The sequence below is a fragment of the Pisolithus orientalis genome, assembly GCF_024613125.1.
Source record: "Pisolithus orientalis strain OTSU chromosome Unknown F5J12scaffold_4, whole genome shotgun sequence".
Lineage (NCBI taxonomy): Eukaryota > Fungi > Basidiomycota > Agaricomycetes > Boletales > Pisolithaceae > Pisolithus > Pisolithus orientalis.
In genome coordinates this window covers 1,860,495-1,996,219 of record NW_026260785.1, presented here as the reverse complement: position 1 = coordinate 1,996,219, position 135,725 = coordinate 1,860,495, and the positions used below count along the sequence as shown (strand labels likewise).

Below are 135,725 nucleotides of genomic sequence, written 5' to 3'. Positions count from 1 at the left end.
CAGTGGGGAGGGGGCAGATGTGGGCAGGGGTTATAGGTATGGACTGTCTCTACTTAGCAACTGTGAATACAGCACTATTCCCTCTGGCCTGGGGCTTGAGGCTGGGCTGAGCAAAACACTAGAAACAAGACATAGAACATGACAAGGACTAGGCCAGTTGATCAATTGGTTGGTGACTGGGTGAGTTTCCTCACAAATTATAACTTCTAGCCTTAGACCTGTGCTCACCCATAGCTGGACCACAAACTCAAACATAGCAAGCAACAATCATAGGAAATGGCATCAAAGTCCAACAACACCCTGCTGTCATTTCATACATGAATACAAAGGTTGTACAGCTTACAAGTGTCAATTGTCACAAAAGCTGCAGCTCATCCAACTTGCTAACCAGGCATTATATGAAAACTTGGCAATATGACAAGAAATCTCCTGTGGGGGATATAACAACAGGATGTGTTAGGGTGTAATAATTTGATAGCTTTGTAGCTGGTGATTATGGCCCTGGGCATAGAAGGAATGGCTGTCTTCCTTGGATGCATGGGTTTGGTTAGGGACAAAATAACTGCCTGCATCTCAGTGTCAAATGAGAGTACAATGTAAGGAAAGTCCAAGTAGCTGTATAATATGAGCTAGATGGCTTAGATAGCAACAATAAAATGAAGGGAATGAATTGCTCATCCCAGGGGATTCTGGACTGCTGAGACTAGAAGGTGGGACTCTGTGATTTGTAGTGGTAATGTTTCATGGCATGCATGGCATGTTCCATGGTGTTGTACTGGTGATGACAGTAGTGTGAGCAGTATATGTAGTTCATGTGCAGCAGTTTGCAAGGTGTGCAGTGTAGACAAAGTGAAAAGAGAACTCATAGTGACCTTCCAACTGCCAAGAGGTATCATTCTGTACCTAGAGTAGGACAAGGTACAAGTAAAAGAAAGTTGCATGACAGTGCATGCACACAGGACAGGCTGCAATAGGGGCCAAGAGTATACTACTAGCATAAAGGGAACAGAGACTGTGGTAAAAGAAAAGAGTCCAAAGGAAAGGAAGTGATCAGAACACAGCAGCTGCAGGTATTAGCAGTACATGAGAGGGAGTGAGGGCATGGGAAGGTAGCAAGGAAGGCAGGAAGGTAGCACATGAATGGGAGTGGATGTGAGTGGTCTGGGGACATAATGATAGTTGTGGAATGTCAATGATAGGGGCTTATGTGTCTAGGGAATGCAGATTCCTTACACCTGCAGGGGACTTAGATGCTGACCATCCCTGGTCAGCCATGTAGTGTGGAGGATGTAAACAATGATGCTGCATGGTAGGAGAAGGTGTGGTGCTGAGGGTTCAAGAACACCAGTGAATGCAGTGTAGAAGTGAAGAGAGTGTGTTGCCAAGGAAGCCAAGAACACTGTTGAATGCTGCATAGAAGCATCCAGACCAATGACATAAGTGCCTCATGGCCACTAAGTATATATTTGTTAGTGTGTGGCTCAAACCTTCACATTGGTTTGATTCTTTCCCCCCCATCAACTCCTCTTACACTTGTACTATGTCTGCTAATCATCTTCCCAGGCTTTCCCAGCTCATTCACATGGCTACCCCTGAACTGGCTGAAGTGGAGAAGGCTATGCTGAGGGAGCAGTTTGTCACTGCTTCTACAGCTTTGGTCACTGAGGCTAGGTGCCTCCTGGATGACGAGGAACTGTGGGAGGAAAAGGTGTTGTGGATGCACTGGTGGGAGAAGAGAACAGTAAGCACATGCCTCACTTCTGTGGGTCACATCATTGACCATGGCCAGGCTGAGGGCTTTCCCATTGTTGAACATGGTCAGGCACTGGGGGTCAACTTGAGGATCAATGCAGTGGATGGGCCAATCATGGCAGAGGCTGATGAGGCCTACAAGAGGTGGGCCACAGAGGAGGTTGCCATGGCAGTGCATGGAGGGGTTGACAAGGATGTGCAAATGGGAGAGGAGGCCATGCAGGAGGTTGGCAAGCAGGGAGTGAGCACAGAGGTGCCAGCTGCAACAGTGAAGATGTCACATGTGGAGGTGTCCCAACCTGTACAAAAGGTAAGTGAGTTCTTCATACAGTGTGGCAGAGGCTGACACTTGGGCCCTTAGTGGTCTTGGCAGATGGTCATGGAGAGCAAGGATGAGGCTGAGACACCCAAGGTCATGGTTCTGCTGGGGTCCATCCTTCACAAGGAGCCTTGCATGAGGTGTGTGGTAAAGAAGACCCCATGTATCAGACCTGCAGGGCAGACATGCCACAGATGCACATGCATCAAGCAGGGTTGTGAGAAATCCACAAAGGCTGGAAGGAAGGCACAGGTGGGTGCTTTGGTTGGTAAGTACTGCAGTTGTCTCAGCAGGTCTGGGGCCAACAGCTTGTAGTGCAGACCTTGAGGGCTCCTAAGGCTGGCTCATCCAAGAAGGTGGCCAATGATGATGACAATGTCAATGTTGAAGTGGTTGAAAGCCACTCACACACAAAGGGAAAGGCCTCAGTGCATGGTGGGCTCAACAGCAAGGTCACAGCAGACCTGTTGCAGGCTGAGGCTGCAGAGTCACAAGACATATACCTGTGCCTTCAAGTTCACATTGACCAGCTTGCAGAGGTGCTGGAGAAAATAGGGGTTGAATAGGAGTGATTGTCCTTAGTTTAGATTCACTATGTTGTCCTATCTGCATCTCAGAGTGCAGAGCATGCAATATACTGATTTTCTCCCTTGTGTATGAGGTTGCAATGTGAAATGACATGGAATGCTTGATTACTCTCTGTGGGAAACTGAGCTTGGTTTGGCCATGGTAATGTAGAGTGTGTGGGGTACCACCTGACTTGTCTTCTTTGTGCATCTTTCAACTTCTCTCAGCAGTGAGCCCTTGTAGCATGGTGTTGATGGTAGAATGTGATGGTTTCTTGAAGTGAGAATGACAGGATGTTTTAGTGGGCAACTGGGATGGCCTTTGGGTATCAAATGTAAGAAGACAGAAGGAGAATTGCAAGGAAAAATGAGAAAAGGGTGCATGCTGATTGCATGTTTGAAGAAGAAATGCACAGGGTAGTTGTGAGTATCTGTGGTATACAGTGGCCAAGGATGGCATCAGTGAGACTAGTAAGTGAAGTAACAAGAGAGATGGTGTTTTAGTTATATACTTATTGGGTGTTTTGTTATTTTTCTTGATGGTTTTGGACTTTTTGTTAGTGGTTCTTATGTTGTTTGAGTGAGGACTAGCTATCAGTAGAATCACCAGATGAAACCTGGGGTGGAACAGAGGTCTCTGGACAAAACCTGGGGTAAAACAGATAAGGAGAAACAAACTGTGTTTGGCATTGGATCGAGTGAGTGGTATGTGGGTCTCCCCTGCAGGGGACTTTGAATGCTGACTGTCCCCAGTCAGTGCAGAAGGTGTAGTGACAGTAGCAGTGGAAGTGGCAGGGGAGTGGAGGTTGTTGCTACTGCAGAATGGGGTATCATGGGGTAGAGAGGAACAGAGACAGGTAGGAATGGCAGAAGGTGTGTTTAGATTGTGTACATATTCCACCAGTCATCACCATTGCTGAGCCCCTATTCTACAAGGCATACAGTGGCTCACAAAATTGTCCCAATGTTTGCATGTTTTTCATTAATCATGGTGTAGGCAGTGAACTACCATTATCCAGTCCAAGGTGTTGGTGGATGGATCCAAGCAGCTGGTCATGGCTCTCTAATGAGCCATATTACATAATATTTGGATGAAAACTGGTGACTGAATACCCAAATGAAAATGACAGCTCATTGGGACAATTTTGGAACTTTATGGCATACTAGGGATGCAGTCCATGGGAACACATATAAAATGATATAAGATGCTCACCAATGCTTACATAATGTATTGTGTGGTCTACTGAATGATCTGTCAACAAACAAATAATGCCAAACAGTGATTTTGCACCACCAAGCCTTCTTACTGTAGCACAGCTCAAGAAATCACCATTCTGGCTCATCAGGGACATTCTCTCAGGGCAACCTCAGCAAATACTGGTGTACACTATAGTATAAACAATAGAATATGCTATCAGCACCATTGGTCTCTTCAGAAATCTGCTGGCAGTCATCTCCTGCACTATTTCCCCAACAATGCTCCATGTGTCCTGGAACTAATCAGTACTGTGAGAGCTGAGAATGATGTTGAGGTCCAATCTAGCATTCATCCTATCATAAACAAACTAATCACCCACTAGCCAGTGCATCACAGCTGAAGAAAAGCCTGCCTGGAGGCTCAGGTAATGCACAACCCTCTTGGGCACTCCCAGTATCATGGGAGGGTTGGCCAGACTGTACTCTGAGCTGAACTGTGGATCACTGGGAAGGAGTTATTTGGTCATATGAGACTAAAGGAAATATCCAGTGCCAGATAGAAGGGCAGGAATGTGCAACTTGTTAACTCAGTAGCATATCCCTCCCATGGTGCCTGGAGCAAGAGAGGGTTTAGCTTCACCCTGACTTCCATACCAGTTCCCCCTTCACAGAAATGCACTAGTTAATGGGTGATTGGTTTGTTTATGATAGGATGAATGCTAGATTGGACCTCAACATCATTCTCAGCTCTCACAGTACTGATTAGTTCCAGGACACATGGAGCATTGTTGGGGAAATAGTGCAGGAGATGACTGCCAGCAGATTTCTGAAGAGACCAATGGTGCTGATAGCATATTCTATTGTTTATACTATAGTGTACACCAGTATTTGCTGAGGTTGCCCTGAGAGAATGTCCCTGATGAGCCAGAATGGTGATTTCTTGAGCTGTGCTACAGTAAGAAGGCTTGGTGGTGCAAAATCACTGTTTGGCATTATTTGTTTGTTGACAGATCATTCAGTAGACCACACAATACATTATGTAAGCATTGGTGAGCATCTTATATCATTTTATATGTGTTCCCATGGACTGCATCCCTAGTATACCATAAAGTTCCAAAATTGTCCCAATGAGCTGTCATTTTCATTTGGGTATTCAGTCACCAGTTTTCATCCAAATATTATGTAATATGGCTCATTAGAGAGCCATGACCAGCTGCTTGGATCCATCCACCAACACCTTGGACTGGATAATGGTAGTTCACTGCCTACACCATGATTAATGAAAAACATGCAAACATTGGGACAATTTTGTGAGCCACTGTACATGGACATGTTCTTGATGCTGAAGTCAAACAGGTTCCACTATGTCACCCAAGCCCAGTGCTCCTCACTAGCTATCCAGAATGGGCTATGCTTTGTGCTGAGAGAGGCAAGTCCATTGGGAAATTCATTTTTGAACAAATCCTGTGCTGCTGGGGTGCCTTGTCACAGATAATGGGGGACCATATGTTCTTGCCCTCAACTGGCTCTCCAAGACCTTTGGAATTTGTCACATACACATCTCCCCTTATAACTTGCCAGCTAATGGAGTTGTAGAGCAGCAGCATTTTGATGTGAGAGAGGCACTGGTAAAGAGTTGTGGTGGGGAGGCACTGAAGTGGTCAGAAGTTTCCCCTGTGGTATTGTGGGCAGAGAGGGTTATGGTCCATAAGGTAACTGGGTTTTCTCTGTTCTATATGGCTCATGGTGTAAAACCCAGACTCCCTTTTGGTCTTGTTGAAGCAATGTTCTTAGCCCCTTTTGAGGTGGAATTTTACTTGACCACAGAACTCATCACTCACCATGCTCACCAGCTCCAGAAATGCCCTGAAGGCCTCACTTGCATCCATAATCTAGTCCTAAAATCTCATTTCACATCAGCTAAGGATTTCATTGCTTGCTTTGCACATACCATCAAGCACACCAAGCTGCAGAAAAATGATCAGGATCGCTTGCGAATGATGAGTATAAGCTAGCATATGCAGTGTTTGCCTGGAACTGGTCTATGATCCAGGCAATATCAATTGGTGAGAACTTATCTACATCTATTGTGAGAAGTGTCTCTGTTGCCTTGTGGACCAGTGGATGAACCAGATCTTGCAAGAAGTCAGGCTTGGATTGGGATGTGGTTCAATAAGGCACAGGTGAGCCTGCCATTGTTGTGATTGCATTGGTGATGGTGTTTATCTGGTTATGCATCAAACTGCAGAATTCTCCTAAATCCTCCCCTACACACTCAAGTGTCACATCTACTCCACATTGCTTTCAAGCCAATGAGGTGGATGAAGCTGCAGTGGATGACAGGGCACCTGATACAACAGACAGGCTGTCATCATCATCTGCCTTCTGCTTTTGAGAGCACTCCATATGAGCTGAGATGCTGAAGGATGGCTCAACAGAGCTGATAGATGAACCATTTAATGAAGATGGGGAAGATGGGGGGGAACTTGATGGTGTGCCATGGACACCAGCAGACTGGCCTGATTTCCAATTGAAAACAGATCCACTGTGAACTGAAGTAATGGTGGAGGGTGCTGAGTATTGGGAAACTGTTGGTATAGGGGGAGGTGAGTGGAATGTGGTGTGGTTCAGTGATGGCAATGCTGGTGGAGCATGGTCCTGGGATGGTGTACTTCCCCCTGTGCTCTCACTCTCACTGTTGGAAGGACCTAACCCAGCATTTGATGGGCCTCCAGCAGAATTGTTGATGGTCAATGCTGAAAAGTGATTCAAGCCCTTGCCCTTGGAGGGCATGAGGTCTCTCATCTGTTCATAGTGCACCCAACCCTTGTTTTTATAAGGGCCTGCATCCTTGCAGATCTGTTGATGTCACCATTAGCACAGGAAATTCCATGCTAATTGAATCATACCCATGCCTTCAGATAGTTGTTCCATGTATCCTCGCTTGCAACACCAATATTGGCCCCTGCCTTCAGGGAATATGCAAACCCAGATGCATGGCAGAGATGATCAATAGCTGCATGATATCAGCTGGTTATTCTGTCATTTGACTGATAAGCCACACACCCTTTTCCATGTCTGTTTACATGCTTTAGGGGTCTTGATACCCCCTTTGACAGGCTCAGGAAGGGCTTCAGCAGCTGCATTCCAAAATGTGTCCTTAAAATTTAAACCATCACCAGCAGTTGCCTTGTGGGAAGCAATGAAATTAAGAAGAACCTTGACATCATTATCTGACCACAACACTGGCTTGCCTTCTGGGGACTGCAAAGTACATGGTTTACCCTTGGAGGGTGATTTTGCTGTTTTATGGGGGTGCATGATGATGGAAGGATGAAGAAAGATCAATGGACTGTGGAATGTCAGGCTCATAACCCCTACCCCTAGCATGGCATCTTGGCTGTCCACTAAGCATCTCCTCTCAAATTCAAGCTCCACTTGAATATTGGATGCTTATGTGATGAAGCCTGGGACTTTTTTCTGGGTCTTTGTTAGTTGGATTCTTGGTGGGACTTTGTTTCCAAACTGGCTCTTACCTTCTGGGGCTCAGGCCAGTCGCAGATAGCTTTGACTTTTTCTGAAGACATGGTAAGGCCAGTTGGGGACAAGTGGTAGCCCAGATATTCCACAGAGTCTGAGTGAAATTCACATTTCTCTGGTTTGGCATACAGGCCATGTAATTGGAGCTGGCAAAGAACCTCCCAGATGTGCTGCTTGTGAGAAGACTCATCTCCAGAGTAGATCAGGATGTTGTCAGGGTAGGTGATGACACAGACATCTAGCATATCTGCAAAGATTGAATTGACAAACCACTGGAAGGCAGCCAGGGCATTGGTAAGACTGAAAGGCATCACCAACCACTCATAAGACCCATAGCACATTCTAAAGGCTGTTTTCCACTCATCACCAGGTGCAATCCAGACAAGGTGGTATGCATGCCTCAAGTCAATTTTAGTGTAGATTTTGGTGTGACTAGGGGAGTCAAGTAGATCAGATATTAGTGGTAGGGGGTACTGGTCTTTCTTGGTGAGCTTGTTAAGGCCCCAGAAGTCAACACATAACCAGAGTGAACTATCCTTCTTCTTTATGAAGAGGACTGGTGCAGCATAAGGGGAAGAAGTGGGCTGGATAAAACTGGTAGTCAGGTTTTCATCAATGAAGGCCTGGAGAGCTTGCAGCTGGACAGGGGACAGCAGGTAGATGGTTCCAACAGGCAGTGTAGTACCCTCTTCCAGTTCACTCTTCAGGTCATACTCCTGGTAGGGTGGGAGAGTAGATATGTCAGCAAAGTCATGGTAGTCCTTTGGTACACTGGCCAAGTCTGGTGGAGGGCCAGTAGAGGCAGACCAGGCCAGGACTGGGTCCAGTGGGCATAGATGAAGTTGGAATTGGGTAGATCCCTCTAGCTTGCAAGTGCATACATATGCAGCTGCATTGATCAGGGTGATAGGGGGAGCTTTCAGGGGGGTGCAAACCAGTGAGTTGACAGACAGTACAGATGGCACAGGGCTGGGGTTGGGTTGGTCAGGTAGACCAGGATTTGGAAGACTGGTTAAGACTGGTGTGGCAGGGGGTGTTGACATGGTTGGCATTCCTCCTGTAGGTGTCTGGAAAGTTAGACTGCTCAGTACCCAATCAATTGATGGATTGTAGTGGGTGAGCCAGTCATGTCCAAGGACTATCTTACATTCAGAATCCAATGGGGCTAGAAACAGGGTTGCTGGTGTCACACACCAAAGGTGTTGTGGACATGGTTACAGCTGACTCTGCCTAACTCATCAATGAATTGCATGCAATGCCCATGCATGCAGATGAAGACTAAAGGCCTCATGTGTAGAAAGACTGCTGGACATGAGCAATCAGCCTTTGCACAAGAATGAGTTCTCAGTGCTAGAGAGAAAAGAGGAAGTGAGTTAAGTGTGCATTAAAAGTTTTTAGCACCTGTGTATGGCATTCTGGTTTTCATCATATCTCCACCATTTCCAAAGATATCAACTCCATTCTCACACTCACTTAAAGTGCTCAGCCATGCGATTCTGCCTTCCAAATTTGGAGAGGATCCTCACACCCTACACATTTCTACAGCACTCCATCCATCAGATGCTCATTTCACTAAGCATATCAGAAATGGCCACCTCTTCATTGATCATCTTGCTTGTCTCATTTTCCAGAGACAGTGGCTACATATATCTGCCAGGTGTTCCCACCAGCTTCTGTCCTGAAGCCCCCTGGTTCATCCCATCATTGTCAGCCCCATCCCATCCCATGCAGCTTGGTCAGCATGTTCTCCTCATCCCCACATTGCAACAGCTGCAGCATAATCTACTGTTCTCCCATCTCCCTGATCACATTCATGATGAGTATGACATGCATCTTGCCTTCTTACTGCTTGCCTGCTTACTGCAAGATCCAGCAGAAGACATCCCCCCTTCTCCTCCTCCATCAGAGCCCCATTCATGAAGCTTTTGTTAACTTCACTGAGAGGATGAAAGGGTGGGAGATGTGATCACTTATGCTCCCATTGCCCCATAGACCCCCAATGCCCTAGCCCCTTTGATGCCTGACTCATGCCCTTCAATTCTTGAATTAATACTTCCCTATCTGGAAACACTGTCCATCTGTCATGCCATCTTTGGATCTAGAGATGTCTCCACTGAGATCTGACTTGCATCACCACCCCCTAATGTGATATCAGTGTGCTTACTCAGTTTCTGACTCCATTTGACTCATTTTGTGATATTTTGACTATCCTTGACTCATTCATTGCCAATACTTACCAATCCTCTTTGCTTGCTTACTTTTCATTTCTCACTTACTCATCATGATTACTCAGTCCTTACTCATTACTTACCAAGTGTTTGTGCCTTGTTTGTCACAAGCTGCACTCCCCCCCACAGTATATAAACCCCCATGTACTTAGCTACACCCCAAGTGAAGAAGCAATCCAGAAGTCACTCAGCAGTCAGTTCAGCTCAGCTCAGCATAACTTGTTGTCAACAGTTGAGGCTCCATGAAGGGGTCTATCTGTCATCATTTGTATACTTGGTAGTTGAGGCTCATTTGGAAGAGTCTATCTGCCATCCTTCATCATCAGTCCACCCCATGCTTAGTCAGCAGTCTTTGCTTAGTCATCCCACTACTCCTGCATAACTTGATGTCGACTTGCACTGGGAGCCCTGTTGGCTGAACACCCTTGCTCTGTTCAGCATCCCCTTTTCAATCAGCATTCATTCATCTTCTCCTGTGTAACTTGTCATTGACTTGTGCCAGGAGCACATTTTATCAAAGTCCATTACTCCAGAAGTCCTTTCAGCTGAACACCTTCACTCTGTTCAGCATCCCCCATCCAGTCATCACCTGCTTGTCTTCTCCTGCATAACTTGTTGTCAACTTGTGCTAGGAGCACCTCCACTTGAAGTCCCCCCCCCACATTAGATTTTTTCTGCACTCCAGGTTCCATGGAGGTAAACCACCACTTGCACATTATTTGTCTTTGGTGTTGGATTTGTTTGGTTTTCACCAGCTTTCCACACTTTGACTCACACTGGGGTGACATTGCTAGTCACAAATTGAACTGAAAGATCTACTGCTTGAGTGATAATGAACTTGATGTCCCATCAAAGAGCCAGAGTTGGATGGGGGACACAGGGTAAGGGGCAAAAGAGTGTTGATTAACAAATTCTTTATCTATGAAGCTATGTGTGGAACTGGAGTCCACTAGTGTATGAAACTGGGGCAAATTGTGACTGACAATAGAAACATAGGGAGTTAATGAATTTGGATTGGAAAGAGCAGACATGTTGAGACAAGCCTCCATGAGTGCACAGCTGGAGTCAATGCAGCTCTCAGTCTGTGTGGAGTCCTGAGAGCTGCTACCTATTTTTTTGCCTCAGAGGTTGCCACAGTACAAACCTTGGCTTTCCTGGCTTTCTTTGGACACTTATCTGCAAAATGTCCAGTGCCTCCACAGAACATGCAAAGGTTGTTGTCTCTGTGATGCTTGCACTCCTCTGGCATCAGCTTGCTGTCTTTTCCCAACTTTCTTGAGCCCAGCTTGGGTGTGTTAGAGCCAGTCTGACTGGTTGAGGTGGGTTTAGATGAGGGCTGGTTGCTGGAGTTGCTGTTTCTGGAATTATTGCCAGTCTTGGATTTCTCTTGACTGGGCTTGGACTGGGTGCTGTGACTGGGGTTGGGAGTCAACTTGCTACCAGAGGATGACCCCTGGTGCTTACTGGACTGCTGAATCTCCTCTTTGCATTCCCAGTAGCACACATCAATTTCTTGAGCTAAATGGTGAAGCTTGTGCAGGATTCTAGGTTTGCCAACCCAGCAGACTTCATCCTTGATATAGTCAGGGAGACTGGTGTAGAAGAAGAAGAAGTGGCACAGAGTGCCATCACCATATCCCCAGACTTGTGAGGCAAGCCAGTTGAACTCAACCATGTGCTTGTTGACCTGGTGATTATCTTTCATCTGAAGGTGGTCTATCTGGCTTTGGCCACTGGGTCATGGGGTCCAGAGGTGGTCTGGAGCTCTATAACAAACTCCTTCCAAGAGTCCACCCAGTAGGGCTGGTCCTCTGGGTCTTCAGTCCCAAGTAAATCTGGTTTGAACCACTCAAGAGCCATCCCTTTCAGGAATGACTGTGCAAAAGTGACCTTAGCTTGATCACTTTGAAAGGCCTGGGGCTGGTCCTGGAAGTTGAGTTTGCATTGAGTAAAAAAAGTGCACAGCTTCTTTGGGTCCATCCCATTGAAGGTGTCTGGTTCATGCAACTTAGTTCTAGAAGATGATTCAGAGCTGGTATGAGCATTGCATGCAAGAAACTCTATGGCTTTAGCAAGGCTATCAAGCACAGTTACCCTGGGCTTGACATCATTTTCTGGGAGGGGATCTTCTTTATCATTATCCAGGTCATCTCCCAGCACATAGTGTAGTCACACTTAGTCACAACACATAGGCAGCCTGTGCATCAAAACACCAACACTTATATAGACCCCAAGATGGGCCCACCTAAATAGATTAGCCAGTACACATGGACAGGCCCAAGGGACTAAAGTGAGAGCAACATATGTATGGGCCCATAAGTGCATTACCACAACATATGGGAGGGCCCATGGTGGGTAAGGATGTTGAAACATTTAGATGGGCCTGTGACCAATTAAGTATACTGAGCTGCTGTAAGACATGGATTGGCCTGTCCTGGTAGGTTACACCCCTGTTGCAACATCAAGGCAGGCCTTCCTATCATAACATGGAGAGGGTCACAACATAAGGATGGGCCCATCTATGATTAGAATACAAAGTTGGCAACATATGGGCAGGCCTGGGAGTAATATCATTTATGGTGTTGCAACATCTAGACAGGCCCATTCATAATAAGCCATACCCCTGTCACAACATAAAGACAGGCCCATCAGTAATGTCATTTCATAATGTCACAACATATAGATAGGCCTGTTGACAGTAAGATGTACTGCTGTTGAAACATACAGATGGGCCCATCACTAGTATCATTTAATAGAGTCACAACATAAGGTTGGGCCCATTAGTAGTATTATGCAACATATGGACAGGCCCTTCAGTAGTATTATTTATATTGTCACAACATATAGGCAGGCCCATCTAGCAAGATGCACCCCTGTTGCAACATAAGGATGAGTAAGGCATTCTCAGGCAGCAGAAAGGGAGATCAAAGGGATCTGCATAAGGATGGGCCCATCCATGGTATTCTCAGGCAGCAGATAAGGGAAAACAAAAACCAGTGTTACAACATAAGATTGGCCAATCTGTCCATTGCAGGATTACAAACCCTTGGCACTGCATAAGACAGGCCAATCCATCATATCATAGATAGCTCACCACAAATGGACAGGCCTATCCATAATTGGGTTATCCCCCTGTCACAATATAAGATGGGCTCAGGAAGACAAGAAATGAAGAAAGTGGAACCTCTTGCACTATAGAGTATCTGGTCTATGTAGCTGTGAGCCAGGACTCCACCATTGGAGCAGACAGGAAACACACAAAACAAATGGCAATGCTATTCCAGAACAATGCATCATATTTTTATCTGAGCCTCTGCTTCATATATGCATTCAGGATTATTGACTTGTACTGGTATTACCATCATGCTATGGGAATCATTCATAGGTGGGATAAAAAATGTGACATCCACATATCTCATTGTCCATCTTTAACCTCTGACTCTTCCACTCTCCAATCACCATCACCACTCTGACCATCAAACTACTCCATCATCTTGTCATTAGACACATGTTGTTGTTGTCATCTCACAAGCTCTTCAAGAAATTGCCTGAGCTTGATGCTGTGGCCAACCACATCCTTCAAATTTACTTCAAGGATATCACAGAAAGCAGCAAGCTGGGAAAGGTGGACAAGATTGTGAAGTGGAGAGGTGCTGTCAAGGCAATAAATGATGAACTAGTGTGTCATAGTGTCATCACATTTTTTCACTAACTGATGCATTCAGGATGCTGTATGTGACCTCATTGCTAGGACAGATGAGATTCCAATGACCCTCATTGGTATTGACACATTCTTAAAGCGGGATGAAGACCTCAGCTCAATCAAGCACCTGTGGCCTGAGTGGAAGACTGCCCTATCCCCTTCCAAAACTGACATCACCAACCACAAGTGGTTCAATATCATTGAGCATCAATACAACTACCACCAGTTGGGCCTCCCTATGCCCCATGTGGTGCCAACACCAACACCACCCACTCAAGAGACCAAAATGCCTATGGGCAACAAAGGAAAATGGAAAGCAACCAAGGCAGAGGTGGAGAAAATGATAGCAGAGAGCTTGCACAGGATGGAGGTGGATGTTGAGGGTGAAGATGAGGTGCCAGAGAAGGTGGATGATGAAGAAGAACCAGTGCAAGGCAGGCAGAAGCACAAAGCTGCTGTGAAAACAATGTCCCATCAATCCAGACATTGATCCTGCTCTAGGAAGGCAACCACAGCAACTGATGATGATGACATTCCCACTCAAGGCCAATCAAAATGCAAGCCTTGTCCACCATTGGACAGACCATATGGTCATGTTGCTGTAGCTGCCAGAAGGATGCCTTCCCCCAACCCCCATTCCTGTGAGTTGTGCCACAGATGCAAGGTCCAATGCTACAAGAACCCTGGGAAGTCCTGCTTCCCATGTGATGGTCACAAGATTTGATGTAGCCATGCCAAAGGCAGGATTGCTGCTCCAACTCAATGGAATCCATTGTGAGCCAGGGGAAAAAAGTGAGCTTGATGTCTGTCCCTGACAATGGAGGCCCAAGAATCCCAAAGCCCAAAGGAACATCCCCCAAAGTGACATGTTTTGATGGCCTCCAAAGCCATCAACACTGGGGTTGGGCCCTCCAACCAGGGAGAGATGATCCCCAAGGGATCATCACTCAGTACATTCACAATTTCATGTATTTATGCTGACTTAAATTTTATTCAGAGATTCATATTCCTGCATTCAAATGCAGGGATTCCTGCCCAATCCCAGCTGCTGTATGAGTGGATTCAATCATTGAGGCTGGCCCATCCATTGCACAGGAGGTAGAGGAATCTACAGTAGCAGGTACATTTAAAGTGAGAAAAAGACAATAATGGCTAGACAGCCAACAGAATTGCAAAGGATAATCTCATTCTACTAAAACAACTGCTGATGTATCCCAATAGGTGGAAGCTTAGCAAATGCATGGCTTTGTGATGTAGAATAGTTAACTTGAAACTTAAAAAATGAGATAGTGGGATGGTCTCATTCTGCTAAAACTGGAGCTGATGGAACCTGATAGACAGAACCTTTTCAAATGAACAGACTGTGTGATATGTGATAGCAACCTGCTATCCAATGCAAATGCAATTAATAGTCTGATTTGGCCAACACATCTGAATCTTCTAATACAGCCACTGATGAATCCCAATACACAGACACCTGGCAAATGAGTGGGCTATGCTATTTACAGTGTTCACTTGGGAGTTACAAAACAAGATAACAGCTAATAATAGGATAATGATGCAAAGAAAGATGTCAGCCTGTGAAAACAGCATTCTGTGGATCCCAATAGATGGAACCCTTCCAAATGAGCAGCCTGCACAATATGCAAGGTTGATATGGACTGTCTCGACCTGCTAACATGGCATTTGATACATCCTGATAGACAGAACACTTCAAAATGGGTGGACTGTGTGAGATGCAAGGCTGAGAGCAATTGGTCATCAGATGCAAATGCAAAGCAATATTCTCATTGCACTAACATAGGATCCAAGGTATGCCCACAGGTGTGACATGTGCAAACAAGTGGAGTGTGAGATTTGCAAGGTTCAATTCAGGGAAAATGTTGCATTCTGCTATTGCAGGAGCCAATGTCTTTTGAGAGGTGGAAGCTTGGCAAATGAGCAGATAAATATTTCTCAGCAGATGGAGATACAACCAAGGGCATTCAGCCAGTCACTAGTGACCAATTCACCCTCTGCAGTGAGCAATAAATATTCTGTTTCCCAACAATGGTTTGTTGCCATTCATCTCAGCCTGCAGATGCATGAGCCTTTCAAGACAAACAATATACATACTCATGTCATACCAGACATATCCACAATGGAAATAAAACATGCAAAAGGTGAATGAATGGGCTAGCTTGCCACTGGACATCTCCTGCAAAGTACCTGCTGACCTGCCCATCAGCTACAGGGCAGAATGCAAGGGTGGGGTACAGAAACTGCAGGTTCACATTGAGCTAACATTTAACTACAAATCTTTCTCCAGGACAAACTGAATATCAGTCACATTCATGGCCTGCCATTTGTGTTCAGCATGCTTGGCCAACCTCAAATACATCATCCTCTGCCTTGCTGCATAACACTGCACCCCAGGAACTCCAATAGCACTGCTGCCCATCTGTATCTTATGCCATTCTTTTGCTTGAAATCTGAAGAAGTAAGGTCAACATACATTCAGACATCCAGCTCTTTGATTCTGTGTCCCACAGGACATTGATTGACCAAAACCATGGAAGATGGGTTCTGCAGTGCTCCTGTGCATTTTGGGAGAAGGCCACTGTCTGCACAGCCAGGTCTTCTTTATGAAGCTCTTGATAATGTCCTAAGATATCTGCACCCATGCCAAGTACAACCATGGCATCTCTGCATTGATTATGAATCATGGCCTGTTTTTTTACTGAGACATTGATAGCACAGATCATATACCAGACCCAAGTTTTCATAGAATAAATAGCTCTTAGCTGTGCACACCACCCCCCAAAAGACAGCCACCTTGTCTGCCAATGTCAGACAGAGGCCATGTAGTGCATCATTAGCTTGACCTGTGCAAAGCTTCAGCTCCATTTCTGCAAGATTTTGAAGCCCTCAAGCTCAACATGCATCAATGCCAAGAGCAGATGGAAGCAGCAATTTGTCCTGCAGTCCTGCCAGGGTTCCATCTGAAGTGGGCAACTCATCCCCCACATTGTCCAGCCAACCATCATCCAAAGCATAATCCTGCTCTGAATTTGTGTCAAGAAATGCAGTCTGCTGTACAGATTCACTGGAAGAAGTGTTGGAGCCTGCTTCAAGGTGAAGTGAGGTTATGGCCTCTTCTAAGTGTAAACCATGCACTAGCCAACTAGCCACTCCATGTAGGCTTCTGCTGGGTCTTGGTTCATCCAATAATGCTAGTTCAATGGCATGCACTGTTGGTGCTTCTTGTGATATGTCAGTATTTTGCATTTATCCAAAAAGGTGGATGCCATACCTGCCCTTAATTGAACTTCAAAGATGTCCATGACAGATGGGTCATCAACATGATTGTGCAGTGCATGAATCTCTTGTGTTTGCCAGCTGTTTCACTGCTCTGCAGTCAAGGCTTCATCTAGCTTTATATATGCCTGCCTTACCAATGGTGCTGCTGCTCAAGCCACTTTGAACTTCCACAATAGGCTATCTGCTTAAGACCAACCAATCCAAATCATCTTCATGAAGTTGGAATCATTCATCTGGAAATCCAGCAGTTCCTGGCAGTGTGGTGAGGTCACCCCATGTGCAGATGTGGATGCCACATTAAGGACAGACCACAATGTTTCAATGATTTCTCCATCTACCCATCCAGCCCCCTTGATGAACAGCAGGGCATACCATGCATAACATTCCTTCTTGTGCCCATGCACATGCCATATGCCAATTCCAGGGATAATCCAAAGTGATGACAGGATATCAATCATCTCACTTGGACCCACATGCTTCTGCAGATTCATCATGTAGGAGCAGTTAATGTAATAGAAGCAAACCACTTGTTTGATCCCTTCCATATTGTATCCCAATGCATTTGCCAAAGAGTAGTCCATGTTTAACTGTCTGCAGTGCCATCAGTGGGTGTCAAAATTGATGATTTGACCTCATACCTTTCTCCTTTTTGGAAGTCAACAACACAATGCAGATAAAAGCATCCATGCCATGTGCATGCAGTCACCCCAATTCTGGTTGCATGAAGCTTTCCCTGGGCTGCATTTGCCTGACTGATAGCTCTGTGGTTGTTGCAGGTGGATTTCTGTGCCTGAGCTCAGATCATGTTTTGGATGGGTTGAATGAATTCATACCTCCATGATATGTGGAGTGGCCATCAAATAGTCCATGTAGTGCAGATTGGTCACCATATAACCTAGTCCATCCATCAACCACACTTGATCTTTGGATTTCCACTCATGCATGTGTTCTGCTTTGAAGTTTCCATCCATTACTACTGTGTGGGTGAACTGCCAGCTGGAGAAGGTCAGCATATGAGGATTGCATTATTGGAGCCACTTACTGGTCCAAATCCTCATTGGTATCAACATTTATTCCAGGCTGGGGGCATGCTGCACAAAATAATGCCAGTCCATCTTTCTCTGCTGACCTGGTTGTCCTGCAGAATCCATTCCATTTACGTAGCTTGAGGTATCACCATTTCCACACAACCCATAGAAGCTCACAGTATCTATCCTGATTGACCCTTCAGACATTCCAACACTTGGAACCAAAATACCAAATCTTACTGGAATGAGGTGTGGAAACACACTGGATGTGATCTGATGCAACTTGCTGTAATAGTTCATACTGGATGTTCCACATTCCAGGTTGTCCCTCAGGAAGTCATCCAGAACCACAAATGTGAATGCAGTGCTTGGCTTCTCAAATGTTGAGGGAAATAGTTTGGCTCTGAGTAACTGTATGTATTGGGTTCTGCAGTCTCACATTCACACCAATTCACTACAATGAAATGAACACCTGTGACATCCACAACAGTGAGATATCTTGACCCTGCTGGAGGACAGAGGTGCTTTGGGTTTTCTTCAATATCTTCCACATCTTCCCACTCTTGATCATCCATGGGCAGAGGTTCACCTGCTGCTTGCTGGACTTGTGCAATCACATGGGGACAGGGTGCTCTGCCATGTCCCAGTTGCAACTGAATGCTAGTCTGTGGGTCTTGATGTGGATGTAATTCTGGGCAACCAACTGATCTCTCACCATGTGGAGGGCAGATTCCTCATAGAAGTCCCCTGTCCACTGTTGGATCCTGTGGAAAGTCAGGCTCTCATTACTCTTCCAGCAACATTCTGTGCAGAATAGGGGCTGATGTAAGCAATCTGGACATCTGTATACCCTGTCATTGCCACACCAGGTGCAGTTCCTTGGCTCTGGGGAGGCTTCCAGCTCCAGGAGTATCTTCAAGAACTCCCCCTTCTGTGGAACCCACTCACAGATGTAATCATTCTGCATCTGACACACCATGTGAAGTCCACTTTCAGGTTGGCAAGCTGCTGCATACCTTTTTCCATGGTAACATCAGTTGCTGGACCAGTGGGCTCATGCTTTCATGTCTGTCAAAGGCTGAATCTGCCCATGCATCAAAGTACTTGTGGGAGAAAGACCTTGAATGCTTGGATGGTGAGGATTGGGGAGAATGGACAGGGGTTGTTGGATCTGGCTGTTTGATTGTGACTTCTACCAATCACAATCTATATCTACCTCCAGTTCTCCAAGTCTTGACTTCCAGCTTCACCTGATGGCCTGGGGTAGGACCAATCATTCTCATACCCTTTTGACTGCTTCCCTTGGCCATCTAGAAGTTTCTGATTTCACAGTATGAGGTCAGTTGTTAGAAATGCTACTGCTAGTGCAACTTGCTTTATCATTTAGCTCTATCAATGTTGGTACCTTAACACATGTCAGGGCATAAATACAAATGCAACTACACTGGCCTTGCACAATGCATGGCACTGCCTTCTTATTACCACTCAATCCCTGCCTGCACATTCCCTTCCTGCTGCAACATTACCTGGGTGCTTTGCCTGGATTATGATGGTGAATTTGGATGCTATATTAGCTGATGAAGGTGAAACAAGATGTTCAGTATCAATATAAGTATGGATATGATTGGGCAAGCCAACTGACAGCCCAGATGTGCAGGATCCTGTCAAAGAGATCAGCCTGATTGGATATTTTGGTTGCTTCACAGAGCTCCTGTCAAAGATATCAGCCTGATTGGATATTTTGGTCACTTCACAGAGGTCTGAATGAATTCCTTGGCATGACTGCACTAGTACTGAAATGCATTGAGACCAAACAAGGGCACAAAAAAAATTAGTAGCCAACTATCTATTATACACCATTATACATCATACCACATCATACTCCATGGAGTCCCAGCACAAATCAGATGCCTGGGATCAGACAGAAAGAGATGATGCTGATGATGAGCAAGATATAGAACCATCAGATGTGGGGGAAAGGGAGGAAGAAATGTTTGAAGTGGAAGAGTTGGAGATCCTTGGGTGCCAATGCCAAGAATGGAGGCAAGCAGGGAAGAAGAAGAAGCCTGCAGTTCTGCTATCCATATGGGAGGAGATGCAGCAATTGGACAGGAACAAGGAGTTGAGAGGGAGCAAAGTCCAGACCAAGTGCAAGGTATGCTTTAAAAGTTCTGATTCAGATGCTCACAATTCAAAGCACCATTGTGGCTAATACAGGATTGGTTGAAAAAACCCCTCTGTTCAAAGATGCCCCACATTACCCTTAGATCCAGTTACAAATACTCTGTGTGGGCAGTAGTCTGCAAATTGTACCAAGAGCAAATTCAGGAGAAGCTTGCAAAAATGAAAGTAGAAGAAGGCAATACCCATGGAAGCAAGCAGATCCAACAGTATCAGAATGCATTGATGGCTTTAGGATGACCTGACAGAGGAACAATTGGCTGCAGCTGAAGATATAGCAGAAAGGTGGAATGGGCAGGAAGGCCCCACACCAGAGACAAAACCAAGGTGCAATTGTATGAGGTCAGCTTCCCAGTCTTCAATTTATCCTAGTTCCCAGGAATGCAGCCAAGTATGGGTACAAGTATGTCCAAAACTTTGTGATGGAGATGTGGAGGTATTGTGGAATGCACATAGTGTGTATGGCTGGGTGGAAAAATGAGGAGGGAACTATACAGGCATGCACATGAGTCCACCATATTCTCCTCCAGGCCTAGGTAAGACTCATGCAATGACAGTATGGACTTCAATAATGAAATTGTGGATGGGATCCCCTTCAATGATGTCTGCACATGGGAAGGAAGCTGGCAAGAGTACCTTGGGGAAACATTTGAGGAACCAGGAACACTGCCCGAGCATGATGGCAAGTCAAGTCCTGAATGTGCTCAGAAAAAGACAGTGGCCAAAGCAATGAGGACAGGCGGGGTTGACTCTGTGAAATTGGTGAAAAATGCCAATGGAGAGATTTGGATAGGAGAAATTGTGGGCCTTAGCTGGGACCAACTACAAAAAATGGTTCATGGATTTGTGACTGCTCACTACCATGAGTGGTCAGAGTATTTAGTGCCCTCAATCTCTGATGAGTGCTATCAGGATGAGCATGTGGAAATCCCTCATCAGCAGTGCCATTCAAGAATTTCAGTCATCATCAAGCAGAAATGATAGCAACCTGCCATCTTCCTGAAGGATTTACCTTTGACCATGACCCAAGTCACATGTGGACAACAACAGCTACCCAGCTGCTGTCCTTTTGGCACAAGTGACAGGAATCCCATCCAAATGATGTGTTTGGATTTCAGAAATGGATTGATTGATCTGGTGAACTGCAGCCACCAGTGGATAGAACTTTGGTACCCCTCCAGGTTGTGAGGCAGCAGAAATACCAAAAGACACCTGCCCCCAAATGCAAAAAGAATCCTGGAAGGAAAAATGTCAAGGGCAAGGGTAAAGTGCAGGAAGAGGGAGTGGCAGATGATAGTGCAGATGATAGCATGGATGATAGCACAGATGACAGTGCAGATGACAGTTTGGGTGATCATGGCAAGGTTGAGGTGAGCAATGTTGGAACAGATGATCCCTCTGCTAAAAAGGTGTGCCATGTGTGATTTTCATGCATGACAGATCAGCACTAATGTGATTCTGGTCTTCAGGTATCTGGCATGAGGCAAAACTGTGCCAAGACACCATTCCCTTCTCATTCCTGCTCAAATCCACCACCAGCTGATGGTTCCCATAGTGAGCAGCTCTCTGCCCCTCCAACCCATGCAAAGACCCTGGTGCATCATCCACAAAATAAAGCACTAACTGATGATAATGGGAGGGAAAGCAACAGCCATGATTCCAATGATGAAGCTGATGAAGACACTTATTTGCCCACCCTATCCAATTCAAAGAAATTGGCAACATCCCTGAATAGTGAGCTTCCTGCTGTAAATTGTATTCACAGCAAACCCTGATCTGCACTCAGGAAGCAAGTACACAACTGAACTATGGGACCACTCAGAATATGCAGATGAAGATGGATTGGAGAGCATTCCTTTCACTGACCACCCAACTGAGGAGGGGTCAATGAGCAGAAAAAAAGGTGGAAAGCTGATATCTGCCCTGAAGCACACACACAAGGCAAGTTCGGTCATGTTGAATCAGCTGTTATGGCTAACAAGTTTGTGCTGCGTGTTAAGCAGGCTCTGTCAGAATTGAGTGAGCCAGACATGAATCAATGTCAACCTGGGGCCAAATACTCATCCAAGTCCAACAATAATGGATCTGTGACCACCAATGCAGCACCTGTGAATGTGAAACAGGGCATCCCTGGGAGCACCTGGAAGTCACCTCATGTCAGAAAGGCCCCTGCAAGGCCAGATGCAGATGTTCCATCTCCTGATGCAAAGAGATCATGCAAGCAAACAGGCAGCAATCAGAAGTGGAAGTAGTTGTCAAATCCCTCAAACAGTCAGAGTGGAATCCTTTTTTGGAACTTGTGTATGGTCTATAGAGGGCTTAGCCTAGTGTTACACATTAGAATACAAGTGTATGGCATGTATGGTAGCTCATGACACCATGGTGGTTGTGAGAGGCATTTCTGATATCAGAGAGAGGGATAGTTAAGTGGGGCAGTTGAGCAGGAAAATTGAGCAGAGAGCTGAGTGGGACAGGTCTACATATTGGCCATGTGGAAGTGACTGGTAGCTATCTATGTAGGGAGATATTGCTGCTCATCTCCCATGTATTGCTGTTACCCAAAATTTGGCTTCATCCACCATTGTCCAACCTTGCTGAACCAAATATGGCTGTGTCTGCCATTGTCCAACCTTACTTCCCATGGTGTAAATGATATTCTTGCCATTGTTCCTACAAGTTTAAATCTTGATTGATCATCAACCTATCAGTGGGCATTGTGCAGGTTGTTGGGCATGCTGCTTCAATAGTTTACATGTTTTTGACTGTGGGGTTGGTTGTATATACATTGCTGTGAATGTTGATCATTTATGAGATACTGCCCATTTGCATGATGTCTGAACCCCCACCCATCTGCATGATGGCATGAGTAGGTTTACTTTTGTTGCAGTTTATGATGCACACTCTTTAGCTCTGAGTACCTGCCCAATCTATGATGTTGAAGCACCTGCCCATTTGCAAAATCTTGGCAACACTGCCTGTCCAAAGTTTGAGAGCCAGCATATCCTAATAAAATATGAGATCTGCATCACCTACTACATCTTACATTAAATTTTGCAGCTTCAAATCAACAGTTCTCCAGTTGCAACTGGTCTAGGTAGTAGGTCATCCATCTGCAGTGATTGACACATGGGAATGTGCACTGACTGATGTACATTGGCATGCATGTAGTATGCCAGGCATGCTCTGTCACCATCTACAGCTCCCACCCCATGCTCCAATGCTGAACCTAAAAATGCAATGATTGTCCCTGGGTTGTAGCACAGCTGCAGATTCAACACTGGAATGACAAAGTCCAAGGGCAGGTAGTTGCCCACGGTTACCAGCATGTCATACCATGGATCCCATCCATTGATATCCCTGTGGTAACAAGTTGCCTGATTCACCATCATGGACATGCTGCCATATGTGGAGCTCCATATCAGCAGTATGGAGCTCATATCCAAATCCACCTGCTGTTCCACCTGTTCACCAAGGTAGATCAATGCTTCCCTGCCATCTGCATACATTCACAGATGGATGACATGCAGGATCACAGATAACAGGGCATTGGTGTCAGATATTTGGTCAACCCATTCCCTTGTAGAAGTGTTTTCCATCCTGGATTTGAGCAGCTGTGAGGCTTCTGGGAAGCCATTTTGGGGCTTCAAGACAGATGAGTGCTTTATTCACAAGGCAACAAATGATCACCCACCTCATGACCCTGTTGAAACCATGTGGGTGACAGGTTGATGGCACCTTTCAACTCAGCATTATTGCAGAAATATGACTTGTCCATCTGCCATGCCTGTGGGGAAGCCTTTATGCTCTCCTGCAGTGGTTCCCTCAGAAGATGAAGGTGGTTCCATATGTCAGCCTGCCATTGCATCAAGTCAGTAGAATATGAGATTCTGCATTCCCTTACCCTTCTTTTTTGGCTGAGGGTGTCCAGCAAATACCATACACAGATGGTATTTGAGTTGGTCACCAGAATGGATGGCTCAGTCACTTCTGTGTATCTCTCAGCAGCTTCTGCATCGCAGGTTTTTCCACCCCAATTTTTCCTGATGTTGACTGCAGAAAGATGAAAACTTCCATCACACCATTATGATGGACTTACTTGGGCAATGATAGGCCTGTGAGATTACTGACAATATGCAATCTGCTTCACATAACACTGGAAATAGAATCAATATATCTGGAAGGGCACAAGGTCTGCTGAATACCTCCTCTTGAAATCTGGCTTTCATGTATGACACAATGCAGTCTGTTAGTTCCATTCACCATCCATGGGGGGTTTTAGATGTGTCTTGCATAGTATTCATGCTTGGGGTGGATGAGGTCAGAGTTGTATAATGGGCAAGCTGCTTGCAGCTTGTTGGAAAATTATGGCATGTTGGGATGCTTGCCTCAATATTTTACTGTGATCTTATCAATATGTTGTGATGCTATACATGCTGTTGGTGTTGGGCCTGTCTTATGTTGTGACAGGGGTGGATCTTACTAGATGGACCCATCCTTGTTTTATGGCAATATAAAAGATATTACTGAAGGGCCCATCCATATGTTATGACCATATAAATAATACTGCTGAAGGGCCCATCCTTATGTTGTGACAGGGGTGCATCTTACTAGACAGGCCCATCTATGTGTTGTGACACTGTAAATGATATAACTGATGGGCCTGTCTTTATGTTGCAACATGCATATGTGTTGCTATTGATGGGCCTGTCCATGTGTTGTGACCATGTAATTGATATTACTGATGGGCCCATCCTTATGTTGGAACAGGGGCATATCTTACTAGATGGACCCATCTATGTGTTGTGACACTGTAAATGATATTACTGATGGGCCTGTCTTTATGTTGTGACAGGCATATGTGTTGCTATTGATGGGCCTGTCCATGTGTTGTGACTATGTAATTGATATTGCTGAAAGGCCCATCTTTATGTTGTGACATGGGTGCATCTTACTAGATGGGCCTGTCCATGTGTTGTGACCCTGTAAATGATATATATTGAAGGGCCTGTCTTTATGTTGTGACAGGTACATCTTACTATGGACCAGCCCACCCATGTGTTGGATGGTATAAATGGTATTATGGAAGGGCCTGTCCATATGTTGTGATGCTATAAATGACATTACTGATGGGCCTGTCTATATGTTGCAGCATCCTTACCCTCCACAGGCCCTCCCATATGTTGTGGAATTGCACTTACAGGCCTGTACATATGTTGCTCTCACTATAGGCCCTCAGGCCTGTCCATGTGTCATGGCTAATCTATTTAGACAGGCCCACCACAGGGTCTATATAAGTGTTGGCATTTTGGCATGCAGGCTACCTATATCTTGTAACTAAATGGACTACATGGGGTCCTCCTGGCCCATTGTTGCCAGGACCATCATCACTGGGGTCATCACCACCAAGATTGAATTCATCTGGTTTGTCTGGGTCTGGTTCATCATCTGGATCATTAGTGGGTGCAGGAGGTTGATTAGAAGTGGGAGTGGTAGACTTGTGGGCTGAGAAGCCCCTGAAGTTGTTGACTTCACTGGGCAACCTTCTGGCTGTCCCTATGGACACCAGGGCAGTGGTGCAGCATAAGTTGATAGCTGAGGTGGAATCTGGATTGGTGGTAGCACATGCCTGTGGTGCTTGAGTTCTAGTTTGAGTTGGCATACTGAGGAAGTATTGCTGAGGCTTGGACAGAAGGGTAGTGACCCACACAAGTGTGAGTCTGAAATACTGTTAGGTCCAGGTCTTCACCAGTCCAAAGCTGGTCCAGAGTCCAGTTGGGGGTCAGAGGGTAGACAAGAAATTAGAGGGTTGGACTGTTGGACTTAGCAACTGAAGGTGCAGCACTGTTCCCTTGCATGGGCCATAGTCCAGTCAAGAAGCAGAAGACAGAGAGCAGAAGGGACTGGGTTAAGGTGGGACTAAGTTGATTTCAGACTGAGGCTAAACAGATTATCCTATGGCTTAAATACTAGAGGTAACCCAAGTGTAATGTAGCACCAGAGACTAGTCTGTGCTGGTACAGTGATGATTGGTAAACTGATTGGTAAGTAATGTTACAAAGAATAAGAATATTATCAAGCAAGACTATGAACAACGGATGACTGGGAACTTGGGCAGGACTAGTGGCTGGGCTGGGTATTACACTGGCCTGGTACCAACTGAGCAGACAACTCAACTGGGCACTGCCTTGCAGTGCCTCACAAACTAACATGTTTCTGGGTTGAAGGGTTAAGGCTGGGACTGGGGCAAGGGTTGGATGAGACTGGTTGAGACCAGGGTAGAGCTGGTCTAGGGTGGTTGAGGCATGGTTGTGACAATGCCCCAGTCATCCCACAGTCCACAAAAGCTCAGACACATGATGTGAGTCAAAGTGTGGTTCAGTGGTGGAAACCAACCAAAACCAACACAAATGACAATAAGAGCAAGTGGTGGTGTGCCTATGCAGTATCTAGATGTGGAACCTGTTATCTGGGTGAGTTTTTACAAGCTATAACACTCAAAGATGAGTGCTGAAGGTTGGGGGTGCTCCTGACAAAGAAGGAGCAGGAATGCAAGAGGAAGTGATAGGGTAGACTGCTGTCAGCCTACAGAAGGATGGATGACAACTTAATTCAATGTCCTAAGCTGCACTGAGCTCAGGGAGGACTTGGAGCGAAGTATATTGATGATAGATGATGATAAGCAAAGTAGACAATAGCTAGACCCTTAATAAAGTCTCAACTATTGAAGCTGATGAATGATTTCACTGAGAGATGATAAAATGCAAGCAAGAGGGGCTCTCTGATGTCTTCTTCTTTTGCTATCTAAGTACAGTGATTTATATACAGTACAGGGGTGTTGCCTATGGAAAACAAGGTGCAAACACTTGGTAAGTGATTGGTAACTGATGAGTAAGGAATGTAAGCAATGGGTAATTGTCTTAGAAAGCATTGGTGAGCATTGGTAAGGACAAGTAAGCCAAAAAAAAACAAAGAATCAGTAAGCAAAGTCAAAAGATTGGTAAGTATTGGCAATAGGTGAGTCAAGGACAGTCAGAATGTCAAAGTATGAGTCAAGTAATGTCAGAAACTGGGGAAGCACACTGGAATCACATTAGGGGGAGGCTGTGCATGTCACATCTTGAAGAGATTGCTTCTAGGCCAAGGTGGGATGACAGAGAGGCAATGCTGATCTGATGCTGATATAGTACATCCAAAAGCAGACAGGGTGAGTCAGATGTCAACAGGGGTCAAGCTTTGGGGGTCTGTGGGGTGACAGGAGCATAGGGGATCACAACTTTCCCCCCCAAACCATCCTCTCAGTGAAGCAAATCAAAATTCATGAATGAGGCTCTGTTGGAAGAGAGGATGAATGGGGAGTGTCTTCTGCTGTATCTTGCAATAAGAAGGCAAGATGTGCATCATACTCATCATGGATGTGATCAAGGAGAGTGGAGAACAGTAGAGTATACTGTAGCTGTTGCAATTTTGGAAGAATGACAGATGAGATTGGTATGAAGACATTGCAGGGAGCAGGGAGGAAGGATCCATATGCTTCTTGGACTGGAGAGACTGAAATGATCACATAAGACCTTTCCAAGTGAATGACAGACTTGAAGCATCCAAGGAACATCCTCCTAGAGGTCATCATACTGACAAAAAGAATGCACTGTCCAAGCTGGATGGGCTGAGAGGGGGCAGACAATGATGGGATGTACCAGGACACTTCAGGATGGAAGCTGGTAGGAACTCCTGGTAGATATACATAGGCATGGTCCCTAGCAAAGGGGACAAGTGAAATGATTGATGTGGAGGTGGCCATATCAGAAGAATTAGTGAAATGAGCATCTTTTGGAGGGAGTGCTGTAGAAACATGTGGAGTGCACAGATCCTTTCCAATTTTGGAAGGCAGGATCACATGGCTGAGCACTACAAGTGGGTGTGGGAATGGTGTCAGTATCTGCAGAAATGGCAGAGATATGTCAAAAACTGGAATGCCATGCATGGGCACTTAAGAACTTTTATTGGTGCTTAACTCACTTCCTTCCTTTTTCTCCTTGGCATTGATGACTGCCAATGTCCCTGGCTGTCATTCTTCACATGAGGGCTATAGGCTTCATCTCCATTCATCAGCAGTATCCATGTCCACCTCACCAAACACCTTTGGTGTGTGACACTGGTCTTGGAGCATGCACAGGGGGAAGCTGGTCTGGGGTTGGATCTACCTCCCTTGGTCTCAGCTTATGTGCTGTACCCTTATGCAAGCTGGGGAGAGGTCCAGGATGGGGGCTGGGGATAGCTTAAGGCTTGGCCTTAGCTGTAGGGTAGACTTGGAGTGTAGTACAGAGCTGAGGGTAATACTTAGTTGATATTCTGACTGAGGTGCTACAAAGTATGTACAGAGGTTAAATACATGAGGCCAGTCCAGGGGGATGAACACAGAGCTGGACTTGTTAATAAGCTATTAGCAAGGTGATTAGCAAGGGAGGACAGCCATGGGGGCTGTTCTGAGACTAATCATTACAGTCTGGGTGACCAGCATAACTGGAGTTGGACACAGGTTTTGTACAGTAAGCAGAGTTAGATGAGAGGACCAAGCTAAAAATAGTATAAACAATGGAAAACAGACTGGAGTTATGTCCAAGTGATCCAGACATGGACCTGGGAGGACTGGGGTGGAGCAGTGCAAGGCCAGGAGGCCAGAGTGGACCAGAGATAGGGGTAAAACACTGGACTTGAGTTATCTAGGCCAGAGTTGGGTTGTTCAGGGCTGGAGTTGTGTTTTCTAGGTTGGACTAGGACTGGGCTTGACTGGAGATAGGGGCTGGGGCCTGGAGTGGACTGGGCTTGAGTCCAACAGTCATGGATATGACATAGTCCCATATCCAGACATGCTACTCTTTCTATTGACCATCTACAGACTTTATTGGCTTTTTGACTCCATCAACAGCTTGTTTGCTGAAAAAATCTCTGAATAATAGCTCCATAAATAGTAAAAATATGCACTTACACATCCAATGCTGAATGATGATTTTGATAATAGCTTCACATAAACTATGTATATCACCATTATGGCCATGAAAAGCTGCCTTGATACCTTTTGAAATGCCAGTCCCTATATTGGAGTTGTTGTATTCCTCCACTGCCAATGACAAAACCTCCTGCCAAAGATGGTGCCCATGCTGCATTAAAAAGTAAGAATGCTCAGCAACAAGCAATCATCCTAGGACAATGAGTATATTTTGTACAGGTAATGGGAAACACTTACCAATGGCATGTTCAGCCACTGACCAGAGAGTTAGGAACTTCTCCAACAAAGTGACATCTTTGGGAAGAGCTGGCATTTGGATGGCAGTATTGACATCAAATTTTGTCTGTTATTTTATATGTTTGCCATAGACCAAAAAGAGATAGAAAGCCAATGCTTACAAGCTAAGAAATGTAATGATATGTTTGTGACAAACATGCTCACAGCATGGGTGAATGAGAAATGTGGCCAGTTATGGCTGCTATGAGGCTGCACACCTCCTGCCAATGAAGAGGTCATACCAAGGGCAACACACAATGATAATCAACCTATACACTCAAATAACCATGCAATCACTCACATTCTGTCATATAAGGTAATTTAGGAAATGCCTAAAATTCAGCAAACCCTACAAACAAAATCACAGAACCACTCACCAGCTACAAGTGGAACCCAGAGGATACAAGTCAAGGGAATCAAAAAAGATCCAGCATTGGACAAAATTCACACACATCTGCCATACCATCAACATGAACAGTGCAAGGAATTGCACTAAGCAGGCATCCAGCTAAACATGCCATGCAACCACTCATGTCCTGTCATGCCACCAACATCAACAGTGCAAGTGAAGCCATTGAGCAGACATCCAGCTACACATGCAATCAAATCACTCACATCCTGTCATGACACCAAAATCAACAGTGCAACTGAGGACATTGAGCAGACATCTAATTAAATAAATGTGCCAGCCAATCACTCACTTCCTGTCATGCCACCAACATCAAGAACCAAGGAAGGCTATTGAGCAGACATCCAGCTAAACATACCATCAAATCACTGACATCCTGGCATGCCACCAACATGAAGAATGCAGTAAGGCCATTGAGCAGCCATCCAGCTAAACATGCCATAAAATCATTCATGGCCTATCATGCCAGCAATATCAAGAGTGAAAGTGAAACCATTGAGAAAACATCCAATTAAACATGCCAACAAATCACTGACTAGCTGTCATGCCAGCAACATCAAGAGTGCAAGGACATCCAGCTGAACATGCCAACAAATCACTCACCCCCTGTCATGCCACCAATGTGAAGAGTGCAAGTGAGGCTATTCAGCAAACATTCAGTTAAACATACTATCAAATCACTCACATCCTGTCATGCCACCAAAATCAACAGTGCAAGTGAGGCCATTGAGCAGCCATCCAGCTAAACATGTTATGAAATCACTCACCTGCTGTCATGGGACAAACATCAAGAGTGCAAGTGAGGCAATTGAGCAGACATTCAGCTAAATGTGCCATCACATCACTCACTCACTGACATGTCACCAGCATCATGAGTATCAGTGAAGGCATTGAGCAGAGATCCAGCTAAGCATGCCTTGGAATAACTCACTAGTTGTCATGTCACCAACATTAAGAGTGCTAGTGAGGGCATTGAGCATACACCCAGCTATTGATGCCATCAAATCACCCACCAGCTGTCATGTGTCACCAACACAAGAGTGCAAGTGAGGCCATTGAGCAGAAATGCAGCTGGACATGCCATCAGATCACTCACCCTCTATCATGCCACCAACATCAAGAGTGCATTTGAGGCCATTGAGCAGAGATCCATCTAAACATGCCTGAAATCACTCACCCACTGTCACCCACCAACATCAATAGTGCAAGTGAGACCATAGAGCAGGCATCCAGCTAAGCATGCTAGAAACTCACCCTCTTCCATGAACCAGCATCAAGAATGCAAGTGGAAGCATTGAGCAGAGATCCAGCTAAACATGGCAGTAAATCACTCACCCACTGTCATGTCACCAACATCAAGAGTGCAAGTGAGGGAAATGAGCAGTCATATAGCTAAACATGCCATCAAATCACTCACTAGCTGTCTTTCCACCAACATCAAGAGTGCAAGTGAGGCCATGGAGCAGACATCCAACCAAACATGACATCAAATCACTCACCCACCATCATACCACCAACATCAAGGGGTGAGTGAGAGCATTGAGCAGTCAGCCAGCAAAACATGCCATGAAATTATTCACACCCTGTTATACCACCCATATCAAGAGTTCACATGAGGTCATTGAGCAGAAGTCCAACTTGGTGTGCCATAAAATCACTCACATACTGCCATGCCACCAATATCAAGAGCATGGATGAGCCCAGTCAACAAATCCAGCATGTCATAATCACTCACACTCTGTTAATACATACAAGGGAACACAAGATGAGAGCATCATTGACTCTGTATGTCAGAAGAATTTTATCACCCACCTCGCAATTGGGAAACCATTTCAACAAGTCACTTGCCAACTCTTTTGCATCCACTTGCAATCTTCCCATGAAACCTAGCTCCATTGTTTCTCAATGTCCTTTTAGAAGATCAGTATCTGCCCCCAAAACACACTTGCTTACTTACTTGCACAGAGCAAATTGAACACATAGCACAATACTTGACTGCTGTGTTGATATGAGTAACCTTTGTAAACCTTCCTCATTCAACACATTTGCTGTGCACTGCATCAAAGCACTGCAGTCTGCACTCTCTTGATGCATCTCTGCCACCAGGATTTTCTAGTAGCACTATCTCTGAATGATGAAATACCCACTCTGAAGTGATACATATCCTTTAGGTAGGACTGCCAAGCTCCTGTTTTATGTAGCCAAGCCATCTTCCCAACAGTTCTCCCTGCTTTTCTGCTGCCCTTTCCTCTGCCTCAGTTATGGCCAAACCTTGACCCATAAGCTCCATAATTGCAGTGAGGTTCAAGGCATCCACCTTTGTCAACACCACTATCACAGGAACTAAGCAGATGGTTAGTCACAAGCAATCATATTTGTAGAAGCACCCTTCCCACCATGTCCTGTGTAACACTCATTAAAGAATTTCTGCTCAGCTGCAGTTACTGTTCTGTCATGGTCTGTCATGGGGATGCAAAACCTACATTCATTTGTTCACCCTTGAAGTGGCTACACAATCAACCATGAAGTCCTTCATTTGGTCAAACTCTTCTATAGCCCCTGCTTCAAACCCACAAGAATCATGGAGCACAAAGCCTGGGTTACTCCAAAAAATGAGTTCATGCTCAATCCTGTGGTAGCCATGCTGGGAACACTCAGCATTCAAATGAATTGCCATGAGCCAACATGCCATCTTAATGCCAAAGTGCTTTGCACAATAGTACAATCAATCTGAAAATTGTTAGATACATGTTACAGAATTCTACTGACCCTATAGAATTATACCTTGTTTCCTTTGCCATCAAAGACCTCTGGCTTATCTGTAGAGTTGCACACTCTTTGAAGGATGGTGGTTTTTCTGGCATTCACTCTGCCCATGACCAGAATTCAAAAGTGCTCTATTTTTTTCATGTATTCTTGAGCCATCTCAGAATTGAGATGGTAAGCAGGACCTGAAGACACAGTTGCTGTGACTCAGCATTAGACAATTCAAATTTCCCAAAGAGCGACAATAATACCTTGCAGAGTAGCTTGAACCTAAGGGGGAACTAGATTTGCCACATCACCAACAAGATCTCTAGCTTCTGTGTCCCCATATCAAGTACATCATATTCTGTAGGCTAGAACAATATCATACCTGCAGCCATAGCTTTGGTTGCAGCAGGAGCTAAATTGCTTGGATTGTTTTGGTGGGCATGATGCAAATCACTGCTGCACAACTTGAACCACTTCTTAATATGACTAGTAGCCATGTAAATGTGAGATTCAATTCTGCATACTTCACAATGCCAAACTTCAGGCATGTGGAGGCACTCTCACACAACAGATTTTGGAGAGTTAATGACAGGTCTTAATGTAGTAGAACATGTAAAGACTGCACCTGCAAATTAATTCAACAATTTTTAGAAGGAAAAACTTGAAGTTTTCATGAATGCCTCAATGTTTACCAATACTTCAAGTTTATGCACATGTATTGGCAGTGTCAGAACATCAATTTTAGCTTCAAGTTTGGTAGTGGTTTGAATGTGCATGCAAACTTCTGATTTTGTCTTCACATTGTGACTTCAACAAAATGTCAAGAATGGACTATGTTTCTGTGTTGACCAAGATTCCAAATATGCACAAACAATAAAGACTCTGCCTAATTTTGAAGTTTGGGACAAGGACAAAATGTTGATTGAAATGTAAAGTATTATGTACAGTTTATATGAATTGCCCATTGGTTGCCCACCCATCACCCCAATCACCACCCATCCCTCTGGTCACCCAAAATCACTATCATTTTACTTCAAGCACCCAATTTCTGTCAACAACAGCAATGACAACTTGTCATATCTATGACTCTCGGACTCAAGCCTGGTCCAGTCCAGACCCCTAGCCCCTATCTCCGGTCAAGTCTGGTCCTAGTCCAGCCTAGAAAACCTAACTCTGGCCCTAAGAAACCCAACTCTGGTCTAAATAACTTAAGTCCAGTAATTTACCCCTATCTCTGGTCCACTCTGGCCTCCCAGCCTTGCACTGCTCCACCCTGATCCTCCCAGGTCCATGTCTGGGTCACCCAGACATAACTCCAGTTTCTTTTCCATTGTCTGTACTATATTTAGCTTTGTCCTTGTCTAACTCTGCTTACAGTACAAAACCTGTATCCAACTCTGGTTATGCTGGTCACCTGGACTTTGACTATTAGTCTTGGCACAGCCTCCATGGCTGTTCACACCTTGCTAATCCTCTTGCTAATAGCTTATTAACAAGTCTGGCTCTATTTTCATTACCCCAGACCAGCCTCATGTATTTAACCTCTGTACATACTTTGTAGCACCTCAGTCAGAATATCAACTTAGTGTTACCCTCAACCCTGTAATACCCTCAAGTCTACTCTATAGCTAAGGCCCAGCCTTAAGCTATCCCTGGCCCCTGTCCTGGACCTCTCCCTGGCTTGCATAAGGGTACAGCACATAAGCTGAGACCAAGGGAGGTAGATCCAACCCTGGACTGGCTTCCCCTTGTGTGCACTCCAAGACAAGTCAGTTTCCCACACTACTGGCCTTGTTCCCATGCTCCTGGTCTTAATTCCAGACCTCTGGACTTAACCCCTGACCTCTGGCCTTAACTCTGGTCCAACCAGACTTGGCCCCTGTCTCCTGGCCTTGACTCTGGCCACCCAGACTGGGCCCCTGTCACCTGGTCTTGAAGCCTGGTCACCTGAGGGTAAACCCATACTTCACACAACTGGATTTTATACTATGTGAAGGCCTACAGATTAGTCCTGCATGAAAGAGTTAATGGAAATATCATTGGGTGAGAGGACAAAATTGCTCACCCAACAAAGAGACAGAATGACAATGCAATCATCTGTGACAACCCACCTGGAAAAGTGTCTGACAACCCATGATAATTCAACAGTTTCCAAGTGGTTTGAGAGTGCAGAAGAGTATGACTTGGTGGGAAAGTGGGGGTAGGCAGCAAATGGATCTGATTCTGTAGCATGAGGCAGCAAGGAATATCCCAGTACAGCAAAGACAAATGCCCTGTCACAACCATAGATAAACTTGATAGTGCCAGGGATGGGTGAACATTTGTAGTCACCTTTTGGATAGAATAGAATAAGCAAGTTGCTGTCATGAGTTGAGAACCTGCTGTACATGGTATTGTCAAGTTTGAGGTGGGCATGTAGGACTACATGTCACTGTTGGGTTAGTTCAAACAAGTCCTTCAGCATCACTACCAGCTTATCACTGTCAGGCACTTGCATTCCAGCATCCAATGTGTCTCCATGGGTCTCTCAACCTCCATCTGTGGTACTGTATGCATGATCAAGAAGAAGTTTACATTCATGGATAGCAGGGGGGCAGTGAGGTCAAGACAACCAACTACAAAGTCTTCCAGCCTTCAGATATGGCTGAATCATTGTTTTCTCCAGCTCTCCTGTTTGTTAGATTCAGTTTTCACATTCTATGGCTTAATCTGTCAATCACAAACCTGTCTGGTAGTTGGTCAGAAGACATTGCAGCACCCCAATCAACTGCTCAAATGGAAGGCACCACCATGATTGCACAGGTCCAAAGAGTAGGAGGTAATCATATATATGAAATGATGTGTGGTGATTGGGTCATGCATCAAGTGTAGGATAGAGATCCTTCAGCTTTCCAACATAGCTGGCAATATACATACATAGGCATGATATGCAGAAGCTCATGAAGTACTCATGGTCTGAGTGCAGGCAAGATTGATGGCAGAAATGATATCCATTGTGTGATTGAGAATTGCCTTAAGGTCTGTACCATCATTGGAACAGTCATTACTTGTACCCCAAGGATTGATTGAAACTAGAGGAAGATAAACCATAATCAGTGAGCACCATTCATCTGCCTTGATAGTGCCAGTGGACACATTTCCAAAATTGCTGGGAACAGAGCCTAACCACAATGGCATCACAATGTCATGAATAACTTTGCAAACTTGATTCAACACATCTGACTTGGCAAACTTGCCAGGTAAGTGCTGTAATGCAGACAAGGGCATCTGCAGCCACTGAGTATACATCACATCAGCTGCAGGACACATAGTAAGATCAGGAACAACTTACCCAAGCAACAAGCACCTTGGCATAATCAGCTTTGAGAACTTTACCACTCTTTGAGGGAACACACCCTAAGCTCTGGCAAACAAATTTCAGAGGGTGAGCATTTTTGTGGACCAGTGACTCCTACAAGTCAATCATGAAGGAATCAACAGCTGTGTTCTCATCATATGATGGGACCAGTGAAACAAGAAGCTTGTGAAGTGTCAAGACTTGTGTGATCTCCTTTGTTATCATGGACAGTGCCTCAGGGGTACCAGGGATGACCCACTTACACTCATAGTGAAATGCAGGAATTATGGAGTGCACAGCAGAAGAAGTCTCTGTGGTTAACCCAAGTAGGCTGCACACATGATTCTATGACAAGTTGGCAAGTGGGGTCCCAATATGGCAAATGCCACAGTTCTGAGTAGAAGACACCATATTCCTTGAATATCCTGTTGCTGTCACACACCAAAGGTGTTTGGTGAGGTGGACATGGATACTGCTGATGAATGGAGATGAAGCCTATAGCCCTCATGTGAAGAATGACAGCCAGGGACATTGGCAGTCATCAATGCCAAGGAGAAAAAGGAAGGAAGTGAGTTAAGCACCAATAAAAGTTCTTAAGTGCCCATGCATGGCATTCCAGTTTTTGACATATCTCTGCCATTTCTGCAGATACTGACACCATTCCCACACCCACTTGTAGTGCTCAGCCATGTGATCCTGCCTTCCAAAATTGGAAAGGATCTGTGCACTCCACATGTTTCTACAGCACTCCCTCCAAAAGATGCTCATTTCACTAATTCTTCTGATATGGCCACCTCCACATCAATCATTTCACTTGTCCCCTTTGCTAGGGACCATGCCTATGTATATCTACCAGGAGTTCCTACCAGCTTCCATCCTGAAGTGTCCTGGTACATCCCATCATTGTCTGCCCCCTCTCAGCCCATCCAGCTTGGACAGTGCATTCTTTTTGTCAGTATGATGACCTCTAGGAGGATGTTCCTTGGATGCTTCAAGTCTGTCATTCACTTGGAAAGGTCTTATGTGATCATTTCAGTCTCTCCAGTCCAAGAAGCATATGGATCCTTCCTCCCTGCTCCCTGCAATGTCTTCATACCAATCTCATCTGTCATTCTTCCAAAATTGCAACAGCTACAGTATACTCTACTGTTCTCCACTCTCCTTGATCACATCCATGATGAGTATGATGCACATCTTGCCTTCTTATTGCAAGATACAGCAGAAGACACTCCCCATTCATCCTCTCTTCCAACAGAGCCTCATTCATGAATTTTGATTTGCTTCACTGAGAGGATGGTTTGGGGGGGAAAGTTGTGATCCCCTATGCTCCTGTCACCCCACAGACCCCCAAAGCTTGACCCCTGTTGACATCTGACTCACCCTGTCTGCTTTTGGATGTACTATATCAGCATCAGATCAGCATTGCCTCTCTGTCATCCCACCTTGGCCTAGAAGCAATCTCTTCAAGATGTGACATGCACAGCCTCCCCCTAATGTGATTCCAGTGTGCTTCCCCAGTTTCTGACATTACTTGACTCATACTTTGACATTCTGACTGTCCTTGACTCACCTATTGCCAATACTTACCAATCTTTTGACTTTGCTTACTGATTCTTTGTTTTTTTTTGGCTTACTTGTCCTTACCAATGCTCACCAATGCTTTCTAAGACAATTACCCATTGCTTACATTCCTTACTCATCAGTTACCAATCACTTACCAAGTGTTTGCACCTTGTTTTCCATAGGCAACACCCCTGTACTGTATATAAATCACTGTACTTAGATAGCAAAAGAAGAAGACATCAGAGAGCCCCTCTTGCTTGCATTTTATCATCTCTCAGTGAAATCATTCATCAGCTTCAATAGTTGAGACTTTATTAAGGGTCTAGCTATTGTCTACTTTGCTTATCATCATCTATCATCAATATACTTCGCTCCAAGTCCTCCCTGAGCTCAGTGCAGCTTAGGACATTGAATTAAGTTGTCATCCATCCTTCTGTAGGCTGACAGCAGTCTACCCTATCACTTCCTCTTGCATTCCTGCTCCTTCTTTGTCAGGAGCACCCCCAACCTTCAGCACTCATCTTTGAGTGTTATAGCTTGTAAAAACTCACCCAGATAACAGGTTCCACATCTAGATACTGCATAGGCACACCACCACTTGCTCTTATTGTCATTTGTGTTGGTTTTGGTTGGTTTCCACCACTGAACCAACACTTTGACTCACATTTCATGCAGAAGATGTATGTGCATCCCTCCATTGCTCTGCATATTGGCAGAGCTTGTCTTTGTCACATGCCATCCAGTTTTTGAAGTCTGTCCAACTGTAGTTTGTCTTGTGGTAGCAGCTGCAAACAGTGCAGAAGAACTGACTCCCAATTCCAGTGAAAGTGGCAAGGTGGCAAGAGGCAGAGAGATCACAGACAACAAGGGCAGTGGCACTACATTGTGGGGAGCAGGTATCTGCTACCTAGTATGATGGTGTGGGCTCCAGCCTAGGGATAGGCAATCTGAAGGGGTGAGTTTGACCCAAGGGGAGTTGATCTAGCTGTAGGAGGACAGTAGGGAGGGAATGTGACTGAGTCATGCAAGTTGATCAACCTGTAAACAAAAAGCACAATAGAATAATGGGTAGACAAGCCTTGAGCTGGCCTAGACAGTGTCACAACTGTGCCTGCTACTCAGCACTAGGCAGGGGAAAGGGAAGGGGTTGTGTTGATGTTGTTACTTCTGCTCTCTCTCTGTCTCTAACTTGGGGGCTTCAAAATTGTTATTTTCCTGTCAATGAAGACAGGTATAAGTGTAGCTACATGTGAAGTATGTAACTATGAAGTAAGCAACATCAAAGGTCAAAAGATTGACAAGAAATGATGGGAATTAGGTGAGATTGACATAATGATGGCCATGAGGCCAGAATGTCCCAACTTTTTTGCACACATCACAAGACATTACAATGTAAGTTAAGGTCCCACTTCCCACCCTGCCTTCTAATGCATGCTAATGGTGGAAAAGTTTATAATGATGATGTTATAATGACATAAGAATGACAGTGGGTTTCATCATCACTGCCCAATGTAGTCATTATATTTCCCTTGAAAGGCTATTTAAGGAGAGAGTGTTGTAAGGCATTACAATGAGCTCTGTCACCATCAACATGCCATACTGTCATTATAACACCCTTAAAAGGCTATTTAATGTATGTAGCTATGCTAAGGGATTATGACAGGCTACTGGCACCTGCCAACATGTTGACACTCATTATAATTTCATATTTATCATTATGATGCTACCTTCCACTCTACCAATGTTGACTCAGGTCAATGTAACAACATTTTTCTTGTTCTCATTCTTTTATTCTCATCACAATTCCCAATCATTTTTTTTAAAAAAAAACATGAGTGTGCATGGCATTGACTACAGCATACTTAACCACATGGATATAGGTTGTAGTACCCAAACTTGAGGCTAATATAAGAGGACAAAACAATGATGCAGTGATTCCAAGTAGGTGCAGGGTATCTATCAGGGAATAAGGAGTTCATAGCATGTAGGACTTGAGGAATCTGATGTGTTTGACTGGTGTCAAGTCAGTGAGCTGCAATAACTTAAAGCAGCAGTGACCACATACCTGCACTGCCAAAACCTTGCTGCAGGTCAGACAAATAGCAATCCTGGACCAGCACATGGAGGGTTGGTGGGCAATGTGACAAGTGTGCACAATGGCTCAGTATAGGAATACTGGGGATGGTTGAAGGGAAAGGAAGTTGGCATCATCATCAGTGTCAGTGGTGATTCCATTTTGTCATTGGGGGCAGTGGGAAACTGTCAACATTTAACAAGGGCCAGTTAATAATAATAACTTGATGGCACAATGGTGATGGGTACTTACTGCTGCAATGGTATGGGTGAAACTGCCTGACAAGTCAGTGGTACAGATGATACCCATGATGATGGTCATGGTAAGAGTGTGGAAGCAAGGAAGTCACCATGTGTATATATTTACAGTCCATTGGATTATATAATAATTCCCATCAGCTAGGTTTCAATACCTTACATTGACAGACAAATTGGCTCATTACTTAGTATGAACATTATTGTTATCTAGTTTGCATAATAAAGATGTATGGTAATCTACATGGGGTGTATGACTACAAAAATGCACTAGTAGATACATGCCAGTCACCTGGGGAGACATCCAGCAAGAGACATCAGCACAAACAAGAAAAATCCCAACTCCTATGATGGGGATGTACTGTATCAGTGCCTGTGGTGAGTTGTACCATTTTGGGCAGGCATTGAAGGTGACTGTTATGGAGATGTTGGGCTATATGCAGGAGAAACAGGACCTGGTAGGAATAAACTTTTTTGAGCATGATGTTGTCAGTCATTATTTAGCAAATAACATGAGGATTTGCAACTTGTGAGGGATTTTGTGCTTCAGCCTTGCCTGATTATGTATTGTACATAATCCTGAGCCATCAAAATGGCTTGGGTCCCACTCAGCTAACTCCACTTCACCATGAAATGCATTTTTGCCTCTGCTAGAGCAAATATCCATCTTCTTTCTGAATCTCCCCTTTCTGATCATCAAATCTCCTCTAAAACTGGTCTGGGGAGCTCTACTGTGGCCAGGGTCATCAAAGGGTCCCAGCTGGATAAGGAAATCCTCAAACTGGGACATCCTTAGCAGCTGTCCTCTGCTAGCAGGAGAATAGTCTCTAGAGTGACTGCTGGAAGAACTGAAAATGCTGTCCAGGCCACCCATATAATAGGAGTGGCCCATTCCTCTCCTGTCACTTCCCAAACTGTTTGCAGTGTGCTCAATTCTGTCCATCATGCTTGAACAAGCATTGTGCATCCCAAACAAAGTGCAGAGCCAAAATGTCAAGTGCCCATTCCCAGATGGGTCATGTATGTACCTTGTATGTCCACACTTCCTTCTTATATGCCATGACAACTGTATGTTTAGAGAACTGTAAGTATGATGGAGCAGTTACAGCAAAGTTAGTAATCTGAACATGGTACTAACATACCAGTGTGAGCTCTGCTGCTGCAGCATCACAGGCTTTGTGAAACTTGATGTCATTCTTGAGAGTCACCTGAGTGGCCCCTTTTGCAACATGGCCAATGAGATCTAACAAAGTGTCAACTTGCTTCTGATTTAGGCTTGCTTCCAGGGCAATCTACATAAACTCAAAGTTGCCAACACCACAGAATGGTCAGTAGGGAGTGTTGTCCATTGGAGGAACAAACATTGTCAAGCACCTTCAGAACTCATCAAAACTTTGACAAAGCAGAGGCTGGTTGCTGTGTGGATGAAACTCAGTTTTGAGTTCTATTGCTTGCTGTGATAGCCAGGGGTGCAATGGCTGGGATTGAGTAGTCAATGACCTTGTGCCCATCATAGCATCCAATAGTGCTAGGGGGGCATACTTGTAATCATCAAATAGAAAAAACTAAATTGAGGATTGCACCTGGACTTCTGAGAGGTTCATTCTCATGTGCACTGGCAGGGTATTTGTGTTCCACAAACTCATGCAGTGGGGCATCGACAATGGGATTTCCTAAGCCAGTTGTGTATTTGGCAGAAGAAGGGGAAGGGAAGCCTTACTTTCATCATCAAATGAGTATATAGATGGGCCAGCCTTGTTGCCATGTGGAACAGTGACAAAACTGGAAGGGGAATGTAACATGTTGGGTTCCACATTTTCTTCCTTGTGTGGCATTGTGCTGACTCAGGCATGGCTGTTGGGAAGTGGTACTTAGGACAAGTGATGTAGAATGATGCTCACCTTTTTCAAACTGCTCCAAAACTTGGCCATATCATTTGCATTCTTGCTCAGCTTTGGTTTGTTTCCTGCAGCTCACTTCATGCCTCTTGAAGCCATGTGGCTTGAATGTCTTGTTGCAATCTTCACATATCTGACCTGCTAGAGTCTTTTCAGAATATTTGTACTTTGAGTGGGCCCTTTGAGATGGCCCCATGGTAGCAGTAGTCTGTCAATTATGTTGGGTTGATAGCAAGTAATAGTGGGAAGTTAGTGGGTTCTGCAACAGATTGAAGTGATACACACCTTGAAGGGTAAGGACAGCAGTGCATGATGGTGAAGGGATAATGATCAGCTTGGAGTGCCACTTCACTTACATATATTATAGACACAGAGTCATTAGGACTATCCTTTCAATACCTTCTGATTATCAAAGATTATCACAATGTCATGTGGCTTGTTGAAATGATAGGTAAGGTACAGTTGTTCTATTAGATTCCATCAGAATGGTATTGTAATGTACATTATAATGCAATGACATGTCATTCAAGGTTGCCAGCATCATAATGGTACTGAACAAGTTTGTGGCAAATACTGTTGGCAATCAAAAGAGAGACTAATGTAAATGAAGCGAAAGTGATCTGAATGGAAGTGAACAAGAAGGTAATGAGGTGACAGTATGGTACATACATTACCAACAATGCAGACCTGAAGAGCACAAGTGAGTGAGTACAGGCAACAGGAAACCTGTCAGAAGCATTGGACCTTCATCGCAACAGCTAGGGGGAGTGTTGAGAGGTGATGTGACAACAGGGGAAGTGAGTTGATGGAGGAAGATGTAGTATCAGGTGACCTAGAGCCTAGAGAGTGTCAAAGTCACTCAAGAGGGGTTGCATTTGTTTGTTTTGTTGCAATGCCTAAAGATGCTTAGTAGACTGCCTATTGACACTATATACACACTCCTAGTGTAGGGAGATCCCTCTCCCCTCAGCATGTAACTTGTCTGCCAGGATGATTCACCATTCTCAAAAAACAAATACCAGAATCCCAAGCAGCAACTAGGTTGTTCATCAGTGGTCATATGTAATGATTAAGATTTTCAAGTGATGGCTATTTGGAGCCTGGAATAATGCCAGCAAGATAAAGATTTTCTGGCTTGTACCGCACATCCAAAGGCAGATTGAGACATGCCATTGGAATGATCCCAGATGACACACTTGGTCCCTGTACACTCATACCTCCAGGGTTGAAGAAATCCATGTGAAGCACAAATGTATATCAACCTTCATCTCCATGATCAATGAAGCACTTCCCAGGCACAGGTGCATGGAACTCTTGAAGGAACTGGGCTTCAAATGGGTTCTTCACAAAGCATGGTGGCAAGGATGAGGCATGTAAATCATCACATGCAGAGTCCATTGCTGCCTCAGTATCAGGTTGAAACAGTAGTGTTATGAGGTAGTCTTTGAAGTCATGGTAGACAAACACCTTCTTCAGGTAAGGATTCCCCTCAGCTTGTGTATTGAGTAATGGCTCGCCACATTGCTTCTCTGGTGAAGGGAAATGAGTGCAGAAGGAAGGATAAGTGGGGACATCCAATCTGAGTGAAAAGGTGGGAGCATAGAGGCAATGGCAGCTGTGGACAGCATACATCACTGTCTTGGCTGCAAGGTGGAACCTGGACAAGATGCCACTGGTGGTTGATGGTATTTGCTTCAGCACAGTCCCATGCAAATGACTCAGTGTCCCATCCAGCTTCTGAAAGGCAAGGTATAGCAAGAGGGAAAGTCCATTCATAATAAAGTTAGCATGCAGAGTGCCAATGCCAAAGATTATACTGCACATGACTCCTAGCAATAGTGCAACTTGGGTGATCACATCCATTTGCTTGATTGGTGGTGAGTACTGCTTCCCTGTACAATCAAACATCAGCAATGGTAAAAATCACAACATCCAGATACTTGCCTGTGTCAATCTCAACCAGATCTCAAGGCAAAGTTGTAGGTACCTGTTCATTTGCCTGGGATTGGACCTCATCCAACAATGCAGATAAAGCCTTTTTGCATGTAGCCATCAACTCCATGGAATGAGTAACCCAATCAATTGCTTTGCATAGAACAACAAGTTCATGCTGGACATCAAGAGAGCTGAGGTCTGATGAATCAAGGAGGAGCTGCTGACAGCAATGGATTTGAGATTCAATGTTGCTAAGGATCTGAAGAGCTCTGATGGTGCAATGATCATGGCCATTCCTTGATGACTTGCAATGACCAGATACAGTGGGGGTAGTGGAAGTAACAGGCAAGTCAGGTGAGAGCCATTCTCTCTCAAGGGTGTCTTTGGGGGGGAATGTGATGGAAGGCCCAGGAGAATGAAGGGTAATGTGACTCAGACTACTGGTAAGATCCTCTAAAGGGATTGCCTTGGGCAGGTTGCTAATCATGCTGCTGCTTGAGCCCATGGCCTGAAAATCAGTGTGGGAGTGCCACAGTTTACTGACAGTGGTACCAGGGTCCAGACCATCATCAGTAATGGTAAGTGCAAAGAGGTGCCCAGCAACAGAGTCTACAGCATCTATGGTGCTCTGTTGGACAGGTGGTGAGTACTGGGTGGCATGTTCTTCACAAACTCACTTCATGTGTGCTGGCATAAAATGAGCCTCCATAAGAACACCTCTTGCTTTCCCATGGGTGTCTGTGTCACCTTTCTTGATGCATTCTTTGCAAAAACATTGTTTGAGAGTAGGGTGGGAGGCAGGCATCCCTCCAATCTGGTGGTATCAACACTAAGTGGATATCTCCAAATGTTTGAGGATGAGGTACAATGTAATCTTGGGGCTTTGAGATGAAAAGGATGTGAGCATGGCAATGAAATACCAGCTTTTGCAACTCATATTGTGGCAGGGCAGTGACTTTTGAACAAGGATAAGATTGGGAATCACTGTATAACACACACATCTTTGTGTGTAGTGGTGCTGTGTCATGAATCTATGATGGAACAAGTTACAACAAAGATTGTGATAATTGTGGCAAACAGTTGACAATTAATATTATGGAGCCTAGTGATGGATCATTGGCTGTGAAATCAGCAAGTAGGATATGTCTTAGGACTTAATTGATCTGGTAGCATTTCAGCTGCATTAAGCATTTCATTGCCAACTGTGCACTAGAGATTGCAACAATTGCAACAACATGAAAACAGTGAGCAGGAAGTAGAGTGGGCAACTTCATTGGGCATCACCAACATATCACTCCCTACTGAATAGGTGTTCCTCAACCTGTCAGTTGTGAAGAGCAGCAAAATGCCCAATGCATGTACACCAGTGGCACCTCACCACTTGTGACATCCCAACAAATGGTGGAGTTTCATGGCCTCAAGAAATGCCAAATGTCAATCTGGGCCCTGTCTTACCTCTAGTTTGAATGAGTTTTGGCACAGTAATCAAGCAGGATGGATGTGATGTGTGACAGGTACCATTTTGCATGGAGAAATGAGTCAGTAGCATAAACCAGCCCCAATAACCCCCTTGCAAACTCAGCATGTTGGCATAGGTGGTGGACATAGTGGTGGCTGATGTAAGGGAGGCAGTATGATTTTCTTTCAAAATCACCAACATTATACACATGACACTACACACTACCCTTTGTCATTCAATGGCTCTCAGATTGGAAGCTTGGGCTCCTATACATCTGAAGAGCAAGTATATGAGTTGTAAGTATACCAGTCCAGAGGGTGGTGGTGGTATCTGCTTACCCCTACCTGACATTCATGAAGTATAGCAGCAATACCAAACTTGATGAACACATTATCTGCTGTGATCTTGGCCTTGGATATGCAGAAGGATGACAATTTGGTCATGGAAAAAGTGGTGGTCAAGTGTGTAATGAGTATGGAACAGATCAGGCACAATTGGAGAGGAGGAGAGAGTTCAAGGAGCATTGTGCCAGCATTCAGGAAGGACCCAGTGCTGTCATGACTGGTGGTAGAGAATGGAAAGTGACAGAGATTCCTACTATGACCCTAAACACTCACAGTCATCAGATGACAATGGTGACAGTTTTTGGGTTTATACCATTGTCCATATCCTAATTCAAACTGCATCACTCAACTTTGGTGTGCCACAGGGTCACCATTCTCACTTAGACAATCTGGCAGAGAGAGATGGGTAGTGAAATCATTTTGAACACTTGTATTACAGCTGTTTTGGGAAAGGTTTGCCATGAGAGAAGAACCTGGAAATTGCTGCCACTTCCTTGTCTTGCAGCATGCATCTCAGAATTGAAATATCTCGCAAACCAGAACGGCTAGGCCCTAATTCCTTCAGTTTTTCACTCCCTAGATTCGATTTCAGGGCACCATGGCAAGAAACCCAACATTCACCATTCTGTTCTCATGCCCCAAAATTACCCCCTTGTGGATGGTGCAACTGCATTTGCATTTGCTCATGTAAGAACATCTTTCTCAAGATCCATCTTGAATAGACAAGTACATTGAGTAGTTCCAGAGTGCACAGAGGTAATTTCATGATTACATTTACTTTTGGTAGCAATACACTCTCACAGAAATGCCAAGGGAGCAAGTCACAGTGGGGCAGAGATGACAACAATAACTTGGTGTGGGCTAGGATGACAATGATATGGACATGTCAAGATGGGGTAAGTGCTCACAACTCCTGGACAGTGCAGTGATCACTATAGGCAGCCACAATGACAGATTTTGAACTTTTGATATGGTACTGACTGTGCAACAACAATGATGGCCATGAAGATGGAGATGACAGTGGTCAATGTTGTCATGATGACAGTGATGGTCCTGGTAATATTGATGCTGATGATCTGTGAGGTGTGACAACCTGTAGCCTGGAGGGCTTTGGTATATGTACCTATGTACCCTACTTGAGTTCTGTAGACTGTCAGTTGCACTGGCAGACACCTGAAAAAGTTTCCTGATGTTGAAATGGGTTCTGTTGTGTCCTAGGTGCCTGAGACATGGTGTCTGAATTGTCCAACCAGGCAAACCAGAGCTAGGGTGAGCTTTGCATCCCTGTCAGCTACAGAAGCAGTAGTCAGAGACCTACTCCTCTCCATAGCAGCTTTCCTAGTACTGGTGATTTTTTATTATACTACTTAATTCAAACATTCAACAATGGCTTGCTCAGATTTCAATGGTCCACATGACATGAAGCCAACCTAGGACCATCATCAGGCATCTGATTTCAACCCTTCATTCAGAGTGAAGCCCCATTGTTACAGTGGTCATCAATAGATGAAATTTTGATATCAGGGTATATAACATGACAACCTACATTTAGTAGATCACTGATTCTCCAGCATAGTCCTCCTTCCAATGTTCAAGCCTCCTCTGGCTCCCAGTGATGACTCCATCACTCCCACTCATGCTGGCAGTCCCAGTTGCACTGTGTCTGGCTTGTACATCCCCAATAATTTGCTTGACCTCACTGATTTGCTGTGCAATGTCCCAAAGCATATCTAGGTGTCACCCTCCCCACTGTAAGGAACTGCATATGTGGGTTTGACATGGAAGAGGCAGGATAGGTCAATGGTAAATACATTTGGCCAGCACAGATGGTCCATCATCCACATGCCCAGTTCAATCTGTTCCTGAGAATCAAGATGTAATATCTTATGTATGGTAGCATACTCATGCTAGTATGTGCAATTGGGAGGCATCCTCCTAGCATGATTAGGGCCCACACAATGATAATGCCAGTCAGGCCCTGTAACATTGGTATAATTGTCCAAGGCTTGGAGTCAGGAGCTTTCCATGAGTTATACATGTGATCCCATACACTAATTGACATATTCTTGTGACTGGCAGCTAGTGAAGTGCACACAATAATGCAACATCCACTGATATCTTGCACCTGCACATATTTAGTAAAGGCTTTTAAAATAATGTTGAGAGATGACTAACCACAATGGTTTGTATGAGAGTACTATTGGTGTGATGGAGTGTTTCAATGACTGACCTGTTTTCCTGTCAAATATGTATACACATCCACTATCACTACCCCCAATAACAACTCTGGCCTCTTCTCCAAATCCCACTTGTTTTGGAATGGCTAAACTAGGTGGCAGGTCAGTCAGGAATGTTCTGATGGACTGTGCACCATCCAGATGATACATAGTAAACCCATTCATTGCATTGTTGATCATGAATAGCCCCTTTTTCAAATGGACAGCAGCAGATCTGCTATTGAAATATGAGCAGGACATAAATTGGATATGGTTGGTTCTACATTACTGATTGACAGTGATGTTCAGCAATCACTTTTCCATCATTTCCATCCATCTTGACACTTACAGACCTCATGAGTCACACTCCAACACAAGACAAAGCACTTACACATTTCCATCATACAAGCCAAGACATAGATGCTTCCATTCTTGCCAAAGGCAATAGACTTTGGAACAGTACTATCAAGATGAACTGCAAACACCAGCTCATACTCAGTGAAAGAACCTGAACAATATTGTCTTGGGTTCTGATGGCAACATGGCAGGTTGAATCAGTGGTCAACATACATATCCCATGCAACACAGGTAATTTCAGGTCCTGAGCCTAGCTGCCTGGCACAAATCTCCTGAAAGTGCTTCTACATATCTCAGATTAGATGAATTTTTGCATCAAGAGAAGTGTCTTACATCAAGAGTGTTGGATCTCATGAATATGAGGTATCCCATACCAGTGCCATGGCACAGAGTTTCAGCAGGTGCTTGCTTCACTTTCATCCAAATAGCGCAACTTATAATGCCATGGGACTCCAAGTAGGTCACCAAAGTCAGCTCCTTCTGAGTTTTGAGGTTCCAGAGCTTAACTCCCTCAGTACCTAGACATCATTAGTATGAGTCTCAGTCCATGGTACAAACCTACTGCCAGCAGCAAGAACTTGTCCATTGATGGATATGGCAAGCACATGCACAGATCCTGTGCTCTTAAATAAAAGAAGTGACTTTTTGGTAATGCTGCTTTAAGGAAGGTGAAGGGGAGAATAGTGATTGCAATGTGTACATGGTTTGAACTTCTGGTGATTTCGTCACCTGCTTTCATTGCACATGAATAGCAGATAAAAGTATGTGCTAGGGAACCCAAAAAAGGGCCACCCTGGTCCCTCACAACCCTGTTGGACAATACCACTATTGTGGTGTGGTACCATGGTGTCAAGCCCAGCTCAATAATTGATGCTATTGTATAATTGCATAATTGTGTACTGCTGTTGTACTGCTGTCATAGTTACCAATCACCATGTGCTGTGTTATCACAGCTCTTGTTTTGTTTTGCACTTCAAAATGCCACAATGCCTCTCTGCATTCCAGGATCATAAATCTCCATCAAGCATCTCATTGCTCAAGCTAAGCAGAAATGCCTACCACAGCCAAGCCAGTATCACCTTTCTTTGGTCATGATTCCACTGTTCCTCCACCTTTACCCTCCATGCTAACAGATCAAATTGAGTTATTTGGAAGTCCATGCTGCCCTATGATGCTGCTTGCTGATGAAGTTCTTGCTCCAGCTGGTTTGGACACAAGGCAGGTCATCAAGTCTGAAGAACTGCCCAACTCCTGTAGATCTACACCTGCCCCAGAATTCCATCTCACACAAAAGCCCAAGTCAACTAAACACAGAGCTTCCCCATATTCAAAGAGACCTGTCATCCAATGAGCATCATCTACTCTGCCATCCTCAGAAGAGGACTTGGCTGCCAAGTCTGTTGAGTCCTCTGACAGTGATCTCACATCAAGTGTGCTCTTAGATGAGTCAAAGATTCCCAAGCCTATTGGGGAGCCTGGACATCCTGGACATGGAGAGTACACACTTGAAATTGCTCTTGATTGGAACCATAAAATATATGTGAAGTTCAAGGTATGTCCAACTTATACTCCTGAGTGTCCCATCTGAAATGTGTGAGAGTAGAAACATATTTTCCACCCCATCAATGAACACCTGGACATCACCAAGTGTGCATCTGTGCAAAATCCAACACTTCTCAGACTTGTATGCAACAAGGTAAGTCTTGATTGAAGCCAGGAGATAGGATCACTGACATGTCCTTAGGCTGTGGCTGTGTTCCCAGATCTTGATAACTATGCCCATGCCTGGCCTGTCAGTGACATGATAATGATGCACCTGAAATATACATCTAGTTGTGCAAGGTGCCAAGAGGTAGAGATGGCAGCACTTCAGGTAACCATTTTTCATAAGCATTTAGGCTGAATAGTTTCTCCAAACCATCCAGCCTAATAGCCTCCCAGACCAAGGTCTGCCCAGGGACATCTGGTCATGTCCCAGGGCTATGCAGATTTTTAGGCCCTGGGACAGATGGGATTTCCCACATAGCCATCCATTTGAATGCAATTATTTGGGATGTCCCAAGACTGCCTTGGGTGGCAGGGGTCCCTACTCCTGAAAGTGCAGCTTATATTAGCATTGAAATAGCTGCAGAAATCCTAGCCCCCTTGCTCCTCTGACAGGTTTAATCCACAAAGTATCCTTCAACCTATACATCCCCTCCCATCCCACCATGCATAGTAGTATACAATAGTACCTTTCATGTGCATCTTTGCAATATTGATTCTGCTGTATTGGGACATCTCACTAGTTGCCAGAGGGACGACCCACCTGGGCCTCCACATTTGCCATGAAAATTGCAATAATAAATTCAATCAATTTGTGTCTATACCTCAAGCAATTTGTACTGTATGAAGGAAGAAGTATATGGTTTTTGAACACTTGTGTGACAAGCCAATATCTCAAAGTCCCCCACATAGAACATGGTGTTGATCACCTTTGCAACACCATCTGCAGAGGGCAGAATGTCCCAGATGAGCCTCTGAGGTTGTCATGGGGCATTGTACTGGTATGCAAAGGTAACTTAGGAGGATGTGCCATCATAGCCTTCTGAGGCTGGGATGGGACATTCCACTGACTTTCACAAGGGGACTTTGGATGTCCCACAGCAGCCTATGAGGCTACATTGGGACATCCCACCCTCCCCATTGCCAACCAGTGGGATGTCCCACAACAGCCTCTAAGGCTACATTGGGACATCCCACCCTCCCCATTGCCAACCAGTGGGATGTCCCACAACAGCCTCTAAGGCTACATTGGGACATCCCACCCTCCCCATTGCCAACCAGTGGGATGTCCCAAAACAGCCTCTAAGGCTACATTGGGACATCCCACCCTACCCCCTGCCAACCAGTGGGATGTCCCACAACACCTCTAAGCCTACACTGGGACATCCCACCCCCCCCCCTCTGGCAACCAGAGGGATGTCCCAAAGCAGCCTCTAAGGTGTGAAGTAGTAATCTGCACTAATCCTACAGGCACCATAGAGAATCCAATGCAAGGTAGCTCCATGGTCAGAGCAGCTGCTTGACACTGAGAAGGCCCTGGCTCAATGCTAGCTCCAGTCACATTTTCATCAGGTTAGGCACTGCAGCTGGAACCCATGCATGCTCAGTACAATGGGTCATGCAGCATCCTTAGCAAGTCCAGATCATGTGAGTTACATGGACACAAGGTAACTGATAGTAGGCCTCCTGGAAACACAGCAGTATATCCTGATCCATCACATGACACATGGTCAAAAGGCAATCAGACCATTTGCATGACCCTAGGGGGTGTGCACTGTTTTTGCACTCCAAAAGTGGCCAGATGAAGAAACCACATTGGAGATGGTGCATTCTGTGCATTAACTTCAAGGAGATTTGTTCCCACAGTGCTAGTCTAAGCCCCCAAGCTACTGACACTAGTACCCAGACCATATGGCTCAGTGGTTGCAGCACCTGGTAAACACCTGGGAGGTCACTGGTTCAATCTTAGGACTGGTCACATTTTCCTTATAAAGCTACTTTGGGACATCCCTCCCCCCCCTCTGGCAAGCAGTGGGATGTCCCACAATAGCCTCTAAGGCTACATTGGGACATCCCTGTAGAAATATTACCATACCCATCCACTGTTGTAGTGTGTTGCTCAACAATTGAGACTGCCCTTTTTTTTCCTATCTTTTTTTTTCCTGTCCAATCTATGACATCAAGGTAAGGGGAACAGTAGACATTCTGTGCTCATGCATTGTGTAGATCATAATATGGTATCTACAATGTGCAGGAATGAGATGACCACAAGTTATAATGGGTATAGCTATGCAAAGACTTCACAAGGCTAATGAAGCATGGAGGCTTGGATCTGTGGTGGTTTATGCATTCAACAACCCTGCATAAGTTTCAGTAACTGATAAAATATCAACCTGTTTCACTGACCATGATATGATGTAGTCAGCAATTGCAGCATCCCTTGCATGCATGTTTACAATGGAATGAGTATGAGTCCCCAGTCTCATCACAACAACATCACCACAAAATGGATCATCAGCCTTACTCAGGATGGCATTTTCCTGGAGATGGCAGTGTCATTTGAAGAACATGCAGTAATGGTAAGTACTTCTCCCTTCATGCACAGTCACTTGACAGTTATGAATATAGGGCTGGAGCACTGCATCTTGAAGCAAGGTCTCCACAAATGGGAAGCAAAGCAAAGCTCAAGATGTGCCAGTGCAGTGCATCAGCATCATGACCTGCTGGGGCCTGTCATGGGAGGTTGAGTATAGTCTGCACTGCAGACAAAATTCAGGAGCCTGAGGACATTTAGATGTGGAGCCAGGTAGATCACAGGTGCATGCTTACAGGGGATGATGGAAAAACATAAACACATGTATTTACCATTGCAGGAGGAAGATATGAAAATGTGTTGCAAATTTTGGAGGTGCCTGATAATGCTGCCAGCTGACAATGCTCACAAGTTTCCTTATTAGGGTCATTAAAATGGTCTGGTAATGACATGTCAACAGCTTGGGGGAAGTGCCAAGGGAAGAAGTTTCATTAGACAGGAGTTGCCCAAGTTACTGAGTGATAATGATTTGATAATGACTGATATGACATGACAATGTCTTACATCAGCCAAACACAGCATATGCAGCATGTCTGACAAACTCAGCCAGCTACAATATATCTTCTCTCATGGCTCCCTCCCATACCACCTGTTTGGCTTCAACCCATCAAAATGCTGAATGGAATCATGCCATTTTCCATCAATGCCCACACTGTAACAGGAAATTTCAGAAAACCAGTTTCAAGTAGCATGAGGCAAGTTGCAGGAAGTGCAAAGAAGATGAGAAGGAGCATGTAGCTTTGAACATCAGTATGAAGAGAAACAACAAGGTGCATGAATTGGTGCATAGCACAGGCAGACTCAATCTAATGGTTTCTGGCTTCAATTATTAACTCAGCTGCCCACCATCAAGCTGCAAGAGCATCAGTACTCAAATTGCAGCCTCGAGTGCTGAAGCTCACTGTATGGATACAGGATATTTTTTTGTTGATGAACCCAGTGAGTCTGAGTTTCATTTATGTTGTGGTCCTAGTCTCAGATAAGCTGCAGCTGCAGTCAAGGTGACTATGGGACAAGATTACAATGAGACAAGTGACATGCTCCATGCCTCAGGTACATATTCACTTTGGTGCATGTTCTCACAGGGCTCATAATTCCCTCAGACATGTTGATGCCAACTTCCACAAGTTCTAATGTGGCAAAACTTCCTGAATTCAAGATCTAATTTCATCCAAGAAACAATCAACCACTGATTTATCAGTCTTACAAAGAGTGCCATGCTCACAGTGAGAAATCTGCATCCCTGGTTGACAAGACACCTTGGTCCCCATTCCACACATTGGGTGACTTTGAGTTTGTGGAAATTGCACTTGCTTCACTGCTCAATCAGCAACAGGTCAATGCCCTGCTGGATCTCTTTGCTCATGTCACACAAGAAGCCATCCAAGTAATGCTCAAGAATGATGCCAAACTTTGCAAAGTGTGTGATGCAGCTGCAATGGAACTCACTCCAGTAAGATTTCCAAATATCCATTTGTCACCATCTGTCCTACCTCTCTAAATAGTTCTCCAGGGTCAAAGTTAAGGTACCATACAAAAAGGAAGAATGTATGTTCAAAGCACATATTTACCCACTGTGGGAGTGGGCACTCAATATCTTAGAAAATCCATTCCTCAGTCCATACCTCACTTGGGACACACAGTGACTCTACAGGCACAATGGCATTGAGTATGAATGTTTTTATGATGAGCCCTGGACCAGAGATCATTGGTGGGATGTTCAAGTATGTGCCTGGTCAATATGTCATTCATTACCTGTACATAACATGTTGTATTTGTGCTAGTTGAGTCTACCAGATATCAAGAATGCTGTGCTGTTTCACCTGATCCTTTATGCTGACAAATCCAACCTATCATCTTTCAGCACTACCAAGGGTTACCCCATTGTTGTGCACTATGCAAACTTACCAGTTGAGATTCAGAATAGCAATGTTGTTGGTGGGAGTACCATTGTTGTTTGCCTGCCTATTGTTAATGACATCCACTGTTTAGATATTCATATAGACTAAGAACATTTCAGGTCCCCAAAGATGCTGAAGAAGAGGGAAAGCTAGGCTACACAACCCTCAAGCATGTCATTTGGCACAAATCTTTTAAAAAGTTACTGGAGATTGAGCAGTACTCAAAGACTGGGTATGCACATACATCTTTGCATGACAACATTACCCATTGGCTCTTTCTGAGTCTTATGATACTGTCTGCCAATTTTGAAGAGATGTAATATACTTTCTTCTTCTGGCTCAGACTGGCAGTACTAACTCAATGGCACTCACTCATGGTTGCAGTGGCAAACACCCTTGCCCTGTATGTCTTGTACTGTCAGAGCTACTCCATGACCTCTCCAGGACTTTTGAGCCTCATATGCATGCCCAGGGCATCAATGCATTATGTGTTCATGCAACAAATTGAGCTGAAGGCAATGAATTGCTAAAGTGGTTAGGTTTATGACTGATAGAATTAAGTTTCCACTGACAAATCACCATCAATGAACTAATATTTAATGGGATGCAGAGCATGTTCTGGATGATTGGCTTCTCTGATCTCCACCTCACCTGCAGCTTTGACAGACTGCATTATGGGCATGGTTTTTGGGGCAAGGATGTCTTTGGGGACCTAAAGGTGATTGTAAAGGCACTTGGGCAACAGATCAAAGCCAATGTCAAGAAGTAGTGAGTCACTGTTTGACAATCAATCACTGTGAACATTGTCACTTCTCACCTTTAACAATGACAGTGTTGCAAGTTTTCCTCACTGGCAAAACCTCACACACTTCAACCAAGTTATTCACATCACTTTTTCAGATGGTATCAAGCTGGCCAATATCTCCAAGGTGCATGTGTCCAATACCAGACAGCTGTCAATGAACTGTTTCCCTAGAAAATCTTCTATGCAGTGATCAATGTTTTGAAGAAGAGTATAACCCCTGAAGGGTACCTCCTCCAAGTCATCTGAAGCTACCTACAGCTTGATAGCCTTGTTGGCTTAGATGTCCAGACTGAACATATGATTAACATGATCAACAACAAGATATTGACATTTGTCCAGACACTGAAGGTAGTTATATGCTTTGTGCTCATGCCAATTTGTTGTAATGTGTCATTCTCAGGACTACATCAAATGCATCATGAAGTCCAACATTGAAGGTCTGCAATCTGACTGGAATTTCCTGAAAGTCCACCTTTGGAAGCATGTCAATGGAGATATCTGCCTAAAGGGTGCTGCATGCAACTATAGCACTTGGCCCAATGAAAGTATACATAAGCCAATCCAAGATGAATATGAACACTGTTCGAATGGTAGAGACATTCCTGCTCAGGTATGACAACTGTGTGTGCCAACATTCCTACTCACAGTCACTTTAAAATACATGTTAGGTCTTGTGGGTAGATCATTAAGTTCTTGCTACAAAGCTTCTCAGATTGCATGTTGATTACCTCAAGAAATCTGTCTCTGGGGAATCAGATCCAGAAGCTGATGCAGTCAGTGAGCATACCTCACTTGATCATATTAAGCTTGGTGCACATGTCATCACAACCCAAATCCTGAAAGACTTGGAGGAAAATGGTCAGCCAGATATGGCATTCCATCAGTTCTGTCAAAGGTTCTGTGAGTTCCTTAATGACACCCTTCCAGCATATGGATATCAAGTCAAGTCATGGATCTCCCTCCCTGCTGACTTTGTGGTATGTATCTACACTCTCATTATGTATTCATCTAGTTGAAACTGTGCTTGTGCTAAGGTTAAAGAATACCATTATATGCTGGTCAACTACAAGTTGACTGTCACCTGGAACCAGTGCACAGATCATCTCTGCTGCAACCCATCATTTTTTGGTGTGCCCCCCTATGACTGTGCACTTCTTCAATACACTGAGACAGAAACCACCTTTGTTCATCTCATCTGCATGTTTTCCTGTGTCAATCCAGACATAGGAAACATGGAATTTATCTTGGCACAACCCTCCACAACAAGGATCAGACTGGCTCACACTATTGATTGCGATCTCAGGCTCAAACATGTCAAGATAGTTCCATGGGCTGCATCCATCTTCATACCATTGTGCTCAATCATCTGAGGAGCCATTCTAGCACCTGACACCAAACATGATGATGAATTTTTTATTGTTGAGCAGCTTGATAGTGATATGTTCCTATGGACACAGGTGATGTAGGTTACTTACCATCTCTAGTGGCCTTCCAACCAGAGAATTTTGAGCACATTGCAGATATCTGTTCTGACCCATCACCATCTTGTCCTTTGCAAGCCATCAACCATCCTAGCAAGGAACCTGAAGACTTGCAACACACTCAGTAGCAGATCAAAGGTACTTCAGCAACAGATTGAAGTCAGTGTTGAGAAATAGTAAATCATGATTAACACTGTTAGCAACCACTCTGGAACAGATCACATCAGATGCATACCCAACTCTTTTCCCCCCTGCTGTGGAGCAAAGTGGTAAGTAGTACATGCACTGATGCAGGGACATTGGGGGAATATCATGCAATCTGTTTCACTACTTGTTATGCCCACCACATGAAACTTGATCTACTGGATGCTGGACAGCAGGCTGCCAGAGTGGACAAAAATCTCATTCCTTTTATGTATGATGATAGAGATATGCTCTGACCAATGAAGTGTTGAAACTACAGAGCAAAGAAATATATATATATATAGGTCTACAAGGCTGTTGAAGCCTCAAAGGTGAGGAAACCACAATTCAGTTCCTCTTCCCTTCCCTGGTCCCCCCTCTTCTGTTTTCCAAGGACCTTCTTGGACATAACTTGTTCAGCAGGGAAATGGTCCAGCATATGGATGATGGCTTGTAGGGTGTTGTGGAAAGTCAGAATCAAGTGGAAGTCAATGTCTGCATCATGCCCAGTCATTTCAGTGATGGGAACATTGTCAGCTGGGATATCAGGAGGGGGATAAGCATTGAGGGAGAGTAAAGCAGGGTCTATGGTGGAAGGTGTAGTGACTGCAGCAGGAGCAGCCCATTCAGGGGGTGAACTGTTGGGAGAAAAATTCTAGTGGTGAGTCAATATTGACAGACTGGTACACATGTGGAACAGAAGACATACCACCAAGCTATACAAGTCACTGAACATGTCTGTAACTGCTTCAGCAGTCTCAGGCACATCAACAGGAGTCAAAGCACCATTGGGAATTTTGAATGCATTGGGGGACATGGGTGGGGCAGGGAAGGGGCAGACTTGAAGTTGCTGAGAGTGGAGGGGGAATCAAAAGTCATGCCTCACAAGAGACCAACACTCAACTGTCAGTGAGGGGAATTGGTGAATGAGGCACAAGGTGAATTTCATACAATGTGAGAACAGAAGCTACTAATTGAAACAGGTACTGGACAAATGGAGACCATGAAGATGCAAGAGCATGAAGATACTTGAGGTGGATATGCTACTGACAAAAGTTTACAGGCATATGATAAGGCATCAGGAAACAGAATGAGTGTTGGTGATGCTTTGCACCTGTGGATACAACAGATGCATTGCTGGCTGGTCAAGGTCACAATGGAATGCACTCAAGTCAGACAACTGTTGGGAAGTTGAGCATGCCCTTTCACCTTTGTATCCAATTCATCACACACTTACTTGCTGACTTTTTTCCTTGATGACAACAGATCTTTGTACAGAATGCAGCATCTGGTCTCACTTTCTTTCATGTTCACATGCATGTATACAAAACTCACAATACACATTATGAGCAAGACTAAGTTTTCACACACCATTGTCACACACCAAAGGTGTTGTGGACATTGTCACAAAAGAGTAAAGTGCCATGACAATCCTGGTGGCTTGTCATGTGACTGAGATGCCTAATTCAATGGCATAACAATGGCAATGTAATGATATCTTATCTTGTCTTATCATATCAATGCCATAACAATACTCCATTTGGTATTTGGATGTGCACCTTAAGCCCAATGAATCATTGCAAGTGCATGTGACATGATCATTATCAATTTTCTGATCTAACTTATCAATTACATATCATAATATTATGGGTCATTTCAGACCCAAATCAGCTTTGCCTGTTGCCTTCCATCCACCATGCCTGCACATCAAAATTACCAGCAGTCAAAAAAGTCATCCACTAAGCAACCTTGCAAGCACTGCAGTAATCTCTATCTACCACAAGGAATCAAAAAGCACAAGACCAGTTGTGTGAAGGAGCACATGAACCACAAAGAACGAGACAAACACAATAAGGCATACATACAAGATGTTCATCGAAGCAAGTCAATACCTTTCCCCCCTCTCATCTGTCCATTAATTTACAATGGTTGTTTACTAGCCAAAATTGCTAAGGAAGCAGTTGCAGCTATGTCTGTGTCATTAGTGCACCCTGGCATCACCAGGTCTTCAGGCTCTGCAGCAGCTGTCAGTGGGCCCTTCACAATCAATTCCTGGTATGTAGACCACCTTAGTGTTGCTCTCAATGCTTACACTTTGTGAGACAGGATCACCAACTGGCTTCACTCTCAATGAAGATGATGTGTTGATGGGTATGATGAGTCCTCATGATAGGAATATACTGGACTCAGGTAAGTTTAGAATGTTCATCTCTAACTGAAATTCAACTAATCTCCTGTTGTTTGTGATGAATCTGGATTCTGACATGTCAATTGCAGCCCAAGTGGCAGGTCACTCAGTAAACTCTGCTGTGCTGGATGTCTGAAATGACCATTGTCCTGAATTCAAGACTGAATTTCTTCCCCATAGCAAGTGCCCAATGCTTTTCCAATCTGCCGAAGAATTTGGCCAGCAAAACCTCAAATACATGGCCCCAGACCATGAGCCCTGGCGCCCTTTTGCTTCAGAGGGCAATTACATTTTTGCTACTGTCGCCATTGAAGCTGGGCTTAGCTCAACTCAGGTTGATTCATTGTATATGGCAAGGAACAGCAAGCATCACACTGCATAATGATGCTGGGCTTTGCACTGCTTTGGATAGAGTGATGGCACAACTAACACCAGTAAGTTGTTTATTTCCAGTGCACTTTTGACAAGTGGCTCACTTCCCAGCCACTTGTCAGTTCTCAAAGTTTGAAATTGCTGTGCCCTATAAGGGCAGTGATGTGACATTCCCCATCCACATCCACCCTCTGTGGGACTGGGCCCTTGATTTATTGCAAAATCCTTTTCTTGAACTGCACTTCATCCAGGATGCTGAATGGGTCTTCAAACTTGATGGTGAGACATATGAACACTTCTACACCAAACCTTGGATGGGTGATCATTGGTGGGATATTCAAGTGCATTGTAATTAATATTATTTCATACCATTGTACTGTGTAAATTCACTGTGTTTCTTCCTGTTATGCAAATGAAGTCATGGTTACCCACACATGTGGAGAATGCTGTTCCATTTGCATTTATTCTTTGTGCTGACAAGACATAGCTGTCATCTCATGGTACTGTCAAGGGTTACCCCACGGTAGCGCATTGTGCCAACCTCCCAGTTCACATTCACAATGGTGAACAATATGGCAGTGGCTGCATGGTAGGCTGGCTTCCAATTGTGAGTATGATATCTCTTTGTTTTAGAGTAATAAATTGATCAAACAGGTTTTTGCAGGTTCCCAAGCTTGCAAGTGAGGAGAGAAAGACTGGCTATGTAAATTTCAAGCATGTCATCTGGCATGAAGCCTTCTATAAGCTCCCCCACCTAAGAGCAATGGAGGGGATGAGCTTCGAGCAAATTGTCACTCATATTAACCAGTTAAAAGAATCAGAGCTGCAGTGAAATTGGGTCCTGCAGACTCTAATGTATGGACATTTGTTCCTGTTTCTCCTTCTTCCTCTTTTAGTTATGGATTTCATTCTACTTATGGACTTAAAAATATAAAAGAAAATATAAAAACAGAAAATAAAAATGCCAAAAATAGTGTACCAGTAGCTTCCTTCAATCATTTCTCTTTTCTTGACATTGAAAAACCACAGGATTTATTTAATGGTTCAGAATCTATTTTTCCTTCTCTTACCTTTACATCATCTGAAGTGGAGTCCTGAAAGGGCTTGGGGCCAGATGTAAAACCATGCCTGCTTAATTCTGCTTGCAATAAAAAAAAAATGTTTCTTTCAATCTCCCAGATCTGGAAGGTAGTAGTGCAAAGACCTCTGTACAGTCTGAAACCTGATGCACACTGAACTTGAAAGATTCTGTGGAGGTCCCTCTGATTCTATGGATGAATGCCAGTTCAGCATTCAAGGTTAATGTGCTGCTTGATAGTGGTGCTACTGGGGTATTTATAGATAAAAACTTTGTCTAGAGGAACCAGATTCTGAAGGTAGTGCTGCCAAAAGCAGTAGATGTATTTAATGTCAATGGCTCACCTAATTCCACTGGAAGAGTTATGCATCAGGCTCAGCTTCAAGTCTCCTACCTTGACCATCACAAGGAACTTCTTGCTGAGATAACCAATCTAGGAGGTAGTACCATGATCCTGGGACATACTTGGTTACATCAGCACAACCCACTGATAGATTGGAAAATCAGCAAGGTTAAAATGGGAAGATGCCAGGCTAGATGCCAGCAACTGGCACTGAAATCCTTGTTTGTCCACAAGGTGGAAAAACTTGAAAGAGAAGCCATGGACTCTTACATAACCTGGATTTGACATCTAGGAACAGACAAACCAAAAACAGATAAAACCCCTGAGGAACTTGTTCCAAAGGCATATCATGAGTATTTATTGGTCTTTTCAGAAAAAGAATCTGAACACATGCCACTTAGGAAACCTTGGGACCATGCAATAGAACTAAAGGAGTTGTTTGTACCAAAGAAGGGAAGGTTGATCCATCTCTCCCCTGATGAGCAACAAGAAGTCAGCAACTTTGTCAATGGTCAGCTCAAGAAGGGTTATATATGGCCCAGTAAATCACCACAAACCTCTCCAGTGTTCTTCATCCCTAAAAAGGATGGAAAAAAGCATATGGTCCAGGACTATAGATATTTAAACAAGCATACCATGAAAAACTTGTACCTGCTCCCTTTAATATCTCAGCTTGTTGACAAGTTGAAAGGTTGCAAACTCTTTACAAAGATGGATCTTCATTGGGGTTACAACAACATTAGGATCAAAGAAGGTGATGAGTGGAAAGCTGCTTTCATATGCCATTGTGGTGCTTTTGAGCCCTTAGTCATGTTCTTTAGGCTTTGCAACTCACCTGCAATGTTCCAGAATGTGATGAATGTCATTTTTGGTGATATGGAAGATGTGCTCATCATCTACATCAATGACCTAATGATATTTATGAAAATGGACAATCAGGAGGAACATGACAGGATCATGCTGGAGGTGCTTAGAAGGCTGAAGTTGAATGACCTTTTTGTCAAACCCCAGAAGTGTATCTTCAGACAACAAGAGGTGGACTTTTTAGGAATGATCATTAGCATTAAGAGATTACATATGGACCCTGCCAAAATCTCTGCTGTGCAAGATTGGCCAGTACCTACAAATGTTCATGGAGTTCATGGCTTTCTCACCCACATGATTCAGTCACTTGTAAGCCTAAAAGTGGGTCATCTGACATGTAAATTTTGTCCTGAAACTGGGACTAACTGACATTGGCCAGTGGTCCCTAGGGGTGGGTAGGTTGGACTGTAAAGGTGGGGTCAGCCAACATGATTTTGTCATGACATCATTGTGGCTGTGTACCCCATACCATCACTTTCCCACCATCAAAGCGGAGTTTGAATTTCTCATTGATGTGGCTGTATTTATTATGTACACAGCTGTATTCAGCTCAACAAATGGCCCCTGATGGTATTAATATCAGTATGCTTATGTAATTAGTTGGGGCAGAGTTTCAATCTAATTTTGTCATGACTTCATTGTGGCTGTGTGCCCCTTACCATCATTATCCCACCCTCAAAGCAGAGTTTGAATTTCTCATTGATGTGGCTGTGTCAACATATGCACAGCTGTATTCAGCTTCACAAATGGCCCCTGATGGTATTACTATCAGTATGCTTATCTAATTAGTTGTGGCAGGGTCTCATTACAAATGTGCCATGACATCATTGTAGTTGTGTTTTCATTACCAATTAACTACTTTACTTTGTAGTGTAAGGTCCGCTTTTGTGATTACATAACAGTAATGTTGTACTGTGCGGTGTGCCATCAGCATGGCATGTGATGTCATGTGACATGCTTCATTGCATGTGCTGCAACCAGTGGCTGATGTGTATTCTCTTTGTACTAGTCTTTTAGATACCTTATTGTCTCTAGAGATCTCAGTGTCTTTCTGGGGAGCGGCCCCTCCAGGATGCCTGAGGTCTCAGTTCCACTTGGAACATTTGCTCTGCAACTTAGTCCTGTATTTTTCTTGGCTGTGTATTTGCTCAATCCTGTATTTTCTGGGCTGTGTACTTGGTTGGTCAATCCTTGTAGTTGCTAGGCTGTGTAACATGAATTGCCCCCATGCTGCTTGATTCTTTGAAGTTGTGTAACCCTAACCCTAACCCTAGCAAAGGACATGCACTGGGCAAAGTAGAAATCCCACCACCCTGGTGATTGAGTCAAAGGGTAAACCTGAGGGTCAAATAAGTGTGAAATCTAAGGGATCCATACCACATGGGGTGGGTGTGAGGTTGTGTGTAAGTAGTAGGTAAATGGGTATGGCATAGGCCAAAGACTTGGGACCCAAGACCAAGGTAATCAATCCATTGGTCTAAGCTCATGTCCAATCCATTGGGTCTAACCTTTACCATACTGGACCATACCTGTCAGTCTTTGGATTACTGGCACTTGGGATCTTTGTGTTGGCTGTGCATACCTACATTGTAGCCTGCATTACTTGTTGGTAGTACATACATATGTTGGTAACTCATGTGGTAGATACCTCAGTTTGAATATCAACTGTAATACCTCTACTAGGTCTTCTTTATCAGCCTTCTGTCAGGACTTGTACAAGGACACTGCTACATAACATGTCAACTACAGAGCAGGTCCACTTTGTGTTCAGTATCATTTGATCAACTTCATAACATCTCAGCTGTAATGTCCCACCCTTGGTACTGCATTGGTACTTGTCAATGAGCATCAGCAGATCCCTAGAGCTTTATACCCCCCTTGGGTGAGAGGATCAGTTCTAACCTGATAAGAGACTTTAAAAGAAAACAAGCAGATAGACAACTAAGTGCAGAATGTTAGATTAGGATCAAACATGAAGAATGGAGACATGGAAAGAGACTGTCAAGATTGGTTGCTCCTAGGGACAAAGGGGGGGGGTTCTACAACACTTAGTGACTTAGCGATGAATGCTGATGTGGTACTGGCTACTGGGAGTCACAACCAAAAGGTGCCTAGTGGTGGGGGGAGACCTGCTGAAAGGCCAAAAAGCAAGTAATGTAGAGGGGGCTTACTCTGTACTTTGCCATGCTATCTTGCAATGTCCTCATACAAGTTTTGACAGAAAGCTGAAGGTACTAAAATTGAACCTCTTACTGGTGTGGGTATGTGCATCTCCCAGTGAGGTCAGCCAACTCCACTTGCAGGAGGTGGGTGCATCCTCCAAACAGGTTGGCTGACCCCACTTCCAGGCAGTGGGTCTACCCTCCAAACAGGTCAGCCTACCCCACTTCCAGGAGGTGGGTCCATCCTCCAAACAGGTTGGCCAAACCCACTTCCAGGCATGGGTGCATCCTCCAAACAGGTCCACCAACCCCACTTCCAGGCAGTGGGTGCATCCTCCAAACAGGTTGGCTGACCCCACTTCCAGGCACTGGGTGCATCCTCCAAACAGGTTGGCCAAACCCACTTCCTGGGACTGGGTCCACCCTCCAAACAGGTTGGCCAACCCCACTTCCATGGGGTACATCCATCTCCCCATGAGGTCACCCACCTTTGGGCACCATCAGCCAACATCAGTTAGTCCCACTTTTAGGACAAAATGTGCATGTTGGATGACCCACTTTCAGGCCTACAGGTGACTGAAGGGTCTGTCTCGGCCTAGCAAACTTTTACTAACACTTCATGAAGGACTTCACACAGATCACAAAACCCCAGAATAACCTCACAAAGAAGGACCTTCCATTCATCTGGGATGACAAGTGTCAAATAGTGTTTGATATGCTAAAAGAAGCCTTCACCACTGCTCCTATCCTTATGTTCCCCAATCAGGACTGGAGGTTTTGGTTAGAGATGGACACTTCAGACTATGCCACCAGAGCAGTGCTCTTGGTAGAATGTGATGATGGCCTCTGGAAACCCATTGCCTACTCCAGTCACTCTTTATCTGGGGCTGAACTTAACTACACAGTTCATGACAAAGAAATGCTGGCCATTATCCACACACTAGAGCAGTGGTATCATTACCTTGAGGCTACCCCATACCAATTTGAGATTTGGATGGATCACCACAACCTCACGTGGTTCATGACCACTCAAAAGCTTCAACTATGCCAGGAACACTGGGTGCAGTACTTTAGTCAGTTTAACTGTATTATTGTTCACAAACCCAGAATCACGATGGGAAGGCCAGATGCCCTGTCAAGACAAGAGGACTTTGTAGAAGGAAAAGAAAGGGCAAAGTTGGAGGAGTCCCTATTTATAAAACCAAACCAGGTTCATTCAGTAAAACTAGAAAACCCCTTCATGGAGGATCTGCAAGCTGAATCCACTCAAGCCAAAGGAGTCCCCACTGGATGTGAACTCTGAGGCAGTCTTCATTATGATGGAGAAAAAGTCTGGGTGCCTAGTGCACTTAGAAGGAAGCTGCTTAATGCTCTTCATGACTCTCCCCTAGCAGGACATTGTGGTATAAAAGGAACCCAGGAGTTGATCACATGCTGGTTCACATGGTCTACCTTGAAACCTGATGTAGAAGAGTATGTAAAGCATTGCCAAATGTGCCAATCCAGCAAGTCTGGAAATAGGCTGCCTGCAGGAGAACTCAAGCCTTTACCTATCCCTGATGGGCCTTGGAGAGAGTTAACAACTGACTTTATGGATCTTGGAGTAAAGGGATCTTCTGGAAAGTCCCATGTCCTGGTTGCCACTGACAGGTTCTCTAAGGAAGCAGAGTTCATCCCCTGCACTGTGGAAGAAACAGCTGCTAGCACAGCTCATCTTTACCTGGTGCACATTTGGAAACATCACAGACTTCTGGACTCTATTGTATCGGACCAAGGCCTTCAGTTTGCCTCTGGTTTCATGAAGGAGTTATTTAAAATGTTGGGAGTACAGCAGAAACTCTCTACAGTGTTCCACCCACAAATGGATGGACAGACAGAGCAGTTGAACTGCAAAATCCAACAGTATTTACAGATGTATGCCAACCAGCAGCAAGCCCACTGGGAGGAATGGCTACCTTTGGCTCAATTTGCATACAACAACTCTGCCTCCTCTTCTACTGGCAAGTGCCCCTTTGAAGTTACTCATTCCTATAGACCTAGGATGGGTGTCAAACCGATGACTTCAAAGGTAGAAGCAGCAGAGGAAGTTGCCAAATCTTGGTTCCAGGTGTTCCAAGATGTGAAAACAAACCTCACCAAAGCTCATTCCTGGCAGAAGCAGCAAGCAGATCAACACTGCTCATCTGCCCCCTCCTACTCCATTGGATCACAGGTCTGGCTAGCTACAGACCATTTGTCCTTGAAAGAATGGCAGAGCCATAAACTTTCCAAAAAGTGGGCCATATGAAGTTCTAGAGGTACTTCCAAATGCTCTTAAGTTAAAGTTGCCATGCAACATGAGGATTCACCTGGTGGTGAACATCTCATGGGTTAAACCCTATCTTGGTGCTCTTGATGGGCAGCCTGTCAACAGGCCAAGACTGCAGAGTGTTACTGATGAAGGAGATGTTGAATATGAGGTTGAATATGATGTTGACTCTTGTTTGAAATGTGGAGCCCTTCAATTCCTCATCCATTGGAGGGGATACCCCAAAGAAGATTGAACTTGGGAGCCAGCCTCTGCCTTGAAGAATTTGCAGTCAGTGATCAAGGATTTTTATCAATCCCACCCTGGAGCCCCCTGTAAATTATCTCTCCTCTCATCAGACAGCTTCAACAGCTTGTCTACCCCCATTCCAGAACCATTTACTGCCATTCATCCTATTTGGTCTTGCGTGGAAGTCAAACCTTAGGAGGGGATAGTGTAATGACTGGTAGACTTTTCACTTCTGCATTTCCTAGTTGCCCATATATATTCACCCTCTGGTTAGGGTTACACTTTAGGATGCCTTAGTCATCTCACACTTTTCCTTTTGCTTATCCTTTAATGCTTACATGATACTTAGTAAGGCTGTGCCTCATTGCTAACACATGTATGCATTCAACCAATAGCATAGTTCTCTCTTTTGTTTACTTCTTTCCCAAACATTCTCTCATGGCAGTACATTCAAACAGTAAGGCAGTATATAAGTCCCATCATTTGTCATAGCTGGTTTCTCTAATCTAGTTTGTTTTGAGCTTGTTTCTCAATCAATGGGTTCCACTCCCAAACTCTCTGGTTTGAAGTGATAGCTGAGAAGACTCACATCTTTGGTTGCTTCAATTGAAGCAGAGGGTGGTGGAGCAAACCTACTGGTGGGGGTTATTAGTGGTTCAGTCAAGAGAGGTGGCACAGGTGAAACAAGAGGTGTGGAAGGCACAGTGCTGGCTCTGTGGTGTGGCACAGGTGCAGCTGGTTGCCCAGTCCTGTCACACAACTGTGACACTGTCACAACTCACCACAACACATCAACACATCTCAACCACTGTAAACCCCTTGACAACACAAGCCATGCATCATATGACAGGGCTGTGCACAGTATTCACATGAAGCACTGCACCATGCACACACCACATCAGCCACACACACACCCACTGATCACCATAGACAAAATTCAAGTTCCCACTCATCCAAACACTTCACCTGCTATCCAATACAATGCTGACTGCATTTCTACACCTGTGCTACCACAGTACAGGTCCTCAGAGTATGCACTTGATGTCCAAGTGTCTAGCCACATTTTTTCTTTACTACTCATCTTGTTGAGGGGGTGTGTTGGAGCACAGTATGCCATCCAGTCTACACTGAGTTGATTAGGTAATATGTTAGGTACTTAGAGTCCATACAGTATGTTTGTGTAGTCTCGCTACACAGTTGCTTGCCAGCTTTGGTATTTTACTTTGTTTGTGATCCTGGCAAGCCACCACTCTGCCATGCTGTGGAGTTTGTATTTTGAACTGCTCTGACGATGATGGATAGTGAACCCCTGGAACCCCTCCTACTGATTATCGCAGCACTAGCAATGCTCATCAGTGAGTCTTGCCTCGAGCTAGTGACTGAAGATATGCCCTCCGATAAGGATTGAGCCAACTGGACTGAGGAAGAGAAAGAGGCCCTTGTCACTTTCCTTGTTGACGAGAAAATTGCTGGCAAGATGGGCAATGGGTCGTTCAGGTCTGCCACTTGGAGTGCAGCTGCTGCCCACATAAACAAGAAATTCCCGAAACAAAAGAGTCTGTACAGTATGCTTGCATAGTCTCACTACACTCTTTGACAATTCTACAGAGATATATTGGGTGATTAGTAAGAATGGTCGGAAATTGAAAGTTGACTGCCAGCTGCAATGCTCATATTGTGCTCATATCACTGATCAATGCTCAGCACACAGCCATGGACGATGAAGAAGCACATCAATCATGAGAGCTCATATGAGAGAAGGTCCTTGTCATTGTCCAGATTCTTACCAAACTAATGGTCAATCTCCTCTCTGGAGAGATCCCTAAGAATATACAGCCATACCACACATCTGCACTTTCTGGAGAGGCTTGGTTGGTTGAACTGATCCTTGGTCACCCAGACCATATACATTGCGAGTTAGGTATGAGTGTACACATGTTCAAAGAAATTACTCTTGAACTCCACAACCATGGCTACCAAGCCTTGAAGCACACCTCTCTTGAAGAACAGCTCGCAATTTTTTTGTATACGTGTGTCACTGGCCTACCAATCAGACATGTTGGAGAACGTTTTCAGAGATCCAATGGTACAATCTCGAGATACATTTTGATTCACTTTTCCACACCCATTTCTAACAGCATCTGTACTTAGATACTTCCACAAAATGGTTACAATCTTTGCTTCTGAACCCTTCTATTTGAAGCATGTATCACTCCCATTCGCTTCTTCAACTACTACTGTCCACCCAAAAATCATGCAGAGTCATAGGTTCTGGCCATACTTCAAGGATGCAATCAGTGCCATCAATGGCAGTCATATTCCTGCTTCCCCACCACTTCATGACCACACCACATACTGCAACCGAAAGGGCACCATGTCCCAGAATTGCATGTTCACCTGTGATTTTGGCATGAATTTCACTTATGTATTGACTGGCTGGGAGGGTTTGGCTACAGATGCACAAATTTTCCAGGAAGCGTGCACATCAAGCCTTGATATTCCCCAAGGAAAGTATCTCCTTGGCAATGCTGGTTTCCCATTGTCAGAAGGAGTCCTCATACCTTACCGCCACACATGCTATCACCTGGCAGAGTGGCAACAAGCATCATTAAGGTATGCATTTACTGCATGATTGATATCCATTTACTTCCCATTTTACAGGCCTGCAAACAAAGAAGAGCTTTTCAATTTGTGTCACTCATCTGCATGGAATGTTGTTGAACAAATCTTTGGTGTCATCAAGTGTCATTTCTGAATTCTTCTTCTCCCTCCAGAATATCCTATTGAGATCCAGGCGCTCATTCCTGTTGCCCTATGTGTTATCCACAATTTAATTATGTTGCACGAATGGGATCCAGATGCTGATGGAGAAATGCTGGAGGGGGATAGTGGAGGTGATGGGGGTACTGGGGAAGTTGGCGACATCGAGCAAGAAGAAAGTGTGCTATCAGGGGATGACAAGGGAGACGACGACCCTCAAGAATTATCAGCCAGGGCATTGCGTGATTCTATTGCTGAGGCAATGTGGCATGACTACCAGGAGTATCTGCAGAAGTGAGGGCAAACTTGATCATAGAGATTGTTTTATGTACACTTTTCTCACTTTCTAAATGAATATCTCTGGATCATTCTTTGCATAACAAAACACCAGGTCAGATAAATTGCGAGCAGGGATACAAACATGATGGAGGTACTACAACACAAGGTCATCTGGAATGAGTTTCTGGTTACAAAGACAAGTCTGAATCCAGTTTCTACAAAGGGTTTTATCATCCAACATGAGGTATAAATCAATCGCCCCCCCATCCATACAGAATGCTTCCATCAGGGCCATCTTAGCTAACAGGGGAAGGTCATCATCTCGCCATGCGAGCATCTCCATGGTGGCATGCATATGCTCAGTACGCCTTTTCTGTGCAGCAACTGCAGATGATGAACTGATAACAGACCCAAGGTATGAAAGGGAACCCTGTACACTGACAAGTAAAGTGGGCATGGATGTTTCTTTGCTCTTCTTCAACTTCTTTGAAGAGCGTTCTGCATTGTCCTTGATAGAGAGCGACTGGAGTGCAGCTTGCGCCAATGGAATTTCAGCAGAGGGTGAAGCAGGGTTGGTGTCTGCATGTGTACGCTTCCTACTTGATGGCATAGAGCTGGTAGTTGAGGGGGGATATGAGCTAAGTAACATTGTAAGGGAAGCAAGAGTCAGCATGGGTGGATTAAATTGTGTTGAAAATAGCTGGGACTGCACATTCATTCTGTTAGCAGGAGCTACCTTGTTGACAGACATTTGATCGATCACATCATCTTCAATGATGCTGGCAGAGCTTCCAACCTGAGGAGTAATGAACTGTAAAGCAGTGGAGGATGTGGATGGGGTCATCACCAGATCACTGGAGGTATGGCTAGACAGGTTTATGGAGAGGCCAGGACCACTGGTGCCAGATACGAATGCTGCAGAAGTCGTAGGATGGTAGGTGTGCATACCACAGGCTTGGTCGTTTGGAAACAGCGACTCCATTGCCATAAGCAGGGGCCAACCAACATTTTTAAACTGGCACATAGCATTCCTGGGTCGGCCCTGTCGATGGATGTTATCGATGTCAAGCAATGGACCCAAGATGATGGACATGTACTGCTAACCACTCCTTGAAGTTGCTTTCTCACTCTCAGAGATAATATTCGCCCCATTTTCATTATCCCAATGCTTTCCAGAATGACCTTGCCATAAGTTGATATCCCTCAGTATGGATTTGAGCTGTACCAATAATGATCGATGAGGCTACACAGGCGTTGGGGAGGGAACAGGATACTCACATTACTGAGCTTCCCTCTGCACATATCAGAGGTCTTCATCGCACCTTTTTGTTTCGGGAATTTCTTGTTTATGTGGGCAGTGGCTGCACTCCAAGTGGCAGACTTGAATGACCCATTGCCCATCTTGCCAGCAATTTTCTTGTCAACAAGGAAAGTGACAAGGGCCTCTTTCTCTTCCTCAGTCCAGTTGGCTCAATCCTTATCGGAGGGCATATCTTCAGTCACTAGCTCGAGGCAAGACTCACCGACAAGCATTGCTAGTGCTGCGATAATCGGTAGGAGGGGTTCCAGGGGTTCACTATCCATCATCATCGGAGCAGTTCAAAATACAAACTCCACAGCATGGCAGAGTGGTGGCTTGCCAGGATCACAAACAAAGTAAAATACCAAAGCCAGCAAGCAACTGTGTAGTGAGACTATACGAACATACTGTACAGACTCTTAGTTTACACTTCATCTTACCTTACTCCTCAGACTTCATCATTTCAAGTCTGAGGTATGGTGCTATTTTCACTACTACAGTACACCTTTTTACTCACTACCTACACAGTTCTGTGTCTAGGCTAACTTGAGTAGCCTTCTGCTCTCATCCTACCCACAAAAGGGTGAGTCTTGTTTGCCTTTTGATTTTCTCCCTGGCATTGCTGATGGTTTCTTATTTTCTTCTTTGGCATTGAAAGCGAAATGTATGCTGTCAAAGTCACAGGTCACATTCCAGAAGATGTTGAGGCCGAGTCCAAGAGTTATGGTATCCAATATCAACAGAGAAACCAGTTGCATCAGGACTAGTTCACAGTTATACACACCCCTCATTTTCCCCCAACCTCTTCTTCCCTTTTGCAATCCAATTGACTCCAATTTGTTGAGGTTGTATTGGCTATGCTATGTACAGCATTTCATTCATTGTTCATGTTGCTTCATGCAAAACTATACAGGTTGAATTGTGGAGTGTGGCTTTCTGCTTCCATTCAACATATGTGTGTATATTAATATTGGGGTGGTGGACCCCCTACAGGTCTTTGATTGTCTCCCTACTACTCAAAGGTAACCTGGCTGACCTACATGCTTCATTGGTTAACTCATTTCCAAACAATCAACAAACATGGTGAGTGATGGGCATTGACACTGTGCTTGAATGATGTGGGGTTTATGTAGTAAAAGAAGGCATGAGTGTCTTCATCATATTGCCCTGGGCAGGTTATTGTTATTTGAACACCATTGAAGTGCACAGCAAAGATGGCCATATGCATGTCAGTTTCATTGCAGCTGTGGGTAGACATTGATTAGTGTGAGTAGTCAGTAAACAAAAAGGTTGCTTTGAGGGCTGGAAAATCAGGCATGTACTATACAGTAGTGGTGCTCAAGGTGGTGCTGGAAGCACTCTGGAATTGTTCTGGAATGACATCTGCAACTGGCATTGGCCCTGTGGAGTTTGAAAAGTTATGTCTCCTCTATGACCACACATTTGGCACTCTGCTCACCTGCAAGCAATCTCAGGTCAGCCCATGGCATCTTCAAGTGAACAAGCCCATCAAGGAGGATCTGACAGACCCACCAGGAATTCAGGCTCTGGTCATGGATCAAGTAGTAGATCTACTTGTGGTGGAACCAAGGGCAAGAACCTGGCTTCATCCAGCCAGTGGGCTGTCACCACTACTGGTGACACATCTACTACAGAAGGTCTTCAGCCAAAGAACATCAACTGGGACATTCCTCATACCAATATACTCATCAACTGGTTGCTCACCCATCCTGCAAACTGGAGAATCCTTTTTAGTGACAAGATCACAACCATCTCACCACCTTCACCTGATGAGGGGCCAGTGGGCCATAACAAGAAAGAAGTTCAAGCAATTATTGCCAAAGTCATATTCAAGAATGATCCCTACTACAAGGACATGTACATGGCAGGCCCTGCTAAGTTCCAAGTTAGTGTAGGCAACCACATCACTATGTCAGTCTCCTCTTCATATTTTATCTGTGATTTTTTAATGATCATTTAGGCTGAAGGGATCATATCACAAGTGCCATGCATGCTTTAAACAATCAGGGGAAGGCATTATGCCTGGTCATGCAAGCTATGCAAATCTCCATCATAAGTTATCAATCAATCTAGTGGGATCACAGTTGCTGATGTGTATGATTACAGAAGCTGTTCTCAACACTTTACCCTGGTATGACGATCTGCATTCCATCTGGCAGGGAAACCCCTCCTTTGACTCTGACCCAATTAATTCTGAGCTGGACAAAAATCATGCTGAAGATTTTTTAGCCATTGTCCAAAATACATCATCTGGTATGCAGAAGACTTCAGACTTGGGAGTGGGGTCACCTGCCACTCTGGTGGATGAAGGTACCCCTTCAAATACAGGGACTGAGGAAATGCATGGTGATTGAAATCTGGAGGATGGTGAAGTCAATGAGAGGATGCCTCATGTTGGTGATCTAGTCATGAACAAGGGGGATGAATTTGCCAATAGTATCTTTGATCTGGAAGGCATGGACCCTGGCTTTGGAGATGGAGAGGATGTTAACATGGACTTGGTGTCAGTTCATGGTGATCAGGTGTGTTTCTATTGGGACATCACTAATGGATCATTGTTAATGAATCAGCAGTCATATCCTCAGCTGTTGACTCCTGAAGTGCAGTCTCAATTTTCCCTCCCTCACAAGTCTCGCACACCTTTCTCAGATAATCACTCTGCATTCTGCTAATCACCATACCTTCATCCCCCCACTTCTGCCAGAAGTGTCATTTCCTCTGCATCATCATCATCTAGCTCTTCCCACAAGGGGAAGGCTGTCATGAGGACCCTGTGGTCCTCATGATCCAAGACAACATCAACAGAGGCAAGTTCTCTCCCAGTCACTTGCAACAAGTCTCAACTTCAAAGCCAGGTCATCGACTTGAGTCAAGAGGCTGAGTTGATACTAGCATCTTCATCTTCTGGTAAGACTGCACAGTACCTGGCAAAAATGCAGTATATGCTGAAGGATCAGGAGCTTGAGTTGAGGAAGGAGCAGCTCAGGATGCAGTGGAAAGACATGGAGGATAAGCATCAAAGGGAGCAGGAGCTCCAGAAGCTCGATATCAAGCTGAAGAAAGCCAAAGAAAACACCTTCATGAGGGAGGTCAAATCCCTTTGACTCAAGATTCAACTTGCAGAGCTCATGAAGAGTGGCAGCAGCTCTGGCTCAACATCTTCCAACCCCACTGCTTAGGCCAGCCACCCTTCATGATCATGTCTGTTTCTTTTTTTAATCCATTGTTGCATCTTGGCTCAGCTCATCATCTTCTCTGCCATACTTGTGTCTCAGTCCCAGTGCATTGCACAATCATTAAGTACACACTTGCCCTGAACTGTATTACTTCTTCATCTCCCCCATGCTCACCCCAACACTGTATCAAGATGCAATGTAGGATACATTTCATTTGCAGAATGTGTGTGGTATCATAAGTGACTTCTCCAAGGTCAGTCATAAAGCACCTGGATCCTGTGAAAACCCCTTACATACCCTCATTGTCAATGGGTGGGACTTAGCTGATTCCTACAGCATTGCTAGCTATGCTCCTTCAACTTTATATGGTGACCATTTTGGTCTGTTTACACTAGGTACATTCGCACCCCAGATATTGGAACAGCTCATCTAACAGCCTCATTCGAAATCACTGATCTGGTCTTCCCACAGCCTCTCCTATCATGACCATGTCACTGTCCTGTTGGCCCAACCCCTCCTCCATTGCCCACCAACTCAAGGGCTTGATGATGCCAACCATCTCCTCCTCAAAATGAATCACCACATTATGCAAGATGATGCAACACATTACCCAGTAAACTATGACCTTAACATCCCTCTCATTCCAGATTTTCAAGCACAGCTTGCAGAGACTCTGAAATTGATCCTTCAAGGCAGCAAATGTGTGCTCAACATGGATGTGGTGTAGGGAGCCATATACTCCCTGAGGCTGGAACAGGAATCTGTCACTAAATTCCACAGGCCTCTACAATAAACCCATTTTGGAATTTTTCCCACTCATGTCTCCTCCCAACCCCTGTCACCTTCAGAGTTTCTACTGCCCTTCAGCATGTTGCTCAGTCATCAAAACACTGGTCTGGAAATTCTGCATTCATGCAGAGTCACCCAGAATTCAGCAGCCATGCCACCACTCAGTCACATCACTGGTCATCTGTGCCACTTACCTCTAATAAACTCCAGTTTCCCCTGTCACCCTAAATTCTGCAAGCTGGACTTTGTGCCAGTATGCTACACTCTGCCCCCCCTGTGCCACTCAGCTCCACCTCCCACTTGTATGCATACTCTTGTTCTGTTGGAAGATACTCCTTACCATTGTTCCATTCTTACTCTTGTCTACTACCCACCAGACTATTTCATGTGCATCTGTACTTTGCTGATGTCTGACATCCTTTCCTTTATTTTCTGGTCTTTCAGTTTTCCACCCCACCTTACTCTGACTCATACCTGCTTCCCTTGTACTATATAATTCCACCATGATGTCAGAAATATACCCACCCATCTTTTGGAGTCACTATCTGAGTTATTTATGTATCTAAGTGTTCAAGAGTGTCTGCTGCATACTCTGTGTCTACTGTGTCTTCTGTGATTCTGTGTCTCACCTCTGTGTCTCATGAGTCTTGGAATTACTTCTTCATGCCAAGGCCATAACTCAGAATTTTGTATACAAGTCTACTTGTTCCCAATTTGCCTACATCTCTGTGGAATTAAATTCCATGCCCCATATTCAACTCCTCGATCAACCCTACCACCATATTCTATGTCTCCTTCCTGCTCAGCACCCCTTGGGTTGAGCCTAGGGATTGTCCTACAGCTTCCCCCCTAATCGCACACTACCCAGAGGTAGTGTCCCACAGTGGACCTTTCAATGTGATTAGCATGCATACCAGTACAAGGTAAGCATCACCTTAGAAAGATATTTGTTATATAAATTCTGATTGCAAGATAGCTGCCTGCCATTGGGTTTTTTAAAAGGAACAGCACATCATTCCTCTGTGGGATATGCACTATCTGCCCAGGTCCAGTGATCTTCAGGGATAAGGTCTCCCAGTCATGATGGGATGTGAGTACCTTGAAATGCCCATGCATCATGGACACTTCCAGGGTGACCAAGCCCATAGTCAACCACAAGTAGGTTATGCAGCATGATAACAAGCTATGAGTGGTAAGTATTCTGTTTTGCATGCATTGGAATACACACCTGACAATTGAGCAAATACCTTGATTTTCTGTCATAGAAGCTCTCCCCAAATATTTGGGGCTTTTTGAAGAGCAGAATCAATGAGCTGTCTGCAGCAAAGACTCCATTTCTCCATGCCAGACATGTCCACAATTCAGTGAAGGTACATGCTCTTTCCATATCCTCCAAGTTGTGAGGGGGAATATTGACAAATGTGTCATGCTCATCCAGTATTGCAACCATGACCTGATTGGTGAAATTGATCACCAATCCCATACTAACCCCAGCCCACTGGGCCACATCCTCTGGTGATGCCACATTCCCATAATGCCCCACACAGAAAAGGAAAGTTGTGAGTTGAATGGCAACCAGCAACTGATGATTTTCAGAGCTACTATGAAATATTGGGTGGCTACTTATTTGATCAAGGATGCGATCAAAAACTTCTGGCCATACACAAAGGCATCTAAGGAACAGATGAGGGTGATGGTCAGCAAAATGGTCAAGCAGGCTGAGCTGTGATGACTGCATCAATGGTACAGCAGGTTTTTCAAGAACCCATGCATGCTCTACTTCATCCTTCAGAGCCTCAATCACGTTCAGGAGCTGTCCACACCACCTATCCCTCTCAACTATCAAGTATGTATCATCAGAAATGCTGGAGTTGGAATCCATCAAGATTGGAGAGATCAGAGACAGCAGAGTAATGAAGAGGACAATCTGAGATGAATCAGAATCCTCATATGTTGCAGTTGAATCACTATTATTGCTACTATCAATTTCATGATGTGCATTTTCCAGCCTGGCCATTGCTACTTCCAAGCTAGCTTCATCAAGTTGTCTGAGCACATAATGTACCTACTTTGTACCATATCATATGACCAAATGAGGTTGACAATCAGCCATGTTGCACAGACTGGCTAAAGTCAAGCCCACCTCTGAGTTGTCATCATGCCACACATCATAACCATGATCATTGGATGTCACCATACTGCACAGTGTGGCTGAAGGGTTACTTCTATATACATCTTGCCTGGATAATCCTGGCATGGATTCTGGCAAGTTGGGAAAGGTCTGGTACTAACCTGGTCTGGGCTCACTGGCATGAGCCCAGCATGTGTCAGCAATTGCAAGTGGGTCAGAAGGCATTCCACTGTAATTCTATTGGGTTGGTATGAATGCCAGGCTAATTCCAGTAAGCTGGGACAAATGCCAGGATAATGCCAATAAGCCAGCAAACATACTGGTCTTATGCTAGTGGGCCAGCACAGATGCTAAGGTGGTGATGGTCAGTTGGCAGGGATGCTGAGCTAATTCCAGTTGGCTGGTATGGATGACAGCCACCACACTATTTCCAGTGCATCAGAAGGCATACCAATGTACATCCATTGGGCCAGTATGAGTTATGGCCACTTCTAGTATGCTGGGACACATACTGGCCTTATGCAGGTGGGCCATGATGGGTGCCTGGATTATGGTGGGTAGTTGGAATATACAGCTAGCCAGCTTGCATGCCAGTATTAGTAAGTGGGGACCTGTACTGGTATAGTGCAAATATGCCAGAATAGATGATAAGCTGGTGGTGGTTTGTGGGCATGGACACTCATCTAATTCCAGGTGGGCCAGATGGATCACAGCCTCCAGGATATTTCCAGTGGTTTGGAAAGCACACTAGTGGGATTCTATTGGGCCAGTATGACTTCCTGACATTTCCAGTGAGCTGGGATATCTACCAGGCTGAATCTAGGGGACTGGCAGGGGGCCAAGGCTGGTGACAGTTGGTTGGCATCAACTTCTAACTAACTCCAGTTGGCCAGGATGGACCACAAACTCCAGGCTATTTACAGTGGTTCAGAAGGCATTCCAGTGGGATGGTATTGGGCCAGTATATGTTCTGGCCAAATCCAGTCAGCCAAGGTAAATTCCCAGTTGACGACCATGACCTGGAACACCTATCTTCCATAATATAGTGGGCTGGAACAGGTCCAGGGCTGGTGGCAGTTGTTTGGCATCAATTCTGAACCAACTCCAGTTGGCTGGGATGGATGACACCCTCCAGGCTATTTACAGTGCTTCAGAAGGCACTCCAGTGGGATTCTATTGAGCTGGTATATGTTCCAGCCAAGTCCAGTCAGCCAGGTCAAATTCCCAGTCAATGACCATAACCTGGGACACATACTGGCCTTATGCTAGGGGACTGGGACAGATGCCCAGCCTATGGTAGTTGATTGGCATGGATGCCCAGTTATGGCCACTTAATGTTACTGGTGTAGACAATGGGCTAGTCTTTTGGCATCCCCTGGTGAATGGATGAGCCATACAAATAGTGTCCCATATATATTGGCTCAGCTGGGAAGCTATTGTCTATGGGGCTTATATATCAGTGGCCCATGTAATAAGGCTTGGCTGGACCTGCAGTGTTCCATTTGGAACAGTAGGAGCATATTTCAGTGTACTGTGCACATCAGCCTCAGCCCAAATAGGAGTTCCCATGTACAATGGAGGGCTTATAGTCCATTGTACTGTGTCCTTGGGGTGGGCCCAGATATTATGATCCTGTAGGACAGGCTGGACGAATACTCCAGTGTTTCATGGTGTACAGGAGGCCCACAATATGGTGTCCTGTCTGTCTCAAATCAGCCCATGTATTATGATCACCAATCCATGTGGTCTGGCACATATGCCATGGTCTCATGCACAACAAGCAAGCCAATCTCCCAGTGTGCTGTCTGACTGGATTTGGCTTGAGTTGAAGTGTTCTGCCAATTACAGGCCAGCCATAGTCGATATTTGGGAGAGGTATATGGAACATAACTTGGCTTGGGATGGCATATAATATCTATAGAACTACCTTTACATGGACCCCCTATTGGATAGGTGTAGGTTATATGGAATGTCCCACTGGACCTGCAGGCATCAACCAAGTCCAGACATTCTGAACTCTCATCCAATCCCCATGGGGTATCCCTATCCAATTGTGTGTGTTGTCCCTCATGTAGTACACAAAGCAACATCAGTTCCCACCCACAGAACTAACCCCATGTCAAAGAAGCTAGCTGGAAAATGCAACTACAGTGCTGGGGTTGTAAAGGAACTGAAGGCCAAGTGTGGGGATATCCAATACACAATCTTCATAATTGCCAATGGTGACCAGCATGTCATACCAATTGGACTGTGAGTGTGGGTCCTGGTGAAAGGGTGTGGTCCAGTGTGAGTCAAAGTGTGGTTCAGTGGTGAAAACCAACCAAAACCAACACAAAAGACAAAAAGAGTGAGTGGTGGTGTGCCTATGTGGTACCTAGATGGTAGAACCTGTTCTTTGGGAGGGTTTTTGTGAGCTATGACACTCAAAGATGAGTACTGAGGGTTGGGGGTGCTCCTGATGAAGAAGAAGCAGGAATGTGAGAGAATGCGATAGGATAGACTGCTGTCAGCCTACAGAAGGATGGATGACAACTTAATTCAATGTCCTAAGCTGCACTGAGCTCAGGGAGGGCTTGGAGTGAAGTATATTGATGATAGACAAGGATAAGCAAAGTAGATGATAGTTAGACCCTTAATAAAGTCTCAACTATCAAAGCTGCTGAATGAATTACTGAGTGATGATAAAATGCGAGCAAGAGGGGCTCTCTGACATCTTCTTTTTTTATATCTAAGTACAGTGATTTATATACAGTACAGGGGTGTTGCCCTTGGAAAACAAGGTGCAAACACTTGGTAAGTGATTGGTAACTGATGAGTAAGGAATGTAAGTGATGGGTAACCATCTCAGAAAGCATTGGTAAGCTTGGTAAGTATTGGCAACAGGTGAGTCAAAGACAGTCAGAATGTCAAAGTATGAGTCAAGTAATGTCAGAAACTGGGAAAGTGCACTGGAATCGCATTAGGGGGAGGCTGTGCATGTCACATCTCGAAGAGATCACTTCTAGGCCAAGGTGGGATGACAGAGAGGCAGTGCTGATCTGATGCCAATATAGTACATCCAAAAGTGGACAGGGTGAGTCAGATGTCAACAGGGGTCAAGCTTTGGGGGTCTGTGGGGTGACAGGAGCATAGGGGATTGCAACTTTCCCCCCCAAACCATCCTCTCAGGGAAGCAAATAAAAACTTCATGAATGAGGCTCTGTTGGAAGAGAGGATGAAGGGGGAGTGTCCTCTGCTGTATCTTGCAACAAGGAGGCAAGATGTGCATCATACTCATCATGGATGTGATCAGGGAGAGCGGAGAACAGTAGATTATACTGTAGCTGTCACAATCTTGGAAGAATGATGGACAAGACTGTTATGATGACATTGCAGGGAGCAGGGAGGAAGGATCCATATGCTTCTTGGACCAGAGAGACTGAAATGACCACATAAGACCTTTCCAAGTGAATGACAGACCTGAGGCAACCAAAGAACGTCCTCCTAGAGGTCATACTGACAAAAAGAACACACTGTCCAAGCTGGATGGACTGAGAGGGCACAGATGAGGGTGGGATGTACCAGGATGCTTCAGGACAGAAGCTGGTAGGAACTCCTGGTAGATATATGTAGCCATGGTCCCTAGCAAAGGGGACAAGTGAAATGATTGATGTAGAGGCAGCCATATCAGAAGAATTTAGTGAAATGAGCATCTTTTGGAGGGAGTACTGTAGAAATGTGTGGAGTGTGCAAATCCTTTCCAATTCCAGAAGGTAAGATTGTGTGGCTGAGCACTACAAGTGAGTGTGGGAATGGTCTTGGTATCTGCAGAAATGGTGGAGATATGCTGAAAACTGGAATGCCGTACATGGGCACTTAAGAATTTTAGCCAGCACTTAACTCACTCCCTTTCTTTTTTTCTGGCACTGATGACTTGTTCTTGTGTGAGGGATGACTGCCAACATTCCTGGCTGTCCTTCTTTGCATGAGGGCTATGGTCTTCATCTCCATTCATCAGCTGTATCCATGTCCACCTCACCAAACACCTTTGGTGTGTGACACCAGTTAGAGATTATGGAGACATTAGTAAAAACTGATGGCCAGTGCTGCAAGGCATCCTGCATATCTTGGTTATGCTGACTCAACCATGTGTCCAACGACTGCATGGCTTGCCTTCCAGTGTCATACAGGCCTGGGTGCATAATCAAAAGTGCACTGGAGAGGATGGCAGCTGGGAGGTAAGACCACCAGGACCATTCACAACTGGCATCCATCTGTAGGTCAGTGGAAACTGATGGGGAAAAGTTCATGGTTTGGATGCCACTTGAGAGACATACCCCTGAGGTAATATAACCATACCATATGCCCCTGTTGGTGCCTGGCCAGGGAAAACTCCAGGCACCCCAGTGACTGTGAAGTGTGATTGAAATATTCAGCATTTTTCCACCAGGAGCCACTTGTCATACTCTTGGACATTGCATGGTGAAGGGGGTCCAAAGTGGCAAGCATGTGTGTCTGCAGGGATGTGTGAATAATATAGAGTGTAAAGGAAATGTTTGAACTGACTTGCAAATCATTGGTGATGGCACTGGGAAGGTACCACAATGCAATGGTATTGCCAGTACCAAGGATTACCATAGGTTCATCCACAAAGCTGGTGAGACTTGATGGATGTGCTGCCAGGTGGCCTGCCTCCTGGGTTTTATCAACCCCCAATTCCATAGCTGAAAGGTGCTCAGAAAGCCAGATCAGATCAATGCCACTTTGCTCTGCAATACAATTTACATTTGACTTTACATTCAGCCAGGACATCAGCTTACTTCTATTATTGTATGCTGCATGCATCCTGGCCACTATCTGATTCATAGTGACAATGCCATGTGTTGGAATGTAGTGTGGAGGATCTGGTTTGGGGGCATTTGTTCCTGGAAAGGTTTGACTGGAGAATTCCCAGTGCATATAGTGTGTAATATCCCAGGTGGTGCTGTGATTTATTGCCATTAAGAACAGAAGATGATATAGCAAGCATGGTGTTGATGATGGGTTATCTGGTAGCTGTAGTGTGTAGTATGGAACCGTGGCTATGTATGCCAGTGTTTTCCGGACCATAGTGAAGCTGCCATGGTTATATGGCATTGGTAAATGACCATTCCAGCCTTCAAAAACAGGTGCCACCATGGTGGCATAGTACCTCCAGCTTCCACATATTATTCCAGCATGGTATGGGTACCAAGATAGAGGCAATAGATGGCCAGTTCTGCTATGGCTCCAGTGCTAGCTACACTTCCTACCACACTGGTTCCATTTCATGGTGTTCATGTTCCTTTATACACCATGCCAAAGCATTAGATGATGGACCAGGGCCTTTCAACCTAATTTCATACTCCACAGCCATTGAGAAAACACAATGCAGCCTTTTCTAGTACAGGTCCAGCAGTGCTGGTAATGCATGGATACAATGTTCTGCTACAGGTCTGGCACTAGCTACACTTCCTACCATGCCAGTCATATTTCAGCATGTGGACCTTTCATTATACACTGTCCACAAGCATTGGATGATAGCCTGGGGCCTTTCCAACTAATTGCCTATTCCACAGCCATTTAGAAAATGCAATGCTGCCTTTCCCAGTACTGGTCCAGCAGTGCCAGTAATGCACAGATACACTATGGTATCAACATTGATCTTGTTCAGATTGATATCCAGCCACTTGGCTCATGATAACTGCTGTGCCAGGATAGGCCATTTGCTATTCTGGCCTCCTGGGATGTGATTATTGATGATCTCTTATCTTGTGGTCATCACATGTGTCAGCCACATTGCTATGTAATAACATTTGCACCTGATCCAACTCTACTCCAAATCACCATGGATGTCAGGACTGCTAATCTATCCTACCTCTCCATGACAATCCAATACATCAGTGTCTGATTTAGATGGTTCACATATGCTTTGCAGCAGGCCAACGACCCAAGCAATCAACTGCCAGATGACTGGTATTGGCAGGTTCAGGTGGAAACAGTGAGTTTGTTGAAATGGATGCTGGTTCACTGTGTCACACACTTTTCCACAGCATATATTGAAGCAGGCCCTGGCTACCTGCAACTCATATAGGACAATCATGAAGGTCCCATATGTTGCCAATGAACTGCTTTGGTGGATGGCCATACAAAATATGGGAGAGACCACCCTGCTGGCACACATCATGGAGTTGAATGTGCTGCAGGTCAAAAGAGGAGAGGTGAGATGTATGATCCACACTGGCCCCATGCCACATATCTGGTGGACAAGGGACCCTACCCATCTGGATGGGTATGATCATTGGTCATTGGAGGAAGTTTTGCAGGAGGCCAAGGAATTCTTTGTTGGGGTTGAGGTGTGTGGTGGTCATTTTTCGATCATTCCATTGAATCCATCCATGCCATAGGAAGGAACAGACAGTCTCCCACTGCTGTGTGACATGGACCAGATGCCATCAGACAGCATTGGCCAGTTGATTGAAAGCTGTGATGAGATGATCCATCAGGAGGAGGAGATTTGCTGGCTCCATGGTGTGATGGAATTCTGCAGTGAATGACTCACCCTTTTTGACAGGCTTGGACAAGTATGGGACCAGCTTGAGGACTTCCAAGTCAATTCAGTTACCCAGCTGGGAGCCACCAATAAGTAGGGTGCTGTCCTCATTACACATCTCATTAGAATCTTGATATGTAATTTCCCTGGTTTCATATGGTGACCAGGATGATCAGGGAGGAATGGATCATCAGTTTCATCATTACTGTCCCCATCAAATGGGGCTATACTTCTGGGCCTTTGCCTGGGGTTAACTTGCCAGTCATTTCTGATGAACTGGGCTGCTCCATGTACTAGTGCATCAATCTGTGGTTGCAACCAGTCTTGCCAGCATGAAATCAACAACTGGTCTGCCTCTGTTGCCCTGGTGTCCATCTGTCATGTATCCATAGCAAGCACTATTTGAGCCTGCTCAACCTTTAATGCCTGTGCAATCCAAGTAGCTGAACATGTGAGCTGCTGAATGAACAGTTGTTATGGATTAGGTCAATCCCAATGGCTTTCATGGTGGGTGCTACCATGATGTATGTAAGTTATGGGACAGATGATACAGTTGGCCCCCTTACCCTTCTCCAGCCAGACTTCATATATGTCCATGGCCTGTGGAGTATTCTGCCAGCATGACTGTGCCACAAGTTCCTGTTCCACCCATGACTAACACAAGCCATCCAGTACCTTGCTATCCAACTCGTTGAATTTATCTTGGATTGTTGCTAATGACTGCTTGGCAACCTTGAACTTCTGTTTCAATGCTGATGCTATGTGCAAGTAATCAAGCAATGGTCAACTGGGTACTGTGATGACATATGCATCCATATCATTTTGAGGAAGTTACTATCATTCATTTGGAAGTCCAGCAACTCCTGACAGTGTGCTGTTGCCATTCCCTGGGCTGATGGTGAGATTATGTTGAGAGAAGACCAGAGGGTCTCCATGATTTCACTGTCCACCTGGCCAGCACCCAGAATAAAGTTTGGAGCATATCTGGCAAAGCACTCTGTCTGATGGCCATGGACATGCCATAGTCCAATGCTGGGCTGAATCTGTAATCTGGAAGGCAGAGAGAGATATCTATTTTCCTCAAGCCAGCAGGCCAAGTTCTTGCTATACTGACAACTGATGTCATAAAAGGTTATGACCAGTTGCTGGGGGTCCAATTCATGGTGCATGGCATGGACCAGAGCATAATCCATATTGACCTGCCTGCTATATTGTTAGTCATGACCAGGGACTATGAATTGGTGTGTACTGCTCTCCCTTCTGAAAGTTGACCATTGCATGAGGTACAAAACAGCCATGCCTCACACAGGCACATCCACCAATCCTGGTCGATTCCAACTTATTCCTTTGTGCATTTGCTTGATTAACAGCCTGGTGGTTATTGCAGTTGGATTTCTGCACAACACAATCAGTCTGGTGCCTTTGGAGAGATCATGGCACACCAACTTCTATTTGATTCATGGTCCTGGTCAAATATTCCTTGTATGGAGCTGATGTGACCATGAAGCCATTTCCATCCATGAGCCAGACCTCTTTGGCAGCATTCTTGGGCAGCATATGCTCAGCCTTGAAGTTGCCACCCATCACAAAGGTCCTAGCAAACTGCCAGCTACACAAGTCAGGCTAACAATGCCTTTGCAATAATGAATAGAATACAGACTCAGTGAGATCGATATCCTGATCCAGTACATTGATCCCTGGCTGGGGACAGGCAGGGCAGAAGAGGACAAGTTCACTGGCCTGGGGATCAGGCAACTGTTGATAGAATCCCTGCCATTTCAACAGCTTTAGGAGCCTCCACATTCTCAACACCCTGAGCAATTCCCTATACCTATTCTTCAACTGGCATGAGTGATGTGGCATATGGTAGGCCAGGGGTGATCACACTCACCAGCACTAGGTGAGGAAATGCACTTGAGGTGACTCTCTGAAGTTTGCTATAATAGTTCATGGTGGAGGTTCCACATTCAACATTGTCCCTGATGAAGTCATCCAGCACCTGGAAAGTGAAAGCCATCCTTGGTGCCTTAGTCATAGCTGGGAATAGGCCAGCCATGGTAAGCTGAAGATGTGAATCCTCAGACCCAGGGCAGTTGCAATACTGCACATTGCAAAAGTGCACACCACCAGTGTCCACAACTGTCAGATAGTTTCTATCATCCAGTGGGTTGAGATGTGCCAGTCGTTGACTCTCCTCAATGTCCTCCCACTCTTCATCTACATGGCTGGCAGCATCCTCCCAAGAACCTTCTCCTGCTGGGCATGGTGCTCTGGCATGGCCCAAGTGTAGCACCAAACCAACCCACAATATCAGTCATCACAGATGATGGGTTGAAACTGGAACTCACCAGCCATAGAGTGAAGTCTTCAAAGAATCTTCCATTCCATTTTTGTACCCAATGGAATGGTCTGAGTTTGTGTTGCTTGATGCAACATGTTTTACAAGACAATGGGCAATGAGCACAGTCCATGCATCTATATGGTGCCCCTTCTGCTTTACACACAAAACAAGCCATGACATTGGGTGGGGCCTCCATGTCCAGGAGCACAGACAGGTATCTACTCTTATAGGGCAGCCACTCTTCCAGATAACTGTTCTGTAACACCATAAGGCACACATTGCCAACATTGGGATGTTTGATAATGCACACCTGGCTTTTTGGAATTCTTGATGTCCTTGGTGGTGATGCATCATCCATATAGCAATATAGGTCAGCATCATTACCCTGGACTAAATTGGGTTCCTGGATGCTTGAAGATCCTGCCCTAGTAGGTGATTCATTGCTTTGGCCAGTTGCATATCTTGCCTTCTTTCTTGGAGTAAACTTGACCATCTTTTCTTTGGATCCCCTGGTTGTTTTCACCTTTTTCCAAGTGACATGGGTTACCAGAGTGGCCACTGCAGCTCAGGTGATTCATGACTTGCCCATGTCTAGTATCAAGTCCTTGCAGGATGTCTGCAGGCCTCAGCCACACATGCCTTATTGTGATGCCTGGCATGACTACGATTTGAGTTGGATCTCGGAATCAATGTCAGAAGATCCAATTGGGATCAAACTATACTTTATCTATATATAGTAGCAGACTGGATGATAGACAAATTGGCTTACCATGTTTGGCCATGGTACCAATTGACTGGAACAAGACCATACTAACAATGGGTATGTGTCATGACCGGAACATTACTCAGCCCCTGGAACTTTATTCAAGAATGGGTGATGGTAACTGTGAGGAATGGACTCCAAATTTTCTTTCAACAGAGGGTGACATTACCTGCAACTAACCAACCCCAACACCTTCTACAACATTCAGAATGGCCAGCAGTGATCACAGTACTAATTGTGTTAATACCTCAGATGAGGAGGACTTTTCCTCCAATGAGGAATCTAGCTTGGATAGCATGGAGACAACAAAATCTGCACCAGGAAAGCTGAGACCAGATGAACTTCAAATCCTCCAAGATGGTCTAAATGATTGGAAGGAAGCTGACACAAACAAAAGGGCCTCACTGATGGAGGGCATGCAGGACAAAATCAAATGGCTGGATGCCAACAAGAGCCTCAAACAAAATGAATGGAATAGAAAATGGACAGTAAGCTTGATGGTTTTGATGTGCTTGCAGTCATGTTAAGTATATTTTACAGGCCATCAAGAACTGGATGTATAACAACAGTCAGTCCCAGGCATGGAAGGCCCTGGTCAAGTATGGCTCCAAATGGACAGCCCTAAAGGTGATCAAGCTGCAGCATAAGAAGGATATCCAACAAGTACTTGTGAAGGCTGGAATACATCCCAGTACATTGGCTATGATCAAACACTATCAGCCAGCTGTTCAGAAGGTAGTCCAGTCATTGACCAAGGCTGAATTGGACCAGGCAGCCCATTTGGCAAAAGAGTGGAACAAGAGAAAGCTGCCACCTGAAGCCCAGGCAGAGTAAGCATCCAAGTCCTCCCATGGGCAATACTAACTTAAATGCAGGGTGGCAACAAGTAAGGGCCAGAAGTATGCAGAACAGTTTGTGTATGACATGTGGAAGCAGTGTGGGATGAGAGTGGTGATCATGTTGGCATGGAAGGATAAGGAAGGCAAAGTGATGGTTGGAGTGTGAGTGCTTTCCTGACAGGCTTCACCATATCTGACTGGTGTAGGAATGACTTCAATGATGAGCTGGGTGATGGAGAGCTCTATTCAGATTGGAAAGACCTTCATGGAAAGTGGTCAGCCTACTCACAGAAGGCCTTTGGGGCCAATGGTACAGAGGATGGCAGCAGAGAGGATGAGGCCAGTCAAACCACAGTAAAAGCATGGAAAGGAAAAAAGCAGTCTCAATTCTCCCTGTCCACCAATGACAATGGCACACCCATTCTTCCAAATCTCTTGGACTTACAGACACTGGAATTAAAGGACATCATGAGGGTGTTTGTAACCAGCCATTATTGTATGTGCCAATTTCCATGGTCAATGAGTTACTAACATCTAAACACAGGCTTGGCTTGTGGGAAGATGAATGCCAGTGTACCTTGGGCTGCAATAGCTGACAACTGGGCATCCTATGTGTCTTCCAAGTATCTTCCTCCCAATATCCTGTTCAAAGAGCCCACCAGGCTGACACATCATGAACTAATTGAAACCTTGGAGTTCTGGAAGGAGCAACAGCAGGAGCACCCAGAAGATGTCTTCTGGTTCCAAAGGTGGAGATCTCAGGATGGTTCCTTGGAGGAGCTGGTCACCAAACACCAATGCTGGTCAGACAAAGCCAAAGGGAAGAGACCCTGGATGGAAGGTGAGGTCATGATCAATTTGGATATACATAACTGACTGCACATTAAGTAAATTCTGTTGATGGCTCCAACTATGGACATCACTCAGAGGAGGAACCAGCTCCTCCCACAAAACCTTCCACCAAACAGCAACAGATAGATGGTATGTTGGAGCTGGTCAGATTCTTTACTGGTAACCCTAACATGACCTTGGAATTGTGTGCTGAAGATCATCCCACTGGAACATCCAATGCACAGGAGGACAACAGACAATGGAACCAGTCCACATCAGACCAGCACAATACGGCTACTGCATACCCCAAGCCAGCTGGTAAGTGGTATCCAGTGACAATGAATATTGCTGATAGAATTGTATCAGACAATCATGCCAATGATGGTGGTGATTCAACTGCAAGGAAGCCCAAGCCAAGAATCAGATCCAATGGTCAGTTTCAATGCACACTTGGTTAATCCTCTCATTACAGCATTCTACAGCAGCCCAGAATGATAAGACATCATATCACCTAATGATCATAGGTATACATCCATAACACGATTACACACACTAATCTATGTCAGGAGTTGATCCAGTGGGTAGGAATTTGAATGCCAGGCCTAGAGGCTGTGTGATGGACAGGGAAGATGGACTGTTGGATCAAGCAGAAGAGGATGGTGTGGCTTGTTGCCCAGAGCAGAATCATAGGCCCCCATGGTGGCCAGATGAGAATTATCCTACTCCAACCATGAGGAGGTGAAGGTAGAATTGAGGCCAGTACCTAATGTTTTCCAGTAGACTGGTGACAACCATATATAGTGCACAGTGCAAGAATCACCAGTGAATTACTGGCCCCATAGCTACCATGTACCATAACCCACTGTCATAATCCAATTGTGGCCAATTTGTGCACTTCTCCAATTCCATTCAACATAATGTTCATTGAAATGAGTTAAATATACAAATTAAAGCTGGTCTGGTTTAAGATGGTAGCCTACACCTGCCAGCTCTTCCTCCAGAAGATCTGCTAACTGTTTCCAGAATCTGGTAAGCATGGCATGCCACTCAACATGTGATCACCACTCCCTGGTTGCATCCACCAGGGTATTGGCATAATACCTATATGTGGTGATCAGATTGGCATCATGTGCAGCATTGATGTCTGGCTGATGTGCCCCACTCCTAGCCATGATACTGAAGATCCACCTTGACATTTGAACTGGTAGACATGTTTAGCTATGGTTGCATAGGAACTTCTGGACTTACACTCAGTTTGTGGAGTATCAACTCCCAGCTGTATGGTGAACTCCTGGGAGACTGCTAAAAGCTCCAAATGCGACAACAGGATTGGCACTGGCAATGGGGATCTAGCCAGTGATATTGATGTGGAGCTGAATGATGCAGGAGCATCTGAAAGGTCCATAGGTTGATGAGGACCAGGGAAATTGCCACTGGGCAATGCAAATGTTGTTGGGCTGGGAACTGGGATAGGATTGCAACAGGCTGGTGACACAGAGGGAGTTAAGGACCAAAATTGGGGCTCATGCAATAGGATGAATGGTCATGATGATTGGCCAGCTGCTTGAGCTGGGTAGATGTAAGCTGACAATCTTGTGGCAGCAGGCAACTGAAATGCCAGTTCTTGTAAAGGACTGACTGGTGGGGACTGAAATGGTGGGGGTGACCCCCAAGGCAGCTCATGCAATGGCATACCTGGGGCAACAGGCAGTGGTGATTTGTCCCATGCTGGCTCAAGTAACAGGGTGCTGTCAGAGAGACATGTTGATATGGAGTCCCAAGGAGGCTCAACCAATGGGCTGCTAGAGGAGGGAGACAGTGCCAATGACTCCCATGCTGGCTCTATCAAAGGTGATCTGGGCAAACCAGAGGACTGGAAGGAGGGTTCCATTCCAGTTGTGCATATTGTTTGAGCCAGGGACAGCTTGAAAGGTGGCTTGTGTAATGGGGATGATGGCACATCTGGCAGGTCATCTTCAGTAAACATTTCCTCATCCTCATCAAGAGATGTGAGCCACTGCATATCATGGCATGACAGAATTACTACACACAGTCATTAGAAGTAATGGTCCTTGGACCAGTTGACTTACAGAGTTTATCTGGACTGCCAGAACTGAATCTAACATTTCTGGGAGCCATATGAAAGTTCAAAATGTTGTAGGCACCATGGGGATTACACCAATGTTTGAGAATGATTTTGGTACCAGTGATAAGATTGTATTACACAATATTTTTTCATCAGTCATCATGCAGGATGTGCAAGTGCATACATAATGGAAATGGGCACTTAGTGGAATGACTGTCAACTGCCATACATTACTCCCACCAAAATATGTTCAATGGTTAAACCAGTACATTGAATATTGTAAATCACAGCATCACTGGAGTGAGCATTTGTATTGTGCTTATGTAAGCCTGTTGAATGGTGTATGCTAGCCAGCAAATTCACCACACCACTCAAGCACCCACCACCTGCACACCTAAGCTTTAACAGCACCATGTCTACCACCAACACCAGCACCTTCATCCTGGCACAATCAACTGACAACATCCAGCCAGTCATCACTGCTGAAAATGCCAAGCAGATGGTCAAGGAGGCTGCCAGTGTTACAATGCAGGCACTGAGAGGACTTTGGGGCTGGGATGCTAAGCACTGGGGCAAAGTGGCTCAGCTTGTGTGGGCCCAGCTGGTAAGTGAAATCACAGCCATGATATCCATTCCTGACATCTATGTAGGGAATGGTCCACACAGTTGTTGAACATCTACCCCCAGCATTTGAGATCCCTCTGCATCTTATTGCTATTGATATGCACATGGTTGACCTGGCAACAATCTTTGCCATGCAGATGTGGCCACCTTTCAACCAGATGATGATGGCACGAGAGGCCAATGTGAAGGATCATGCATGGTATTGCCTTTGTCACCAGCCTAAGTCTCACCCATATTGCAAGGTCATGGAGGAGCTTACCAGGCCTTCATTGAGGGCCAAGCACCAGGCACAGCTGGTGGATAAGGGGAAGGGGAAAGAGTTGGGTATGGATGAGGCTCAAAGGACTCAGCTTCCAGGTGAGCACTAATTCTGAGGATGGCAATTAGGGTAGACCACTGATCAGACCAGTAGAGGCCAGAGCTGATCAAGGAGACCAATGAAGAAGGTGAAACCAGCAGTCAACAAGGATGTGCAGGAGTGGCAAGACATCAAAAACCCTCCTGAGTCCTGGGAGGTAGTGCTGGAAGCTGAGCAGTGTGTGAGATGCCAGGACAGGAGTTGGCCCTGTATGGTGCCAGCTGGCAGGGCATGCTGGCAATGCCACTGTACCAAATACTCATGCAGCTTGTTCAAGGGGAGGGGAGACAAGTCCAAGATGCAGCAAAAAGCCTCCCATTCAAGGCCTTGCTGGCAACAATCCCCAGAAGACATGGCCAGCCTTCCCACCACTTCAATGCTGGCTGCACCAGCTCCATCAACCAGTCAATGAGCCAAATGTCAAAGGGCACCAAGCTGAAATCAATCCACCAGTCCATCCAAAGTAACAAGCCATCATTCATCTCCTGGCCCATGGACTGGCTGCCCCAGTAAGTTATTCACAGTCCTATGTTTTCTGCTAATTGGTTGAAATAATATTTCTATTGAGTAGTGTAAATTATTACTCTGTCATGGCTATCCTGGTCACAGTCTCATGCAAGAAGTGTTGCAACAGACCCACCCATCACTCCAGTGCCAACTACTACAACCAGTGCCAATGATCCATGCCATTGTGACAAGTATTGGAAAGAGGCTACCATCCTCAAGTGGGAGAATGCTGACATGAGGTAGGAGATAGAAGTAACCCGTACTGAGCTTGCTGCTCTCCATTGGGTGGTAGATGCTATCCATAATCACCTATTCCCAGCCCCAGATGTGCTTAACCATCCTCTGGTCCCATTTCACACTACTTCCAACCCTACACCAGTACCTCACATGCCAGTCATGGTGGAACTTGGCACTGCAACTGGTGTTGTAGAGGCTCAATCATCCCAAAGCAGCTCAAGACAGGAGTCCACTGAACCCCCCCCAGCTTCATTTGAGGGAGGTGCCAGCTTGGAAGTACCTCCTTCAAATGTCAAACCTGTGCATGGACCTGCTGGAGGTCTGGCAATCTCTATTACTCCACCACCACCAGCAGTCAGATCAGCACCTGGACAGGAAGGTAGGATGGAGGTCGACTAACATCAATGTACTTGTCATTTTGCAATCCATTTGTGTTTTTTTGTCTTTGTACTTGTACTTTGTTAGATGCAGCAATATATTCTATATTGTCAAAATGTGATCTCCAGGAAGAAGTAGCTACCACTGCTGGTAGTTGTTACTGTATGATTCAGATACTGGAAAACCAATCTGGTATGGTGATGTCTGTACCAAGGCTGTGGTGTTACAAGCACTAAGGGCCAATGGAGTCATGGTTCACATAGATGATTGAATGATGACTGGCCAGCATAACTCAATTGCTTTTGCTGTATAGCATGATAGTGACTTTCATGGTATTGTTCTGGCTTGCTGGAGGCCATAAGGCATTGAATTCACAGTTTAAATGTACTGGGTTGTTGGCTAGTCTTCTGGTCATTACCAGAGCCACCATTGTGGTAATACATGCATCTCTGGCATGGTACTGGTACCAGTATGTACATACACTGTGGACCTGCTCCTGGGAGGTCTGGGAGGTCTGGCATGGCATGGTATAATTTCTGGGCAGGCCTCCATGGCATTGGCACCAGGATGGTGTTCATGGCATTGGTGCTGGGACAGCTTGACTGATGGCCTCATGGCATTGGGGATGTGCTGGAACTCATTACAATGGTGCTGTGACAGCCTGCATGATGGCCTCATGGCATTGGGGATGTGCCAGAACATATGGCATAGGTGCCAGGATGGCTTCCATGGCATTGGTGTTGTGCTGGAACACATTACAATGGTGCCAGAATGGCCTGCATGATGGCCTCATGGCATTGGGGATGTGCTGGCACTCATTACACAGGTGCCAGGATGGCCTGCATGATGGACCTGTGGCATTGGGAATATGCCAGAATACATGGAACTGGTGCCAGGCTGGCCTCCATGGCATCAGTCCAGTGCTGGTACACATTACAATGGTGCCAGAATGGCCTGCATGATAGGCCTCATGGTATTGGGGATGTGCCAGAATACATGGCATAGGTTCTGGGATGGCTTCCATGGTATTGGTGTTGTGCTGGAACACATTCCAATGGTGCCAGGATGGCCTGCATGATGGCCCCATGGCATTGGGGATGTGCTGGAACACATGGACCTGGTGCCAGTGCTGGCTCACAATACATCAGTGCCAGGACAGCTTCCATGATGGCCCCATGGCAGTGGCAATGTGCTGGAGTGCATGGCATTGGTGCCAGCATGGCTTCCATGGCATTAGCATTGTGCCAGTTCACATTAAATCAGTGCCAGCCAGGATGGCTTCCATGGCATTAGTCCTGGGTTGGTGTTGGCCTGGCTCACATTGCATTGGTGCTGGGATGCCTTGAATGGCATTGGTATTGGGTCTGCCCACATGGAATCAATGCCAAGACAGCCAGCATGGCATTGGTGTTGTGCTGGCCTGCATGGCATTGGTATTGGGCCTGTTCATATTGCATTGGTATTGGCCCAGCTCACATGGCATTGGTGGTGGGCCAGCCCACATGGCAGTGTTGCTGGGATGGCTAGCATGGCATTGGTGTTGGGCCAGCTTGCATGACAGTGTTGCCAGGGGTGAACTCAGGGGCTGAGCCCATCCATACCTTCCAGGGACACCCAACTCTGGGCTTACCTGGGACTACTCATATTGCAGTGGCTACACCCTAATTCCACAGCTGGCTTGTACCCCATGATGACAATTCTAACCTCTGCCCAGCCATTCTCCATAATGACTCCTACTCTTGGGCTCAGCTGTATGCTATGGTGACACTCATTTATTGGGCTCTCCCATAGTCCATAATGACACTTACTCCCCAGCCTGCTTGTAACTGACAATGACAATTCAAACCACAGCTGCACCATTCCTCATGACAACATTTCCTCTCAGGCTCAGCTGTACTACATGGTGACACTCATCAGTTGGGCTCTCCCATACTACAAGGTGACAATAGGTTCATGGCTCTCATGTAACACACATGCACAAGCCATACATGGGCTCAACCTCTGCTGGCCTGTCACTGATGGCCGATTGTCAGCCTCTACTGACCATCTCATATGGCCTAACCAGGTGCATGGGCTCATCTGAGGAGATTTTTGCAGAGAGATTCACAGGGCATTGTTCTTCAAGACTTAGCTATTTAATTATTTGATATACTGCTAAAACTACTGTAATTTATTTTGAGTCCGATGGGATGCCACACCATTCAGTTTGTTGGAGTTGAAAATGTAGTGGCCAGAACATGTTTCCAGAGCCAGTGCCAGAACACAGACAGAGCACTTCCAGAGCGCTTCCAGCGCCACCTTGAGCGCCACTACTGTCCAAAGTGTATGCTGTAATTCGACCGTTTTGTAGATGTCGTTCACGCATTTGTTTCAGCTTGCATCGTCTTTCTGGCCCTGGTCTGGCTAATACTTGTATCCGTCGAGATGTTCACTCGGTGGGACATCTCAGACACCACTTCCCGTATGTTCCCTGACACAGCCATCTGCACTCGAAACGGCTCAATTGCCGTATCAGAATCATTGATGTTCCTCCTCATGCTCACGAACGCAGTCACCATCTTCATCCCACCTGTCTTGTGAGTTGTAAACAGGCGTGTTTTCCACGTGCTTAAGCTGACTGATGTTTCGCAGATTGATACTCGAGTTTCGAATATGGTTAGATGCTGCGCGTCTCCTATTGGTGTTTGTTCTGCAGACAGGTGTGTGGCATCAGCGCCGTGCAGAGTGTGTCCTGAGATCCTCACCAGGTGCTGCTATCGCTTTCACGTGTTGGACTCCCCAGATTCAATGCCCAGATCAAAGTACGCAGTGTTGCCGTACCCATGATAATTGTACCTTACCCAGTTCCCCCCGGTCAGCTGCGGACGACATAGGCGAATGTAAGCTCCTCAATTCATACACTGTCATAGCATGCTGGATCATTCCAGCCATCTGTAAGTGGTGTCTACCTGCACCTTCTTGCGTATCTGATTTTTGTGGAAACAGCACTTTGCTATAGCGTCTACTTTGCGATCGTGGTGTATATGCAGTCTCGGATACCTGACGCCGTGGACTAGCCTACAACTGTTCCTTCCTCGGCACGACCATCAGTACTGCCCATTGCGGACCCAGAAATGGGGGAGAAGCGGTTTTCGATTTTTCCAGTGTCGGCGGACTCTGGGCCAAATACACCAAATCGTTCATCACACATTGGACCGTTATTACTGCCCCTTATACTCCCTCGACGCCAGCTGACGCTTTCAACGCAAACCCAGCCAGTTTCTATGAGTCTGCAGCGTCACAGATCCCTACCCGCAACCCATCACCTTGCAGGGGGCCCCGCCCCACGACGAACCTTGACCCTTTCTATTCCAGCACCTCTAGCGCCACAGTCACAATTCCAACCAGTTCTGAGACCTTCGTCGAATCCACAAGCAGGCGTTGTGGGTTCGCGACCAGCGGTACGGCATTCGACGACGACGATGCCGCCCAGCAAAATTGGATCTTCATCCGACGCGGGTAATTCCCCAATTACCGAGAATCTCACAGCACAATCCCCACTCTGCAAACGCGGACCTTCGTACCTCATGTAGCTGTATCATGGAACATGTTGTATCGTTAGCGAATGTATAACTAGTATACTCCAAAATACTACTTGGTTACTTCCACTGGCAGTGTGACAGTTTTTTGACATGGCTTGCACTGGTTTTTCGGCCAGAGTGGGACAACTCCGTCTATGAATTCGGGGTCATACCCAGCACTTGAAGTTTGAATACTTTTCATATCCACCTCTGTTACGCACCAACTCCACCACCCTGGCGACGACAACATGGCAAGTTGGGATCCCGTCGCGTTCAAGGCAAGTCCACCGCCTTTCACTACCGAATCACCATCCCGATCATGCCAACCGTTCCTGGGCTACTTACTGACGCGAACGACATCCAGACACTCCTAAGGACGACGTCGCATCGACTCGGTCAGTTACAAGAACGCAAGGACTCCCAGAGCCAGATTACACGCCGGGACATCGCCACGCTACTGCACAATGGCAACGTCGGGCTGGCGCGGGCTAAAGCCCAGAATCTGATGTGGGAAGACAGGATGGGCGATTTACTGGAGGTCCTAGAGATGTGCGTGTGTGTCGTGCTGGAGCGTGTGGCCGAGCTGGAGAACGGGTACGTCCAACATTCGAGCTCTTCGCAAACGTATATTCGAACGCTTAAAATCATATTGCGTGGATGGTGGCGTGGTTGCCCCGACTGTGCTGGCTTCTGTTCCGATTTGATACAGGAAACAACTGAGTCCGGTAACTACTGAGGCCGCTTCGACTATCGTGTACGCTGCACCGAGTGCCGAGTCAAAAGGTCAGGCGAAACAGTTCGAAACGGGTCGTCATCGTTGAACGTTCACTGCTCTCTCAGATCTCAGTCTGGTCCGGGACGTCCTCGTACAGCGCCTTGGTCGTACTTTTGCCCATTCAGCAGTAGCGAATAGCAAGAAAACCGTCGCCAAGCAGGTATGACTCTCCCGAAGATAACCTTATTCACTGGGGATTCTCAATACAGACGTCGAACGAACGGACAAACAAATAGGTACTCGACATCCTCTCATCTTCCGCACCTACAGCAGCCCAGATGGACGCCTGCCTCGTCAAAATAGCAGATACTTACAACGTCAAATGGACTCCCCAACCTCGCCGTCCCGACATGTATGTCTTTCTCCCTCGAAAAGTTTTGTGGTTTGTGGATAAATGATAAATTGACACTGACCCCGGCGGATGCAGTTTGGATCAACTCTCGGAAATCCTGGATTTGGGTTCTTCTACCGTTGTCGATCTTTCGCGTCTGCGGAGGCTATGTTCACACGGTATGTGAAAATTGTGCACAGCATATGGTTGTATGCGCTCGATTTCAACGCTGAGCGGCTGAACTTCTATTGCTGTTCGTCTGCAGGTCTTCCTGACGATCCTCCATGGATTAGACCCCGGATATGGAGGTGAGGCGAATGGACGATGATGGTACGAGGAGTATTGGAGTGGTGGCTCATGCTGTTGCGCGGTTTTCCAGGTTGCTTTTTGGTACGCTTCCGGTCTCGAAATCGACTTGGGAGAAGGAGAGCCAGAAGCAGAGGGAGAGTTACTATGTGAGTGTTTGAAAGTGATAATACCCGCGTACATTAAATGCTCTCCAAGGATCTCGTTAGGCGATTGCTCGGGCCACTCTCAAGTCTTCCGCCCCCAACGACGCCACCTGCGCGTACCGACGCTGCCATTCTCAAAGTATCCGAATCGCTGTTCCATTTACCATTCGAGCTGTTCTCACGATTGGAGGATGAACCAGAGAATTTTACGTTGTGTCCTCTTGACGAAGAAGCAGAAGAAGCTATCAAAATCGACTGTGCACGCAACCTCGACGTCAGGCTAGAACTTATTCGCAGGGGAAATACTGAGCCAGAACTACAAGCCATTCCTGAAATTCGACTCGAACATGAAGTCCAAGCTGAACCACCTGACCAAGCTTCGGGTTCGGACCTCTCACAGAAGGAAGGAACACATACAACCCTTTTTCAGGCTCAGTCCTTCGTTTCAGCCGCCTGCGCATCCGCAAACATCTTTCCGCACTCTTCCGCCTTCTTTACTTGCACATCTGTCTCAACCCTGCAAACCAAGCACCGCATGTACCAGCACTGCTCATTCCGTTATACTCGGCTCTCACTCGAGAAATCGAACCAGCTGATGCTGCCCACGCAGAAGCAGACACGTTCTGGTTGTTTGAGGCGCTGGTTGGAGAGCTCGTCGAGCTAGAGGATGAACAAGGTGGTAAGGTGTGGATGCGGAGGTTCAGCGAACGATTGGCCAACGCGGACGGAGAGCTAGCAGAGAATTTGGTCAGCTCATCCTTGGCTTTTCTCTTTTGTTTTGTCGCTCACACATTGTTGCCCAGCACGCTAAGAGCCTTGATCCTGCTTTACCACATTATTCATAGTAGGTCGTGCTCGTGTCGGCTAAGGATCTGTCTCACAGGTGATGACAGCCGTTGGCTCTCTACACTGTTGACCCAAACCCTGCCCTTGCCGGCCGTGTTCCCCGTTTGGGACGTCATTTTTTCATGTCCTATGAGAACCCGCAACTCCAATCCCAAACTGGATTGTCTGGTGGATATATGCGTCAGCCTTCTCATCCGTGCAGCGCACGCCGTTGTTCCGGTAGCGATCCTTTTGCGTTTGCCTGGTTCTGCTAGTCAACGTCGTTTTTACACTGATTCTTGTTTCCTCAGACTCGGAAAGCAAAATCGTCAGACACCAAGTCTGTGGTCGTACGAGCACGCAGCACTCCCCCCGCCGTCCCCACTTCGACCGTGGGAACTCAGTGATGCGTTCATGGAAGGCATGGCGCTTCTTCAAGCATACCCGATCGATGCTGCAGGCGGTATCGACCGCGTGCTTCAGACCGCGTTTGATGTTTCGCAGAAACGACTCGAGGAAGAGGCCATGAGAGTACAGAAGGCGGATGGGATGACGCTTGGCGCGCGGCTTAAAGCGACGATGTGGAAGGGCCTTGGAACGCCTCTTACGGGGAACGATGGGGAGGAGCGAGAGGAAGAGTCGGATGAGGAGGAGACCACAGAGGGCGACAGTGAGCATGACGATGGAAACGAGACGGAAACGCCGGGGGCGAAGTCGTTGACGTCCATGTTTGCGAACACGGTGTGGAGGGGTATTACGAACCAGAGTTCGATGGATGACGAGATACCGTCTCCCACGACGCCATCGTCCCCTTCCCCTCGCCGCCCTCCCTGGCGGAAGAAGAGAAACAGCAGCCATCGGTTCAGCCCGTTCAGACGGCTCTGTGGAACTACGCTGGGAAGCTGAAAGACTCAGACACTATTGCAGCCTTTTCCAAGGTCAGCACGAATTGGCGCGCTAAGGCCATGAATGCGTGGAGTTCACGGAGGGGTAGTAATGCGTCTTCTTCGGTGATGGACGTATCATCACCCAGAAGTACCTCTTCAGAGCTGGCACCTCCCAAGGGTACCTGGTTAGATAGCGAACCTGAGAGGCTTCGAGAAAGAGGATCCTTGTCTGGAACAGAGACAGGCAAATCTAAAGATCCCCCCCGTCCTGCTTTCTTCCGCTCGCCCCGCGAGAGCTTCCTCCCGCTACCGCGGAGACAAGCTTTGACTGAACCATCTAGTCCAAGTCCAGAACTTTCGCCTCGATCAGATAAGGCGTTTATTCATAAAACAAAAGAATCCCTGGCCTCCATTGCATCGTTACAAACGCGCCCTGCCCCTCCCACAAAGAGCGCACCGCGACCACTACTGTTAAATTCTCAGACGTTGATGATCTCGAAGAAGTCTCCGTCATCGGGGCTTTCGGGCGGACGTACCCCGCCATCTCACATGCAACAGTGGTCAGATGCACATCTCCCGAAGGGCCACGCGACGCGACAAGAATCCGTATCGTCGATCTCGTCGCTGTCACTGTCAGAGGTGTTCAACAAGACATACTCTCGTAGCGCAGGTGCTCGATCCGACTACGATTCAGATGGGAGCAGCCGGCGCGTTCCTTTGAACCGGAAGTCTGTATCGCCGATGGCGCTCGCATCACGTTCGCCACGTCTGCCGTGGGGCGTGCTATCCCCAGCGCATTCTTCAGACACAAGTATCTCGAGTATACGAGGGCTTCCTCTTGCGAGTGGAAGTATTGCAGAGGAAACGGCACCTGAGCGCGGATGGCGTCCTGCCGATGGCCCCGACTCTCCCACAACGGTCCCGTCGCCACCCAATCCACCTACACCACTCAACCAATACACGACACCCGTCCGCATAAATGGGATTGACCGCGTAGCGATAGCTGCGGGTGACTCGGGACATGCATCGTTGGAGTTGCCGGGGCGGAGTGGTGCAATCGTGAGGAAGCGAACCCCTCCCCCTGTGCGTGCCGGGAATGAAGTAGATGATACCTCCGACTCGTCTGTCTCGCATACACCATCGTCAAAGAACGCACGCTTGCGCTCGAAACGCTACACGGCACGACCTGCGAACCTCCGGATACGGGATACCTTGAAGCCAAATACGACGACGGTCGTCGAGCAACAGAAAGGTGCAAGTCCGCGGTCGTTAGCACCGCCGGAGTGGCCGGAGGAGCAGGAACTTACACCGCGGGCAGGGAATTTCGGGGGTAGCGACTCTGCGGAGTCTGGGCCAGCGACGTCTCCGGTGTCGCCGCGTCGGTCTCCAGCCAGGAAGAGCTCTCACGATATGAATGATATGCGTTTGCGCAAGGGCTTGGTAGATGGACATGTGCGTACGCGGAAGGTGTCTACTGGTAGCCGTGAGGTACGGGAGACCAGGGGACAGTGCTGCAGAGGAAGGTGACGATGAAGGCTACGACGGATTGCTTAGTGCATATGAGAGCGAGGAATGAACGTGGAACGGCTGACGACAGAGGCAGGTGGATGTGAAGAGGTGCCCACCGCTATGAAGCGACTACGGAGACACTCATACACAGAAACCGGTTACCGGGTGTCCGAGACATCCGTAGAATAGTTGACATCATTATGACTTTAAGATGGTAATAGTGTTCGGGTAGGATACAGTTGGGGTATACTCCATTGTCAAGGTATCTCCTATCAAGTCTCCGGTTCCCGAGGAAACATAGAATTCTGCACTCTAGAATATACTTGTAAAAGCACGGGGAAATAAGGCAGAATGTTCTGAGAAAAAATGTATCAATCGGAATCGAGTCAACGACGGGATGCGGATTAGATGGCTCACCTCGAAGGCCACACAGAACGAAATGGGACTGTTGCTCGACCGTTTGATTGCAGCCAGAAAATAACGAACGTTCCATCTCCTAAGACCTTCGTGTATCACAAAATCCTCCAGGCAAGAGACGTGGATGAACTGTCGCGACACTGAGAGCGACCCTAAGCACGGGTGTCCGCGATGAGTCTCTAGCTGAATACCGAGAGTAGGAAACACCAGTACTGATTCTGTGAAATGAGAACAGGGGTAGTAGCATGTTTTCGCCGTTGTCGACGGTTCCGCAGGACACACGTACCATACAGAACTTGGCTGCACCGTGACCATGCAAAAATGGACAGGACAACGCCTACTAGAGCGCGTGCTGTAGAGTTGACCTGAAGCTGAACGCGGTTTATATATACTACGCAAGGAAACGCCAGAAGGAAAGAAAAATGACCCACCCTCGGCCACAAAAGCGAGGTGAAAAGTGGCAAACACAGATCGAGCCACGTCCATGTCACTGCTCCGCGAATGATACGACCGCTCCCGTCCCGGGCCAAACGCCAATTCTCTACCCTATATTCGTGGAAAGTCGGCCATTCTATCACCGAGAACTCGGGATGCGTATCAGGGAGGGGTCGGGTTTGGCGCATTCATTGACCGGATTTTGGCGATGTAATAGTCTCTTCGTAATTAGTCTGGCAACTTGGCTCGACGGTCGGGACTCTTCGAAGTTCGGAAGCTCGGAAGTTGAGCTTACGTAAGTTTGGCACGAGTACCCAACATATGTCGACGTTTCAACACCCTATGCACAAGCTAATACACGTTAGTGGCCTCTGCTATTAGCTCGTGCCAGTGCGTGGGTAGGTATAGGTTGATCAGTGGAAACGGGAGGTTGTCGCTCTAATTGCTCACCCTGGCCAAGCAACTATGCCCCTTCATACGCTTCAAGTTTTAATGTAAGTACAATAATACGAATTAACTCTACTGTTTGTTATACTTATAGTCTGTCCAACTACCAAATTCACCTGCAAAGACCAAATATGATATCAGACATACCTTCGGCAAGCCTGACATAGGCATCTGCTGGGGTTCCAGGAGCCGGCACGGTTTTCTTCTCGTGGAAGAGCCTGAGGTCTGGTAAGTGCATGTCTCCAACTGCACAGACAACCCTAACTTTGGCTTTGAAATTAGGCGCAAGCAACGCGGAATTACTTACCCAATGTTATGAGTCAACGAAGATGCAATGACACTCACAACCGAAAGAGTGGAAGATTGATCAACATGGAAAGGCTTTTGGGACAATTGCTCAAGCTTCCAGGTTTACTGGATTTGATATCGGTTATGGGCGAGGGTTACCAGCTTCGTTTACCTGCGGTATAAAAGTTGAACTGCAATGAGAGGCAGACTAGTGGGCGTACGCACCTCCGAACTCAGGTGCACTCCCCTTCCTCCTATCCCTAAATGCATGGCCTGGACCTCGACATACGAAGTTACTGCTGGAATGACGCATACGGCACACACTCCGATCGAAGATGCGTCATACTCCGATCAGGCTGTGGATGGGGATTGGCGGCCGTAACATGGTAAGCCAATCAGAAGTTCGCCTTTATGCGTCCAGTACGTCTTGCGCTCTACGTCCTTACCATGGAATGATGTCATATAAGACGAGTTCGTATATCCCTCGATCAAGCTACGGGAGCTTTTTGCGAGCATTTAAAGGAAGGCAGCTTGTCGTCGTGGATCGTGCTTAGTCGTTCCCACCTACCACCTTCACCTGAAACCACAGTTCAACGACTGCGTTCGCGCTGAAGACAATGGCCACCCAAACACTGAAGGAGACTGTCATGCATGACCATCGCGAAGTTGTCACCCGTCCTCTTTTCGTCGCCGCTGTCTAACCTACGGTACACAGATAAAAGTTGTTCTATGATCAGTACAAGAACGCTGCGGACGCGGAGAGCAAGGAAAAGTGGTCCAACCAATATACCTGGGTGGTGACCAGGCATTCCGTCAGCGAAGAGATAGTCGTCTATCCACTCTTCGAAAAGAAGCTCGGGGAGGAAGGTAAGAAAATGGCGGATAAGGACCGCACCGAGCATAGGGTAATGGCCACTAACCCACCCTATTGCGAAAAATATCTGCTGACCGTAGGCCTTTAGGAAGTCAAAGTCTTGTTAGCCCGCGTTGGAAATCTCTCTGTTGGTGCACCCGAACACGAAAACGTCCTGAGCAAGGTGAACGACGTCCTTGCCGAGCACATGAAAGGCGAGGAGGAACACGACCTCCCTCTGTTGGAGTCCAAGTTGCAGACGGAGGAGTCTTACAACGCCGAACGTGAATTTCAGAGGACCAAGGCTCTTGCACCCACGAGGTTGGTTTTCACATCTCCTCATACGCAATGTCTGACTGAGCGCTGTGACATAGGCCCCATCCCACGGCACCAGACAAGCCACCGTACGAAATTTTGGCTGGGTTCCTTGCTCTCCCCATGGACAAGATCAAAGACCTGTTTTCGAAATTCCCGACAGAGGAAGAGATCAAAGCAGCTAAGGGGAAGGCTGGCATTTAGGCGACGTCTGGCTTTTCCTCACTGGTGTGATACGGTTAGTAGAGCTGACAATGCGGCGGAACGCACCCCACAATGTATGATATATTTTCGAAGTGCTGTATTTTCTAGTATCGTGCTGAAATCAAGCTCGAATTCGAAGCAATTGAAGGTCTAAGTGAAATCATGTTCACCGTTGGCAGTACGGAGTATCCGTCCCCTATCAGTTGCCGTCTGGGGAGACCAAATCCTCCAAAAATGACGCTTTAAGACGCTTCAAGCATCATAAAGTCGTTGGCAATATATTGGCAAGCGGAGCGGTAGTATCCCATACAATTTCGGCGCTTCCGTCAAGACACGCTTCCCAACAGCTAGAAGTTCGATCCGTAATGATGTCGACGGATAACTTTATAAGCACACTAGTCCACCATGCTTTTCTTTTCTGTGGTCACGGTTGTCGTAGTGTCGCAAACTCATCATTCGACGAGGTTCAGGGGTCCCCGTAAGGGAGAGCGTGGCCTGTGTCGCCTAGCCAGACCATTTAAAGCGCTCGTTACACAGCTCTGTTCTTCAGAAAATCTTCTGTTTCATTCTGCAAGATCATACAGGGGGAACATATATGTTAGGTGAGTGGCGTATTGGACCGTAAACATAGAAAGCTAGTCCAGCTTCTCGACGGAAAAGTAGCAAGAATAGTCCTCATTCTCCTTAACAGCGAGCGAACCATGGTAGGCTTTGTGTCCAGGAATACTTGACAAAAATTTGCACCTCGAGCCCATACCCTGATATCCGGAGATAGTCAATTTGATCCAGTTGCCTCCCGATTGTATCACTCCAAATTCAACGCCTCCGTGGGGCCCCGCACACTTGACATCACTGACATAATACATATTCACGATCTTTCCATTGGGACCTGAAGCACAGTATTATGTATGAGAGCTAGGAAATTCCCAGTAACAAACTACGTACCTTTCAAACTTATGTTGCCATTCTTTAGTTTTGTCACGGTGAATTTTGCATCATCATCTAGCGTGTCATCATGGAATCGAAGACCATCTTCGTTAAAGACCTTCATGTATCTTCCATCCTGCGATTTGAGTGCGATAGTGCCTGAAACATTCACTCGTTCCTGCACACGAAAGGTCGATTAGCATCTCCATAGCATTCCAATAGGCTACGCTACTTTAGTTATCATTGTCTGAGGGAAGTCCAAACAAGATGTCAACCAAAGGGTTTGACTTTGGCGGTGGGCACGTACATCAGATCCTAGGGTGTAAGTGCGCGACTTGCTGACTTGTGGTATGAAAAGCAGGCAGATGACCTGTTAGACAGCCACCCTTCGACTCACCATTTATACGTTCCCGCAATAGCCAGATCAAGAAATATGACAAGGATCTGTTAGTCGCGTCCCTAGAATTCAGGGATCTGACAAGAGACATCTGATGAGAAGCCCAGCAGTGCTCCACGACAACCCCGAATGCCGGGCAGGCAGCAAGAATGTTGGGAGATTAGAAGGATGTGTTCCATTCAACCGGGATGTGTTGCATCCGACATGCCGAACCTAGTGGGGGAATGCCGAGGTTTGCGAAAACCGATACTCGTGACAATCGTGGGTTATTTAAAATAGGGTTGTTAAAATAACTCACCATGAGGAGCAAAATTGCCCGGGTCCGCTGTGGGTAACGGTCCGTTACTTGACCAGGTCCTACGACCCTGGACCCGCAAGACATATGCCTTGTAACCTACCAACTATGCAGGGCTTAAGAATATTCCACCTGAACGGCTTTGACTTGGCTACCCCACAAATCAGTATAAATGTGAACAGGCGCCCAGTGATCTGATGGGCCAGGAAATATCGGGAACTTCCAGATCTATGCAATCGCAGGAACGCTCTTTGACCAAAATTATCATGTCCCTTGGACTTCCATGGACCGCATGTGTGATGGACCAAGCTTCCAGAAAGCACCAGAATCGTCTGCCGACCGCATCCCCTGTTGTTTCCCTCGGCAGTTACGATGAGCCAGTGTCGCCTCAACTTGAGTCCAAACCATTGAAAGGAGACTTCTGGAGATTGTGAAACTGCTCAAGAAGATCACGTTACCGATTCCCAGATATCTCCAAGTCAGTGCATTCGTTTAAGGAAACACTGTCATTCTTGTGGGAGCCCCATCAGCCATGTGAACTTGCTCGTTTTGATACCAGTGCATGGGCGCTTCTACACGATTTACTCCGCAAGACTTCTGCGCTCCCAGAGTTCTCTGGAAGGAAACGTTGAAGAACGCACCGATGTTATATGTATATAACAAGAGGGATTGTCCTTCTCCTTGACACAAAGCGAACCCCTGTAAGAGCCTCCGAACATTGTTCGACTAAGGCTTTTACATAAACACGCCTCCCGGGACCCGGACATTGTCAAGTGAACCCAGCATCCACCTGACTGGCCGATTCCAAATTAGACACCAGCAGTGCAGTAGACATTGCTAATTTGATACACATTCACCGTTGGGACCTGCAGAAAGTTACCACACGACACCTGTGTGAGACGTGAGGATGCCAATAGAATTCCCTGCTTTTTCAAGCATATCCCGCCATACGAACTGCCTGTATAGTGGGTTTAGCATTATCATCAAGGGGCCCTGCGCGACATCGGAGGACCAGAGATCACCTTCGTCGATAAAGACTCGACCTTCATATGTTCATGTAGATCCGAATCGCAAATGTTTGGCTTCCATCGGCCACGAACCGAGACTTGGGAGCATAAAAAGACGTCGTTGACAACAGCAAGGAGCTCGTAGTAAACAGTAAATATTTCAGTGTCCCCTTCAGCTTTTCACGCAATCACATTGATACCAAATTAGTCCGACACGTTCTATCGACGAATACAGACAAGGTTTTCACAGCCCGAGTTTGTGTAATTTATTTCAAAGACGCTTTCAGAGGAATGTCCCAAGAATCTGTCGTATTGGAGACAAGCTTGGGCGATGTTCAACTGGAGTTGTACTGGGACCATGCTCCCCGTGTATGTCAAACTTTCATGAACACACATATGCAGGCAGCTTATCCGTGACTCTACCAACCACCAGACATGTAAAAATTTTGCAGAACTCGTGAAACGGGGATATTATAACGGCGTCACATTCCATCGCATTGTCGCGGTGAGCACCCAGTATTCATCCATCATGTTTTTGTGTCTCACGAGTACATCTAGGACTTCATGATCCAAGGGGGCGACCCAACAGGTACAGGAAGGGGAGGAACGAGTATATACGGTCAAAGATTGTGCGTTTTCCCGCTCTCTTGGCCCCTACCACTCCTTATGCTGCTCATGTTACCAGCGAGGACGAGATTCACCCTGAGCTGCGCTTTACAGGCGCAGGTATCCTTGCCATGGCTAACTCCGGTCCAAACACAAACGGTACGCCTTCGTTATCTTTCTCCTCCCCCTTTCTGCCGACTAGAGTACTAAACTTTGTCAGGCTCACAGTTCTTCATCACACTCGCCCCAACGCCATACCTCGACAACAAACATACTATATTCGGCCGTGTGAGTTCAGGTATGAGAGTTGTGCAGCGTTTGGGTGCGGTCGCAGTTGATGCACAAGATCGGTGTGTAGCTTTCGATTATTCATGAAACGATCCCGATGGACTGACCGCGAACCTCACGGAAGGCCGAGAGAAGATGTGAAGATACATCGCGCTCGCGCGATAGAGTAACGAGGTCGTTTCCCTACCCACGGTATTGTGGCAAGGTTTCCTGGTTAGCAATACCGGATAAGACAACCAAGGCAAATGTTCTCATCCAAACAAATCCAGGCCAGTTGGCATTGCCATCACGATTATCTACCAGTAGTAACGCTACACCATTCCGCCGCGACTATGCGCTTCGTAAGCTACTTCCGGTATCAGCTTAGCAGCCAGAAATAATGAGCCTTGTATGTATGTAGTATTGTTGAGGTACTGTCTGACCTTGCTGCTACAGCGATATAAGAGCTTGGTGACAAATTTATGTGCTGTCCTTGTCATAGGTATGTACATCTGGGCAACGGACTAGTAAATTACGGTAACATGAAAATCGTCTATCAGTATGGAAAAGTATCACAATAAGCATAGTATGTACTTGGTAGTGAACATCCTGTAGAGAACGGCGTCCGCTTATCGTCGAATTACACTGGACACATAACGGGGAACTGCTACTCATCCTCGAAACTCTCACTTGGTGTGTACGAAAAACTCGATGCACGTGACAGTGACATCTGTCTCGGGACGAGTGTCGTCAAGTTCATCTGGGACGAATTGCGCGAGCGCGCGATATTGGGGGTACAAGCTGAGATTGATGATATTGTGTTCGATAAAGTCGTCGTCGTCGTGCCATTTTCGTCAAAAAGAAGCGCAGTAGGTGTTGGCGACGATGAACGGGAGTGGTACTGCGATGCTGTGGAGGTCCCGAAAGCGGGGTGCTGATAAGCTGGGGATGTCGCGGAGGGGTACGAGAGCGAGCGCCGGAGATTCGGGCGGGTGAGGGTCGTATTCAACGGCGATAATCTTGGGCGGGAGGGGGAGGAAGACAAAAACCGGCGGAGAGACCGAAGCAACGAGGGTTTTGATCGGGTAGAGGAGCGTACTGAGGCACCTGGTGATAAGCTACCTTCCTCCATCGAGTATGTCGTGTCAAGGTCACGCTTGAGCGGGGATCGCCTGATGCGACGGAAAGTATGACGGAGCGATCGGCGCAGACGGGAGGTCATACAGGCTAAAAGTAAAATCGCAAAGATATATAGGAAGAATGTGACCGGTGAGAATCCGAGCGATCCGCGAGAGAGAGCTGGGGGTAGGTGCTGAGATAACTTCTCTTCAATCATGTCGAGGTCGAAAAACGGCGGTCGAATTGGTCTTATGGGCGGATTCTGAGAAGTAGATGGTATATCTTGAACTGGATCCACGAGAGGTCGACTGTGAATTGATAGAGGCTCAACCGCCTTGCTAGCCTCTAGCACCATCTTCCCCAGGGTCCAGCTGATCGCAACTCCACCTACGCTATCCATAGATTGGAACATAGGTCGTCCTAGGCCTTTCCTTTCGGCTTGCTGTGCAACCTGCTCGCCCCTCGTCGAAGTGTTTCCACCTGGATCGACAATACGAGGTATCCCAATGCCTTCGTGAAGAATATTGGCGACCCATGCTGCTTTGAAGCATTGCATCTGCAAACGCGACAACTCAACCCTATCGCCCCAGACACCAGTTTTGATGACCTCCCCGTCCTGCAGTACCTCGCCATCACCACCAAGCAAGCCACGCTGCTTGGACAACTCGTGTTGCTCAACTATCCCGTCCCAATCTCTCTCGCAGAATGCCGTTGCAGCCCGTTCGTACTGGACGAAGTCGTAAGGCCCACCCAAGCCGAAGACGTGTTCGGACGAGTACCAGTATTCAGATATCCCGATGAAATGCGACGAAGAGAAGTTGATGAGTGGAACATGTACGCCATTGAAGAGACACGGTTCTTCTGCACACGGAGCCTCCTTATTTAGCAAGGGCGCGGTTTTCTGAAGGCACTGCGTGAACGAACCCGTACCGACGAGCTTGTAGGGCACTGAGGAGTGCACGGGGGAACCATCCAACCGAGGTTTTCCCTCCGAAACCACCAGATCCTTTGGAAGACAAGGGTCAGGTATATAGTCGAGATCACCCGTATCGAGAGTTTGATCATCCTCTGCACGTCGGATCGTCTCGGAAATGTATCGTTCCCTCGCCTGATTCGTCCCATATCCCAACCACGTTGTCACGAACACCCGGTGCTTGACCTCCTCACCACTTAGAAGCCTCAGCCTAACATCTACGAGCACCTCGTTGTCACTCCGAAGGTCACTATCCGCAGGCTCGAACGCAATTTGGGTCGAGGCACCTCCCATGTCGAGGAATCCATATGTCGTCTTTTCACTTGTCCCTCCCGAAAACCCGTCCATAAGATAATTCACTGCTATCCAACCGAACAGGCCTTCCTCCTCGCCGGTAATGATTTGGACACTCAGTCCACACGGACCGTCTTTGGACTCGTCGTCGATGCGGAAGTTGGAAGAGGAGCGAAGGTACTGGCATACTGCGTTCAATACCCGTGCTTGTTGCACCGGGCTTATGAGACGCATTCCAGCGGTGGCAAGAAGGAACAGAGGGGTTTCGGACTCGAGAGATGGCGGTATTCGGGATTGGGCATGTTGAATAAGTGGTTCTAGATAGCTCGCAACACCCTCCGGGTTATCCGCGAATGACGACAGACCTACAACGGACGTTAATACAAGCGATACTTACGTCTTGCAATAGCAAGGGGGCAGGAGGATATAACGGGAACTCAGACGGACCAGGCTCGACTTTAGTTATCCAGTTCCTCGCCTGCTTTGACACCCTTTTCAACCTTGGGTAACGTGTTCCGCACAATATCGCCTTGTTCGGCGAGAACTACGCCGGGGTCTTTCCAGCTGTATATCTGAAGTCTTGAACCAGACGAGCCGGCGTCGATAACCACTCCAAATCGGCGTGCAGCCAGCCATGGATCGGTGGATGTCGGTGGGGGCATAGACTAGCGTCCTGTGAACGTCGATACCGGCGCTCCAACTCCACGATTGAGTTAGAGTGTGATCTGGAAGCGATTGATGGGCGGTTGGCGATGAAAGGAATGTTTGAGAAACTGCCACCGACGCTGGCGCAAATTTCGCGAGCGAGCACGTTCTGCAGTTGGCAGTGCTGGCACTGTTGGTACGGTCGTTCACTGCGCCGCGGATCCCCCTCAACGTTGAATTAGCGTGTCCGAATGTAGTGCTATACCAGCCAGTGGTAGTGGGTGATTGAACTCGTAGCAGAGGAAAAAATTATCTTAGATACAGGTTCTGCATGCTAAGTTGCTAGGGAAAGCTATAGGATATATTGCGATAGATGGTCATATTCGGGGGATCCTTTGGTGAAATATATCACTTGGAGATCGTAGCCCTCCTCGGCCTCGTCCTAGTCCCTCCCGGAACAATCTTCTTCTCTGGTTCCTGATGTACCTTGCTTAGGTCAATACCCCACAACCGAGCTTGGACCTCGCGCAACCTCATTACATCGTCCACCCAGTCTGTCTCGCTGGCTTTCTTCACAGCACAGTCATGTAACCGTTGCTCCTCTTCGTCGGAGAGCAGCATTGCAGAAGTACGTTCACCCGACCTCCATAACAACAGCTGTTTGATAGCCTCTGGTAGGAGGATGTTCAAGCAGTACTGTACCAGTTGTCAATGACCTTGTTGGGCACAGGAAAGGATATTCTCACATCAAGCTTCTCAACGCCAGATAATGAGTCAAACTCGTCGCATGCCACTTGGAGAGGGCGGGGTTGTCCTAGGCGGTCCGATGTTACAGAAGTCGGCTAGAAAGGACAATGAAGTGTAGTGGTGTAAATATGGGCTTGCTGACACTGACCTTGACTGGCTGCTCCGGAATGGGGTTCAGTTCCACAGTACTGAGGGGCCCAGGTTGAAGCTAAGGGTCTATCAGGTCATGTCTCGAGGTGACCCCAAACAACCCATACATCACAATGGCCATTGGGTTGCTGCGTCTCGGTCTTCTTACCCTCTGGTGCTACTGCAGCCACATTGCTTGCCTCTTTGAGAGGGGCGCTCGGTGTCTTCTACGTGTCAGAGTGGTGTTGCAAAAGAATGGAACACATTTACCTCGCCGACTTCATCAACTACCATGCAAGTGTCGGAATTCCCAGAAGCACCTTCCTTGCTGCTATCTCCTGAGCTTGATACCTGCGGTGCTTCTTCGGCTACTCGTGAATCACTGGGAGGATTGGATTTGGATTCCACACCTCCTTCTGTTTTCTCGTTCTGTGAGTCTTTCTTATCCAATGGTTCCGACGGCACCGCTGGATCTACAGGATCCGTTGCACCTTCACCGTTTTCCATACTCACATCCGGATCTATGGTTCTCTTGATGCGCCTGGCGCTGTCTCCAAGTACCCACTTGCAAATGGCACGTTGCACAGCTTTGATAAACCGTGCATCCAATCCGCCTCGCACACCCGCATCTTTCAATAATGCCGCACGTGCAGACCCTCCCTTCATGAAAGCGTCATGCTTCGGTATAGCTGGTTTGTATCCATTTACAAGGACTGCGCGTAGCACGGGTTTGACGTATGCCAGCTGCGTATCCACTGATAAGCCATCGAATTCCGTCGGGGGTGGAGGCCTTGGGGGGACACTTCCAACGTCATCTTGGCCTTCCCCTTGCGCTGCCACGCTCTCGTCTTCGGAGTCAAGGTCATCGGTAGTCTTTATCGTGCTCTCCCACTCGCCCAATGCACAGGTGACGAAGCCTTCTTCCTCTGAAGTCCAAAGCTTGGTCCGACTGACGGCATAAATCTTGTCATCCAGGAACATGACCCGATACTTTTCCGATTTGTCTGGATGATGCTCGAGAATCTTCCCCGGCCAGTAGAATGTGCTACCAGGTGCCTGTGCAAGAACAAGCTCTCCCGGGATTTGAAGCGTAGGGTCGGGTGGACAAGGAGAAAAGTTTTTAGGCGTTTGAGCGTAGGCGACCTTAAGATTACCCACCGACCGTTGGGATCGAGGCTTCTTAACTGACTGAGTTTTCGACGGTGACTTGCGCTTGGGACTAGACGTAGAGGTGGGTTTCCGAAGGTCGGAGGTATCAACGTCAGATTCGTCGAGGGAATCGTAAAAGCTTCCAACGCCACTAGCATAGGAAGAGATGAGAGCGGGCAATCCTTCGCGCTCAAGTGCGGTGGCTTTCTCCATGCTAGAAACCGCTGCCTCCCAACGATCGACGAGGCTCGCTCCGCCTTCAAATCGCTGCTTTTTGGCAGGTGGAGAACTGGTGACGCCTTCCTCTCCAGATGCGGTGCGGAAGGTCAGCCGATTAAAGCGTCTCTTCCCACTTTCGTCGTTCACAGAGAGTATATTTTCCGATGAGGGTGATGAGCATTGTACACATCTTACGGGGCGATGAGGAAGTAGAAGGGAAATCACCAAAGAGCGTGACACGAAGGGGATTCTTCGCTATTATCTGCGGCGAAACTTTGAGCTTAGCACATAATATAAAATATGTCTCCCGTTTACCTGAGCAGGCCACCAAAAGCACTCCTCAGCTATGGCAATCACATCCCCATCTTCGGTGGGTTGAAAGGTATCCCCGACGATTACTCCGCACTGGTTTACTAAAACCCAAGCAGGCAAGCCAACTTCCCAACCACTCAGGTCCGTTTTAACGCCGGCTTTGGCTAGTTTCTTGCGAGGTGTGAAAGTGGCCTGTGATGCGCTAGCCTTTGAAAGAGGGAAAGTCGCAGAGCTTGGAAGCGTCATCCGCGACAAGGGAACAGACGTAGATGACGCTGATTCTGTTAGCGTGACTGACCGGAGGAGATGCTGGAGGATGTTGCTTTGAAGGTGCGATTGGGCTTGACGGGAGACTAGATAACGGCGAACACGATGACAATTCTCTATCAGAAGTAGATGGTAATGCCTTGCGCTTGAGTGAATGAACAGCTGCGGGTATACTTGGCGTAGGTTGGGACAATGAAGCAGATGGTTTGGGTGTTAACTTTAGCTTGGGCTTCGACTGCACCTTGGCCTTTCCCGTGCGTTCTGGTGAAGAAGAGCTGCCCTTTAGTGGCGACGATCGGTGCTTGCCTGTAGCAGTATACCGATACTTCACGTTCTTCAGCTTGCGAGCACTAGGCTCACCGAAGGGGTGTGAGGTTGGGTCGTTATCCGAGCGATTTGCATCTTCGTCAGAGCGACCCGGGGAATCCATGAGTTGTTCTGCAAAGTTCGCAGACGCACGCCTCGCCGCCCTACGCGCAGGCAGCACTCGTTCCGACAGACCTCTGTTCTCTGGACTGGCCATGGAACATGAATATGTACGTGGCGTCGTCGAAGGAAATATCGATGGGGTCGATTTGGATAATTTCCGATATTTTGACAACCTCAAGCATACAGTGGGGCAAGCAAATGGCGGGTGTCCGTACAGTGGGACGACGGAGGCAAGTGACGGGGAAGCGGACCTCCAGTCACGTGATCGCCTTGCGCCCAAGTTGCAACTGACGTCAGACCCGCTGACCGACTATCATCCTCGAAGTTCACCCCTGCATTCTGGAACAATGCTGTACCGGTGTGTTCTTTCACCATGTAGACTTTAACTCGGCGCAGGTGATAGAATGGACGAGATGCAGTGAAATGATGATGGCTAACAATGTTGCTGAGTCCTGTCTTGCAGCTCGCCGCCACCAGCGCACGGCAGCATTGTCAATGCCTGCCATACAATGCTCTTGGATAAGGTCATTACCGTGTTCACGTTCTTATCACATCAAATCCCAAGTACAATGTTTCCCTACTTTTCTCCACCAAGTTACCCGCTGCTGCGACACGCTCAAGGAACATTCTCCAGCGAGCGCCGTGTACTCTCCGTGATAAGTCGTGTCGAAGTCCGGTACACCACTGCAATACTGTTTTCATCACTGCCGATCTGATCCGTCCGCCGAATTGGCTGTATGTTGTGCTAGTACTACTTAGATGGCCCTGTCCCATGCACTCCCTTCATGTCCATCTCATTCAGTCATTCAATTCCGCACCTGTAATATGTGGTTTGATCACCCTTCACTTGTCTGGACTCCGTCTTAATCCGAAGTACGTGCACTTCGTTACTTTCCCCATTGGTTCGATCGCTTATCGCCTCATCATCGACGCAATCGCTCATTGGAAGATATGAGATGCCGCAGTCTATCGATACGATACAGCTCGTCCACTTGTTCTTATGGGTATGTTCAACACCTCTTCTCACGACGCGCGTTCGCAGGTTTGTCGCATTCTGCACATTTACCACGTTCACGTCTGCTCCTGGCGTTCTCTACCCTTTCTGTGGTGTCTTACCTTCAACTACCCTCACGGTGGCGTCCTCGTGACAGCTCCAATTTTCACATTTCCGAGACTTCTCATGCACGCAGGACAGGCACTTGACGGTAATGTCTACTTGCACACCCAAGCTTAGCGAGGTGTGTGGTCTCTGAGTGGAGAGAAGCTCAAAGCTCACTTCAAGCCATGAGTTAAGGGTGAACTGCTTTCTATCCTGGCGTTTAACGCCTGTAGCTGAAGGGACCCTTGGCTTTCTGCTGTTTTTTTGGGGGGAGCGACTTTTCTACGGTAAGATTCTATTATGGGCTGAATAAAACTATGCAAATGAAAAGCACGCATTACGTTACACGTATACTGGAGTGAACTCTTCTTTTTACTGCCGTGTCACAGCCATGGTGGCTTGATTTGGTAGCTTGCGTCTAGTACTGTGGATATCAAGCACCGCGTAAGAGCAGTCTCTCATATCCAATGTTCGAACTCTAACCTAACGTTAACAGGTTCCTACTACTTCCGCAGCTCTGGTTTCTCAGTCAGACATATACCCGTGAACGAACCAAATCGTGCCTCTGGTGCTGATGGGCACGAGGGAAGCGTCCCGGTTCAATAGTATCCCTCACAGCACCTTAACTGCCTAGGTGCTGCTTCTGCAAGTTTCACACATATTCCAGTATGGAATATCACTTCGATTACGCCAAACAGGTCGGTAACAGTACTGCACTGCGTCGGGCAAACCAAAAATGCTGCCCTTTCTTCCATGGTTCCCGGATTCCTTAACGGTATGCCTGGACGCCCATATAAGGTCCAATAGGTCTGGCACGACCGCATCTGGCGACTTGTTGTTCCAGATACAGGAACCCCAATTGTCAAAGCCTAGCCTCACCGCTCAGCGGGGAAAAGGACGTGGGGGGACGAGGGACACCCTGAGTGGCAGCCCTACTTGCGAATGGAGTTTCCAGAAAATGTGACCCTTCAAGGGTCATCTGACCTCTTGGCGTTTCAATGTTATTTTTACTTTGATCGAACGTGATGGCTATGGGACATAATTCTGGGGACAGGAGTCCAATCCCATCGATTTGTTATACATGGCGGTCTTACTGCTTAGTTCTGACCTACCCGTGTGCCTGTATTCTGCGAGAGTGGTGATGCATTGCCAGGTGCCAGTGTGCAGAGCACGCTCAGGACCCTCGAAGCTATACCCCATAATAACCTCGTAAGTACTGATTACAGAAAGAGACGCAGTAATACAAACGCCACCTTCTAAAGGCGAGACAATTGCATTGGATTTTTGCGTGTTCAGAGCTCCAGGGATGCTGCTAGTGGCAATGGTACCCTTGCGATCGATCGGCTCGTCCCTGCGTAGAATCAATCATCAACATCACAATCTCTATCCACGGGGGGGCCGTGCCCATACAACACGGCACGATCAAGAATCAGGCCATCGCACTGCACGCAAGAAGGAGTCGAGGAATTTGCGTGTGTTGCAGAAGGGGCGGAGTGGAGGGAGAGGGGAGCTCTGAGCGGCCGTTCGAACAATGACGGGAGAACGAACGTCGAAGATTAACTACATTCCAGCGGCGACCTGCAATGAACGATATGTCCGCTCTCCATGAGTTACGGACGCTGCTGAGAGAAATAATAACCTCACAATTGAACTGGGCTCAACCATCCATGCTGACATGCGCAGGAGGTTCGATATTGTCTGAATCGGACTCGATCTCGATTACCCTGCGTGGCCTGGTTCGGTCTGTGCATGGGACCAGATTTCATTTAGGTCTCGTCCAAACATGTCGGGTGCTATCAGTGTCGTGCCTGATTGCCTCAGCTCCTCGAGGCCTCGAGGCATGCAAGCAAACATCTGAACTATCCAAATAAACGCGACGTGGCGTGCCACCGACGCGTGGTGAACGCGTCGCGTCCATTCTCCCTCGCATTAAAATGTGTACTTAGTTCGGATGGGGTCAACGGGTCCAGCGACCAGGCGCTTCACTCAGTTGCCAGGTGACGATCAGGTGATGGCACCACATGACATTTGGACGGAACTCGTACGTCAACGATACACGCGAGCTAAAATCGATAAGGCAAGGAAGCCTAAGGAAGCAGCATAAGTTACTGGGAAGGGCGCAAGGCGAAATTGGAGCGAATGTGAGCGATACAAGTAGCGTAAAGCCCGAGGAATAACACCAGAAAGAAAATCCTGAGCATAATGTACCTGAAAAAGACGATACATGAATTCATGTATAGTGCATAAGAACCTAGTTGCCGTATCTATGAGCGCCAGAAATGATAGAAGATGACCAAGAGTTAGAGCTACAGTCCTCGGCAGTGAGCATGAAAAAGATAAGAAACGGTTTATAGGGCATACGGCATAAGTAATCACCGGCGATCGCGGGACTGTGAACGCGTTGAGATATCAACCGAATGTCTGCGGTATAAATTTTTCCTAGATGACCGTGAGGTTCTCGACAAGTTCGACAAGTCCGAGGCAAAGCTTAGAATGCGGCTGAATAGCGGCCTTCTTGGAATACGGCCCGTTACGGAGTCAGGCGTACGAGGCATGGAAACCGATTTAGTGGATGCACTCCCGTTGTATAGAGAAGGCTCGGGGCCGACCTGTGTTGGCAACACACATTGATGTCAGCAATGGAACGAGGCGCCAAGCTCGACTAGTCGGTTGCGGACTTACCAGGACCTTCACTTTCTGGCCTGCACTTGGGAGGACGTAGTACGTGCTGCCAGATTCGCCACTAGCGGCTTCACTGATCGGCGTGTGAGAACGAGGGATGTCCTCTCTAGGTCGTGGACCCTTCGGGCCATAGCGTTGTTCTTCCTGTACTGGAACACGATGGTTATGCACCGGAGGATATGGCGCATTCACAATACGGGGGTATTGAGGGAACCCGGAGCCAGCTGGCGAAGACACAGCGTGGTTCATTCCGGGGGCTTTGTGTGATGCATAGACGATCGTAGGCGGAGCATAGTGATCGGTGTTGCGATTATTGCCAGGGGCGTAAACGATCGATGGAGGTGGTCGGTTACCACGTGAATGAGAGTGACTGGGGTGGTGGTGATCATATGGATCATGGATACGTTGTGAATGTGAATACGTGACCGCGGGGACGTTCAAAGTATTGGAAACATAGCGAGGAGGGGGGCTGTCGTATACATCTGAATCCCGACTTGGCTGCGACTGCGAGCGAGCACGGAATGGCTCTGACGAACGTCTGGGTCTGTAAGAGCCAGTGACGCGCTGTGGTTTGGCATTCGGGTCTGCAGGGAGGACTTGGATATCCTCTGGTGCCGACTCATAGTCCGGGTCTTCTGGAGAGATGGGTTGACCGAACTTTTCTGAGTGGTGGTAGCCATCGTGTCCATGATAGTGGTGACCTGGGGTCACCGGGCGATGACCAGCGACAGATCTCGAGCGGTCATGGGAGTAGCGGTGGGGTGTTTGGGGGCGCGAGCGCGGTGCAGGACCGCGATAGAGCGACTGCTTCTGTGGGTAATGCTGGCCGTCATAGTGCCAGTGAGAGATGGGAATATCCCCTCGTCCGTCCGAGTACCTGAGCATCATTTTCGGTGGTAGCGAAGAAGAACTGCTGCCGTCTGAATCACGTTCTCCTAGATCAATGTCCTCGACCGCAGACGGTGGACTGTCTGGTGAGCAAAAGTGGTCGGAATACGATATCTGAGTGTGCACCCAGTTCGTGATGCGGTCTGGTGGTGCCGGGTCTGTGATAATCTCAATGACCTCTGGTGTTTCTGTATACTCTGTCATGATGTCCACCACTGATGAGAAAGACAGCAGATCTCACAACAAGAACGACGGCAAACGTCAACTTTGGTGGAGGGGCGCGGAGAGGGCTGAAGCAGCAAGACAGGTCTGAAGGGGCCCAGTAAATTTTATAGGGAGCTGCAATCCCGTGCCAGTTACGAGAGGGGCCCGGCCACTGTTGCTGACTGAGATACGAAAAGAGGACAAGAAAGGACAGGCGAGATCCAGATGACAGGTACGACCAAAGTTTGAGTCGAACATTGCTATTTTGGAGGAGGGAATACAGCCATCATTCCACCACGCTGACTTATTTCCGATCGCAACCTGCAAAGAAAATTTCAGATGATCAAGCAGAATCGCGGTGTCGACAAGACTGGCACGAGGTGAACGTGGGTGCAGCGAGGCAAAGGGTATTTCCATGTGTAGCATCTTCTCGGTCACAGGCTCACAGCCTGCACTGCGCGTGAGCCGAGAAAACACCTGCCGAGGCCATACCCTCCTAATACCTGGTATTCTCGGTGCACCCAAAGTGAGGCTTGCAACGCGTCATATGCTGGAAAAACCTGCTGCACACCGATTCCAACTGACCATCGAGTAGAAGCTCACTCACCGCAGCACGGTCTTTCACAACGATCTCCCAAAGACAACTGTACATGGTTCAGTCAAACCGAATTCTCCTGTCATACATATTCGGCTGAAGGGCTGTGTATTTAATGACGCCTGCGAACAAACTCACCACCATACTCGTCCAACAAAAGATGACCGGGCACGACTCAATCCGTGAAGCGCTCGAGGATTACCTCCATTTGTGAACGCAGACTAGGCCGATGAGAGGCCTCGCAGCAGTGCTTACGTGCAAGATTCCGCTTCGAAACCGCCCATTAGCGCAAATGGCTAAAGTACCAGTTGTCAGCTCCACCTGATAGCTTTCCTTGGGAGAGGTTACAGAGCAACCATTAACGCTGCCAAGATTCCAACGGAACCGGCCAATGACAGTGATGGCCGAATCAGTCGGCACTTAGGGGGCGGTGTCCACTGTCCGCCATTCAGGCGTTGGCACGGCCAATGCGAAACATTTGAAGAAGCGAAAGACGTGGCACTACGCTTAGCATCTCGCTCTTGCGACTCTGCTGGTGAGAAATCGGATCGACTTACGCAAGTACGTTGTACACCGGAGTGGCTGCGACCACAAGCAATGCTACAGCAACTGGGCCGCGTCACCGTGAGGGCTACTCCGTATGGTGTAGCTGAGCATCGCATTTGCATTCATTGAATCAAAAGGAGTTCATACAGCAACCAGTGTGAGAGCACCAGATCGAGTAAAAGCTACCAAGAATATCAAAGAGCTCTAAAAGAACTCGAACTGAAAGGGCTTCACGAACTACCTGAACAAGAGCAGGAATAGGCCCCGCTCTTGCTTGGTTTGCACATAGCTCACCGTCCGTCTCAGCGTAAATGACAAGTTCACGAGTTGATGGGCCCAGGTTCGGAAAAAAGGAGGCACGTATCAGTTTGGTTAGGGTAGGTCAGTTGGAGAAGACAGCATAAGAAGATCTAATCACCCCTCTGCGAAGTCCCGGCTTCCTTCAGAATCGCACAGATAAGCAGGACGAACGCGGAACAGATAATCGGAGATTCGTGTCTCTTTCAGAACAACTGCGAGATTCATTTTCAAATATCCTGGAACGGGCTAGGTGAGGCCCAATATCTCCCGAATCCCACCTAATCGTCCAGCCCTCCATTTCCTCAGTGTGCATAACCTCACGAACAATGCACTTGACTGGGGTCGGGTCCGACTTGAAGCTTGATCTTTCAACACGCCACAGGCACATACCAAGGGTCATCGTAGAGACTTGATTGGATTGTAAGGTGTTTTGGAATCTGTGGGCGGTTAGTGATGACGTCACCGAACGGAAGCAAACCAATTCTCAGTGCGAGAAGCCGGATATTGCCGTGGCTTCCAGACTTATTAAGGTGTCAGCCGTGCGCTTGGCCGAATGGCACACTTATGACTCTGCCAGTACTGGTACCGGTCTCGAGTGTCGCCCAAATTGAAACGTTGAAGAATTTGACAATGACCATGCTGAGGCGGTGAACATGATACTCCCCAGCGGCCCTGGTTGAGAATTTGTCGTTATCGCGATTGATCCCATTCACCTCGGTGGGGTAAGAAGACGTTCCTACTGAGTCCGCTAAGACATCGCAAAGATTCATTGGCTGGTATACTTGTCCTGAACCAAGATTCAAGAATTCCATCAGCGTTGATGGAATCTGCATCAAACCATAAACATTTTCTCTGGAACACGTGGACCAAGAGCGCATCATAATTGGACAAACGATAGGTATTATTCCTCAAGAAATCATGCCCCAGACCAGCTTGAACAGCGGAAGCTAATGAGAATAGGACCAAGAGGTATTGGGGATAGTGGATGGATGTCAAAGTAAAAGGGGAGATGCAGTAGTAATGTGGATGTCAAGACAAACTAATCACAGATGGAGTGTAATCTGATACTAGATATAAGCTATGCACAAACGAAAGCAAGTCCGCAAGATGAGCAAAGAGTCGAAGCGTCATCTCGGTGGGTCACGTCATAGAAGATCTCCGGTTCTAATGCTTCCGGCTCTTCACAGGTAGGGTAGAGGCTCGGCCGACTTCGACATCACCAACCTCGAAGAGTGGGTGAGGAGCAGAAGGAAGAGTCTGTGGGACAGATGGGAAGGCATCAAAGATATCTTTATCAAAAAAACTCGACGGAGATGTCGGCGAGAGCTCGGAGCAAGAATCACGAGAAGCCCAAGTTGCAGATCTTGGCCCTGCATCCTGGCCACTACGGCGCCCAGGAGGGGATACTTCAGGAGAGGGTATGTTCAAGCTACGTTGCGGTGTCTCATACAGAGAACTGCGGTCTGGAAGGGGTCAAGTTCGCTGGAGAGTGAAACATAGACACTATCAACCATACCTGTCTCTGCCGCGCTGAGATTGCTCACGTTTGACCTCGTCCGACTCCGATTGAACAGCTTTTCAGTGAATGAGCTAGCTCTTCCAGCTCCCCTCTTAGGAGACACACTCGGCCACGCGATGCCGAAACTTCCATTCCGACCACTCCCAGTGTCAGGTGGGGTGGCGACCGACGCAGAGTCTTCAGAAGACAACGATATACTGTCACGGGGGTATGCCCCTGGCATGTTCGCGGAAGATCGGCGATTTGTAAGACGGCGGAAACTGGACAGGTACTTTCTATGCGAAGGCGACCTCTGGGAGAAGGTTGTAGACGCGAGACTCTTGCCATCCGAGGCCTCATCTTCCTCTGGGATCTCCGGAATTTCCGGATCAAGGACAGGCTCGCGGATCGCAGGAATCGAGATAGATAGTCGAGAGAAGCAGTCGGCGTCCGGCGAAGGCGAAACGGGCTTCTGCTCTGTCAGAGTAGTCGCCGACTCGGAACGAGGATCGGACTGGAAAGTCGCACTTGTGGGAGTCTTCAGTGAGGAAAGGTCCATATTCTCTGATGCATCTCCTCCTGTCAATTTCAATTCGAGCAGCGCTGCCTCTTCCAGGAGTATAGTCAATTCACCAGGTGCCTGGTTGGATAGCGAGTTATTAACGTTAGTGACAACAGAACGCCGCACTTTCGGAACCTGTGGTGTTGGAGAAGCAGCAAGGCTGGAAGCAGGAGCAGTGGCAGCAGGGGTTTCCGTAACTTTACGGTGAACGACTGCTTTGAAAGTCGTCCTCTTTTCCGAAGGAGTAACCTTCGGTTTCAAGAGGGGCGACGGAAGGCGGGCTTTGTCCTGCTCATTGCTGCCCATTGCTGTGACGGAGGTAGTGCTAATTGGTTGTTCCTCGAAGACGTTTGTGGTAGCCACTGCGGCAATGGTACACAAAGCCGCGGGGCTACTGACTGTATCCGGTTTCTCCTCGGCAGTAGATGGCAGGCTACAAGAGATAGAATCTGCGGGAAGTACAGGAGGCGCAGTCGGGGGTTCAGATGAAGGAAAGGGCTGAAAAACCACATGTATTGGCTGAGTGACAATACCCCTGTCTAACAAAGGGTCCGACTTCCCAACTGTCTCATCCATAGCGGGGGACGAAGACAACTCGCAATCCAACGGCAGTACATCAGAGGTCGACTTTGTATCCGGAGACACGGCGTCCGAGGTCGACTCGTCATCCAACAGCGTTGCATCAACATCCGGCGTTGGTGTACTTCCGTCTGGCACAGTAGACTGCTCCGGCTCTGTCGTGAACGACACGAATTCTTCTTCTACCACACTGTCTTCCGCATCCTCTTCTTGATGGTGAGAAGTTGGTGGTTTAGCGGAAACCAGAACTTTAGCGGTCTCCGGAGAGAGAGACAACGATGTGAGTTGGGTAGCGATGGCTGTAGTAATCACATCATCTTCCGCTGGGCTAGGACGTGGCAAGGATGACGGCGAAGGCGAGTCGAGAGCGTCCGAAAGAGAACTTGCGGAGAACAGAACTTCAGAGGTCTCCAGAGGGAGAGACGGTGATGCGAGTGGGGTAGTGGTTGCTGCAGTAACCACACCATCTGGTTCCTCCGCTGGACTAGGACTGGGCAAGGAAGGCGGTGAAGGAGAATCAAGTGCGTCTGAAGGAGAACCCGCGGAAAACAGAACTTCAGAGGTCTCCAGAGGGTAAGACGGTGATGCGAGTGGGGTAGTAATTGCTGCGGCGACATCATCTGGCTCCTCTGCCGAGCTAAGATTGGGTAAGGGTGACGGTGAAGGCCAATCAAGGCCGTCCGAAGGAGAACCCGCACATCCAGTGCTTACAGCACGCCTCCCTAGACCAAAGTTGATGGCAAGCGAATTACGACGGGGCGTGTGAAGGGTCGCACTGTTAGGAACTGGTGGTACAGAATCTCCAGAATTGAAGGTCGTTAGAGGACTAGAAAGGGCGCCGCCTGTCGAAATGCATCTTTTCCGAGGATTCGGGGTGTCGCCGTCCAATGGCATCGGTGACCCAGATCTGCTCACGGGTGGCCCGTTGGGTCGACCCAGTCCCTGTATCCGATTACCATACAACTCTCCACGTTTTTTCGCAGCTACACCATCTGTCGAAGGAGGTGGTACGCCCATCGCGAAACTGCCCCTCGGTACAGGGATGCCACCTTTCTCCTCAAATTTGGCAATTTTGTCGCGCAGAGTGCCTGTTCCTGTAGTTGGAATGCCTTTCGAGGCTATCGTAGACGAATGTTGATTCGGAGAGACATTGCGTTGCTGGAGGGCCGCGATACGCTCCTTGAGGTTGACTGGAGGCGTTTGTACTCGAGAAGCCCTAGGCAAGGATTAGCGTAGAACGCAAACGGTTAGATCCTTCCCACTTACATGGCAATGTCCAGGCGTCGATGAAGGAGTGAGTTTTACAAAATGAATTTGGGGGTGAAATAGTAGAAGAAATAGGCCGGCCAGGGCGGAACACGTAGTGGTGGTGACTTCGTGGTGGAAAAAAAGGAACTCAGGAACGGAGGGTAAATGGAGGCAAGTCGAAAAGGTACGCTTGAGGCCTCGAAACGATAGACAAAGTGAATTAAAGATGGAAAGAAAGACGGGCGCGAGTCTGGCAGTGATGCTGGAGGAATCAGACTAACGATGAGGGCGACTGGCTGAGGCGTCCTGCAGAGGGCGCTAAACTCTTGCCCTCGCCGCAATATATTACGGTACAGAGACAAACGCGTGGAAGACATGTAGGCTACACAGCAAGGTACCATAATAATGCCCGTATATACATCCCACTATGGGCTAACTGCTGTCGTCCACCTGCGACTGTTGTCTGTCTGCTTTGTTCAACCAGAAGTCTCGGCGTTTCTCTCGCGGAAGCTTCGAAGGAGGCTTCACATCAAGACTGTTTTGACGACCTCCTTTGTTTGCAGAATCTTCCCCATGCCCATCATCGTCATCGTCATCATCGGTGGTATAAATAGTGAGAGAGTTAAAGTGATTGTGCGTGTTAGAGCGCCCGTGTGCCGGTCGCTTTCTTTGAATATGGTATTTTCCATCTTCATCAGAATCATCGGGTCGTGTACTTGGCTTGCGAAGCTTTGCATCACTATCTTCATCGGAACTGAGGTCCATGTCACCTTCCTCTAAGCCATAATCCAAAATGACAGGTTCACGGCGGTAGGTAGGCGCATCGGAAATACCAAGCAAGTGGTGCAGAACTTTGCTATCGTGGACCTCATGCAGGAGCCGTCTATTGTTGATAGTCTGGGAAGAAGCTCATCACGTCGACGTTTTTAATCAGTGTGCGCGACGTACCTCCTGAGTGACACCTAGGATCTTCGACAGAATACTCAGGTCACCAGGATCACGGTGCGGGCGCAAGGGAATATCACGTCGTTCTCGACGAGAGTTGAGAATCCCGGCCCGATGAAATGCATTGGCCAGCATAATTTCATGGGCACCAGCAAACGTCTGTCGTACTTTAGCAATACCATACGAGCCCTTCGATATGTCATTCGCTGTTCAAGCAGTAAAGTTTAGGAGAAGCTAAACGAAATATGACAAGGCGTACTCACTAGGATCGATTGGGTCTTCCACGGAAAGGAGGTTGCTTTTCACTGAATCATACCATCCCCTTTGTCGCTTGCTGAAGTACCCGCCGCCATTCCTAACGGATATTCCGACCTCTTCATAGTTGAAATAGCGGCCGAATAACTCGAAAAATTCCATGACGAGGATCCCAAGGTTTTTCTCCGCCTCTATTTCGCCTCTCCTGATTTTTGGGTGCATCTGCAGGAAGCTTATAGCAAGGCACACTATGCTGTAACTTCCCAGACCACCCGTGAAAACTTCGTTCATCCCCCGTTGATTGAGGAACGCTTTTACAACCAATACCAGACTGCGCAATGCGGACCCACAACCATCCATGTATCGTAGGAATCCGTTGATGACCTTGCCTGCAGTAATACCGTTCCCCTGGTTGATACTTATGTCTACGTTGACTCTCCCGTAATTCGTGACGAATTTGATGATGGGCACTTTTGCTTTGGCGATGACGGTGAATTTTGAGGTGATTCCGGCTCGCTTGATGGTGTTCGCGAGGGCGTATAAGACATGAACCTTGTTGCTGTGCGCCATGCTTTCTGAGTCTACTACAAGGTCGATATCGCTATAGGATGTCAGAGCTTGTCGAGGCCATGGTTCGTGGTTACCCACCCGTCGGGAAGGTATAGCTTGGTTTCGTAGCTACCAAACGGCGATATTCGTGCGTCAGGGAATGCGGATGTGATTGCTCTTGAAACCAGTGACACAATGAGAGTTCGAACCTCGTCTTCAACAGGGGTAGGCGACATGTATTTCACGAAGGCTTCCACTTCACGATGTAGCCTGTCAGTACCACTTGAGAATGGGATGGAATTGTGGTCAAGCCGAACTCACAACTCTGCAACATTACGACAACCGTCCCAATCGACATTGTTGACCCATGGAGCTGACCTTGCTACAGGCCACGTTCGTTTATAGGTACGACCGTCGTCGTCGGAAAGGTCATCGTGTTTCCTCTTGGTACCTCTGCTCCGGCTGTCTCCATCATGTCCATGTAATAGTTTTCCCTTATCCCATTCGCGCTCTACTTCCTTTCCCTTCGGGCGTGCATCTAGTTGTTCGTGCTGGTATGCCGCACCCCCATCCTCGCCAACCTCGAATGGTATGAAGTCGTCCCCAATACCGTGTTGTATTTTCTTTCCGACCTCGATCTCCCCCAGTTCGATTTCATCATCACCTCGGACAAGCTCTTTTCCTTTTCCCTTGCTGCTCCCCTCCACTCGTGCACGTTTGGAAGGTCTGTCCACAGGGGAAGAGGAACGAGCCCGGGGATCGTCCCGATCATGGTAGTGAGTATGACGACTGTCATACTCCTTGCGTCTTCTGCGTTCTCTTTGGTGGTCACGGTCCCGCCGTGAACTGCTTGGTAGTAATTTCCGAGAGGAACTGGAAGGATTGGATCGTTCGTCGTGCATCCCAGTTGGAGTGATGTCAGCCTCGTGTTGGGTGACTTGCTCGTTCTTTTTTCGGTATGCACAGTTCTGGGTGGTGTTTCAATATTTTTCTCGTCACAACAAACCTTGCTGTACACCACTATTGTTCATGACTTTGTTCGTCGTCTACCTTTCTTCCCCGAAGACAACGTGGATTGGTCACCAACTTGGATATAGGTAATAATGTGCTCGCAAAGAAGTAACGTCCCCTGGCTATGTACCGTCAAAATATCTCCTTGAAACTCCAAAATCTGCATTTTACAAATGAACTCTCTGCAGTTCCATGTGCAGGGTAGGTTCGATGTCCAACCCTGTTCCATCCTGCTGCATAAAAATGCATACGTCATGACAATCATCCTGCAAATTTTGTCCGACCACCGCCCAATGCAAGTGCCCTCCAATCTCTCTTTCAACCTGACCGCCGACTCCCTCTCCAAACTTTAGACAAATCATAGACTCTGCATCGTTTGGGATGCGTTCGAAGTCTATATCCAAATGGACCATGCCTAGGATGTTGATGAATGGCGCAAACACCCTTAGCAGCTCCTGGTTCCGCTCGCCTGCTATCCATGCCTCGTGTGCCTCGACGCTTTCCCACCCAGTGATGAGGTGGATTTCAGAGGGTGCTTTGGGGTTTGTGAAGAAAAGCAGCGGGTAGCCAGAACATTCCGACTGCCATGCGAAGAGCTTTTGGAACAGTGCAAGTATGGCGGGCTCCGAAAGGCTACGAGAAGCCTTGAATTGAAGAGAGGCAAATTCGGTGATTGGCAGCAATTTTGGTAAGACGATAGACGGTTCTTGGGCAAGTACAGCGGATCTCGGATGTGGATAAGAACTGAGTGTACAGCCTGAGGCATACGTCACTTCCCAAATGGCGTGGTCCCTGTCCCGCTGACGCGTCCATTGGTCACGTACCTGCATAAGGACTATCGATCATTCTTGATGATCTGAGTCTTCGACCTTTAAATGTGAGCGCGACGTGCTGAGATGCAATAGACTCGGACCGAGTCTGACAAGTGGGAAACATCTCCTGGAAAGGTTTTCTTTTCTTTTTTTTTTTTGCTATGATTTCATTCATGCCCAGTGATTTGCGGCCACCCTTCTCTCCCATCTCTGCCCCTGGATTTCCTTGGTCTCAGTCTGGCAGTTAAAACTGGAGTCAAATACGTCTCACACGCTGAAATTACAATGCCGCTCGAGTGCGAGCTCTGCTGCTGCGAATCTCGCGTCTGCGCTCGATTGCGGCATGCTATGTCTAGCCTGGTATACGATATATCCCTGGGGGGAGCGTAGAATGTGCCAACGTAGCGGCAGGGTACGGACAGTCGGCGCACCGAACAAGTGAGCGGGTTATTGTGAGTCGAATGAACTCGATCAATCAATTTGGGTCGACTCAAATGTTATCCGGCGTTCACCCCCTCCACCATGCTAGGCCTTGCACGCCTTATCCAATAGGCGCACTGATAATCGATCAACAAGTTCTGCGTCCACAGTTCTACACCCTCTCCGTTCGTCTCTCATCATCGTTCACTGCCCACTGCCTGCCTGGATGTTTGAGATTTTCTGTTTCAGTTGTTGATCATTCATTACTGTATCATTCATGGCTCCTTGGTTTTTCAGTGCCTTATGCTGCTCATGGAAGCGTCGTCAGCGGCCTCTGAGCAGTGGGGTGTGTTGGAAATATCCATAATAGTTCCGACGTCTAGATTGATCCAGACTTACACGTGTATCAACACGTTGTTCATCACATGACAATCCTTAGCAATCAGCTCCACAATGATGTCATGGTGACATCATATTATACGTCATATTCCATGACCTTCTGCACTATTCCTTACTATACTGAGTAGTAGTTTCCTTTTACGCTACTGGTCCATGTGTACCTACTCATGTATATAAACTTGGGGATTTCTTCCTCAATCCCCATTGAATTCTACATTTGTTCTTCACTTGTCTATTTGACAACTGAGCCCCTCAACACTTAACAAAGCTTTTCATCAAATGCTACTACTGTTCTGAATAAAGGCAAGTGTTCTTGCCATTGCTCTTCATTCTTTCCGTTCCTCTGCGCAATAGGTTATGAGCCCCGCCTATTACTAGGTGGTTAGCTATTTGCGGTATTTGCATAGAGCGTTCACTGCCGACGGGCATAACACTATGGATATCGTAGGCCTAGATGCGCTAGGAATGGTAGTAGTAGTCTTCGCTGTGTCGTTTGTTACCGGCCTTAATCAGGCGGTACTTTTACTTCATTATGGTGACCATGATCCGATTAATCTACGGGAGCTGGCTGTGCGCTCTGTAGCCTTTTGGTTTTCTTTTCTAGGTCTCTCCACTTGGTGGCGAAGGCGGCAGTTGCTGCTTCAAGAGCAGATACTCCGCAGAGCGCTTTTACAGCGACTCGTTCTTCGTCCGCCGACTCCGCCTCCTCATTATCTTCACTTCCATCTTCCCGACATCGACCACGACGCAGATCTTGACCCTGTTCCGCCATACGACGAGTTTGAAGTGCGGAATCTGCCTTCTCCTCGACATGCACCGACTCCTTGTCCAGAGGAGGTTGTGGCTGTCAACGAGTTGTTAAATCCTGATGTTGTTCTCGCTATCGTCGACGACGATAACGCTGAGTTCGATTTACTTTAAACTTGTTTGCTTTGTCGCAAAACAGGAACTAATTATTTAAAAAGATGTCTCTTGTCGTCGCAAAGAAACTCGAACTCGCTATCGCTGAACAGCGAGATGGGATGTATGAAGTAAAGTGGCGGAAGTATGCGGTTAAGGAGATCATAGAATACACAGAGATGTTATATGTACGAGATTGCGCCAGCTGGAGAGAGGCAGTTCTGTCGTCGATGGCTTTCTTCAAGAAGCCAAATCCTGCGACATACCTCGTCCCTATTGACACCGTGGAAACAGCATGGCAACAGATGCCCCACTTTCCCAGGTTCGAATCACCCTTCTTCTATCTGGGTCTCCATTTAGCCTATCATGGCTATCTTACTGACTTCTTCCCTAAACTTTCCCATACCTCGTCGCCACATGCTATCGCTAACTTTAATGGTTGTGATCTTCCCAGTGCCTACTATGAAGATCCTTCCCTCGACACTGTTCCCACGTTCACCGTCACTCATGACACTTTCGTCTACATCTATTATAACGTCCACCCACTCTACGATCCCTGCTTCAATGGCATCATCCCACCTCTTTGCCTTTGGAACCAGCATCTTGAGTTCCATTTCAGAGGAACTTGGGTTGACAGATCGACCGACATCAGATGTGTCCCAGGGTGGTTCCATGAATGAAGACGCGGAGGAGACAGGTTTGATAGCAACTTATTTAGGGCTATACGATGGTATCGGGATGAAGCCAATATGGGAGTTGCTGTGCGATATAACGCTGTTAACCGGCATCTTTCATGGGGTCTCGAAGCCGTTAACCGAGACTTCGCTTACTGGCCCAGAACAGAAGAGGTTTTACGCGATCTCGAACGTGTCATGGATGACTCTACTTTTGACTATCTTGCAGCACCCCGACCTCGCAGAATTCGCACCACGGCTCTTAGCCAAGCTCGTGAAGCTCGGGCCGTATGCCAAAAACTAACCTCTTCCAAGTTCGCTGGACGCACCGTATGCATCAGGCGGCCAAAACCATTCGGCAACTAATATGTGTACTTTATATGAATCTTATAATGTTTTTGAAATTCTTGTAAAGGACAAACATGTTCGTCATTCTCCTGCCTTTAATATACCATACTCTTGCGCCGATCCCTACTTGGGATTTCGTTCGGATGGAATACCGTTGCATGATTGCAACTGGAGCTTTTTAAGCTACCATTATTTTCCTCCACTAGACTTTTTAAGTCTAGAGCGCAATAATTCTTGCATCTCATCTTGGAGATTCGCTGAGAAGGGTACAAAGGCACCAGAGACAAAAATGGAGAAGAGACGAAATCCTCGTCCTTATTACAAGAATACTTGTACACGAAAACGCCGTCCATCTCAAGCTGCTAGAGCATCTGCTCGCTGACCAAAAAGGAATCGGATTCATGAATTAAATCCTCCATCCACTTCTATTCATCCGACTCACTCGTTCTTATACAAACATCTGCTTATGGACTTTTGACACTAGATGTCCGAAGGTCTTTCTAAGCAGATCCCCAAGCTCAACGGCTTGAACTGGGCCTCTTGGTCGGTTCTTATGAAAGCATACATGCAAACTCTCGGGATTATGGGAATCGTTGATGGCACTACTGCTATACCTGGAGCGGCTGCCGGACAAGCAGCTATTGATGCCTGGCATGTCTCCGATAATCGTGCCCAAGGCATTCTCACGCTTTATTGCGATCCGATGATCGCAATGTCAATTGATGCACATGCGACTGCTCATTTGAAATGGCAGGCATTAACCAATGCTTATGGTGCTCCTTTGGCCATGACAACTTTCATGGAGTTCCAGCGACTTATTCACATTCAAATCAAACCAAAGGACGACATCATGACTAAAATTGCTGAAATCACTATGCTTATTGCGGCAATCAGCGCTCAGGGCATTGCCCTTAATGATAAAATGAAAGCGCTAATTTTAGTGCATTCAATGACACAAGCTTGGGAACAAGCTCCGGTCAATATATTGTCTTCTATTGCTGCCGATCAACTTTCTCCCGATACCGTAATCCCTCGCATGAAAGAAGTCTGGGCCCATAAATCGGGCAAAACTATGCTTCCACAACAGGATAAAGCTGGGTCTTCTTCAACCCATGTTAAACAAGAATCAAATTCACTTCTTGTTACGCTTCCGTTTTCCCCTATCCCTTTTTCACGCCTTTACGGTCACGTGCGTCATGCGCCTCGTCGCGTCCCTGGTGGTTGTCGCGATACTAGGAGTACGAATGTTACGCGGAGACCTCGGATCACCCGCTGTCCAGGTATTTCCAACACCTGTCGAGACTCATCAATTGTGATCCGTCCGTGACGTTCACCGCTCTCGTGATCCCCGTGATTGTCGAGATGTCTCTTTCCTTCTCTCTGACTCTTCCTGACTCACATATGTTGCCCGTATGTTGTACTATAGTTCCGGTGTCTGGCTCCTTGCTGCGCATTGATGGCGCAGCCGGTATAGCCTTCGTTCCCTTGCCTATCCCCATCTCTGACACCGTATGACTCTTATTTATTTGACTGATTAGTTCGTTGACTGCTGCGGATACGCGTCGCGACGCGTCTGTCGCGACTGGTAGGGTACTCGTACTTAGGGGTATATTAACCCACGTACTTTACCTTGTATCCTCAGTTTTTCGATAGCCTGCAACTGAGCTAATAACTTTGCTTTAATCCTTGTTCGGCCTCCGTGCGATTAACCTTAACGGTTTCGCCAGTAGAAAGAACCTCTGTCGGATTCTCGCAATACCTCAGCCATAGGGGTTACGACAAGTTCAGCCCGTGGACTCCCACCTCGCGCGCTTCGTGCCTATTCCATTTGAAGAAGTCACCGCGCTCGGGCATAACAAAATCGAAAAACTCAACGCAGCTTTCGGGACTCGTCGACCTCTTCGCAAAAGTCTACTCGTCCCTGGTTACTGAACTTCAACAAACCAACGACTTACCAAACAAGGCTCGTCGGTCTCCCTACGCGTAAAGACTAACTCGCCTTCGTCAAACAAAAGCGGAGTTCCTCAACTCGTACTTCCAACGAAGTCGATAACAAAATTGAGAAGCACCCTGCTACCCTTAATCAAATCCACCGCTCTACAGGCAGCCACTAGGCTTTAATAGTCGCCTCCCTTGAGCTTGTCCTCACGACGCGCTCGTCGTTCCCTACGTGTAAAACGACTCGCGCTCAACCTCAACACACCGACAGGTTTCTTTCGAGAAATAAATCCTCCCTCGGTCTTCGTTGTCACTATCCGTCAAAGTGTCAAACTCAGAAAGGTCGAGACCACCAGTTCCCCCGCGTCCACCGCTAGGACTTGGTAGGAACCCGCCCTTACCGCCAATCCCGCTAGGAAGACTTGGGCCGTCAGCCACAGCAAGTAATCCTAGGTTATCTTATCTATCCCGATTTAGGGAAGTCGAAGTCGCGCTTAGTTCAGAAGAAGAAGACGATCAGAAGTCCGATACTTCTCTCGGATCAGTCCTCAAAGAAGAACAAGAAGCTCGCACGTCACCCGTGATGTCATCAATGACGATTGGACACGGAGACTCAGCTCCGGAAATGCCGATGAAGGTATACACAGAGGAGGAGCTGAGGGAGAAGTTGGATGAACGGATGCATTCTTTGGCCGCCGACTGGCGCAAGATAGCTGGTCAGGGACAGTCGAGTGATCCCTTCCCAACAGGTACGCCTACGGACTCGGCTCTACGAGCTTGGTATGCCCGTAACTTCGGGAAGGTAATTCCCCCAGAGGGCCCCCTTGGTGGGTCCAGTAAGGGTAAGGCCTCGGCCGGAGGAGACGGAGATGACTCGTATGATGTCCGCCCACCCAATGGAGGTAGGGAGTTTAATGTCGGGCGTCCCGGAGAATACGACGGAAGCCACAATGGGCTTCAGACCTGGGTCACACAAGTCGAAGGTTATCTCAACCTTAACAAACACGTTTACAACACCGAATCGCTAAAGATCTCGTTCGCTCTGACCTATATGACAAAAGGAGCAGCGGTTACTTTCGCCAAAAACTACCAAAATGAGAACAAGCTTCTCGACGGAACAATCTGGTACACCGACACTTTCCAGAAGTTCGTTGAGCGTCTCAAAGCTACGTTCGAATCTGGCGACCAAACCGCTCTTGCTATCCTACGTCTATCTGACATCGCGCAAGGCAAACGAGAACTCGAAGCGTATATCGCGGAGTTTACCGGACTTGTCAATAAAGCCCAGCTCAAAGAAGAATCGCGTGAAGCAGGGATCTTCTTCGGAAAAGGTCTCAATAAAGAATACCGCGATTGGGTCTTGAATTCTGGACGCGCCCCTACCACTGTCATCGAGTGGATGCAGTGCGCGGGAGAAGCAAGAACCGCAATCGCCACGAGACATATCCTAGAAGGGAAGGAATCCCGGTATGAAAGAAAGTTCATTCATTACCGAGGGGGTTCCCGTGATCCTGATGCGATGGACGTTGATCAAAGAAGGCGAAACGTACGCCGATCAAACGATGACGTCACTTGCTTCGAGTGTGGCAAAAAGGGCCACTACAAGCGTGACTGTCATGCTCAGTCCCAGAAGACCAAAGGCCACCCTGGCATTCGAATCGTTCTTTCCGATGATGGAAAGAGGGTTGCTTACGTAGGAGAGCGTCTGGCAATGGCCGACGAAATGAAGGCATACGGTCTGGATGGGAAGGGTTTTTAAGTGGGACCGCCGATACTCCTAAGGCAGGTCCCGTATCCATGTTATCTGCAACTTGTACTACCACCGTAGACGATGAATCGACTATGCGAATCGGATCGCCTGTGGGAAGAGCTTGGTTGCCGGATCATGGGGCAGGAGTTATGTGCTGCATCGACTCGGGTGCAGAGGTCTCGCTCATCTTGGAGCGAATCGTTCAAAAAAATTGGAATCCCCACCTATCGCGTCAAGAGTCGGTTCAAGACGACCTCCTTCACCGGAAAGGACGTGGAGTGGATTACCAGAAAAGTTTCGGTACGGTTAATCATCAAGAATCGACTCGTTCGGGTCAAGTGTTACGTTGGGCCGCTGATCGGAAAGGAGCATATCCTCCTTGGAATGCCGTTCCTCCGCAAATTCAAGCCGCGAGTAAACTGGGAAACCAACAAGATCGATTGCTGGGATGATGGGTACGTACCCACGAAGGAAACTGATCTTGCCATATGGAAGATGGTCCCTTGGGACTATGAAGGATATGCGGTCAAGATCAATGAGGACGGTTCTATAAGAGAACCAAAGGTAAATATCAACAAGACGACTTTGTCAACGGAATTGGAGGCCGCGCTAGCGTCCACCAAAGAAGAGGTCAAGTTGCCGCCCGAATATCAAGAATTCGCCAAGGTGTTTTCCGAGGAAGACATACCGCTTCCCGTCCATAGGCCAGGATTAGATCATGAGATCCGGCTCAAGGACGATTTCAAACCGAAGAAAGCGGCAGTCTACCCCATGTCCCCTGACGAACTCAAAGTATTGGACGAGTTCCTCGAAGAAAATCTCAAGTGCCACAAGATTCGACCTTCTACATCGCCACAGGCCGCCCCAGTGTTCTTTGTTGTGAAGAAGGATGGTAAAAAGAGACTAATCCAGGATTATAGATATCTCAACTCTTTCACCATCCAAGACGCACACCCACTCCCAAATGCCCAGGCGCTGTTCGACGAATTAGTCGAATCAAGGTACTATGCAAAATTTGATATTCGATGGGGCTTTACCAATCTGCGAGTATGAGAAGGAGACGAATGGAAAGGAGCCTTCATAACCCCGAGAGGGCTCTTTGAACCAACGGTGATGTTTTTCGGGCAGTGCAACTCACCGCCCTCTTTCCAGAGATACATGGATCGGACTTTCGACAGTCAACGAGGCAAACAAGTTGGCTACATGGATGACGTCGCGATTCACGCCAAAACCCGTGAAGAACTCCGTTCCCGTGTTCGGGAGTTCTTAACAATTTGTCAAAAAGAAGGACTCCGGCTGAAGATCAGCAAATGCGTCTTCGAAGCCGAAGAAATTGAATTCTTAGGAATGATCATTGGGAAAGGTCGCATGGAGACTTCGCCAACGAAGACCGATGCGATCGCATCCTGGACCGCCCCTGACAACTTAACGGGGCTTCGCCGTTTCCTAGGGTTCTGCAATTTCTACCGGAGGTTCATCCCGTCCTTCTCAAGCGTCGCCCGTCCCCTGCATGACTTAACGAAGAAAGGGGTTTCGTACAAGTGGAGCACCGAGTGCAACGGAGCTTTTGAAAAGTTGAAAAGTTTGTTATGCTCTGCCCCGGTCCTCTCTATCCCCGACTTCGCAAAGCCATTCGCCCTCTTCACCGATGCCTCGAAGCTTGGTACCGGTGCTGTTCTCGCTCAGAAAGGAGCCGACAACGAATGGCACCCATGCTCCTATCTGTCGCAGTCGCTCGTCGGAGCCGAACAACGATACCAGGTCTACGACTTGGAAATGTTGGCGGTAATTCGCGCGCTGAAGGCCTTCCGGCCTTACCTGTTGTCTCCGGTTGAACCAACCGTGGTCTTCACAGATCACAAAAACCTGGAGTACTACCGGGAGCCTCAGCAGCTCACCCCGCGCCAGGCCCGATGGGCTTCTACAGTCCAATCCTACCCAATCAAGTTCTCTTGGCAAGCAGGACGTTTGCAGGTCCCTGCTGATACCTTGTCGAGGAAAAACGAGTCCGAGGAGCCGGCCCCTGTGGCCATGGTTCTGCCCCCAAACCTTTGGCTTAGAGAGGGGGTGGACACACCGATTCGACTCGTTTCTCCTACCTTTTCGCTTACAAAAATTCAAAAACAAATAAAAATTAACAGATGTATACGTGTGGGACGTCTTCCCACGAAAACAAGACGGTCCGGAAAACAAGAAAAACCCTACTCTCGCCCTTCTGAGGACGCGTTAAAGGAGAAAAGGGTTCCCCGAGGTCGCCCATCTGAGGATGATGTAAAAGGACCAAAAGGGGTTTACGTGGTTTCAACGGACCTGTATAATGAAATCAAGAACAATGCTACAAAAAGGAAGGAAGGACCCGAGGTTCGGGACAACGTAACCGTCGCCGAGGACGGAACGAAATGCTACGGAACCACTCGGTTATATATCCCTCCGGAAAATCGACAGCATTGCATGCGCTCCTATCACGATTTGGAGTCGGCTGGCCACCCCGGTCAGAAAGCAATGCTCGCAAAAATGAGAAAAGAGGTATGGTGGGAGAAGATGGGAAAAGACATCAAGGACTACGTAGCCGGTTGCCCGGCTTGTCAAGGAAGTAAAGTCTCGACTCATCCCCCTCGTCCCCCTATCACCCCTCACGAGACTGCAAAAACGGTTCTGCCGTTCCAGCAGATCTCCATGGACTTCATTACGGACCTCCCCGTGTCGGGAGATGAAAAGTTCGACT

The 135,725-nt window shown here is 46.8% G+C and overlaps 31 protein-coding genes and 1 pseudogene across 32 annotated transcripts; 15 read left to right on the top strand and 17 right to left on the bottom strand.

Moving 5' to 3' along the window:
• Positions 1-1,540: 1,540 nt before the first annotated feature.
• F5J12DRAFT_780428 (uncharacterized protein) lies at positions 1,541-2,637 on the top strand (the record flags this gene model as incomplete). Its single annotated transcript, XM_051742472.1, has 5 exons — positions 1,541-1,741; positions 1,790-2,062; positions 2,114-2,211; positions 2,266-2,323; positions 2,365-2,637. The coding sequence occupies 5 exons, from the start codon at positions 1,541-1,543 to the stop codon at positions 2,635-2,637; spliced, it is 903 nt and encodes a 300-aa protein (XP_051603962.1).
• Positions 2,638-28,796: 26,159 nt separating this feature from the next.
• On the bottom strand, positions 28,797-31,402 carry F5J12DRAFT_780426 (uncharacterized protein; the record flags this gene model as incomplete). The annotated part of the gene is made up of 21 exons (XM_051742471.1): positions 28,797-28,833; positions 28,888-28,972; positions 29,059-29,164; positions 29,220-29,222; positions 29,399-29,401; positions 29,475-29,477; positions 29,550-29,605; positions 29,713-29,715; positions 29,799-29,835; positions 29,865-29,935; positions 30,192-30,248; positions 30,274-30,330; positions 30,356-30,412; positions 30,438-30,466; positions 30,520-30,577; positions 30,603-30,659; positions 30,688-30,739; positions 30,761-30,816; positions 30,842-30,844; positions 31,169-31,244; positions 31,319-31,402. 21 exons carry the CDS (start codon positions 31,400-31,402, stop codon positions 28,797-28,799), a joined length of 990 nt encoding a protein of 329 aa, XP_051603961.1.
• Positions 31,403-31,684: 282 nt separating this feature from the next.
• Positions 31,685-31,975, bottom strand: F5J12DRAFT_808663 (uncharacterized protein; the record flags this gene model as incomplete). The annotated part of the gene is made up of 2 exons (XM_051744721.1): positions 31,685-31,849; positions 31,903-31,975. Coding segments are annotated over 2 exons (235 nt in total), but the record flags the coding sequence as incomplete, so codon positions are not given.
• A 567-nt stretch (positions 31,976-32,542) lies between these two features.
• Positions 32,543-32,757, bottom strand: F5J12DRAFT_889422 (uncharacterized protein; the record flags this gene model as incomplete). Its single annotated transcript, XM_051747328.1, has 2 exons — positions 32,543-32,589; positions 32,643-32,757. The coding sequence occupies 2 exons, from the start codon at positions 32,755-32,757 to the stop codon at positions 32,543-32,545; spliced, it is 162 nt and encodes a 53-aa protein (XP_051603959.1).
• A 1,559-nt stretch (positions 32,758-34,316) lies between these two features.
• Positions 34,317-34,673, bottom strand: F5J12DRAFT_704378 (uncharacterized protein; the record flags this gene model as incomplete). The annotated part of the gene is made up of 1 exon (XM_051740548.1): positions 34,317-34,673. A coding segment is annotated over one exon (357 nt), but the record flags the coding sequence as incomplete, so codon positions are not given.
• Positions 34,674-46,672: 11,999 nt separating this feature from the next.
• F5J12DRAFT_780425 (uncharacterized protein) lies at positions 46,673-48,283 on the bottom strand (the record flags this gene model as incomplete). The annotated part of the gene is made up of 11 exons (XM_051742470.1): positions 46,673-46,831; positions 46,936-46,986; positions 47,082-47,175; positions 47,220-47,249; positions 47,300-47,321; positions 47,355-47,575; positions 47,732-47,802; positions 47,849-47,870; positions 47,911-47,981; positions 48,031-48,215; positions 48,256-48,283. The coding sequence occupies 11 exons, from the start codon at positions 48,281-48,283 to the stop codon at positions 46,673-46,675; spliced, it is 954 nt and encodes a 317-aa protein (XP_051603957.1).
• Positions 48,284-48,748: 465 nt separating this feature from the next.
• On the top strand, positions 48,749-49,854 carry F5J12DRAFT_780424 (uncharacterized protein; the record flags this gene model as incomplete). Its single annotated transcript, XM_051742469.1, has 6 exons — positions 48,749-48,902; positions 49,074-49,249; positions 49,301-49,393; positions 49,442-49,489; positions 49,531-49,570; positions 49,631-49,854. The coding sequence occupies 6 exons, from the start codon at positions 48,749-48,751 to the stop codon at positions 49,852-49,854; spliced, it is 735 nt and encodes a 244-aa protein (XP_051603956.1).
• A 1,293-nt stretch (positions 49,855-51,147) lies between these two features.
• Positions 51,148-51,220, top strand: F5J12DRAFT_t44 (annotated as a pseudogene). The gene has a single exon. The product of its transcript is annotated as a tRNA-OTHER (tRNA).
• Positions 51,221-52,879: 1,659 nt separating this feature from the next.
• On the top strand, positions 52,880-55,574 carry F5J12DRAFT_780423 (uncharacterized protein; the record flags this gene model as incomplete). The annotated part of the gene is made up of 17 exons (XM_051742468.1): positions 52,880-52,888; positions 53,037-53,288; positions 53,341-53,383; positions 53,490-53,559; positions 53,700-53,805; positions 53,856-53,968; positions 54,080-54,139; positions 54,394-54,504; positions 54,569-54,665; positions 54,713-54,765; positions 54,808-54,889; positions 54,942-55,086; positions 55,136-55,151; positions 55,254-55,314; positions 55,348-55,441; positions 55,469-55,518; positions 55,554-55,574. The coding sequence occupies 17 exons, from the start codon at positions 52,880-52,882 to the stop codon at positions 55,572-55,574; spliced, it is 1,383 nt and encodes a 460-aa protein (XP_051603955.1).
• Positions 55,575-56,512: 938 nt separating this feature from the next.
• On the bottom strand, positions 56,513-57,022 carry F5J12DRAFT_889419 (uncharacterized protein; the record flags this gene model as incomplete). Its single annotated transcript, XM_051747327.1, has 2 exons — positions 56,513-56,860; positions 56,915-57,022. The coding sequence occupies 2 exons, from the start codon at positions 57,020-57,022 to the stop codon at positions 56,513-56,515; spliced, it is 456 nt and encodes a 151-aa protein (XP_051603954.1).
• An 879-nt stretch (positions 57,023-57,901) lies between these two features.
• F5J12DRAFT_780421 (uncharacterized protein) lies at positions 57,902-59,121 on the top strand (the record flags this gene model as incomplete). Its single annotated transcript, XM_051742467.1, has 7 exons — positions 57,902-58,231; positions 58,269-58,356; positions 58,379-58,395; positions 58,483-58,502; positions 58,574-58,727; positions 58,806-58,827; positions 58,877-59,121. The coding sequence occupies 7 exons, from the start codon at positions 57,902-57,904 to the stop codon at positions 59,119-59,121; spliced, it is 876 nt and encodes a 291-aa protein (XP_051603953.1).
• Positions 59,122-76,685: 17,564 nt separating this feature from the next.
• F5J12DRAFT_780420 (uncharacterized protein) lies at positions 76,686-77,329 on the top strand (the record flags this gene model as incomplete). Its single annotated transcript, XM_051742466.1, has 4 exons — positions 76,686-76,803; positions 76,898-76,995; positions 77,028-77,197; positions 77,251-77,329. 4 exons carry the CDS (start codon positions 76,686-76,688, stop codon positions 77,327-77,329), a joined length of 465 nt encoding a protein of 154 aa, XP_051603952.1.
• A 3,160-nt stretch (positions 77,330-80,489) lies between these two features.
• Positions 80,490-80,905, bottom strand: F5J12DRAFT_889413 (uncharacterized protein; the record flags this gene model as incomplete). The annotated part of the gene is made up of 3 exons (XM_051747326.1): positions 80,490-80,593; positions 80,650-80,698; positions 80,750-80,905. 3 exons carry the CDS (start codon positions 80,903-80,905, stop codon positions 80,490-80,492), a joined length of 309 nt encoding a protein of 102 aa, XP_051603951.1.
• Positions 80,906-82,302: 1,397 nt separating this feature from the next.
• F5J12DRAFT_780419 (uncharacterized protein) lies at positions 82,303-83,051 on the top strand (the record flags this gene model as incomplete). The annotated part of the gene is made up of 4 exons (XM_051742465.1): positions 82,303-82,557; positions 82,609-82,732; positions 82,776-82,812; positions 82,922-83,051. The coding sequence occupies 4 exons, from the start codon at positions 82,303-82,305 to the stop codon at positions 83,049-83,051; spliced, it is 546 nt and encodes a 181-aa protein (XP_051603950.1).
• A 189-nt stretch (positions 83,052-83,240) lies between these two features.
• On the bottom strand, positions 83,241-84,810 carry F5J12DRAFT_780418 (uncharacterized protein; the record flags this gene model as incomplete). The annotated part of the gene is made up of 7 exons (XM_051742464.1): positions 83,241-83,408; positions 83,430-83,512; positions 83,590-83,797; positions 84,060-84,149; positions 84,201-84,356; positions 84,411-84,524; positions 84,646-84,810. 7 exons carry the CDS (start codon positions 84,808-84,810, stop codon positions 83,241-83,243), a joined length of 984 nt encoding a protein of 327 aa, XP_051603949.1.
• A 1,257-nt stretch (positions 84,811-86,067) lies between these two features.
• F5J12DRAFT_889412 (uncharacterized protein) lies at positions 86,068-87,986 on the top strand (the record flags this gene model as incomplete). Its single annotated transcript, XM_051747325.1, has 7 exons — positions 86,068-86,346; positions 86,399-86,688; positions 86,734-86,859; positions 86,904-87,193; positions 87,242-87,538; positions 87,586-87,846; positions 87,895-87,986. 7 exons carry the CDS (start codon positions 86,068-86,070, stop codon positions 87,984-87,986), a joined length of 1,635 nt encoding a protein of 544 aa, XP_051603948.1.
• Positions 87,987-88,586: 600 nt separating this feature from the next.
• On the bottom strand, positions 88,587-89,654 carry F5J12DRAFT_780416 (uncharacterized protein; the record flags this gene model as incomplete). The annotated part of the gene is made up of 4 exons (XM_051742463.1): positions 88,587-88,729; positions 88,777-88,992; positions 89,224-89,545; positions 89,619-89,654. The coding sequence occupies 4 exons, from the start codon at positions 89,652-89,654 to the stop codon at positions 88,587-88,589; spliced, it is 717 nt and encodes a 238-aa protein (XP_051603947.1).
• A 372-nt stretch (positions 89,655-90,026) lies between these two features.
• On the top strand, positions 90,027-91,739 carry F5J12DRAFT_780415 (uncharacterized protein; the record flags this gene model as incomplete). Its single annotated transcript, XM_051742462.1, has 5 exons — positions 90,027-90,218; positions 90,265-90,595; positions 90,775-91,105; positions 91,206-91,294; positions 91,396-91,739. 5 exons carry the CDS (start codon positions 90,027-90,029, stop codon positions 91,737-91,739), a joined length of 1,287 nt encoding a protein of 428 aa, XP_051603946.1.
• A 2,225-nt stretch (positions 91,740-93,964) lies between these two features.
• Positions 93,965-94,881, top strand: F5J12DRAFT_808655 (uncharacterized protein). Its single transcript, XM_051744720.1, has 6 exons — positions 93,965-94,179; positions 94,234-94,294; positions 94,350-94,417; positions 94,466-94,519; positions 94,577-94,651; positions 94,704-94,881. The coding sequence occupies exons 1-6, from the start codon at positions 94,143-94,145 to the stop codon at positions 94,772-94,774; spliced, it is 366 nt and encodes a 121-aa protein (XP_051603945.1). The 5' UTR covers positions 93,965-94,142; the 3' UTR covers positions 94,775-94,881.
• Positions 94,612-95,382, top strand: F5J12DRAFT_400975 (uncharacterized protein). Its single transcript, XM_051739245.1, has 2 exons — positions 94,612-94,651; positions 94,704-95,382. Exon 2 carries the CDS (start codon positions 94,832-94,834, stop codon positions 95,288-95,290), a length of 459 nt encoding a protein of 152 aa, XP_051603944.1. The 5' UTR covers positions 94,612-94,651; positions 94,704-94,831; the 3' UTR covers positions 95,291-95,382.
• Positions 95,383-95,526: 144 nt separating this feature from the next.
• F5J12DRAFT_903779 (regulator of Vps4 activity in the MVB pathway-domain-containing protein) lies at positions 95,527-100,124 on the top strand (the record flags this gene model as incomplete). The annotated part of the gene is given in 16 exon segments (XM_051748452.1): positions 95,527-95,544; positions 95,643-95,872; positions 95,988-96,061; positions 96,119-96,213; positions 96,290-96,405; positions 96,481-96,563; positions 96,650-96,692; positions 96,764-96,839; positions 96,889-97,219; positions 97,267-97,611; positions 97,720-98,412; positions 98,445-99,673; positions 99,698-99,878; positions 99,906-99,971; positions 99,993-100,031; positions 100,051-100,124. The coding sequence occupies 16 exon segments, from the start codon at positions 95,527-95,529 to the stop codon at positions 100,122-100,124; spliced, it is 3,693 nt and encodes a 1,230-aa protein (XP_051603943.1).
• A 205-nt stretch (positions 100,125-100,329) lies between these two features.
• F5J12DRAFT_903778 (uncharacterized protein) lies at positions 100,330-101,097 on the bottom strand (the record flags this gene model as incomplete). Its single annotated transcript, XM_051748451.1, has 4 exons — positions 100,330-100,413; positions 100,475-100,692; positions 100,761-100,845; positions 100,870-101,097. 4 exons carry the CDS (start codon positions 101,095-101,097, stop codon positions 100,330-100,332), a joined length of 615 nt encoding a protein of 204 aa, XP_051603942.1.
• A 1,164-nt stretch (positions 101,098-102,261) lies between these two features.
• On the top strand, positions 102,262-103,016 carry F5J12DRAFT_715014 (uncharacterized protein; the record flags this gene model as incomplete). The annotated part of the gene is made up of 4 exons (XM_051740919.1): positions 102,262-102,309; positions 102,367-102,549; positions 102,607-102,818; positions 102,872-103,016. 4 exons carry the CDS (start codon positions 102,262-102,264, stop codon positions 103,014-103,016), a joined length of 588 nt encoding a protein of 195 aa, XP_051603941.1.
• A 555-nt stretch (positions 103,017-103,571) lies between these two features.
• On the bottom strand, positions 103,572-104,334 carry F5J12DRAFT_808636 (uncharacterized protein). The gene is made up of 3 exons (XM_051744719.1): positions 104,176-104,334; positions 103,962-104,121; positions 103,572-103,905 (listed from the first exon to the last, which is right to left on the bottom strand). Exons 1-3 carry the CDS (start codon positions 104,185-104,187, stop codon positions 103,652-103,654), a joined length of 426 nt encoding a protein of 141 aa, XP_051603940.1. The 5' UTR covers positions 104,188-104,334; the 3' UTR covers positions 103,572-103,651.
• Positions 104,335-105,933: 1,599 nt separating this feature from the next.
• On the top strand, positions 105,934-106,706 carry F5J12DRAFT_889407 (cyclophilin-like protein; the record flags this gene model as incomplete). The annotated part of the gene is made up of 6 exons (XM_051747324.1): positions 105,934-106,011; positions 106,076-106,147; positions 106,201-106,271; positions 106,328-106,407; positions 106,469-106,598; positions 106,661-106,706. 6 exons carry the CDS (start codon positions 105,934-105,936, stop codon positions 106,704-106,706), a joined length of 477 nt encoding a protein of 158 aa, XP_051603939.1.
• A 476-nt stretch (positions 106,707-107,182) lies between these two features.
• Positions 107,183-109,563, bottom strand: F5J12DRAFT_903775 (nucleoside phosphatase family-domain-containing protein; the record flags this gene model as incomplete). The annotated part of the gene is made up of 3 exons (XM_051748450.1): positions 107,183-107,922; positions 107,944-109,266; positions 109,392-109,563. 3 exons carry the CDS (start codon positions 109,561-109,563, stop codon positions 107,183-107,185), a joined length of 2,235 nt encoding a protein of 744 aa, XP_051603938.1.
• A 391-nt stretch (positions 109,564-109,954) lies between these two features.
• On the bottom strand, positions 109,955-111,922 carry F5J12DRAFT_714265 (uncharacterized protein; the record flags this gene model as incomplete). Its single annotated transcript, XM_051740879.1, has 5 exons — positions 109,955-110,242; positions 110,293-110,339; positions 110,556-110,649; positions 110,687-111,634; positions 111,719-111,922. Coding segments are annotated over 5 exons (1,581 nt in total), but the record flags the coding sequence as incomplete, so codon positions are not given.
• A 1,452-nt stretch (positions 111,923-113,374) lies between these two features.
• On the top strand, positions 113,375-114,008 carry F5J12DRAFT_400698 (uncharacterized protein). The gene is made up of 2 exons (XM_051739243.1): positions 113,375-113,671; positions 113,748-114,008. The coding sequence occupies exons 1-2, from the start codon at positions 113,571-113,573 to the stop codon at positions 113,944-113,946; spliced, it is 300 nt and encodes a 99-aa protein (XP_051603936.1). The 5' UTR covers positions 113,375-113,570; the 3' UTR covers positions 113,947-114,008.
• A 1,812-nt stretch (positions 114,009-115,820) lies between these two features.
• Positions 115,821-117,571, bottom strand: F5J12DRAFT_400632 (uncharacterized protein). The gene is made up of 2 exons (XM_051739242.1): positions 116,580-117,571; positions 115,821-116,506 (listed from the first exon to the last, which is right to left on the bottom strand). The coding sequence occupies exons 1-2, from the start codon at positions 117,465-117,467 to the stop codon at positions 116,270-116,272; spliced, it is 1,125 nt and encodes a 374-aa protein (XP_051603935.1). The 5' UTR covers positions 117,468-117,571; the 3' UTR covers positions 115,821-116,269.
• Positions 117,572-119,905: 2,334 nt separating this feature from the next.
• Positions 119,906-123,351, bottom strand: F5J12DRAFT_808575 (uncharacterized protein). The gene is made up of 4 exons (XM_051744718.1): positions 123,018-123,351; positions 121,772-122,967; positions 120,629-121,711; positions 119,906-120,575 (listed from the first exon to the last, which is right to left on the bottom strand). Coding segments are annotated over exons 1-4 (2,580 nt in total). The 5' UTR covers positions 123,020-123,351; the 3' UTR covers positions 119,906-120,276.
• A 524-nt stretch (positions 123,352-123,875) lies between these two features.
• Positions 123,876-125,720, bottom strand: F5J12DRAFT_808572 (uncharacterized protein). The gene is made up of 4 exons (XM_051744717.1): positions 125,070-125,720; positions 124,848-125,018; positions 124,208-124,800; positions 123,876-124,150 (listed from the first exon to the last, which is right to left on the bottom strand). Exons 1-4 carry the CDS (start codon positions 125,648-125,650, stop codon positions 123,930-123,932), a joined length of 1,566 nt encoding a protein of 521 aa, XP_051603933.1. The 5' UTR covers positions 125,651-125,720; the 3' UTR covers positions 123,876-123,929.
• Positions 125,721-125,888: 168 nt separating this feature from the next.
• Positions 125,889-126,706, bottom strand: F5J12DRAFT_400589 (uncharacterized protein). Its single transcript, XM_051739241.1, has one exon. It carries the CDS (start codon positions 126,587-126,589, stop codon positions 125,927-125,929), a length of 663 nt encoding a protein of 220 aa, XP_051603932.1. The 5' UTR covers positions 126,590-126,706; the 3' UTR covers positions 125,889-125,926.
• Positions 126,707-135,725: the final 9,019 nt, after the last annotated feature.

Excerpts from the sequence above, each read along its gene's own strand:
- F5J12DRAFT_400589 (XM_051739241.1), bottom strand. The coding sequence starts at position 126,589 with ATGCAGGTACGTGACCAATGGACGCGTCAGCGGGACAGGGACCACGCC.
- F5J12DRAFT_808655 (XM_051744720.1), top strand. The coding sequence starts at position 94,143 with ATGTTCACTCGGTGGGACATCTCAGACACCACTTCCC. Across the intron at positions 94,180-94,233 it reads CATCTCAGACACCACTTCCC|AATCATTGATGTTCCTCCTC; the intron begins GTATGTTCCCTG and ends TTGCCGTATCAG. Across the intron at positions 94,418-94,465 it reads GGTGTTTGTTCTGCAGACAG|GTGCTGCTATCGCTTTCACG; the intron begins GTGTGTGGCATC and ends GATCCTCACCAG.
- F5J12DRAFT_808575 (XM_051744718.1), bottom strand. Across the intron at positions 121,712-121,771 it reads TGATGTACTGCCGTTGGATT|ACAGGGGTATTGTCACTCAG; the intron begins GCGAGTTGTCTT and ends ACCCTTTGTTAG. Across the intron at positions 120,576-120,628 it reads TCTCAGCGCGGCAGAGACAG|ACCGCAGTTCTCTGTATGAG; the intron begins GTATGGTTGATA and ends GACCCCTTCCAG.
- F5J12DRAFT_808636 (XM_051744719.1), bottom strand. Across the intron at positions 103,906-103,961 it reads TGGCAACATAAGTTTGAAAG|GTCCCAATGGAAAGATCGTG; the intron begins GTACGTAGTTTG and ends ACTGTGCTTCAG.
- F5J12DRAFT_400975 (XM_051739245.1), top strand. The coding sequence starts at position 94,832 with ATGGGGGAGAAGCGGTTTTCGATTTTTCCAGTGTCGGCGGACTCTGGG.
- F5J12DRAFT_400698 (XM_051739243.1), top strand. The coding sequence starts at position 113,571 with ATGCACTCCCTTCATGTCCATCTCATTCAGTCATTCAATTCCGCACCT. Across the intron at positions 113,672-113,747 it reads GGACTCCGTCTTAATCCGAA|ATATGAGATGCCGCAGTCTA; the intron begins GTACGTGCACTT and ends GCTCATTGGAAG.
- F5J12DRAFT_400632 (XM_051739242.1), bottom strand. The coding sequence starts at position 117,467 with ATGATGCTCAGGTACTCGGACGGACGAGGGGATATTCCCATCTCTCAC. Across the intron at positions 116,507-116,579 it reads GCCAGAAAGTGAAGGTCCTG|GTCGGCCCCGAGCCTTCTCT; the intron begins GTAAGTCCGCAA and ends TTGCCAACACAG.
- F5J12DRAFT_808572 (XM_051744717.1), bottom strand. The coding sequence starts at position 125,650 with ATGCACGACGAACGATCCAATCCTTCCAGTTCCTCTCGGAAATTACTA. Across the intron at positions 124,801-124,847 it reads AAGCTATACCTTCCCGACGG|CGATATCGACCTTGTAGTAG; the intron begins GTGGGTAACCAC and ends GACATCCTATAG. Across the intron at positions 124,151-124,207 it reads GGAAGACCCAATCGATCCTA|CGAATGACATATCGAAGGGC; the intron begins GTGAGTACGCCT and ends CTGCTTGAACAG.